Source organism: Salmo salar, chromosome ssa13, assembly GCF_905237065.1.
Source record: "Salmo salar chromosome ssa13, Ssal_v3.1, whole genome shotgun sequence".
NCBI classification, from domain to species: domain Eukaryota; kingdom Metazoa; phylum Chordata; class Actinopteri; order Salmoniformes; family Salmonidae; genus Salmo; species Salmo salar.
Window position 1 is genome coordinate 97,817,198 of NC_059454.1, and position 127,941 is coordinate 97,945,138.

At 41.5% G+C, this 127,941-nt stretch overlaps 4 protein-coding genes across 6 annotated transcripts; all 4 read left to right on the plus strand.

The window, feature by feature from the left end:
* The first annotated feature begins 11,920 nt into the window (after positions 1–11,920).
* Positions 11,921–22,940, plus strand: LOC106568342 (solute carrier family 25 member 46). The gene is made up of 8 exons (XM_014138605.2): positions 11,921–12,400; positions 15,446–15,488; positions 20,063–20,120; positions 20,392–20,469; positions 20,623–20,723; positions 21,306–21,362; positions 21,624–21,681; positions 22,064–22,940. Exons 1-8 carry the CDS (start codon positions 12,151–12,153, stop codon positions 22,637–22,639), a joined length of 1,221 nt encoding a protein of 406 aa, XP_013994080.1. The 5' UTR covers positions 11,921–12,150; the 3' UTR covers positions 22,640–22,940.
* A 12,192-nt stretch (positions 22,941–35,132) lies between these two features.
* LOC106568368 (WD repeat-containing protein 36-like) lies at positions 35,133–69,195 on the plus strand. The gene is made up of 23 exons (XM_014138661.2): positions 35,133–35,288; positions 47,433–47,460; positions 47,790–47,890; positions 51,948–52,065; positions 52,239–52,371; positions 52,554–52,604; positions 56,106–56,277; positions 56,509–56,629; positions 56,888–56,950; positions 57,084–57,167; positions 57,343–57,497; positions 57,667–57,781; positions 57,876–58,041; positions 60,711–60,819; positions 60,934–61,013; positions 61,423–61,530; positions 61,936–62,033; positions 62,928–63,070; positions 63,424–63,510; positions 64,330–64,359; positions 67,644–67,725; positions 68,170–68,357; positions 69,046–69,195. Exons 1-23 carry the CDS (start codon positions 35,133–35,135, stop codon positions 69,193–69,195), a joined length of 2,538 nt encoding a protein of 845 aa, XP_013994136.1.
* A 2,569-nt stretch (positions 69,196–71,764) lies between these two features.
* On the plus strand, positions 71,765–105,510 carry LOC106568343 (calcium/calmodulin-dependent protein kinase type IV). Its single transcript, XM_014138606.2, has 12 exons — positions 71,765–71,829; positions 71,936–72,162; positions 93,564–93,642; positions 93,748–93,810; positions 93,917–93,999; positions 94,089–94,161; positions 98,942–99,032; positions 99,305–99,379; positions 99,747–99,822; positions 100,444–100,570; positions 101,824–101,976; positions 103,719–105,510. The coding sequence occupies exons 2-12, from the start codon at positions 72,041–72,043 to the stop codon at positions 103,887–103,889; spliced, it is 1,113 nt and encodes a 370-aa protein (XP_013994081.1). The 5' UTR covers positions 71,765–71,829; positions 71,936–72,040; the 3' UTR covers positions 103,890–105,510.
* A 3,822-nt stretch (positions 105,511–109,332) lies between these two features.
* Positions 109,333–121,297, plus strand: LOC106568344 (E3 ubiquitin-protein ligase KCMF1). Of its 3 annotated transcripts, none has more exons than XM_014138609.2 (7): positions 109,333–109,557; positions 112,201–112,368; positions 112,845–112,984; positions 113,299–113,400; positions 113,605–113,782; positions 114,128–114,416; positions 119,593–121,297. In XM_014138609.2, the coding sequence occupies exons 1-7, from the start codon at positions 109,542–109,544 to the stop codon at positions 119,879–119,881; spliced, it is 1,182 nt and encodes a 393-aa protein (XP_013994084.1). In that variant the 5' UTR covers positions 109,333–109,541; the 3' UTR covers positions 119,882–121,297. The 3 variants fall into 3 exon arrangements, with proteins under 3 accessions (XP_013994084.1, XP_013994085.1, XP_013994083.1); XM_014138610.2 differs by lacking the exon at positions 109,333–109,557 and adding an exon at positions 109,601–109,761; XM_014138608.2 differs by lacking the exon at positions 109,333–109,557 and adding an exon at positions 109,613–109,773.
* Positions 121,298–127,941: the final 6,644 nt, after the last annotated feature.

Sequence of the window (127,941 nt, forward strand, 5' to 3'; positions counted from 1 at the left end):
AAAGCACACACATTGAGGTCAATAGCAAGTACATAGAGATTGTGAGGAGGACAGGATTTAGCAACCTTATTGAGAAAGTGGATAGAGGTAGAGAAAGGGAGAAAGTTGAGAAAAGTGGATAGAGACAGTTAAAAGAAAGGGGGAGATAGATGCTTTAACTGTCACAAACCGGGTCATTTTGCTAGAGATTGTGAGGCACCGTGTACACACTGCAATAAAGCAGGCCATAATCACCGAGACTGTAAAAAGAGAGAAAAGGTGGAGTCAGAGCATTTAGCAGTAACTATCGGGGTAATGGTGTTCAAGAGAGGAGGAAAAAGAAAATGCATAGAACCAGACGATAGAAAGTGTTTCAATTGCGATAAGACAGGACATTTCGCCCGGGAGTGTAAGGCTCCCTGTAAACATTGTGACGGAGTAGGACAAAACCACCGAAATTGCCAGCCTAAGCAATAGCATTGGTGGTTCAGAGGTAGAATCCTTGCCTACCATGCGGGAGACCCGGGATAATTTCTTAGCCTATGCATCAGTGGATTCAAAATTGAGTTGCTGATTGTCATTCAACTGTTGGTATGTTTTGCCTGGAAAGATACGGTTGTTAGTGGTTGTTTAAGATATAAACCGAACGTTTTGATAGCTTGTTTAGTTTAAATTGAAAGACGAATGCATTCAAAATAATAGCGAGGTGAATTCGATAAAGTACGTTGTCTGTTGTCTAAATGGCCTGCTGAGCGGACATATAGAGAATGAAAGTTGTATTTAAATATTTAAAGGTGAATTGTATCCCTCCCCGGACTTCTCACCACTGTTATTCCATATGGAATCTTAGAAGTTACACACACATGGAATCGTTGAAGTTTTGTTTTCTAAGTTTTAATTAAACACGTGAAGTCTTTTGATAAGGGAAATGTTCTGGGAACCTGGGATCCAACATCTGGAAAATGTATGATGGTTTTTCCTTCATTTGTCTAAGGTAGTAAGAAACACTGTTCTGAAAGGGTGGTATGACTTTTGACTTCTATCATGGCTTTCCTTTGTGGTCTGATCAGCCTCATTGAAAAGTCATTTGGATAGTGAATTTAAGGTCATTTGTAATACTAATTTTAAGGAAATTTGTATAACTGATAATTATGGAGTTTAAAGTTCTTAGACATATTTGTGAAGGGTACAATAATTTTTCTTTGTGGAGTTCAAATTAGTGATTTTGATCTCATTATGTTATTTGAATATCTTTTGACCAGTAGTAGTATTTTCATACATTATCTAGCTAAGGGATATATGACCTCCGTGGTGATCCAGGATCATTGAGAGTATCAGATAAACTTACTTAACCTGTTTGGGATAGGGGGCAGTATTTTCACGGCCGGATAAAAAACGTGCCCGATTTAATCTGGTTATTACTCCTGCCCAGAAACTAGAATATGCATATAATTAGTAGATTTGGATAGAAAACACTCTAAAGTTTCTAAAACTGTTTGAATGGTGTCTGTGAGTATAACAGAACTCATATGGCAGGCCAAAAACCTGAGAAGATGACATACAGGAAGTGCCCTGTCTGACAATTTGTTGTCCTTCTGTTGCATCTCTATCGAAAATACAGCATCTGTGCTGTAACATGACATTTTCTAAGGCTTCCATTGGCTCTCTAAAGCCGCCAGAAAGTGGCATGGGGTGTCTGCTGTCTCTGGGCAAAGAACAGCAGCAGAGTTTGTGAGTGGTCAGCCTGGGGACAGTGAGACTGAGATGCGCGTTCACGAGACTACTCCATTTTTTCTTTCAGCCTTTGAATGAATACAACGTTGCCCGGTTGGAATATTATCGCTATTTTACGAGAAAAATAGCATAAAAATTTATTTTAAACAGCATTTGACATGCTTCTAAGTACGGTAATGGAATATTTTGAATTTTTTTATCACGAAATGCGCTCGCGCATCACCCTTCGGATAGTGACCTGAACGCACGAACAAAACGGAGCTATTTGAATATAACTATGGATTATTTGGAACCAGAACAACATTTGTTGTTGAAGTAGAAGTCCTGGGAGTGCATTCTGACGAAGAACAGCAAAGGTAATCCAATTTTTCTAATAGTAATTCTGAGTTTAGTGAGCCCCAAACTTGGTGGGTGTCAGAATAGCTAGCCATGATGGCCGAGCTATATACTCAGAATATTGCAAAATGTGCTTTCACCGGAAAGCCATTTTAAAATCTGACACCGCGATTGCAAAAAGGAGTTCTGTATCTATAATTCTTAAAATAATTGTTATGTATTTTGTGAACGTTTATCATGAGTAATTTAGTAAACTCACCGGAAGTTTTCGGTGGGTATGCTAGTTCTGAACATCACATGCTAATGTAAAAAGCTGGTTTTTGATATAAATATGAACTTGATTGAACAAAACATGCATGTATTGTATAACATAATGTCCTTTGGAGTGTCATCTGATGAAGATCATCAAAGGTTAGTGCTGCATTTAGCTGTGGTTTTGTTTTTTGCGACATATTTGTTTGTTTTGATAATGGCTGTTTAATTATTTTTGGCAGGGTACTCAATCTAATGTTTTGCTTTCGCTGTAAAGCCTTTTTGAAATCGGACAATGTGGTTAGATTAACGAGAGTCTTGTCTTTAAAATGGTGTAAAATAGTCATGTTTGAGAAATTGAAGTTATAGCATTTTTGAGGTATTTGTATTTCGCGCCACACGATTCCACTGGCTGTTGACTAGGGTGGGACGCTTATAGAAGTTAATCATATCACAGTTTACCTATTTGCTTATGGTTTTGCCTACACCTAGTGACCTGCTTTTTAAATTATATGAACAAAAAATATTCAATTTTATTTGGAACGGCAAGCCACACAACATTAAACAGGCCTATTTATATAATGAATATGAATTCGGAGGGCAGAAATTATTAAATATTAAAGCATTAGACCTCTCACTAAATGCATCAATCATACCAAAGTTATATTTAAATCCAAACTGGTTTTCTGGTAAATTTGTCACGGGCAGATAAATCACTGGAGGATGAGTCAGGCGCAGGAGACTGAGTTCCGTTTGAGCAAAACGTATTTAATACTGCCAAGGGGCAAAATCCACATATAAGACAGGGTGCACAAAAGTCAAATGACGAGTGACAGCTCCACTCTAAAAGTCAGACGGGGCGCAGCCCGGCAACCCTAATGCCTAAACGAATACGTAGCAAAAGCAAATACGTTAAATCAATACAACCCCTACCACACGTAACATAGAACAATCCAGCACGAATCCTAACTAAACACAGACAAACTAAATACCCCCCCACTAATGACAAACAAAACACAGGTGCAATCAAAAAACAGACATAACTAACAGACACTGAAACAGATCGGTGGCAGCTAGTAGGCCGGCGACAACGACCGCCGAGCACCGCCCGACCGGGGAGGGGCGCCACCTTCTGTGGACTTTGTGACAAAATTGGTACAAATGTCTCATCCTACATTCAAGAAGGGCCTTTTCCCCTTTATTCAGATTACACCTGCCCACTTTCAGTTGTTTGAAAAGGAAATAATCTCCAAAATATCTTTATTTTTTAAACAAGCCTTAGAAAGTTGGTTGCAATTTCAGTTTAATCCACCTGAAAAGACAGAACAAATAATACAACAAATATTGTGGTTAAATTCCAATATAGTAATTGATAAAAAAAAACAGTATTTTTCAAAGAAATATTTAAAAAAGGTATAATTTTTGTGAATGATATTATAAATAGGACTGGTGGAGTGATGTCACACATGCAGCTAACACAGACATATGGAAATGTCTGCTCTACCCAAAATTACAACCAATTAATTGCAGCATTACCACAAAAATGGAAGAGGCAAGTAGAAGGGGAAAAAAGTAAGGAACTTGTATGTCGGCCCTGTATTAAAGAACATAAATGGTTAATTAAAGAAAAGTGTGATAAATAAAAACATATATCAATTTCATTTAAGGACCAAAAAACTGATAGCTGTGCCATATAAATTGCAAAATAGTTGGGAAGAGATTTTCGATGTACCCATTCCATGGCACAAGGTTTATGAATTGACAAGCAAAACAATGCCGGATTCAACATTTTTCTATTTAAATTACTATACAAAATTCTTGCAACTAATAGAATGTTATATATATGGGGGATACAATCTTCCCAGCTCTGCAGATTCTGCTGTGAGGAGGCAGGAGGCAAATGTTGCAATTCTATTTAGATCATTTATTTTGGTATTGTCCATATGTAGCTCGTTTTTGGTCACAGGTCCAGGAATGGCTGAAGAATTGCAACATTTGCCGAGAACTAACGCTGCAGATAGCAATACTGGGTGATTTGAAAAGCCATAGTCAATCAATCAATAATATAATAATTATTTTAGCAAAAATGTTTATTTTTAATTTACAATCTGTAGAAGCTATGAGAATAGAAAGGTTCAATTGTTTTGTGAAGCATCACAGCACAGTTGAAAAATATATGTGAAATAGAAATCTGAAATGGATGATGTTGATGGATTGATGGGAGGGGTTGAATGGAGCTGAAGGGTGGGACTAATAACAAGATAAACAATGTAAAACATACGGGGTCTGTAAAATGTATATAGGTTCAGAACTTTTGTGATATAGCACAGTTACAAATAGAAATCAAACTGGATGGACATTAGAAATAGAGGAAGGACTAAAAACAAAGTAAAAAAAACTATTAGACTGTCTGTAAAATGTGTATAAGATGAATACATTTAAGGTAAAAGCCAAAGTGTTTATTAGTTTACTCCAATTGGGCGATCGCTGGTAGGGTTTGCGGGGAATAATAATAAAGGTATATTCTTTAAAAAAAGTATGCATGTCTATATAGGTATGTGTATGTATATATGTGTATATGTATGCATGCGTGTATGGATATATATATTTACCCAAAAAATAAATGGGGGATTGGAAATGATGCAGACAATTACATTGATGGAAGCAATATTCCTTCCGCAATATTAAGCTGATCCACCCCCCCAAAAATAAATAAAAATAAATTAAAAATAATGTAGAAAATAGTACTATTAATAAAGTAGTAGTAGTAGTAATAAAGAAAAACCCTTGAATGAGTAGGTGTCCAAACTTTTTACTGGTACTGTACATCAGGGACATGTACATAGTGAACTTGTACACATTGTAAATATGAAAATAGAATATAGTGTGTGATGGAAATGTTTATGTTCGTGCTTTTCTATGAACTCATTTCTGTTCTCTTTGTGCTTTTCAAAAAAACTATTTCTGTGTTCATGCAAGTGACTGATGGGATGAATCCTCACAATCAGTATCTGCAATTTGGCAGTATGCCCAGAGCCTTGTTTAGAGAAAGGATATCTCAGTTTCAAGGTCACAGCTTAGAGAGAAGAAGCCTCACACACCCTCCCTTTGGTCTGTCACATGCATGACCCAGTATTGGTCGGTCACATGAATGAAGCAAACATTAATGATGAATTAATTATGAATGAATAAGCTATATAACTGCAAGTATAACTTGTCTGTATATAAGGGAACTGACAGGACTGCCCCGACAGAGCTCCTGACATATGTTCACTATGCTGCATCAAGTTTGTTGGAACCTCTCTAGCAAGCTGATAATAAACAATTATTAATTTAAGATTGAGTTCGAGTGTCCCTGTGTTGCATTTCCACAACAAGTGTTAAAGAACGTGACCTACCGTCAATATCAAACTGAGAAGAATTTACATTCACGATCTCCCCCTATCTGCAAGTGCAACAAATGGCATAACACCTTGATATGTAAATTCAACCAGCAAATAGGAATACATAAACATTGAATACATATCTCTGCAGTGGCAAGTGGAAACATAACCAATCCTGTTACATATAGATATAAATTGCACAATAATTATACATGTATGTTTTATGTATTGTTTTCTCTTTATTCCACACACCCTCCCTTCATCCACATACTATTTTATGACCCTAAACCCCGATTTTGTGTGAGGATAATGTTCTATACACTGATCTTTACAGGAAACCTACTGATCGTAACAGTTTGTTGATGGCTGATAGCTGTCACCTGCTTCCCTTGAAAAACAGTTTGCCCTACAGCCAGTTCTGTCGAATCAAAATTATTTGCAAAAAACAATCAGGTTTCAACAGAAATATGGATGAGACACAAAGAAAAATCAAGGAGAGGGGGTATGAAATTGGTCAAATTAATACTGCCATTGAGAAAATCCAAAACAAATTGAGACATGATCTCTTTCAAGGACAGTCTCGCATAAAGAAGCATTCTTGCGTTCTTACTACCAAAGTGCTCTGAACAAATTAGAACGATGTAGATCCTTCAAACACCCCCAAACAGGAAACAGATCCCAATAAAAGGCATTATCACGTGCTCCACTAAGGCAGTTATTTATCTTATATCTTGTCCTTGTGGTAAAAATGATGTGGGTAAAACGAAGCGCAAATTAAAAGTACTAATCTCGGAGCATCGTAGCACCATTAGGTGCAAAAACTCCACGTACCCAGTTGGGGCCCACGTTTTAGAAGCGAACCACTCGATTTCGTCCCTACAGTTATATTTGCATCAAACACGTCACCCTCCCTTCTGTCTAAAAGTAGACTTTGATCTGAAGTCATTGTTGTGATTTTGCTATTCCTTGTAAATGTTTGGAGCCAAATTGTATCTATGAACTTATGCAATGAAGAAATGTGGCTTGTCACCTAAAACCGTCACAAACTTTTACAGATGCACAATTGAGAGCATCCTGTCGGGCTGTATCACTGCCTGGTACTGCAACTGTACCCCCATCAACCGCAAGGCTCTCCAGAGGGTAGTGAGGTCTGCACAACGCATCACTGGGGGCAAACTATGTGCCCTCCAGGACAGCTACAGGACCCATTGTCACAGGAAGGCCAAAAATATCATCAAGGACAACAACCACTCGAGCCACTGCCTGTTCACCCTGCTACCATCCAGAAGGCGAGGTCAGTACAAGTGCATCTAAGCTGGGACCGAGAGACTGAAAAACAGCTTCTATCTCAAGGCTATCAGACTGTTAAACAGCCATCACTAACACAGAGAGGCTACTGTCTACATACAGACTCAATCATTGGCCACTTTAATAAATGGATCACTAGTCACTTTAATAATGACACTTTAATGTATAGATATCTTACATTACTCATATCATATGTATATACTGTATTTTATACCATCTATTGCATCTTGCCTTTGCCGCTCGGCCATCGCTCATCCATATATTTATATGTACATATTCTTATTCCATCCCTTTACATTGTGTGTATAAGGTAGTTGGTGTGGAATTGTTAGATATTACTGCACTGTCGGAACTAGAAGCACAAGCATTTCACTACACTCGCATTAACATCTGCTAACCATGTGTATGTGACCAATAAAATGTGATTTGATTTATCCATTTATGTTTTTAATATGGTCTATTTTATATGTTCTATTTATATCTGTAAATTAACCAATGATATCAAGCCACACCCCGCCATGATTACAGACACCTGTGTGTGTCCTTTGACATGATTTAAACTTGTGACCCGTAGTGTTTGTCATTATACCCTGATGAAGACACCTTGTCTGTTGAAACGTTGGTTATTAGGTTATTCAATTATTGCATCTGAGCTTCTAGAGTGTGCAGCTCTCCTTTTATTTTTCAAGTGTTCTACTCTGCTAGCCAGCACATAAACTCAGCAAAAAAAGAAACGTCCCTTTTTCAGGACCCAGTCTTTCAAAGATAATTTGTAAAAATCCAAATAGCTTCACAGATCTTCATTGTAACGTGTTTAAACACTGTTTCCCATGCTTGTTCAATGAACCATAAACAATTAATGAACATGCACCTGTGGAACAGTCGTTAAGACACTAACACAGGTTAGTAACACTAACATCTTACATTAAGGGCACAGTTATGAAAACTTAGGACTGAGGGCTTGTAGGCCTGTTGTAAGGCAGGTCCTCAGACATCACCGACAACAATGTCGCCTATGGGCACAAACCCACCCGTCGCTGGACCAGACAGTACTGGCAAAAAGTGCTCTTCACGGACAAGTCGCGGTTTTGTCTCACCAGGGGTGAGACATTCGAAGGAATGACCGTTATACCGAGGCCTGTACTCTGGAGCGGGATCGATTTGGAGGTGGAGGGTCTGTCATGGTCTGGGGCGGTGTGTCACAGCATCATCGGACTGAGCTTGTTGTCATTGCAGGCAATCTCAACGCTGTGCATTACAGGGAAGACATCCTCCTCCCTCATGTGATACCCTTCCTGCAGGTTCATCCTGACATGACCCTCCAACATGACAATGCCACCAGCCATACTACTCGTTCTGTGTGATTTCCTGCAAGACAGGAATGTCAGTGTTCTGCCATGGCCGGCGAAGAGCCCGGATCTCAATCCCATTGAGCATGTCTGGGACCTGTTGGATCGGAGGGTGAGGGCTAGGGCCATTCCGGTAGGGTAGCCTAGTGGTTAGAGCATTGGACTAGTAACCGGAAGGTTGCAAGATCAAATCCCTGAGCTGACAAGGTACAAATCTGTCGTTCTGCCCCTGAACAAGGCAGTTAACCCACTGTTCCTAGGCCGTCATTGAAAATAAGAATTTGTTCTTAACTGACTTGCCTAGTTAAATAATGGTAAAATAAAAAAAACTAAATTCCCCCCAGAAATGTCCAGGAACTTGCAGGTGCCTTGGTGGAAGAGTGGGGTAACATCTCACAGCAAGAACTGGCAAATCTGGTGCAGTCCATGAGGAGGAGATGCACTGCAGTACTTAATACAGCTGGTGGCCACACCAGATACTGACTTACTTTTGATTTTGACCGCCGCCCTTTTGTTCTGGGACACATTATTCCATTTTTGTTAGTCACATGTCTGTGGAACTTGTTCAATTTGTCAGTTGTTGAATCTTGTTATGTTCATACAAATATTTACACATGTTAAGTTTGCTGAGAATAAATGCAGTTGACAGTGAGAGGATGTTTATTTTTTTGCTGAGTGTATATATATAGTATTTATATTAAAATTACTGTTACGCACGCCTCTAGTAAGAGGGAATGCAACACCCTGCTACAACTCAACATGGTGTGAAAGAGGTATGGACTGTAGGTGTCAGTAAGGATGACAAAAAGGCAGAGAATACCATTCACAGGGAATTTATTCCTTCCAACAGTAAGTTTGGGGAAAAGGGGCTGGACGGAACCAAAGCAAAGAAAGTAAATATTAAAGTCCCCTCTTACTTTACCTGCCTACCCACTACTTACCTAACTAACACCACCTGGTGCACTAACCAAAATACAGGGGATGGTCCACCCAGGTCTTTCCTAGTCTGCATAGACAAACTACTACGGGTTATGTATGCCCGCGGGCCTCTTGCCTAAGCACTCCCTAGGTGCCTTCCCCTTCCCCCCTGGAAACAAATTAAACAGAATAACACAAATAAGTTCAATAATCAAAACACTGCGTCCTATTAACACACAACAGACAACCAATCAGCTCCCTCAGCAACATCAAACACAGTATATACCAAATTTCTTAGTAACAGCCAACATGCTATAGCCATCAGCCTCCTCGCAGCAAATATCTCTCTTCTGCGCAACAGAACACTGGCTTATATAGCTTTGGGGGAGTCGGAAATTGGAGACAGCTGCGTCCTGACGAGGGGGCGGGGTCAGCTCTCCAATTAGCAATGGGGGCCGACCAATCAGCTGCTTGGGGTATTTCAGGAAGTCATTTCCTGAAATACACACATGAAAATACACAAACCACAACACAGAAACTGGGGAACGTAACAATTACATACATTTTAAAGGAGAATAATTAAAATGCGATACAAAAATCCATCTTAAAAATGTAACACAAAACACAACAAATAAACAGCTAAACATAAAACAAAAACACATTAAGGGTTTTACTAAATGAAAAGCTTCATAGCATCAATAGATTTCATAGCCTTCTTACAGCCCACTGGGCACTCACTGGTTGAATCAACATTGTTTCCACGTTTTTCAACGAAATTAGGTCAAACCACGTAGAAAAGACACTGAATGAATGACTGTGCTCAGTGGGAGAGCATATTTTAATGTGTCAGTAGCCTAAATTGAGTTCCCTGAGTCTATCTTATTTGCAACGTCGCACACCACTGATCGAAGTCTAGCAATCCCGATGAGAAACAGACAGAACAGAGCTTGAACCAGCAACCCTGACGTTAATGGGCAAATCACTACCACCTGTACCATGAAGGTCCAGATCTCTACACACATACAGGCTATACTTTACTTGAATATACTAGATTAAAAAGAAGGGACAGTGCATCGAACTCAGTCCTTACCAGGTATCATTTGAATTGATTGAGAGGGTTATTTCTTGACCTTATTTTGCAAATCGTCTTTGTGTGGATGGGAAATTATACCCACAATATGGACAACTGGAACTTTAATTATAGGCATCTTGCACAGCTTTGTAAATATACAATTATCACATTGGCAGCTTTCATAATTGTATAGACACCTGTTTCCCTCGCCTCCATTTAACATCTATGGATTGTTCGCCCTCATCTCTTGCACACCAGTCTCGTTTGTTTGCTGTTTCCATGGACGCAAGGCGGCTAGGTCAAATAAGTACAACAAGAAACAACATGTCCCACAATGCAGTTTGGATGCGGAAGAGAAGGAAACAACTTCCAGTTGATCGGCATTAGCGTCACGGCAGCAGCGTTAGTGTCCCGGGAGCAACATTAACACTTCCGGTTTTCTGATTTTGCCTTCAAAATAAAAGTAAAACGCTATGTGTATGATACAATATCAAAATAAATTGCAGCTTTGCATAGGGCATAATGTTAAAATAATGTTACAAAATTATAACTACATCGGGGAAATATCTAAACTAAAGATAATTACTACTTTATATAAGATACATTTTATTATAAGGTGGAGCACATTGAGAAATGGCTGGAGCTTAAGTAAATTAATGTAAAGAAAATAATATTCTACAGACCCGACTGATCTTGCAATGGAATCTATATATGGTGTTATTTCTTGGATGACTGTGGTCTACCCAGCAGCCCTTTCTACTCCACCCATTCCATTGGTCCCAATGCAGGGCTCCCGAGTGGCGCAGCATTCTAAGGCACTATAACTCAGTGCAAGAGGCATCACTACAGTCCCTGGTTCAATTCCAGGCTGAATCACATCTGGCTGTGAATGTGAGTCCCATAGGGAATCACACAACTGGCCTAGCATTGTCTGGGGTAGGCTGTCATTGTAAGTAAGAATTTGTTCTTAACTGACTTGTCTAGTTAAATAAAATTTTAAGATTGCACTGTAGGCCTATACGTTACATATTGTTTTATATAGAAAAAACGTTTCTATGTGCCGATGTAAAAGTGTTGTTGGGAATACTCAGTAGGGTTTGTAGAATCTATATGTAGTGTCATTTCATGGGACTTTGAATAATGCAGAGTGTTGCTGGACTTTTACTCCATACATTCCATTGGCCACAATATGAATCACTGTATATGAAATACTCTGTATCATTGAGAGCCCCATGAAATGACACCATATATACATTCTACAGACCCTACTGAGTATTCCCTACAACACCTTTACTGTGGCACCCAGAATAGTTTTTTGCTGTATAAGCCTATATGTATTCCATATACAGTGATTCGCATTGTGGCCATTCATTTGAACTTGGAACATGTTTTAAAACCGACATTTAGTGCAAATGTCACTTAAATATGAATAAATAAGATTCATTGTTAATGTTTAGCTAATTACGTTTCATATATCATGAATAAATACAGGTTATTTACACGGTTCTACTATTACGTGGGGGACTTTTATTTTGACAAACTTCAAAATTCCATGACCAGGATGTACCTTTCAGTGTTTCTGACGAGCCGCTGATATGATCGGCTGACAGTTCATTCGTGTTGTTGTTTTGCTCGCTAGCAAGCGTATCTAACGAAGTAATTTAGGGTGGCTAGCTTGCTAGCAGTCTAAATTGGTGTTATACTGTGGTTAATTTTCAATGTGTTTCTCGTAGATTTAAAAAGTGGTATAGTTACACATATTTATTTGACTAGTCGTGATATCAAAAGAGCTGTCACTCCTATTTAGCTCTCGTGCAGGATGACTTCTCGGCGACCGGACAATTTTGATGGCTTAGGTTACAGAGGTAGAGATGATCCTGCTTATAGTGGGGGCTACAGTGGGAGGTCATTTAATAATTCCTCTAGTGTGGACCTGCAGAATTGGGTAACAACACCGCCAGATATTCCAGGTAGCCGAAATTTACATTTTGGTGAACGCACGCCCCAATTTGAGGCGGCCCCTGCAGCACCTGGTGCTGAAGATGCTCTGCCCACGGCTCCTCCATCCGGTAGGGGACATCATTTCAGCAACGCTTACCATTTTCATTCATAACAATGTCGACGACACGAAATCGTCACTGTGTCATTCATGAGTGTTTGAGTGTGAAATCACTGAACTTTCAACAAGCTAGCTAGCTAGGCCTGAGAATAGTAGAGTCAGTGTCAACAATTTGGACTTTACATTACCGACAGTAACTTATGCGACATACTTCAACTTTAGCGTAACGTTACGTGTCTTGGTACCAGAAAAATACGTTTAACTTTCTTTGACTTCGCCCTGAAATCCATGTTTACAATCAGTTACCATTCATATAAATGATTCCTGTGCAGGATAGGGATTCAATGACATTAAAGTACAAAAACACTGAAGAGAGCACAAACTACTGTAGGCCAAGCCGAGATCTCTGTTTTTAAACTGTTTTATGAGGCTCTGTTCTTGATTGCATGTACTATTGCGCTGATACAATCCAACCAACTCATATCCAAACATGTCCAGAATTACCTACATGGCATTTGAACAGACTGACCACCATTTATGGGTTCAGACAATACCCTACAGAGAGAGAGGGAGTGTAGTGTAGGCCTACAGTAGGTGCATTTCTCAAGTAGGTAGAGTCATACTGTATATTATAAACTAGCTTTCCTGGGTATTTGCGCTTTTAGATGCATTTATGAACATTGATTGATGTCAATCACACTACAGGGTGGTTCAATTACAGGCTCAAAATGAGCCTGAATTAAATCCCTTTTTGACAGCATTCCCTTTTTGATTAAAAACGTTCCATTGATGTTTGCCCATGGAAGAAGTGGTCAGAAAGTGACTTTTTAGATAAACGTGCTCAAAATGGACCCATTTTGCATACCATACCATGAGACATCCATGTCTTCTTCAATGGAAAATATAAACAGTTGAGTTTGATGTCATTTAAAAGCTTACAAACAGTTAGGTCAAAAACCTTAAACCGTTAACATCAATTATCTAACAACGCTTAAACTAAAAACATTTTAATATTCACATATCTTGTAGCTTAGACCCTATTTCACATCATGAGGTTTTTCTGTTGTGCCCTTGAGACACAACATGCTCTTCCAGTGATGAAGACATGGATGTCTTCACAAGTGGTAGGCCTGATTACCAACAACGATGAGACAGCCTAAAGGGAGGAGGAAAATAACCTGTCCCTCAACGTCAACAAAACGAAAAAGCTGATTATGCACTACAAGAGACAGCAGAGAGAGCACTCCCCCATCCACATCAACAAGTATGCAGTGGATTGGGTAAACAGTGAAGAGGCAACTCCAGGATGCTGGCCTTCTAGGCAGAGTTCCTCATTCCAGTGTCTGTGTTCTTTTGCCTATCTTAATCTCTTTTTTGTTGTTGTATTTTTCACCCCTTTTTCTTGGTATCCAATTGGTAGTAGTTACAGTCTTGTCTCATCGCTGCAACTCCATACAGACTCGGGAGAGGCGGAGGTCCAGAGCCATGCGTCCTCCGAAACACAACCCAACCAAGCCGCACTGCTTCTTGACACAATGCCCATCCAACCCGGAAGCCAGCCGCACCAATGTGTCGTAGGAAACACCGTACACTTGGCAACCTTGTCAGCGTGCACCGTGCCCGGCCCGCCACAGGAGTCGCTAGTGCGCGATGAGACAAGGATATCCCTGCCGGCCAAACCCTCCCTAACCCAGACGACTCTGGACCAATTGTGCGCCGCCCCATGGGCCTCCCGGTCGCGACCGGCTGCGACAGAGCCTGGGCTCAAACCCAGAATCTCTGCGATGCAGTGCCTTAGACCACTGCGCCACTCGGGAGGCCTTAATCTTTTATTTTATTTTTATTGGCCAGTCTGAGATATGGCTTTTTCTTTGCAACTCTGCCTAGAAGGCCAGCCAGAGTCGCCTCTTCACTGTTGACGTTGAGACTGTTGTTTTGCAGGTACTATTTAATGAAGCTGCCAGTTGAGGACTTGTGAGGTGTCTGTTTCTCAAACTAGACACTCTAACGTACTTGTCCTCTTGCTCAGTTGTGCACCGGGGCCTCCCACTCTTTCTATTCTGGTTAGAACCAGTTTGCTGTGAAGGGAGTAGTACACAGCGTTGTACCAGATCTTCAGTTTCTTGTCAATTTCTCGCTTGGCCTTCATTTCTTAGAAGAAGAATAGACGGACGAGTTTCAGAAGAAAGGTGTTTGTTTCTGCCCATGTTGAGCCTGTAATCGAACCACAAATGCTGATGTTCCAGATACTCAACTAGTCTAAAGAAGGCCAGTTTTATTGCTTCTTTAATCAGAACAACAGTTTTCAGCTGTGCTAATATAATTGTAGAAGGGTTTTCTAATAATCAGTTAGCCTTTTAAAATGATAAACTTGGATTAGCTAACACAGCGTGCCATTGGAACACAGGAGTGATGGTTGCTGATAATGGGCCTATGTAGATATTACATAAAAAAATCAGCCGTTTCCAGCTACAATAGTCATTTACAACATTAACAATGTATACACTGTATTTATGATCAATTTGATGTTATTTTATTGGACAAAAAATGTGCTTTTCTTTCAAAAAGAAAGACATTTCTAAGTGACCCCAAACTTTTGAACAATAGTATGTGTATATTTATATATTCCAGTCTCTAACATTGCTCGTTCTGATATTTCCGATAATTTTCTGTGTAATGTTTTTTATTTTATTGCTAAGTATTACTGCACTGTTGGAGCTAGAAACACAAGCATTTCGATGCACCTGCAAATCTGTGTACACGACCAATAACATTTGAGTGGGGTTTGCGTGTCTTGGTGACTTTACACCTCCGACTAATACGTGTGCTTCCCCCCAGTGAGGCTGTGACCCTTGCAGGATACTTTATGCTCTGCTTGTTTGTTAACAATAAACACAATTTGAAGAGTCTATTTCTCAGCTACTTAGCCTATGATGCTCAAAATATTGAGTGACTTGCGTGACTATGACTTAATTATGTATAACAATAAGTAAGGTTTTCCATTAAATGTTGCTGTTAGATATTCATTCACATGTATATGTTCTTTCTCTTTCAGAGCAGTTGAACAGATTTGCTGGATTTGGTATCGGGCTTGCAAGGTAATTCAATGTTTCAGTAATTCAGTGGTAGTTCAGTAGTAAAGAGATGACTGTGATCCTTGACTTCTAAAGGAAAGTAAACATTTACATTAAACAAACATTTCCGTCATTAAACATTATATATACAGCCAAAGTGTTTGGTAAAAGGAAAGCAGTAAGCCAATACAGTGCATTCGGAAAGTATTCAGACCCCTTGACTTTTTCCACATTTTGTTACGTAACAGGCTTATTCTAAAATTGATATTTTTTAAATTCCCCCTCATCAATCTACGCCATAATGACAAAGCAAATTTAGAAATGTTTGCTGATTTATATATATATAAAAAAAAAAAAACGGAAATATCACATTTGCATAAGTATTCAGACCCTTTACTCAGTACTTTATTTAAGCACCTTTGGCATGGATTACAGCCTCAAGTCTTCTTGTGTATAACGCTACAAGCTTGGCACATCTGTATTTGGGGAGTTTCTCCCATTCTTCTCTGCAGATCCTCTCAAGCTCTGCCAGGTTGGATGTGGTGCGTTGCTTCACAGATATTTTCAGGTCTCTCCAGAGATGTTCGATTGGGTTCAAGTCCGGGCTCTGGCTGGGCCACTCAAGGACATTAGGAAGCTTGTCCCGAAGCCACTTCTGCATTGTCTTGGCTGTGTGCTTAGGGTCGTCGTCCTGTTGGAAGGTGAACCTTCACCCCAGTCTGAGGTCCTGTGAGCTCTGGAGCAGGTTTTCATCAGGGATCTCTCTGTACTTCTCTCCGTTCATCTTTGCCTTGATCCTGACTAGTCTCCCAGTCCCTGCCGCTGAAAGACATCCCCACAGCATGAGGCTGCCACCACCATGCTTCACCGTAGGGATGGTGCCAGGTTTCCTCCAGACGTGACGCTTGGAAATCAGGCCAGAGAATCAGACCAGAGAATCTTGTTTCTCATGGTCTGAGAGTCCTTTAGTTGCCTTTTGGCAAACTCCAAGCGGGTTGTCCTGTGCCTTCTACTGAGGAGAGGTTTCCGTCTGGCCACTCTACCATAAAGGCCTGATTGGTGGAGTGCTGCACAGATGGTTGTCCTTCTGGAAGGTTATCCCATCTCCACAGAGGAACTCTGGAGCTCTGTCAGAGTGACCATCAGGTTCTTGGTCACCTCCCTGACCAAGGCCCTTCTCCCCTAATTGCTCAGTTTGGCCAGGCGGCCAGCTCTAGGAAGAATCTTGGTGGTGCGAAATTTATTCCATTTAAGAATGAATGAGGCCACATTATCCTTGGGACCTTCAATGCTGCAGACATTTTTTGGTACCCTTCGCCAGATCTGTGCCTCGACACAATCCTGTCTCGGAACTCTACGGACAATTATTTTGACCTCATGGCATGGTTTTTGCTCTGACAGGTGTGTGCCTTTCCAAATCATGTCCAATCAATTCAATTTACCACAGGTGGACTCCAATCAGGTTGTAGAAACATCTCAAAGATGATCAATGGAAACAGGATGCACCTGAGCTCAATTTCGAGTCTAATAACAAAGGGTCTCAATACTTGTGTCAATAAGCTATTTCTGTTTTTATTTGTCATAATTTTGCTAAATAATCTATAAACCAGTTTTCGCTTTGTCATTATGGGATATTGAGCTTTTGAAAAAATTTCATCAATTTTCGAATAAGGCTGTAATGTAACAAAATGTGGAAAAAGTCAAGGGGTCTTAATACTTTCCGAATGCACCGTATGTACAGTGCATGGTTGGCTGAGAGAAATTGATGATAAAATGATTGTGGGGGCTGTCTTGTTAGACTTCAGTGCTGCTTTTGACATTATCGATCGTAGTCTGCTGCTGGAAAAATGTATGTGTTATGGCTTTACACCCCCTGCTATATTGTGCATAAAGAGTTACTTGACTAACAGAACACAGAGGGTGTTCTTTAATGGAAGCCCCTCAAATAAAATCCAGTTTGAATCGGGAATTCCCCAGGGTAGCTGTTTAGGCCCCTTGCTTTTTTCAATTTTTACTGACGACGTGCCACTGACTTTGAGTAAAGCCAGAGTGTCTTTGTATGCGAATGACTCAACGCTATACACGTCAGCTACTACAGTGACTGAAATGACTGCAACACTCAACAAAGAGCTGCAGTTAGTTTCAAAGTGGGTGGCAAGGAATAAGTTAGCCCTAAATATTTCTAAACTAAAAGCATTGTATTTGGAACAAAACACTCACTTAACCCTAAACCTCAACTAAATCTTGTAATAAATAATGTGGAAATTGAGCAAGTTGCGATGACTAAACTGCTTGGAGTAACCCTAGATTGTAAACTGTCATGGTGAAAACATATTGATGCAGTAGTAGCTAAGATGGGGAGAAGTCTGTCTATAATAAAGCGATGCTCTGCTTTCTTAACAACACTTTCAACAAGGCAGGTCCTACAGGCCCTAGTTTTGTCGCACCTTGACTACTGTTCAGTCGTGTGGTTAGGTGCCACAAAAAATGACTTAGGAAAATTGCAATTGGCTCAGAACAGGGCAGCACGGCTGGCCATTGGATCTACACAGCGAGCTAATATTAATCATATGGATGTCAATCTCTCCTGGCTGAAAGTGGAGGATAGATTGACTTCATCACTACTTTTATTTATGAGAGGTATTGACATGTTGGTATTGGTCTTCCCTGTGGCTCAGTTGGTAGAGCATGGTGTTTGCAATGCCAGCATGGTGTGTGCAACGCCAGGGTTGTGGGTTCAATTCCCACGGGGGGCCAGTACAAAAAAAAAAAAAAGAAATGCATGAAATGAAATGTATGCATTCACTACTGTAAGTCGCTCTGGATAAGAGCGTCTGCTAAATGACAAAAATGTAAATGTAATGTTGAATGCACCGAACTGTCTGTCTAAACTACTGGCACACAGCTCGGATACCCGTGCATACCCCACAAGACATGCCACAAGAGGTCTCTTCACAGTCCCCAAGTCCAGAACAGACTATGGGAGGCACACAGTACTACATAGAGCCATGACTACATGGAACTCCATTCCACATCAAGTAACATTAAAATTCGATAAAAAAAAAACAGATTAAAAAAACACCTTATGGAACAGTGAAGCAGTGAAGCAACACAAACATTGGCATAGACACATGCATACAATAACATACGCACTATACATACACCTGGATTTAGTACTGTAGATATGTGGTAGTGGTGGAGTAGGGGCCTGAGGGCACACAGTGTGTTGTGAAATCTGTGAATGTATTGTAATGTTTTTAAAATTGTATAAACTGCTTAAATTTTGCTGGACCCCAGGAAGAGTAGATGCTGCTTTGGCAGCAGCTAATGGGGATCCATAATAAATACAAATACAAATGTACAGTGCCTTCAGAAAGTATTCATAACCCTCAACTTATTCCACAATTTGTTTTGCTACAGCCTGAATTCAAAATGGATGTGAAAACAATCGGATTTAATCCATCTACACACATTATGCCATAATGACAAAGTAAAAACATGTTTTTAGAAATGTTTGCTAATTTATTGAAAATCAAATACAGAAATATCACATTTACAGAGTGAAAAGAAGAGAACCTGTACAGAACAAAAATATTTCAAAACATGCATCTTGTTTGCACAAGGCACTACAGTAATACTAAAAAAGGAATTCACTTTTTGTCCTGAATACAAAGTGTTATGATTGAGGCAAATCCAATACAACACATTACTGAGTACCATTCTCTATATTTTCAAGCATACTGGTGGCTGCATCATGTTATGGGAATGCTTGTAATCGTTAAGGACTAGGGAGTTTTTCAGTTAAAAAAATTAAACAGACTGGAGCTAAGCACAGGCAAAATCTTAGAGGAAAACCTGGTTCAATCTGCTTTCCAACAGACACTGGGGAGATGAATTCACCTTTCAGCAGGACAAAAACCTGAAACACAAGGCCAAATCTACACTGGAATTGCTTACCAAGAAGACAGTGAATATTCCTGAGGCCGAGTTACAGTTTTGACTTAAATCTACTTGCAAATCTATGCAAGACCTGGAAATGTTTGTCTAGCAATGATCAACGACCAATTTAACAGAGCTTGAAGAATTTTGAAAAGAATAATGGGAAAATGTTGCACAATCCAGGTGTGGAAAGCTCTTAGAGACTTACCCAGAAAGACTCACAGCTATAAAAGCTGCAGAACATGCTGTGCTTCTACAAAGTATTGAGTCGGGTGTGAATACTTATGTCAATTAGTTAGTGTTGTGGAGTAACTACAATGTTGTTGATCCATCCTCAATGTTTTCCTATCACAGCCATTAAACTCTGTGACTGTTTTAAAGTCACCATTGTCCTCATGGTGAAATCCCTGAGCGGTTTCTTCATCTCTGGCAACTAAGTTAGGAAGGACGCCTGTATCTTTGTAGTGACTGGGTGTTTTGATACGCCATCCAAAGTGTATTTAATAAATTCACCATGTTCAAAGGGATATTCAATGTCTGCTAAATCGCAATTTAATCAATTTTAAAATCAGGCCATAACACAACAAAATGTGGAAAAAGTAAAAGGGTGCGAATACTTTCTGAAGGCACTGTGTTCACACCATGTCTTCTTCTTCCAGTCTCTTTACTGAAAATGTCCTGGCTCACCCTTGCATTGTGTTTCGTCGTCAGTGCCAGGTAAGCCTACAGTCAGCCATGCAGTATATGCCACAATTCACATGTTCAGAGTCTGTATGTGTTCCATCCTTAGGCTTTGGTGTAATCTGTTGATTCAAATCTTTCTACATTACAGTAAATAAATCTTCATGGGTGTATCACAGTTGCCCATTAGAATGCTACTTAAGGTTTTACCTCCAGTGTGCTTGAAGTAAGTATTTAATGAACTAAGTTGAAGTAAATAGTAATAATAAATAAATCATTCTTAATTCTGTTTGTTTGTGGCATCCAGGTCAATTATCACGCCAGGTGCTACCATCTTTCCCCATTGACTGCTGTCAGTGTGATGTATAATGTCACCAAGAGTCAGGTAATAAATGCTTTTCACAAACCCAAAACCCAACATTCACAAATAAGCCTAACTAATATCACAACAAAAAAATGTTCAAAAGATGTTGAAAATGTGAATTTTGGGCTAACATGTTTTAATGCCGGTATATTGTTGTGAATTGTCTGCTTGCAGGGTCCTAAGGCCTTATGGAAAGGAATGGGCAGCACCTTTGTGGTACAGGGAGTCACATTGGGAACAGAAGGCATCATAAGTGAATGCACTCCACTACCACGGTATGCGTTTACTGTTGGAGGATATTTGAGACAAGAAAACTAGCCAATGGGAATATTGCCTATATTAGTCATTGCCTTTAGTCATCGCCTGATCGCCCACCATATCTTTGACAAGACTTTGACAAACAAAAATAAAATGTTTGTATTGTTGTTGATAAAAATTGAGCACAACATCAATAGCGAGTCATCCTTTTAAATGGCGTTAGGTGTCAAACTTCCACTCACAATGTGGCCTCTAGCCACTACCACAACATGCTGGAGGTGGGTGATTATACTCAGAGGCCATATCTATCAGCTCCCAAGGGTTCCAGTGAGATGATCACAATGTTCCAGTACCAAAATCGAAGACCTCTAACAGCTTTAAATGAATGGAGAAAAAAACGTCATGAAACAAAACTATACACTATACTTCAACAATAAGTGTTCAAACAACACAATAATTAGTTTAAAGCAGTCTTTTTTTATTCTTAAAAATCAGAATCATGTTAAATCACCTTGTTTGAACATATGAAATAAATGAACACTGTTACTTACCTGGTACCATGGATAGAGGACTGACTATGCTTGTTTGTTTGTTCTCAGAGAACTCTCCCACAAATGGAACCCCAAGCAAGTTATTGGGCATTTGGTTCTGAAAGGGTAATAACATTTTATTTTATTTCCTAAATAATGAATGGTTTAATACTGTAAAAAGTAGTGACTTACAAGTATCAGTATGGTAAGTGATAATTGAATTGCATAACTATTGAGTGCATATTCATACGTATAAAAAAGAGTGCAGGGTAATAGAGAAGGGACTTTACATTTAGTAGCTGCTGTTATCAGATGGTGCTGATATCTTTATTTCAGTAGAATTCTTTGATCTTATGACCAGTCATTGTGTATCTCTCCTTTTTACAGTTTGACCTGTGTGGTTGCCATGCCATTTTACTCAGCAAGCCTCATTGAAACTGTGCAGGTGAGTGTGTCCACACTTCATACTTACTGTATATGAATGATGATCCCTTTGTGGTCTGTTGTATTTTGGCTGTCCTTATCTTGTCCATCTGTATCTTCTATAACTCCCCTTCACTTTCTAACTGACTTTGGATGAGTTTCCCAACAACATAAAGATAATCTTGAGTGTGAAGATCATCGTTCGTCCATTGTCTAATAAAGATAAATATGACTTTTTTTGCAAATCTCAACCTTTAACAGTATCAAAGAATCAGTAAATGTATCCATTCCTTCACAGAGCTGGTGTTTTCAATCCAAACACACATGCAGAGATAATTTCAGATCATTCTGTATTAACCATGAAATATGCGCCACCCATAGTATCCCTTTTTGTGTGTCCCCAGAGTGAGATCATCCGGGACAACCCTAGCATCCTGGACTGTGTGAAGGAGGGTGTGGGCCGGGTCATGGGAATGGGCGTCCCCCATAGCAAGCGCCTGCTGCCTCTGTGGGGTCTCATGCTCCCCACAGTGCTCCACGGGGTCCTCCACTATGTGGTGAGCTCCACCGTGCAGAGGTTGGTTCTTTTCCTCCTGCGCCGGAAGAGTCCGGCCAAGCAGCCCGTGGACGGCTCGGAGACGGTCCAGACCATGCTGGATGCCTACTTCCCAGAACTCATGGCTAGTTTTGTGGCCAGTCTGTGTGCCGACGTCCTCCTCTATCCGCTGGAGACGGTGATGCACAGGCTCCACATCCAGGGAACGCGCACCATCATCGACAACACGGACCTGGGCTTTGAGGTCCTGCCCATCAACACGCAGTATGAAGGCATCCGGGACTGTGTAAATGTGATCCGGCGAGAGGAGGGAGCCCTGGGATTCTACAAAGGCTTTGGCTCCATCGTGGTGCAGTACTCGCTACACGCCGCCGTGCTGCAGATCACCAAGGTGATCTATTCCACCTTGCTGCAAAACGCTTAAAGAAAAACAATGCAAAATATTCCTAAATGTTAGTTTGACTTGGTGGTTGCCCCTTTGAAACCCTGTTTTTTTTCATCCTAGTCTGGGTTGTGCTCATTCTGGAAAATGTTGTCATTTTCGAAAAACTAAAATACCAAAAGATGGCTTGATTATTCTTTCTGTCCAGAAGCACATTTCGAGTGTTTTGCAGAGAATGGTGTCCTTAATTGTCACCACTTCCACTGTGTCACAAAGCACTGAATAATGATATGTACTATGACGCATGGAATCAATAAATATCCGCAATGGTCATAGAAGGAAATACACTTAACTTGCATCTGTCAAACTAACTCATCCTGGCATCATTTATGTGAATTATCAGTCAGTAGTCTTCTCTGCAAATCACACGTTTTTTTCTGGTGTATCTCATCTGAAAGGATCTAATTTCTACATTGTATGAATGTGACAATTTGTTGCTTTTGTGTTTGTGTTAGCACTAGCAGAGGATGGGTTGTGCCAATTTATCCAGAAATGTATGTACAGAAAGTCTTTCAATTATTATTTGCTTTACAAGTGATAATGTATGTGTGTAGGTATCGGTAGCGGTGCGTGGGTAAAATCACTGGAGAAGCCAGAAAAAAAATCCATATTACAACCTATGTGTTGCTATGTAACCTGTTAGTTCATATGCCTTGTGACTGTGATATGTAGGCCTAAAGGCCGAGACATGAAGAAGACACAGTGGCAGAATAAATTCAACCACACCTTTGTTTCATCACAACCGGAGAGCAACCTCTGTCCGGTGAAGATCAGAATCGCCTTTATAATCAGGCCAGTACAGAGAATTAAGTAAAACCACAAGTCCAGATCCCCATCCATGGCTAATTTAGGAAAGCGCTAATTTTAGCTAGCTAGCCACCGGCGGACAACAACACAACCAGATGCAACAATTCAAGTTGTTTCTGCCAATGACGTCTGCTCTGAATGCGATTTGATAGGATTGACACCTTTTTTTACCCTTTTTTTGGTGCGCCAGGACCATTCACAGTTGAGCTCGCTCAGTTTAGCTCAACGCTGATTGGCTATTATTTTATACTTTTCTTTTATCAAGGGAGGCCAAATGCTTGTTGGCTTCCCTTGCATTCAATGCTAAGGGCGGCAACAATGTCAAACTCTTTTGAACCAGAGAGAATCAGATAGATGGCCTACACATACAGAGACAGAGGGGTGCTGTTTCATTCACTCGGTTTGCTTTGAGATACTTTTGTATAGTGGATGTGGACACACCTTCAAATTAGTGGATTTGGCTATTTCAGCCTCACCCATTGCTGACAGGTGTATAAAATCGAGCACACTGCCATGCAATCTCCATAGACAAACATTTACAGTAGAATGGCCTTACTGAAGAGCTCAGTGACTTTCAACGGGGCACCGTCATAGGATGCCACCTTTCCAACAAGTCAGTTCATCAAATTTCTGCTCTGCTAGAGCTGCCCTGGTCAACTGTAAGTGCTGCTATTGTGAAGTGGAAACGTCTAGGAGCAACAACGGCGCAGCAGCGAAGTGGTAGCCCACACAAGCTCACAGAACGGGACCGCCGAGTGCTCAAGCACATAGCACGTAAATATTGTCTGTCCTCGGTTGCATCTCTCACTACCGAGTTCAAAACTGCCTCTGGAAGCACAAGAACCGTTTGTCGGGAGCTTCATGAAATGGGTTTCCATGGCCAAGCAGCCGCACACAAACGGAAGTTCACCATGTGCAATACCAAGCGTCGGCTGCAGTGGTGTAAAGCTCGCCGCCATTGGACTCTTGAGCAGCGGAAATGCATTCTCTGGAGTGATAATCACGCTTCACCATCTCGCAGTCCGACGGACGAATCTGGATTTGGCAAATGCCAGCAGAACACTACCTGCCCCAATGCATATTGCCAACTAAATTTTGGTGGAGGAGGAATAATGGTCTGGTGCTGTTTTTCATGGTTCGGGCTAGGCCCCTTGGTTCCAGTGAATGGAAATCTTAATGCTACAGCATACACTGACATTCTAGATGATTCTGTGCCTCCAACTTTGTGGCAACAGTTTAGGGAAGGCTCTTTCCTGTTTCAGCATGACAATGCTGAAAAGCGAGGTCCATACAGAAATTGTTTGTTGAAATTGGTGTGGAAGAACTTGACTGGCCTGCACAGAGCCCTGACCTCAGCGCCATCGAACACCTTTGGGATGAATTGTAATGCTGACTGCGAGCCAGGCCTAATCGCCCAACATGAGTGCCCGACCTCACTAATGGTTTTGTGGCTGAATGGAAGCAAGTCCCTGCAGCAATGTCCCGTAGCAAAGGGGGGGACCAACTTCATATTAATGGCCATGATTTTAGAATGAGATGTTCGATAGGCAGGTGTCCACATACTTTTGGTCATGTAGTGTACTTCAATCTAGTTGACATTGTAAAGATTTATCTGTCATCTCTACCTCCTTTGCAGCTCAAAGAGGCACCAGTGAGAAAATACAATTCAAAAACAAGAAAAATCAGGGGAAAGATTTTTTTTCAGTTTGACCGGTTGTAAGGAAAGAGAGCTGTGAAAATGACCCAACATGTTCAATATTTCAGCTAGGCTTGGATGCATATTTTATGTGTTTGAAATATCAGCTTTTATGAGGCTGATATTTTTTTTTTTTTAACTAGGCAAGTCAGTTAAGAACAAATTCTTGTTTTACAATGACGGCCAACAAACATAACCTCATTCTCATTCATATGGAATGAGATGTTCAACAAGCAGGTGTCCACATACTTTTGGTCATGTGTACATTCAGCCTCATGCGAATTAAAAAGAGCATTATGAAGGGCATTATGAAACACCGCGAGACCAAAGGGGGAAAAAAACGTTTTTTTCTTGGTCCATTTTTTTGGGAAGCCTGGCTTACTTTGGCATCCATGAATACACGCCACTGGTAGGTATGTATCAAGTTGTTCACATTTTTGGTATCCACAGAGTACATTACATTACAAATGAACAGTACATTTATGAACAATTCAAAGTTATGTAGTGCGAGAGTAGGAACATGAACAGATTTATGAGAATGGGTGATTGAGTTTAGGGTTTATAAAAGATTGAACTGCCTCTTGTAAATGTTTTAGGACCTTACGGAGCTCAGAGTAGGGAAATGTATAAAATAATTTGTTCATCGCTTGAGAACCTTACTGAAAATAAATGTCAGACATATTCTTTGCTTTTGTATATTTGAACAATGAGTTCTCCAATGCAAAGAATGGTGGCAGCGAGAAGTAGCTGGTTTCCAACTGAACACCAAATTCAGTGGGAAACCAACCAGCATTCAGATAATTTACAGTGCCTTCAGAAAGTATTCATACCCCTTGACTTATTCCACATTGTATGTTACAGCCTGAATTCAACATTTACTAAATATATATTTTTTCACCCACACACACTACCTCATAATGACAAAGTGAAAACATGTTTTTAGAAATGTTTGCACATTTATTGAAAATTAAATACAGAAATATCTCATTTACATAAGTATTCACAGCCCTGAGTCAATACATGTTAGAATCACATTTTGGCAGCGATTACAGATGTCAGTCTTCCTGGGTAAGTCTCTAAGAGCTTTGCACACCTGGAGTACACAATATTTGCGCACATTATTATATGAACAATTCTTTAAACTCTGTCAAGTTGGTTGTTGCTCATTGCTACTGTAGACAACCATTTTCAAGTTTTGCCATAGATTTTCAAGCCGAATTAAGTCCAATCTAAATAGGCCACTTGGGTATATTTGGCCTTGTGTTTTAGGTTATTGTCCTGCTGAAAGATTAATTTGTCTGTTGGAAAGCAGACTGAACTAGGTTTTCCTCTAGGATTTTGCCTGTGCTTAGCTCTATTCCATTTCTTTTTAGCCTAAAAAACTCCATAGTCTTTGCCGATGACAAGCATACTCATAACATGATGCAATCACCACCACCCTTGAAAATATGAAGAGTTGATACTCAGTGATGTGTTGTGTTGGATTTGCCCCAAACATAACTTTTTGTATTCAGGACATAAAGATCATTTCTTTGCCACATTTTTGCAGTTTTAATTTAGTGCCTTATTGCAAACAGGATGCATGTTTTGGAATATTTTTATTCTGTACAGGCTTGCTTCTTTTCACTCTGTCATTTAGGTTAGTATTGTGGAGTAACTACAACATTGTTGATCCATCCTCAGTTTTCTACTATCACAGCCATTAAACTCTGTAACTGTTTTAGTCAACATTGGCTTCATGGTGAAATTCCTGAGCGGTTTCCTTCCTCTCAGGCAACTGAGTTAGTAAAAGAAGCCTGCATCTTTGTAGTGAGTGGGTGTTTTGATACACCATCCAAAGTGTAATTAATAACTTCACCATGCTCAAAGGGATATTAAATGTCTGCTTTTTTATAAAAATTATTTTATTTACTAATAGGTGCCCTTCTTTGTGGGGCATTGGAAAACCTCCCTGGTCTTTGTGGCTGAACCTGTGTTTGAAATTCACCGCTCGACTGAGGGACCTTACAGATAATTTGTATGTGCAGGGTACAGAGATGAGGTAGTCATTCAAAAATCATGTTAAACACTTATTGTCCATGCAACTTATTATGTGACTTGCTTAAGCACATTTTTGCTGCCTAACTTTAGGCTTGCCGTAGCAAAGGGGTTGAATACTTATTGACTTAAGACATTTTAGCTTTTCATTTTTAATTCATTTGTAAACATTTCTAAAAACATAATTCCACTTTGACATTATATTGTGTGTAGGCCAGTGACACGAAATCTCAATTTAATCAATTTTAAATTCAGCCTGTAACACAACAAAATGTGGAAAAAGTCAAAAGGTTTGAATACTTTCTGAATGCACCGTACCTCAGAGCCATACAGTGCATTCGGAAAGTATTCAGACCCCTTCACTTTTTCCACATTTTGTTATGTTACAGCCTCTTGCTAAAGTTGATTAAATTGTTTATTTCCCTCATCATTCTCTCTTTGACTTGCCTAGTTAAATAAATGTTAAATAACAATAAATAAATACAAATCAATCTATACACAATACCCCATAATGCCAAAGCACAAACAGATTTTTTAAAAATGTTTGCAAATGTATAAAAAATATTGAACTGAAATATCACATTTACATAAGTATTCAGACCCTTTACTCAGTACTTTGGCAGCAATTACAGCTAAGTATTCTTGGGTATGACGCTACAAGCTTGGCACACCTTTATTTGGGGAGTTTCACTCACTCTTCTCTGCAAATCCTCTCAATTTCTGTCAGGTTGTATGGGGACCGTCACTGCATAGCTATTTTCAGGTCTCTCCAGAGATGTTCGATGGGGTTCAAGTCCGGGTTCTGGCTGGGCCACTCAAGGACATTCAGAGACTTGTCCTGAAGCCACTCCTGCGTTTTCTTGGCTGTATGCTTAGGGTCGTTTTCCAGTTGGAAGGTGAACCTTTGCCCCAGTCTGAGGTCCTGAGCGCTCTGGAGCAGGTTTTCATCGAGGATCTCTGTACTTTGCTCCGGTCATCTTTCCCTCAATCCTGACTAGTCGCCCAGTCCCTGCCGCTAAAAAACATCACAGCATGATGCTGCCATGCTTAACCGTAGGGATGGTATTGGCCAGGTGATGAGCGATGCCTGGTTTCCTCCAGACGTGACACTTAGCACTCAGGCCAAAGAGTTTAATCTTCATTTCATTAGACCAGAGAGTCTTGTTTCTCATGGTCTGAGAGTCCTTTAGGGGGCCTTTTGGCAAACTCCAAGTGGACTGTCATGTGCCTTTTACTGAGGAGTGGCTTCTGTCTGGCCACTCTACCATAATGGCCTGATTGGTGGAGTGCTGCAGGGATGGTTGTCCTTCTGGAAGGTTCTCCCATCTCCACAGAGGAACTCTGGAGCTCTGTCAGAGTGACCATTGGGTTTTTGGTCACCTCCCTGACCAAGGCCCTTCTCTCCCGACTGCTCAGTTTGGCTGGGCGGCCAGCTCTAGGAAGAGTCTTGGTGGTTCCTAACTTCTTACATTTAAGAGTGATGCAGGCCACTGTGTTCTTTGGCACCTTCAATGCTGCAGACATGTTTTGGTACCTTTCCCCAGATCTGTGCCTCGACACAATCCTGTCTCGGCACTCTACGGATAATTCCTTCGACCTCATGCCTTGGTTTTTGCTCTTAAAAAATATATATATATATATTTCACCTTTATTTAACCAGGTAGGCCAGTTGAGAAAAAGTTCTCATTTACAACTGCAACCTGGCCAAGATAAAGCAAAGCAGTGTGACAAAAACAACAACACAGAGTTACACAGGGGATAAACAAACATACAGTCACAATAGAAAAATCTGTATACAGTGTGTGCAAATTAAGTAAGGAGGTAACGCAATAAATAGGCCAATAGTGGCGAAGTAATTACAATTTAGCAATTTACACTGGAGTGATATATGTGCAGATGAGGATGTGCAAGTAGAAATACTGGTGTGCAAAAGAGCAGAAAAACAAAAACAATTATGGGGATGAGGTAGGTAGTTAGTTGGATGGGCTATTTACAGATGGGCTGTGTACAGCTGCAGCGATCGGTAAGCTGCTCTGACAGCTGACACTTAAAGTTAGTGAGGGAGATATAAGTGTCATGTCATCCCCCCTTCCCCCCCGGCGCTTGAGGGCGCCAGGTTGCCCTGCATCACGCACTCCTATCATCCATTACGCACACCTGCTTTCCCTCGTCATGCGCATCAGCAATATTGGACTCACCTGGACTCACTCATCACCTGTTATTACCTCCCCTATATTTGTCAGTTCCCCAGCTCTGTTCCCCGTTTCTGCATTGATTGTCTTTTGTTTGTGTTACCTGTTTGCTGACGCTGTTCCTGTCTCGTTCCATGTTCGTCATTTATTACATGTTTTACTCCCCATACCTGCTTCGTCTCTCCAGTGTCATTCCATGTGACAATAAGTCTCCAACTTCAGTGATTTTCGCAATTCGTTCCAGTCATTGGCAGCAGAGAACTGGAATGAAAGGTGGCCAAAGAAGGTGTTGGCTTTGGGGATGACCAGTGAAATATACCTGCTGGAGCGCGTGCTATGGGTGGGGGTTGCTATGGTGACCAGTGAGCTGTGACAAGGCGGAGCTTTAGTTAGCAAAGACTTATAGATGAGCTGGAGCCAGTGGGTTTGACAACGAATATGTAGCGAGGTCCAGCCATACAGGTTGAAGTGGTGCGTAGTATATGGGGCTTTGGTGACAAAACGGATGGCACTGTGATAGACAGCATCCAATTTGCTGAGTAGAGCGTTGGAGGTTATTTTGTAAATGACATCACCGAAGTCAAGTATAGGTGGGATAGTCAGTTATACAAGGGTATGTTTGGCAGCATGAGTGAAGGAAGCCGATTCTAGATTTAATTTTGGATTGGAGATGCTTAATTTGAGTCTGGAAGGAGAATTTACAGTCTAGCCAGACACGTAGGTATTTATAGTTGTCCACATATTCTAAGTCAGAACCATCCAGAGTAGTGATGCTAGTCGAGAAGGGCGGATGCGGGCAGCGATCGGTTGAAGAGCATGCATTTCGTCTTACTAGCGTTTAAGAGCAGTTGGAGGCCACAGAAGGAGTGTTGTATGGCGTTGAAGCTCGATTTGGAGGTTTTTAACAGTGTCCAAAGAAAGGCCAGATGTATACAAAATGCGTAGAGGTGGATCAAAGAATCACCCGCAGCAAGAGCGACATCACTGATTTATACAGAGAAAAGAGTCGGTCCGAGAATTGAACCCTGTGGCCCACCCATAGAGACTGCCAGAGGTCCGGACAACAGACCCTCCGATTTGACACACTGAACTCTATCTGAGAGGTAGTTAGTGAACCAGGCGAGGCAGTCATTAGAGAAACCAAGGCAGTTGAGTCTGCCAATAAGAATACGGTGATTGACAGAGTCGAAAGCCTTGGCCAGGTCGATGAAGACAGCTGCACAGTACTGTCTTTTATCAATGGCGGTTATGATATCGTTTAGGACCTTGAGCGTGGCAGAGGTGCACCCGTGACCAGCTCGGAAACCAGATTGCATAGCGGAGAAGGTACGGTGGGATTCTAAATGTTCGGTGATATGTTTGTTCACTTGGCTTTCGAAGACTTTAGAAAGAGGGCAGGATTGATAAAGGTCTGTAACAGTTTGAGTCTAGAGTGTCTCCTGTGGTGGTTAATTTTTTTACTATCAAATGAGGAGAGACGAACTTATCACACAAGTCAGAGTTATACTTAAACTAAATCTTTAATCACTTATTAATAAGGGAGCAGATCAATTCAACGCACACATATAAAGTGAATCGATTGAGTGCTCTACTATAATGATGGCTGGTCATGGCTGGTCGACGATTCACGCTCAGATGATTCGTTGAGAGCCCCGAGACAAAAGTACAAAGGTCTTTTAAAGCCAAGATACACCCCTTTCAACCTACATGACGAACAACAGATATATAGAATGGGTCACAAGGTTAAGATTTGTATGAAAGATACCTATAGTATATAGCAGACAGTATCTGCTGTGTCAACAGTTTCCATTGTGTAAAGACCAGCGTCTGGCCCCGTATAGAACAGAAACATTAACTCATGCTCTGGAATGCTCTTTTGGTTTTATCACCCAAAAGACATCGTAAATCTCCTGTCAGTGTTATCTCCCAGAGGCCCATCCTCAGTAGAACACCCACACAATAGTTAACAGAATACTATATTCTGTTGAATAAAACAACCATTTGATGCAATACAAGTATTATAACACAATCTTGCAATTTTCCACCATACTCCCCCTTTGAAGAGGGAGATGACCGCGGCATCTTTACATTCTTTAGGAATCTCAGACGATATGAAAGAGAGGTTGAACAGACTAGTAATAGGGGTTGCAACAATGGCGGCAGATAATTTTAGGAAGAGCGGGTCCAGATTGTTTAGCCCAGCTGATTTGTAGGGAACATCAGCTGTCTGGATTTGGGTGAAGGAGAAGCGCGGGGGGGGGGTCTTGGGCCAGTTGCTGTGGGGGGTGCAGAGCTGTTGGCCGGGGTTGGGGTAGCCAGGTGGAAAGCGTGGCCAACCGTAGAGAAATGCTTATTGAAATTCTTGATTATCGTGGATTTATCAGTGGTGACAGTGTTTCCTAGTCTCAGTGCAGTGGGCAGCTGGGAGGAGGTACTCTTATTCTCCATGGACTTTTACAGTGTCCCAAACCTTTTTGGAATTAGTGCGGCAGGATGCAAATTTCTGTTTGAAAAAGCTGGCCTTTGCTTTCCTAACTGACCGTGTGTATTGGTTCCTGACTTCCCTGAAAAGTTGCATATCGTAGGGACTATTCGATGCTAGTGCAGTACGCCACAGGGTGTTTTTGTGCTGGTCAAGGGCAGTCAAGTCAGGAGAGAACCAAGGGCTATATCTGTTCTTAGTTCTACATTTTTTGAAAGGGGCATACTTATTTAAGATGGTGAGGAAAGCACTTTAACGTGCACTGTCAATGGTGGGACCTTACATAGACAGGTGTGTGCCTTTCCAAATCATGTCCAATCAATTGAATTTACCTCAGGTGGACTCCAGTCAAGTTCTAGAAACATCTCAAGGATAATCAATAGAAACAGGATTCACCTGAGCTCAATTATCGAGTCTCATAGCAAAGGGTCTGAATACTTACGTAAATAAGGTATTTCATTTATTTTTTTTGTAATAAATTTGCATTATGGAGTATTGTATGTAGATTGATAAGGAAAAAAATGTATTTAAACCATTTTAGAATAAGGCTGTAAAGTAGCAAAATGTGGAAAAGGTAAAGGGGTCTGATGAATACTTTCCGAATGTACTGTATATTTAGATACTGTTTGTCTCTGATTTACCTGAACTGTACACAGGCTATTGGAATTTAGGGCCTTTAATTGGTATATAAAATGCTCCATCCACACTAGTCTCATCTACCACTCGGCTCTACACATCCAAAGCTAAGGCAAGTAGATCTCTATTATTTCCCCAATAAAAAACATTTTGGAAATCAACAAATCATGTTCAAATCATATGTAAAAGGCCATTCAAAATGTAAGCTATCAGCCATCATACACTAAGAGAAAAGGTGCTATCTAGAACTTAAAAGGGTTCGTCAGCTGTCCCCATAGAATAACCTTTGTTGGTTCCACGTAGAACCCTTTTTGTAAGGGAGCCATGAACTATAGTGTGCTATAGATACCAAGGGATTTACCTGGGGCAGCTATATGTCAGGTGAGCAGAAGAGCAGCTCTCTCTCCAGGGGCGGCTAGATGAGAGAGGACTGTATGCTGGTCAAAGAGATGTTAGGGATGCTTCAGGCTTCATGTGTTAGTCTGCCCAGTGCAGAATATGCCCAGATACACCAGACATATCTCTTCATTGAGATAAAGTGATCTGGCTAAACGTATTAAAAAGAAGGAAACCCTCAAATGTCATTAATGAGCACAGTGTAGGCACTGCATTTTTTTGAAAAGTGAAATAATCTTTTAGATTTGATCAGTTTGTATGATAATGCTTTGGTCTCAGTCAGAGCTGTAACACTTGGCCACAGAGCACTCTACACTTGAATCACCAATGTGGACAGTGCAGACTTTAAATAAAATGAGTAGGTCATGTGGTTACTCTGAGATTCCATGAAATGCGGTGAATGGTCTAAGATATTTCTTCTTTGTTTGATGTAGTCTACTATGTTATATGAAGTTACCATTAGTTTACAGTATATGCAACTGTGATTCATACTGTGAGTCAGAGTTTATTTTGTTAATGTATAATTCCCTTTTTTGTGATTTGACATTAAGGGTTACGGGTCAAGTATCTTAGAGAGTATAAAAGAAGCCTGATCACCGAAAGGTTCAAAGGTCTCAAATTAACACAAAGATGAGCAAGGCACATTTGATTGGTAACTTGATTCAATTTTACAATTGATTGGTGACTGATCTGATTTGACAATTGATTGGTTAGTGATCCAGTTTTAGATATTGGTCTGTGTATTGATTTCCTTCTTTGCAGGTTATGTCACACTGGCTTTTGCGGTACACCTTGTTCAGAGCATTTCGGCAAGGAATAAGGGATGTCTCTTAAAAATGCAGGATGTGGCATGGAATGATATCAGACCAAAATATAACATGGATGTAAGTCAGATTTCTAAAATAATATTTATTAGATTTTATTAATTATCTTGTTGATACTGTATATGATCTGCACACTGCATGCACCCTGAGGTTTGAAACACCTAAGTGCTCTCTTTCACAGGCAATGTGGAAAACTAACTGTAGTGGGAAACCGATGCAAAATAACAAGGTAAGCACTTAATACATTCCATTTGACTTGATTTAGACTAAACTATGTTGTTTGTTCAATGATAAACAGCACCATATTATACATTTCATTTCACTCTGCAACGAATCCAGACTGAGTGCATTTTCAAATGGTCTCGTTTCCTGAAATGGTCTCCTTGCCCGAGCGATGAAAAAAATGTTATGGAGGAATTGAGGGACAACGATATGGAGAAATTTAGGATGATACAATGTAGATTGGCATATTCTGCAAAGGCAAGTATTTTCATAATCTATCTGTCATATTTTCCATATGTGTCTATCATTGTTGTTATTGTGACAAACAGTAATAGTAAGGTGTTTGCTGTCAGATTAAGTGTTGTTTTATTGTGTGCTTGATTTTCACAGGTTCCAGAGTGTGAGCATCTGAAGGACAATCAGAGGCAGCCAAATCAAAATGACACATATCTGTGCAAGTTCTTGCAATGCTGGCAAATTTTTATATCTGCAAACCTAATTGATTGATTTTTTTATGGCCACATTTAAAACCAACTGCAGAAGAGCTGTTTGGTATTGTTTTTAAATAAAATATGAATGAACACTCTAATAGTTTATCATGCATTTTCTGTAAAATGACCTGTCGGAATACTTCAATTTCACCAAAGAAGGCTATGTGATGGCTTATTTTCAGATTCAATTTTTCAGATTCCATTTGTGCTTTTAAATGTCTCATTTATGTTTTTTAAACACTTTATTAATAAACTTGCATTTGAGAAACACTGCAATACAGTCTTTTGATTTAGCTACACAAGACAATATGGGGTGGGGGGATTCATTCATTCATTAATTTATTCCCAATTGACACACAAGGGCATATTTTGTACTATACCAATCATTTATCAGACATTTTTCAATATTTTGTTGATTCATTTATTTGCAATAGAATAGAGACTGAGAGGCGTAATTAACTATATTGAGAGAAGTACTGTAATTATCTCAGGGAACTATAATCCCACAGAACAAACAATTCTCTTATATCCGGTCTATCGGACATATTGCAGTGTAACAATATGTGTTCATGCTTTGAAAACATTGAAGAACAACTACAGGAATACTCGGCCTCTCGTTTCAAATTCAGTCTACGAAACGGGTATCTACATTTTATAGAAAGTATTACTTGATGTACGCCATAGTCTAAAACATGCCTGTGGGTAGTAAAAAGGGAAGCGTTATATTCTCAGATTTTAGAGCATTGGGGCTGTATTCGAATCACATCCCACACGTGGTACGTTACCATAAGAAACACCGAGAATTCTACGCTGTGACAGCCGTGGGAAATTGTTTCCACACCTACAATGTAAGTGCCTATTATGTTGGTAAATGTAATGCTAAAGCTAGCTATTTACTTATCACATATACTTCACGTCAGTGGCACTCATAATACATTGCCTTTGCATGATGCAGGTTCGGCGTTATGGATGGGCCAGGTCCATCCTACCACACCAGCTTCTTGCCCTTTCAAATAAAATATTGATAATTTATTTGACCGAGAAGCGCACAGACAGACGGACAGACGCATCAATCTCAGTTAAAGCGTCAGAGCGAGCGAAATAGCATCCCTCTTGTCTCAGTATATGTAAGACCATGCATTTGATGCTGTCTGGACCAAAGAGTATTGAATGTCATACTATTTCTGGCCAGACAGCATCAGCTCCTTGGCATACAAATCAAACTTTATTTGTCACCTGCGCGGAATGTTTGGACCTTACCGTGAAATGCTTACTTACAAGCCCTTAACCAACAGTGCAGTTCAAGAAAGTTAAGAGAATATTTACCAAATAAACTAAAGTAAAAAATAATAAAAAGAAACACAATAAAGTATCAATACAGGGCATGTTTCTTGTTTAGCCATGCAGTCGTGGGTGAACAGGGAGTACAGGAGGGGACTAAGCACACACCCCTGAGGGGCCCTAGTGTTGAGGATCAGTGTAGCAGATGTGTTGTTGCCTACCCTTACAACCATGCTGTTGTGAGCCATGACCAGCCTTTCAAAGTACTTCATTTGCTACCGATGTGAGTGCTACGGGGCGGTAATCATTTAGGCAGGTTACCTTCGCTTCCTTGGGCACAGGGACTATTGTGGTCTGCTTGAAACATGTAGGTATTACAGACTCGGTCAGGGACAGGTTGAAAATGTCAGTGAAGATACTTGCAAGTTGGTCGCACATTCTTTGAGTACACGTCTTGGTAATCCGTCTGGCCCTGCGGCTTTGTGAATGTTGACCTGTTTAAAGGTCTTGCTCACTTTGGCTACCGAGAGTGTTATCACATGGTCATCCAGAACATCTGGTGCTCTCATGCATGCGTCAGTGTTGCTTGCCTCGAAGCGAGCATAGAAGGCATTTAGCTCGCCTGGTAGGCTCTCGTCACTGGGCAGCTCGCGGCTGGGTTTTGCTTTGTAGTCCATAATAGTTTAAGCCCTACCCCATCCGACGAGCGCCAGAGCCGGTGTAGTAGGATTCAATCTTAATCCTGTATTGACTCTTTGCTTGTTTGATGGTTCAACTGAGGGCATAGTGGGATTGCTTATAAGCGTCTGGATTAGTGTCTCGCTCCTTGATAGCGACAGCTCTAGCCTTTAGCTCGATGCAGATGTTGCCTGTAATCCATGGCTTCTGGTTGGGATATGTACGTACAGTCACAGTGGGGACGACGTCGTCGATGCACTTATTGATGAAGCCGATGACTGAGGTGGTATACTCCTCAATGCCATTTGATGACTACCGGAACATATTCCAGTCTGTGCTAGCAAAACAGTCCTGTAGCGTAGCATCCGCATCATCTGACCACTTCCTTATTGAGTGAGTCACTGGTACTTCCTGATTTAATTTTTGCAGGGTGCTGTTTTGCTCACCCGGATGCTTTCTCCGGTGACATAGTTTCTGCAGATGAAGAGGCGAAGCTAGAGAGCTCACTCTTGCCAAAATCTATCCTAAATAAGCCCAATGCTTTTCAATGGGTAAAATATGGAGACTGCCTTCCCGCCTTTGGGACAAAGACTACCATTGTTAAGGCTGAGACAAGAGCATCTTATCATTTATATACAGGTCTCTAGATTCAGCCTCTTGCGAATTGTAAAGGAAAGTTGGCGTGTGCACAGTGGATGCTGAATTCAGTATTCCCTAAAGTAAATTGTTTCGCCAAAATTATGTAATTACACCTGTCTAAATAAAATAATTCAAAATACTTCATGAGGTAGCATGACTTAGCCACAGAGGATCATTAATAGCTGTGATTTGAAACAATCCACAAGTGTGTAGTCCTATGCCTCTTTGGGAAGCCTGCAATTTGGGTAGTAAATGTGACAACGGGTTTAGTTGACTGAGTTGCGGCTGTCAGTGATAAGCATCTAAAATATGTGTGAAGACGCTGCCCTGCCTCACACAGGAAGCGGCGCAGGTCCTAATCCAGGCACTTGTCATCTACCGTCTGGATTACTGCAACTCGCTGTTGGCTGGGCTCCCTGCCTGTGCCATCAAACCCCTACAACTCATCCAGAACGCCACAGCCCGTCTGGTGTTCAACCTTCCCAAGTTCTCTCACGTCACCCCGCTCCTCCGCTCTCTCCACTGGCTTCCTGTTGAAGCTCGCATCTGCTACAAGACCATGGTGCTTGCCTACGGAGCTGTGAAGGGAACGGCACCTCCGTACCTTCAGGCTCTGATCAGGCCCTACACCCAAACAAGGGCACTGCGTTCATCCACCTCTGGCCTCTACCTCTGAGGAAGCACAGTTCCCGCTCAGCCCAGTCAAAACTGTTCGCTGCTCTGGCACCGCAATGGTGGAACAAGCTCCCTCACGACGCCAGGACAGCGGAGTCAATCACCACCTTCCGGAGACACCTGAAACCTCACCTCTTTAAGGAATACCTAGGATAGGATAAAGTAATCCTTCTACCCCCCTTAAAAGATTTAGATGCACTACTGTAAAGTGGTTGTTCCACTGGATATCATAAGGTGAATCCACCAATTTGTAAGTCGCTCTGGATAAGAGCGTCTGCTAAATGACTTAAATGTAAATGTAAATGTAAAGATAATATGTCTTGAGTATAAAATGTTGCAACATTAAGGGGAAGGGTGTGTGACAAAGATATGGCGCTTATCTCTCCAGAAAGCATGAACTCAGCACTCCAGAATGTACTCAATGTCTCCTACCAATTCTTGCGCATTGTTTGTTTTATTGTGTGAATTGTTTTCCCTTTTTTACACATTTGCAAAAAATTCTAAACCTGTTTTGCTTTGTCATTATGGGGTATTGTGTGTAGATTGAGGAAAAAAAACTATTTAATCAATTTTAGAATAAGGCTGTAACATAACATAATGTGGAAATAGTCAAGGGGTGTGAATACTTTCCAAATGCACTGTATAGACACACCGATGTGTTTTAATCAAATCAACTATATTCACTGAGCTTGTCTGATGCTTTAAGCACACTATTTGATTATATACAGTTGAAGTCGGAAGTTTACATACACTAAGGTTGGAGTCATTAAAACTCGTTTTTTTAACCACTCCATAAATTTCTAGTTAACAAACTATAGTTTTGGCAAGTCGGTTAGGACATCTACTTTGCACTAGCGGTACTGTGACAACAATTTTGGACCCCTAGTGGTCCCCCTATATGTGGAGTATGAAATAATTTTTACATAACAAATGTTGGCTATTGTTCTTTTTTTACATCCGTTATTAGACAGTGGCAGCGCGGAACACTAACTTAACCCACATATTTTCTAGATGGACGGCTTTAGGTGGAACACAACAGTATCGTACCACATCCATCTGCATTATGAACATGGTCTTTTGCCTGCTAATGCCTGCAATGCAGTGAAGAAAACTATATGACAACAATAACGTCTAATGTAACTGGCCCCTCTAACAGTACAACTGGCCCCAGCTTGGCCCCCCCAGTTGAAATGAAGAACCGCCACTGCTACTTTGTGCATGACACAAGTAATTTTTCCAACAATTGTTTACAGACAGATTATTTCACTTATAATTCACTGTATCAGTGGATCAGAAGTTTACATACACTAAGTTGAGTGTGCCATTAAACAGCTTGGAAAATTCTTGAAAATGATGTCATGGCATTAGAAGCTTCTGATTTGAGTCAATTGGAGGTGTACTTGTGGATGTATTTCAAGGCCTACCTTCAAACTCAGTGCCTCTTTGCTTGACATCATGGGAAAATCAAAAGAAATCAGCCAAGACCTCTGACAAAACATTGTAGACCTCCACAAGTCTGGTTCATCCTTGGGAGTAATTTCCAAATGTATGAAGGTACCACGTTCATCTGTACAAACAATAGTACACAAGTATAAACACCATGGGACCAAGCAGCCGTCATACCGCTCAGGAAGAAGACGCGTTCTGTCTCCTAGATATGAACGTACTTTGGTGCGAAAAGTGCAAATCAATCCCAGAATAACAGCAAAGAACCTTGTGAAGATTCTGGAGGAAACAGGTACAAAAGTATCTATATCCACAGTAAAACGAGTCCTATATCAACATAACCTGAACGGCCGCTCAGCAAGGAAGAAGCCACTGCTCCAAAACCGCCATAAAAAATTACGGTTTGCAACTGCTCATGGGGACAAAGATCGCACTTTTTGGAGAAATGTCCTCTAGTCTGATGAAACAAAAATAGAACTGTTTGGCCATAATGACCATCGTCATGTTTGGAGGAAAAAGAGGGAGGCTTGCAAGCCGAAGAACACCATCCCAACCGTGAAGCATGGGGGTGGCAGCATCATGTTGTGGGGGTGCTTTACTGCAGGAAGGACTGGTGCACTTCACAAAATAGATGGCATTATGAGGATGGAAAATGATGTGGCTATATTGAAGCAACATCTCAAGACATCAGTCAGGAAGTTAAAGCTTGGTCGCAAATGGGTCTTCCAAATGGACAATGACCCCAAGCATACTTCCAAAGTTGTGGCAAAATGGCTTAAGGACAACAAAGTCAAGGTATTGGAGTGGCCATCACAAAGCCCTGACCTCAATCCTAAAGAAAATGTGTGGGTAGAACTGAAAAAGCGTGTGCGAGCAAGGAGGCCTACAAACCTGACTCAGTTTCACCAGCTCTGTCAGGGGGAATGGGCCATAATTTACCCAACTTATTGTGGGAAGCTTGTGGAAGGCTACCCAAAATGTTTGACCCAATGTAAACAATTTAAAGGCAATACTACCAAATACTAATTGACTGTATGTAAACTTCTGACCCACTGGGAATGTGATGAAAGAAATAAAAGCTGAAATAAATCATTCTCTCTACTATTATTCTGACATTTCACATTCTTAAAATAAAGTGGTGATCCTAACTGACCTAAGACAGGGAATTTTTACTAGGATTAAATGTCAGGAATTGTGAAAAACTGAGTTTAAATGTATTTGTCTAAGGTGTATGTAAACTTCCGACTTCAACTGTAATTAGGACACACACATGACTAGATGGAGTCTGACCGCAATTGATTTGATTGTGGCAGCCTTAGGCTTGCTGTGTTTAAAATGAAATAAAATAATAATAATTGACAGCGAGTGACTGTGTGACTAGCACCCGTTGTCTTTCTCTCCTCCCTGCTGCAGCGACCAGCACAGAACATTAACAGTGTTTATTGCGCTGTCCGTGTTGCTGAAGCTGCAACATAAAATATATAATAAAGTGGTCAGATCGTCAGATGAAGCAGATGCTAAACTGCAGGACTGTTTTTGCTATCACAGACTGGAACATGTTCCGGGATTCTTCCGATGGCATTGAGGAGTACACCACATCAGTCACTGGCTTTATCAATAAGTGCATCAAGGATGTCGTCCCCACAGTGACTGTACGTACATACCCCAACCAGAAGCCATGGATTACAGGCAACATTTGCACTGAGCTAAAGGGCAGTGCTGCCGCTTTCAAGGTGCTAACCCGGAAGCTTACAAGAAATCCTGCTATGCCCTGCGACGAACCATCAAACAGGCAAAGCGCCAATACAGGGCTAAGATTGAATCATACTACACTGGCTCCGACACTCGCCTTATGTGGCAGGGCTTGCAAACTATTACAGACTACAAAGGGAAGCACAGGCACGAGCTGCCCAGTGACACGAGCCTACCAGACGCGCTAAATCACTTCTATGCTCGCTTTGAGGCAAGCAACACTGAGGCATGCATGAGAGCTTCAGCTGTTCCGGATGACTGTGTGATCACGCTCTCCGTAGCCGACGTAAGTAAGACCTTTAAACAGGTCAACATACATAAGGCTGCAGGGTCAGACAGATTACCAGGACGTGTGCTCGGGGCATGTGCTGACCAACTGGCAGGTGTCTTCACTGACATTTTCAACATGTCCCTGATTGAGTCTGTAATACCAACATGTTTCAAGCAGACCACCATAGTCCCTGTGCCCAAGAACACAAAGGCAACCTGCCTAAATGACTACAGACCCGTAGCACTCATGTCAGTAGCCATGAAGTGCTTTGAAAGGCTGGTAATGGCTCACATCAACACCATTATCCTGGAAACCCTTGACCCACTCCAATTTGCATACCGCCCAAACAGATCCACAGATGATGCAATCTCCATTGCACTCCACGCTGCCCTTTCCCACCTGTAAAAAAGGAAGACTAATGTGAGAATGCTATTCATTGACTACAGCTCAGCGTTCAACACCATAGTGCCCTCAAAGCTCATCACTAAGCTAAGGATCCTGGAACTAAACACCTGCCTCTGAAACTGGATCCTGGACTTCTTGACGGGCCGCCCCCAGGTGGTGAGGGTAGGTAGCAACACATCTGCCATGCTGATCCTCAACACTGGAGCCCCCCAGGGGTGCGTGCTCAGTCCCCTCCTGAACTCCCTGTTCACCCACGACTGCATGGCCAGGCACAACTCCAACACCATCATTACGTTTGCAGACGACACAACAGTGATCACAGATAACGACGAGACAGCCTATAGGGAGGAGGTCAGAGAGCTGGCTGGGTGGTGCCAGAACAACATCCTATCTCTCAACGTTACCAAGATTAAGCAGATGATTGTGGACTACAGGAAAAGGAGGACCGAGTACGCCCCCATTCTCATCGACGGGGCTGTAGTGGAGCAGGTTGAGAGCTTCAAGTTACTTGGTGTTCACATCACCAATAAACTAGAATGGTCCAAACACACCAAGACAGTTGTGAAGAGGGCACGACAAAGCCTATTCCCCCTCAGGAAACTAAAAAGATTTGGCATGGGTCTTGAGATCCTCAAAAGGTTCTACAGCTGCAACATCGAGAGCATCCTGACTGGTTGCATCCCTGCCTGGTACGGCAATTTCTCGGCCTCCGACCGCAAGGCACTACAGAGGGTAGTGTGTACGGCCCAGTACATCACTGGGGCTAAGCTGCCTGCCATCCAGGACCTCTACACCATGCGGTGTCAGAGGAAGGCCCTAAAAATTGTCAAAGACCCTAGCCACCCCAGTCATAGACTGTTCTCTCTACTACCACATGGCAAGCGGTACCGGAGTGCCAAGTCTAGGACAAAAAGGCTTCCCAACAGTTTTTACCCCCAAGCCATAAGACTCCTGAACAGGTAATCAAATGGCTACCCGGACTATTTGCACCCGTATTTTACGCTGCTGCTACTCTCTGTTTATCATATATGCACAGTCACTTTAACTATACATTCATATACATACTACCTCAATTGGCCCGACCAACAATTGCTCCTGCACATTGGCTAACCGGGCTATCTGCATTGTGTCCCGCCACCCACCACCCACCACCCGCCAACCCCTCTTTACGCTACTGCTACTCTGTTCATCATATACGCATAGTCACTTTAACCATATCTACATGTACATACTACCTCAATCAACCTGACTAACCGGTGTCTGTATGTAGCCTCACTACTTTTATAGCCTCGCTACTGTATATAGCCTCGCTACAGTTTTTCACTGTCTTTTTACTGTTGTTTTTATTTCTTTACTTACCTATTGTTCACCTAATACCTTTTTTGCACTATTGGTTAGAGCCTGTAAGTAAGCATTTCACTGTAAGGTTGTATTCGGCGCACCTGTTGTATTCGGCACATGTGACAAATAAACTTTGATTTGACATAATTACAGCCATTTCTGGCTGAAAAGTTCTGTTTCGAAATCCCTCATTTGTTTAGGAAAAATATTCCCTCAACCCTTGCTCTTTTTACGTGACACATGTATGCATTGCATGCGCGTGACCAATAGGGCCAGACCTATATCAAATCATAATGTTTACTGGTTGCTCAGGAGGTGAAGGGGGAATTTGTGGAATAAATTAGACTAGTTGTGGAAAATACTGGAGATCCAGAAAAAGAATGTAAGGAGCAATGCATGCATATTATGTGTGCCAAACAGGTACTGTTAGATTTTGGTTTCATCCAACTTTGGTTTTAGAAGTGGGGGACAATTATTATTATTTTTAATATTCAGTTGGATAACAGCCTACCCGATAGTTCGGAGGCGTCCGCATGGTCCTAAAGCACACCCTTTACCAGCCAAATTTGTGAAACTGTTTATCCGACATGTTGTGGTTGTGTGAAGCTTGGTGCTCACGGAATCAGTGAGCTATTAAACAAGCACTCAAACAGGCATCAGAAGCAGGATCTGAATTGCAATTTGTACAATCAATATGTTACAAATTGCAATTTGTACAATATGTTACAAATTGCAATTAGTACAATATGTTACAAATTGCGAATTTGTACAATATGTTGCAAATTGCAATGAGTACAATATGTTACAATTGCAATTAGTACAATATGTTACAAATTGCAATTCGTACAATATGTTACAAATTACAATTTTTGTAGCTAATGTTAGGAATTAAGGGGTTAGGGATTAAGTTTAGGGTTAGGGAATGGAGATGGGTTTGCTAACGTGCTAAGTAGTTGCAAAGTAGCTAAAAAGTACTAACAAGTAGTTGTCTATCTCCTCATTTGAATTCCATGCTGTCACAGTTACCAGCCCTTTCAAGCTTAACATCCTTATCATTTATCGCCCTCCAGGTTCCCTTGGAGAGTTCATCAATGAGCTTGACGCCTTGATAAGTTCCTTTCCTGAGGATGGCTCACCTCTCACAGTTCTGGGTGACTTTAATCTCCCCCACGTCTACCTTTGACTCATTTCTCTCTGCCTCCTTCTTTCCACTCCTCTCCTCTTTTGACCTCACCCTCTCACCTTCCCCCCCTACTCACAAGGCAGGCAATACGCTTGACCTCATCTTTACTAGATGCTGTTCTTCCACTAATCTCATTGCAACTCCCCGCCAAATCTCCGACCACTACCTTGTATCCTTTTCTCTCTTGCTCTCATCCAACACTTCTCACTCTGCCCCTGCTCGGATGGTATTGCGCTTCGCTCTCTCTCACCCGCTACTCTCTCCTCTTCCATCCTATCATCTCTTCCCTCTGCTCAAACCTTCTCCAACCTATCTCCTGATTCTGCCTCCTCAACCCTCCTCTCCTCCCTTTCTGCATCCTTTGATTTTCTCTGTCCCCTATCCTCCAGGCCGGCTCGGTCCTCCCCTCCTGCTCCGTGGCTCGACGACTCACTACGAGCTCACAGAACAGGGCTCCGGGCAGCCGAGCGGAAATGGAGGAAAACTCGCCTCCCTGCGGACCTGGCATCCTTTCACTCCCTCCTCTCTACATTCTCCTCTTCTGTCTCTGCTGCTAAAGCCACTTTCTACCACTCTAAATTCCAAGCATCTGCCTCTAACCCTAGGAAGCTCTTTGCTACCTTCTCCTCCCTCCTGAATCCTCCTCCCCTCCCCCCTCCTCCCTCTCTGCGGATGACTTCGTCAACCATTTTGAAAAGAAGGTTGACGACATCCGATCCTCGTTTGCTAAGTCAAACGACACCGCTGGTCCTGCTCACACTGCCCTACCCTGTGCTTTGACCTCTTTCTCCCCTCTCTCTCCAGCTGAAATCTCGCGTCTTGTGACGGCCGGCCGCCCAACAACCTGCCCACTTGACCCTATCCCCTCCTCTCTTCTCCAGACCATTTCCGGAGACCTTCTCCCCTTCCTCACCTCGCTCATCAACTCATCCTTGACCGCTGGCTACGTCCCTTCCGTCTTCAAGAGAGCGAGAGTTGCACCCCTTCTGAAAAAACCTACACTCGATCCCTCCGATGTCAACAACTACAGACCAGTATCCCTTCTTTCTTTTCTCTCCAAAACTCTTGAACGTGCCGTCCATGGCCAGCTCTCCTGCTATCTCTCTCAGAATGACTTTCTTGATCCTAATCAGTCAGGTTTCAAGACTGGGCATTCAACTGAGACTGCTCTTCTCTGTGTCACGGAGGCTCTCCGCACTGCTAAAGCTAACTCTCTCTCCTCTGCTCTCATCCTTCTAGACCTATCTGCTGCCTTTGATACTGTGAACCATCAGATCCTCCTCTCCACCCTCTCCGAGTTGGGCATCTCCGGCGCGGCCCACGCTTGGATTGCGTCCTACCTGACAGGTCGCTCCTACCAGGTGGCGTGGCGAGAATCTGTCTCCGCACCATGCGCTCTCACCACTGGTGTCCCCCAGGGCTCTGTTCTAGGCCCTCTCCTATTCTCGCTATACACCAAGTCACTTGGCTCTGTCATATCCTCACATGGTCTCTCCTATCATTGCTATGCAGACGACACACAATTAATCTTCTCCTTTCCCCCTTCTGATAACCAGGCGGCGAATCGCATCTCTGCATGTCTGTCAGACATATCAGTGTGGATGACGGATCACCAGCTCAAGCTAAACCTCGGCAAGACGGAGCTGCTCTTCCTCCCGGGGAAGGACTGCCCGTTCCATGATCTCGCCATCACGGTTGACAACTCCCTTGTGTCCTCCTCCCAGAGTGCTAAGAACCTTGGCGTGATCCTGGACAACACCCTGTCGTTCTCCACTAACATCAAGGCGGTGACCCGATCCTGTAGGTTCATGCTCTACAACATTCACAGAGTACGACCCTGCCTCACACAGGAAGCGGCGCAGGTCCTAATCCAGGCACTTGTCATCTCCCGTCTGGATTACTGCAACTCGCTGTTGGCTGGGCTCCCTGCCTGTGCCATTAAACCCCTACAACTCATCCAGAACGCCGCAGCCCGTCTGGTGTTCAACCTTCCCAAGTTCTCTCACGTCACCCCGCTCCTCCGCTCTCTCCACTGGCTTCCAGTTGAAGCTCGCATCCGCTACAAAACCATGGTGATTGCCTACGGAGCTGTGAAGGGAACGGCACCTCCATACCTTCAGGCTCTGATCAGGCCCTACACCCAAACAAGGGCACTGCGTTCATCCACCTCTGGCCTGCTGGCCCCCTACCTCTGAGGAAGCACAGTTCCCGTTCAGCCCAGTCAAAACTGTTCGCTGCTCTGGCACCCCAATGGTGGAACAAGCTCCCTCACGACGCCAGGACAGCGGAGTCAGTCACCACCTTCCGGAGACACCTGAAACCCCACCTCTTTAAGGAATACCTAGGATAGGATAAAGTAATCCTTCTAACCCCCCCCCTTAAAAGATTTAGATGCACTATTGTAAAGTGGTTGTTCCACTGGATATCATAAGGTGAATGCACCAATTTGTAAGTCGCTCTGGATAAGAGCGTCTGCTAAATGACTTAAATGTAAATGTAAATGTAATGCTATAATGCTAATGTTGTATGTGATGAGATTTGAAAACGCAACCTTTGGGTTGCTAGAAGTTTTTTTGTATTTTTGCCTTGTTATATGTAACCATACCAAACGTAACATATCATATTTATTTGAGTATCCCGGTATTACCTTTACTATGTCTAGTCTGAGACCAGTCTGCTAATTATAATCTCTTAATCAAAGTGGTTATTTAGTGGTCCTAGTGGTGATCCTCAATGGGCCTAGTTATCAGTAACCATAGCAATGACTTAAAAGAGTAAATTATCAGTTCACCTTTTTGCACAATCCATTGGCCATTCCATTGTTTTGTTTGGTGATGTCCATTCCATTGTTTTGTTTGGTGATATCCATTCCATTGTTTTGTTTGGTGATGTCCATTCCATTGTTTTGTTTGGTGATATCCATTCCATTGTTTTGTTTGGTGATGTCCATTCCATTGTTTTGTTTGGTGATATCCATTCCATTGTTTTGTTTGGTGATATCCATTCCATTGTTTTGTTTGGTGACGTCCATTCCATTGTTTTGTTTGGTGATATCCATTCCATTGTTTTGTTTGGTGATATCCATTCCATTGTTTTGTTTGGTGATGTCCATTCCATTGTTTTGTTTGGTGACGTCCATTCCATTGTTTTGTTTGGTGACGTCCATTCCATTGTTTTGTTTGGTGATATCCATTCCATTGTTTTGTTTGGTGATATCCATTCCATTGTTTTGTTTTGTGATGTCCATTCCATTGTTTTGTTTGGTGACGTCCATTCCATTGTTTTGTTTGGTGATGTTGTCAACTATTTGTCATATTGCAGGTCAAGAACCTTGGAATCGTTGCTGTCAGTAAGTAGGACGCACGCACATTTCCTGATTTGACATTACCATTCACAGCAGGACTTTCTGCCTACAGAAATCAACAACAAAATACATAGCTATGTCCCAAATCTGCCACTGTTTGCTCTTCCCAATGTGGGCATGTGTCAAGGAAGGGCATACATCAGAAAGATTTGATTCGGTTGATGTATGTCAGAAGGTTTCCCCACTGTGTATGATGTCATGTCACTGAGTCTAGCTACCTTTTTATTAATTCAGCATTGTTACAGTTTCTAATATATAGCTATCAATGTTACCATTTGACAGTAGATTTATGGAATGTGTGATATTTTCTAAAGGTAATGCACTTCCAGAGGACATATCATACCTTGCAACTGATCGCATGCTGGTCTATGTTGCAAATGGGAGAAAAGTAACAGCATTTGCTAGGAACAAAGAGGTAAAGTAGCCATTCCTTCACTTATGATGACTAAACACTACATGACCAAAAGTTTGTGGACACCTGCTGGTCGAACATCTCATTCCAAAATGATGGGCATTAATATGGACGGTGCCATGTTGAAGGTCACTGAGCTCTTTAGTAAGGCCATTCTACTGCCAACATTTGTCTATGGAGATTGCATGGCAGTGTGCTCGACGTTATACACCTGTCAGCACCCATATACGGGTGTGGCTGAAATAGCCCGAATCCACTCATTTGAGGGGGTGTCCACATACCTTTGTGTGTATAAATAGAGTATTATATTGAATACTTTATTTTACTGAAAATGATATTTGAAACTGTTTAGGCCGTCTACTTGTCATGACCTTCTCTGTCTGAAAAATACAGTACCAGTCAAAAGTTTGCACACACCTACTCATTCCAGGGTTTTTCTTTATTTTTTCTATTTTCTACATTGTAGAATAATAGTTAACACATCAAAACTATGAAATAACACATGGAATCATGTAGTAAGTCGCAAAAACCATGAAGCGCTATGATGAAACTGGCTCTCATGAGGACCGCCACAGGAAAGGAAGACCCAGAGTTACCTCTGCTGCAGAGGATAAGTTCATTATAGTTACCAGCGTCAGAAATTGCAGCCCAAATAAATGCTTCAGAGTTCAGGTAACAGACTAGAGGTTGACCGATTAATCGGAATGGCCAATTAATTAGGGCCGATTTCAAGTTTTCATAACAATCGGTAATCGGTATTTTTGGCCACCGATTTCCCGGTTTTTGTATTTAATTTTTTGTATTTTTTTTTAACTAGGCAAGTCAGATTAAGAACACATTCTTATTTTCAATGACGGCCTAGGAACGGGGGTTAACTGCCTTGTTCAGGGGGGATTCGGGGATTCGTTTTTGCAACCTTCCGGTTACTAGTCCAACGCTCTAACCACCTGCCTTACATTGCACTCCACGAGGAGCCTGCATAGCAGGCTGACTACCTGTTATGCGAGGGCAGCAAGAAGCCAAGGTAAGTTGCTAGCTAGCATTAAACTTATCTTATCAAAAACGATCAATCTTAACATAATCACTAGTTAACTACACATGGTTGATGATATTACTAGTTTATCTAACGTGTCCTGCGTTGCATATAATCGATGTGGTGCCTGTTAATTTGTCATCGAATCACACCCTACTTCGACAAACGGGTGATGATTTAACAACCGCATTTGCGTAAAAAACACTGTCGTTGCACCAATGTACCTAACCATAAACATCAATGCCTTTCTTTAAAATCAATACACAAGTATATATTTTTAAACCTGCATATTTAGTTAATATTGCCTGCTAACATGAATTTGTGTCACTTCTCTTGTGTTCCGTGCAAGCAGTCAGGGTATATACAGCAGTTTGGGCCGCCTGGCTCATTGCGAACTGTGTGAAGTCAATTTATTCCTAACAAAGGCCGTAATTAATTTGCCAGAATTGTACATAATTATGACATAACATTGAAGGTTGTGCAATGTAACAGGAATATTTAGACTTAGGGATGCCACCCATTAGATAAAATATGGAACGGTTCCGTATTTCACTGAAATAATAAATGTTTCGTTTTCGAAATGATAGTTTCCGGATTCGACTATATTAATAACCAAAGGCTCATATTTCTGTGTGTTATTATGTTATAATTAAGTCTATGATTTCATATTTGTTAGAGCAGTCTGACTGAGATGGTTGGCAGCAGCAGGCTCGTAAGCATTCATTCAAACAGCACCTTCGTGCATTTTGTCAGCAGCTCTTCGCAATTCTTCAAGCATTGCGCTGTTTATGACTTCAAGCCTATCAACCCCCGAGATTAGGCTGGTGTAACCCATGTGAAATGGCTACCTAGTTAGCGGGTGCGCGCTAATAGCGTTTCAAACGTCACTCGCTCTGAGACTCGGGAGTGGTTGTTCCCCTTGCTCTACATGGGTAACGCTGCTTCGAGGGTGGCTGTTGTCGATGTGTTCCTGGTTCGAGCCCAGGTAGGAGCGAGGAGAGGGACGGAAGCTATACTGTTACACTGGCAATACTAAAGTGCCTATAAGAACATCCAATAGTCAAAGGTATATGAAATACAAATGGTATAGAGAGAAATAGTCCTATAATTCCTATAATAACTACAACCTAAAACTTCTTACATGGGAATATTGAAGACTCATGTTAAAAGAAACCACCAGCTTTCATATGTTCTCATGTTCTGAGCAAGGAACTTTAAACGTTAGTTTTTTTACATGGCACATATTGCACTTTTACTTTCTTCTCCAACACTTTGTTTTTGCATTATTTAAACCAAATTGAAATGTTTCATTATTTATTTGAGGCTAAATTGATTTTATTGATGTATTATATTAAGTTAAAATAAGTGTTCATTCAGTATTGTTGTAATTGTCATTATTACAAATTAATTAATTAATTAAAAAATTGGCCGATTAATCGGCAGCGGCTGTTTTTGGTCCGCCAATAATCGGTATCGGTATTGGCGTTGAAAAAATCATAATCGGTCGACCTCTATAATAGACACATCTCAACATCAACTGTTCAGAGGAGACTGCGTGAATCAGGCCTTCATGGTTGAATTGCTGCAAAGAAACCACTACTAAAGGTTACCAATAATAAGAAGAGACTTGCTTGGGCCAAGGATCACGAGCAATGGACATTAGACCAGTGGAAATCTGTCCTTTGGTCTGATGAGTTCAAATATGCGATTTTTGGTTCCAACCGCCGTGTCTTTGTGAGACGCAGAGTAGGTAAACGGATGATCTCTGCATGTGTGGTTCCCACCGTGAAGCATGGAGGAGGACGTGCGATGGTATGGTGGTGCTTTGCTGGTGACACTGTCTGTGATTTATTTAGAATTCAAGGCACACTTAACCAGCATGGCTACCACAGCATTCTACAGCGATACTCCATCCCGTCTGGTTTGCACTTAGTGGAACTATCATTTGTTTTTCAACAGGATATGACGCAACACACCTCCAGGCTGTGTAAAGGCTATTTGACCAATAATGAGAGTTATGGAGTGCTGCATCAGATGACCTGGCCTCCACAATCACCTGACCTCAACCTAATTGTTATGGTTTGGGATGAGTTGGACCGCAGAGTGAAGGAAAAGCAGCCAACAAGTGCTCAGCATATGTGGGAACTCCAAAGCTGTTGGAAAAGCATTCCAGGTGAAGCTGGTTGAGAGAATGCCAAGTGTGCAAAGCTGTCATCAAGGCAAAGGGTAGCTACTTTGAAGAATCTATAATATAACATATATTTTGATTTGTTTAACACTTTTTTGGTTACTACATGATTCCATGTGTTATTTCGCAGTTTTGATGTCTTCACTATTATTCTACATTGTAGAACATAATAAAAATAAAGAAAAACCCTTGAATGAGTAGGTGTGTCCATACGTTTGACTGGTACTGTATATAAAATCAATATAGTAGATATAGCACTAGCTGAGCTCACACACTGGCTTTAACCTAAATGTAGTCTTGATGATAGTGAATTACATTGATTCTACTGTTAGGTTCTTATTTGTCAGAGTAAATAACTCACGGACACTAGAGAAGCTTTAACCAAGTTTAATTCTTCCCAAAGGTTCTGTACAGCTGTATTCAGACAGCAAAACAGTTCTCACCATCACAGTTATATACATCCCACTTTAGGACACTCCTCCTTCTCTCTCCAATCGTTACATCTTATGGTTCAACAGAAAGAAGGTAACCAGATACTAAACCCTGATTACTCCCTTAAGGGGAACTGACCTCACCTCCTAACCTCAACCCCTCCTTCCCCTAGTCCACAGATGTCCATCTGTCTCCCCTATCTCAACCGTTGTTCTACTCCCTTCCACCCAACACATTCCAAATCTATCTGTCTTCCCACGGAGAACCATTCACTTCTGACACACAACCCAGTCTCTTTCACTCTTCCTATTCCAGGCGTCTTCTCTATCATTTATTTAATATCTCAATGTTCAAAGTTTAGCCGATTCCAACAGTACTAAACTGACTGAGACGTTGCGTCTATCCAGGTTGTCCACACGTACACTGGCCATGGAGCTGATGTTCACCTCCTGCTTCCTTTCGGGGATCACGTTATTTCTGTGGACAGGGACAATGTTGTCGTTGTCTGGGACGTGGAGTCAGAGGGTTGGTGTTGCAAAAGAATGCTTAACATAACATTGGGATAATATTTGATGCCATCTGTTCCAATAAACCTTGAGTAGAAAATGTTTTGGTTAAAATAATGATCAGTAGTACTTTTTTGGTTTTCCAATTTAACCAGTTCTTGTGAAGTGCATGAAATTGTGTTCTTCCCACAGAGGAGTACCTGCAGATAACATTTGACAAAGTGTCATTTGAAGTGTCTGCTTTAATGCACCCAAGCACTTACCTGAACAAGATCCTGTTTGGGAGTAGCCAAGGAGGTTTCCAGCTCTGGAATGTCAAGTCCAAGTACGGTCGTTCATGTAGAATTATAATTTAGTTATGAAATCTGTAAACTGATGGAAGGACAGCACAACCAAAGATCTGTAATGCACCTGACTTTGTTATAGTGTGCTTTATCAAAGTTTGGTCTTAAAATTAGGACAACTTGACATTCTCTGTACTCATTAAGTGGATTCCTTTTATTTGAGCAAACTCCTGTATACCTTCCCAGGATGGGCAGTAGGAGTCCCAGTGCTTCAGCAGGTTGGTTGGAGTATATTTATTCTCAAAGCTGAAACTGAATTAATACATATTTTTGTTGTTGAGGAATTGCCAGCCATACATATGTTCAACTCCTTTCACGTACTGTATAGAATGGTTAAGGTACTGTGTTGTTTCATATATGACACCCCTTAAGGTCCTATATGGAACCAATTTTGGTTCAGTGAAGAAGAACCCCTGGGGGTTCTGATCAAAGAACCCTACAAAAGGGTTCTATATAGAACCTTTAGGGGTGCAATATATGAAGCAAGCAATAAAAACATTTATGGTTCAATCTAGAACCTTTTCTTCTAAGCATGTAGGGCTTATATACATCTCCATTGTATATCTAAGGGGGGCATACAGTGTATTCGGAAAGCATTCAGACCCCTTCACTTTTTCCACATTTTGTTACGTTTCAGCCTTATTCTAAAATGGATTAAATAGTTTTTTCTTCTTCTCGTCTATCTACACACAATACCCCATAATGACAAAGGAAAAGCAGTTTAAAAAGTTTTTTTTTGCAAATGTATAAAAAAAAGGAAATATCACATTTACCTAAGTATTCAGACCCTTTACTCAGTACTTTGTTGAAGCACCTTTGGCAGCAATTACAGCCTGGAGTATTCTTTGGTATGACGCTATATTTTATTTTATTTAAACTTTATTTAACTAGGCAAGTCAGTTAAGAACAAATTCTTATTTACAATGACGGCCTAGGAACAGTGGGTTAACTGCCTTGTTCAGGGGCAGAATGACAGATTTTTACCTTGTCAGCTCGGGGATTCGATCTAGCAAACTTTCGGTTACTGGCCCAACACTCTAACCACTAGGCTACCTGCCGCCCGAAAAGTACTAAGTGGGCACACCGGTGTTTGGGGAGCTTCTCCCATTCTTCTTTGCAGATCCTCTCAAGCTCTGTCAGGTTGGATGGTGAGCGTCGCTGCCCAGCTATTTTCAGGTCTCTTCCGAGATGTTTGATGAGGTTCAAGTCTGGGCTCTGGCTGGGCCAATCAAGGACATTCAGAGACTTGTCCCGAAGCCACTCCTGCATTGTCTTGGCTGTGTGCTTAGGGTTGTTGTCCTGTTGGAAGGTGAACCTTCACCCCAGTCTGAGGTCCTGAGTTTTTCATCATCGATCTCTCTGTACTTTGTGCCCTTCATCTTTCCATCGATCCTGAATAGTCTACCTGCCGCTGAAAAAGATCCTCAAACAGCATGATGCTACCACCACCATGCTTCGCTGTAGGGATGGTATTGGCCAGGTGATGAGCGGTGCCTGGTTTCTTCCAGACCTGACGCGTGGCATTCAGGCCAAAGAGTTCGATCTTTGTTTCATCCTACCGGAGAATCTTGTTTCTCATGGTCTGAGAGTCCTTTAGGTGCCTTTTAACAAGCTCCAAGCAGGCTGTCATGGGCATTTTACTGAGGAGTGGCTTCTGTCTTGCCACTCTGCCGTAAAGGCCTCACTGGTGGTGCTGCAGAGATGGTTTCCTTCTGGAAGTTTCTCCCATCTCCACAGAGGAACTCCGGAGCTCAGTCAGTGACCATCGGGTTCTTGGTCACCTCCCTGACCAAGGCCCAGTTGCTCAGCTCTAGGGAGTCTTGGTGGTTCCAAACTTCTTCCATTTAAGAATGATGGAGGCCACTGTGTTCTTGAGGACCTTCAATGCTGCAGAAGGTTTTTGGTACCCTTCGGCAGATCTGTGCCTCAACACAATCTTGTCTCGGAGCTCTACGGACAATTCCTGCAACTCCAATATTAGGAAGGTGTTGTCACTCCCTGACCTGAGAGAGACGGTTTATTTCTCTATTTTGTTAGGTCAGGGTGTGGGGTGGGTATTCTATGTCATTATATTTGTATGTTTTGGCCAGGTATGGTTTCCAATCAGAGGCAGCTGTCTATCGTTGTCTCTGATTGGGAACCATACTTAGGCAGCCTTTTCCCACCTGTGTTGATGGGTAATTTTCTGTTTTGTGTTTCTGTACCTGACAGAACTGAGCGCTTTCGTTTCCCTTTGTTATTTTTGTTCGAGTGTTTGTTTGATTGAAATAAATAATCATGAACACGTGCCACGCTGCATCTTGGTCACCTCTCTACGACGATCGTTACAGAACTACCCACCACAACTGGATCAAGCAGCGTGCCCGGGAGGAGATGGATGCCTGGTCTCTGGAGGAGTTGGAGGAGAGGATAGACTGGACTTGGGGGCAAGTGTTGGACAGATACAGAAGCCTGCCGGGGAAGCAGGTGATGGCAGCGAGAGAGGAACTAGCCCGGCAAGGACGGAAGCACGAGAGCCAGCCCCCCAAAAAAATTGGAGGGGGGGGGCATATGGCTAGATTGGCGGAGTCAGGGTTGAGACCTGAGTCAACTCCCCATGCTTATCGTGGTGAGCATGTGCCTGCTCCTCGCACTCTCCCTCCAGTGCGCCTCCACAGCCCAGTACGTCCTGTGCCTGCTCCTTGCACTCTCCCTCCAGTGAGTCTATTCAGCCTGGTACGCCCTGTGCCTGCTCCACATACCAGGCTGTCAGTACGTCTCCTCAGTCCGGTGAGACGCGTTCCGGTGAGACGTAAGAAGCCTCCAGTGATGATCCATGGCACGAAGCCTCCAGTGATGATCCATGGCTCGGAGCCTGTAGGGATGATCCATGGCCCGGAGCCTCCAGTGATAATCCATGGCTCGGAGCCTCAAGTGATGATCCATGGCAAGAAGCCTGTAGGGATGATCCATGTCCCGGCGCCTGTAGGGAAGATCCATGGCATGAAGCCTCCAGTGATAATCCATGGCAAGAAGCCTGTAGGGATGATCCATGGCCCGGAGCCTCCAGTGATGATCCATGGCACAAAGCCTCCAGTGGTGATCCATGACGCGGAGCCTGCAGTGATGATCCATGGCATGGAGCCTGTAGCGACGGTCCCCAGTACGGAACCTCCTGAGACGGCCTGCAGCCCGGAACCTCCTGAGACGGCCTGCAGCCCAGAGTCTTCAGCGGCGGTCCACGGTCTGGTTCCTCCGGTGACAGAGAAGCGGGCGGAGTGGGGGCTACGCCCCAAACCAGAGCCACCGCCAAGAATAGATGCCCACTCGGACCCTCCCCTATAGGTTCAGGTTTGCACCTTTGGGGGAGGGGGGTGGTACTGTCATGCCCTGACCTGAGAGAGACGGTTTATTTCTCTATTTTGTTAGGTCAGGGTGTGGGGTGGGCATTCTATTTCTATGTTTTGGCCAGGTATGGTTTCCATTCAGAGGCAGCTATCTATCGTTGTCTCTGATTGGGAACCATACTTAGGCAGCCTTTTCCCACCTGTGTAGGTGGGTAGTTTTTTGTTTTGTGTTTCTGTACCTGACAGAACTGTGCGCTTTCGTTTCCCTTTGTTATTTTTGTTCGAGTGTTTGTTTGATTTAAATAAATAATCATGAACACGTGCCACGCTGCATCTTGGTCGCCTCTCTACGACGATCGTTACAGGTGTTCATAATGTTTTGTACACAGTGTAATATTTCTGGCGGCTGGTAGTCCTGTCGGACATATTGGACTGTGGGATCTAGAGGAGAAAAAGCTTGTGTGTCAAATGAGAGATGCCCACAACACAGCTATTGCTGGACTAACATTCCTCCATGGCGAGCCTCTTCTCATCACCAATGGGGCTGATAACAGCATTCAGGTTAGTGGTACTTAGAGGGCATCAGTGTTAAATTGCTGTAAACAATTGTCCTTTTTTTCAGACATGTCTCAATACACAGTTTTTACCTACAGAGCTTAAAGCTTTTATTTGGACATCACTAGTTGCAAATTCAGCACTGCTAACACAATCCAGTACCAACATACCATAGGGTTATGAAGAATTCATATGTTTGACCATTGAGTTTTGAATGCTCAAAGTCCTATTCCGCAGGTGTGGATCTTCGACACGGCGGGCGGAGGAGGCCGTCTACTCAGGAGTTGTCTGGCACATTGCGCCCCGCCCACTAAGGTCCAGCACCATGGCCTGAACGGGCATCACATTCTCAGTGCTGGTATGTGTGACTTGCTGTCTCATGTGGCTCAGTTGGTAGAGCATGGTGCTTGCAACGTCAGGGTTGTGGGTTTGATTTACACTGGGGACCAGTACAGAAAAAGTATGAAAATAGGTGCACTCACTACTTACTGTAAGTCGCTCTGGATAAGAGCGTCTGCTAAATGACTAAAATGTATCAGGCAGTTATATAAGGCATCTATGAGTTTCTAGTAAAACTATTAGATTTCTCCCTAATCCGCTGTACTCTTTTTCTAAGGTCGAGATGGTACTCTGCAGTCATTCTCCACTGTTCATGAGAGATTCAACAGTTTAGGACATGGTACGATTTATTTTCTCTTTTGCGGAAAGATGGCTGTTATGGACAACGAGATGTTAATTTCAATACTGTTTGTTTACATGCATAAATGCTTGTTTCTTGTATTCTTCATGAAAATAAACCAATTGGTAACTAGGTTCCAGCAACAAGAAGAAATCCAAAAAGAAAAGCTTGAGGTATGACGAACTGAAGCTTCCCGCCATCACCATTTTCGCCTCAGGTATGTTTAGTAACAACAACAAAAAAAGTTTAGCAACTTGAATATTTCAAAACTGCAATTACCTTCATGAGATAAAAAACTCAACTAGTCTGTATTTATGTGGAACCTTTTATCATTGAATGTGGTTCATTCTTTGAAAACGTTGATATTTTCTCTGATTCTATGTGTGATGTAGAGATTGCCCGTCAGAGTGATTGGGACAGTATAGTAGCATGTCACAGAGGGTACCTCATGACGAACACCTGGAACTATCAGAAGGGCAGCATGGGAGCACACAGGCTGGAACCCCAACGCTTCAATAAGAACCGTGCTCTCAACGTCCACGCTACGGTAGCTAAATACATTACTGGTCATGTACAGTTTGTTTTAGTGTACAATGAACCCAAATCATTTGATAAAGATCAATCAATAAGACGTCTACCTTAATAGTTTATTACACAGAAACAAACATAATATACACGCTAGTTATGTTGTTAAAAGCTGTGTTTTCTCCCCTCAGGCAGTAGGTATCACATCATGTGGTAACTTTGTAGTGGTAGGACTCTCATCTGGACACATTGACGTTTACAACATGCAGTCCAGCATGCATAGAGGTCAATATGGAGAGGACAAGGGTAAGTACCCCCGTAAAGACAATTGCTTGTGTATATTTATCTCATGATTTCTGATATAGATTCAGCTTAATTTGTCCTATCTCTGACTCTGTAGCTCACAAGGGGCCGGTGCGTGGCGTTTCCGTGGATGGACTTAATCAGCTGATCATCAGTGCCGGAGCTGACAAACTGGTCAAGATCTGGAAGTTCAAACCTAGGAAGCTGGTCCACTCCATTTACCTTGGCACCTCGCCTGCCTCCACACACCTGCACCGGGACAGGTAATGGTCAGATAACACCACAGGAGAAAAATAGCACTTAAATGACTGCACTGCTTCCAACTTCAAGGGATAGTGTAGGATTTAGCAGTCAAGCCCATTTTCTATTTTCCCAGAGTCAGATGAACTCATGGAGACCTTCTTTAACCTGGTAACCTACCTAAATGATTACTGCCCCGTGGTACTCACGTCGGTAGCCATGAAGTGCTTTGAAAGGCTGGTCATGGCTCACATCAACAGCATCCTCCCAGACACCCTAGACCCACTCCAATTCGCATACCGCTCCAACAGATTCACAGATGACGCCATCTCAATCGCACTCCACACTGCCCTTTCTCACCTGGACAAAAGGAACACCTTTGTGAGAATACAGCTCAGCGTTCAACACCATAGTGTCCATGAAGCTCATTACTAAGCTAAGGACTCTGGGACTAAACACCTCCCTCTGCAACTGGATCCTGGACCTTCTGATGGGCCGTCCCCAGGTGGTAAGAGAAGGCAACAACACGTCTGCCATGCTGATCCTTAACATTGGGGCCCCTCAGGGGTGTGTACTTAGTCCCCTCCTGTATTCCCTGTTCACCCACGACTCCAACACAATCATTAAGTTTGCTGACGACACAACAGTGGTAGACCTGATCACCGACAACGATGAGACGGCCTATAGGGAGGAGGTCAGAGAACTGTCAGTGTGGTGCCAGGACAACAACCTCTCCCTCAATGTGAGCAAGACTAAGGAGCTGATTGTGGATTAACATTGACGGCTGTAGTGGAGCGGGTCGAGAATTTCAAGTTCCTTGGTGTCCACATCACCAACGAACTATCATGGTCCAAACATACCAAGACAGTTGTGAAGAGGGCACGACAATACCCTTTCCCCCTCAGGGGACTGAAAAGATTTGGCATGGCGTATGTGACAAATAAGATTTGATTTATGTCTGTGTCCAGTATGAAGGAAGTTAGCGGTAGTTTTGCAAGCCTTTGCTAACTAGCATTAGCGCAATGACTTCTGGTTAGCGTTGGCTCACGAAACTACATCGAACTTCCTTCATAATGGACTCCGAGACAGAAAAATGGTATTCATCTGTTGCTGGGGAAGGAGATAAAGGGCTTAATTGACAGCATTATTCCTTTAACTTGTTATGGATAGGGGGCAGTATTTTCACGGCCGGATAAAAAACGTACCCGATTTAATCTGATTATTACTCCTGCCCAGAAACTAGAATATGCATATAATTATTAGCTTTGGATAGAAAACACTCCAAAGTTTCTAAAACTGTTTGAATGGTGTCTGTGAGTATAACAGAACTCATTTGGCAGGCCAAAACCTGAGAAGATTCCAAACAGAAAGCGCCCTCTCTGACTATTTCTTGGCCTTCTTGATCATCTCTATCCAAAACAGGGGATCTCTGCTGTAACGTGACATTTTCTAACGCTCCCATAGGCTCTCAGAAGGCGCCAGAACGTTGAATGATGACTTTGCAGGCCATGGCTGAAAAACAGTAGCGCATTTGGATAGTGGTCGATCTGAGAACAATGAGACTGGGGTGCGCGTGCACGAGAAGACTCCATGTTTTTATTTTCAGTCTTTGAACGAAAACAGGGTTTCCCGGTCGGAATATTATCGCTTTTTTACGAGAAAAATCGCATAAAAATGTATTTTAAACAGCGTTTGACATGCTTCGAAGTACGGTAATAGAATGTTTTGAATTTTTTTGTCACGAAACGCGCCGGGCGCGTCACCCTTCTTTACCCTTCGGATAGTGTCTTGAACGCACAACAAAACGCCGCTATTTGGATATAACTATGGATTATTTGGAACCAAACCAACATTTGTTATTGAAGTAGAAGTCCTGGGAGTGCATTCTGACGAAGAACAGCAAAGGTAATCCAATTTTTCTTATAGTAAATCTGAGTTTGGTGAGTACCAAACTTGGTGGGTGTCAAAATAGCTAGCCATGATGGCCGGGCTATCTACTCAGAATATTGCAAAATGTGCTTTCACCGAAAAGCTATTTTAAAATCGGACACCGCGATTGCATAAAGGAGTTCTGTATCTATAATTCTTAAAATAATTGTTATGTTTTTTGTGAACGTTTATCGTGAGTAATTTAGTAAATTCACCGGAAGTGTTCGGTGGGAATGCTAGTTCTGAACGTCACATGCTAATGTAAAAAGCTGGTTTTTGATATAAATATGAACTTGATTGAACAAAACATGCATGTATTGTATAACATAATGTCCTAGGAGTGTCATCTGATGAAGATCATCAAAGGTTAGTGCTGCATTTAGCTGTGGTTTTGTTTTTTGTGACATTATATGCTAGCTTGAAAAATGGGTGTCTGATTATTTCTGGCTGGGTACTCTGCTGACATAATCTAATGTTTTGCTTTCGCCTTAAAGCCTTTTTGAAATCGGACAGTGTGGTTAGATAAAGGAGAGTCTTGTCTTTAAAATGGTGTAAAATAGTCATATGTTTAAAAAATGGAAGTTTTCGGATTTTTGAGGAGTTTGTATTTCGCGCTACGCCTATCATTGGATATTGGAGCAGGTGTTCCGCTAGCGGAACGTCTAGATGTAAGAGGTTAACTTTATACACTGATTTGTTTCACTTGGTTATTGCATAGCAGTAGACTAGTGTCTGATTGCAGTCTTTTCTTGCCCTGGTATAGTGGTATGCTGGCCATCGCTCTGGATGACTTCACGCTGAATGTTCTGGATGTGGAGACCAAGAGGATTGTCCGCAAGTTCTCTGGTCATCGAGGACAGGTCAATGACATGGTGAGTCGTTATCTCGATCTCTTTCCCTTTCTCTGTTTAGCACATCTCTCTCGATTTGATTTCACTCTCACTCTTTCCCTCAAATATTTGTTCTTGTCTGATGATACTCCTCAGTCTTTCAGCCCAGACGGGCGCTGGTTGATAACGGCAGCCATGGACTGTACCATCAGGACATGGGACCTCCCCTCCGGCTGGTAAGACCATCCCTGTCACTTCTGGAGTAGTTTAGCATGTCCCTAATTGGGGGTAGGGGGTTGAGGGTAGGGGATAGAGGGTTGAGGGTAGGGGATTGAGGGTAGGGGATAGAGGGTTGAGGGTAGGGGATAGGGTTTGTTTCTGGACCGGGCCCTTACACTTTACTGATGTTTCTCGGTCCTTGACCATTCTCACACCTGTGATGTCACCAGCCCTGCCTTGTCATTTCCTCTCCCCACAAACTGAGATCGATGAGATGACCTTTGTCCAAAGATTTCCCAGGCCATCTTTGTTTCACTTTATCATAAATTGAGTATCAATTAATGTAATCGCTTTCAAGTACTTTCCAGTGGAAACTCCCTCTCAGCTGTCAGTCATTGACTTGATTTCTCTTCTTTTTTTTCTTAGCCTGGTGGACTGCTTCTTGGTAGACTCTGCTGCGGTCAGTCTCACCATGTCACCAACTGGGGACTTTCTGGCCTCCTCCCATGTTGACAGCTTGGGGATATACTTATGGTAAGAGTCACCACCACATCAAGGAAAGATGGGGTGTGGGAGTCAAAATCATTCTCAGGTTATGTCATTATTAGGGAACCTGCAGATTTAATGTTCACACTCATATAGACACTCATCTTATCACATCTCGACTTATTTAAACTGCAAACAAGAATTAGCTGATAAAGGAAACATCTTGATTAACTAAGTCTTTTGAACAAATGTGACTCAGCAAATTAGTGTTAATATTGTCAATTTGATATCTCAAAAGATATGTGTTGGAGTACATGCTGTAGCAGTATGAGAAGTTATTGGTAGTATTCAGTAGTACAATTCAGTGTTATTAAAATCAAGTAGGTTAGTAATATTTACTATTATTCTTGAGTATTCCATGTTGAGTGACTATTCCATGTTGTGTGTTTCCAGGTCCAACAACACACTGTGCAGTATGGTATCACTGGGCCCTCTGCCTTCAGACTACGAGCCCACTGTGATCATGCTGCCAGGAATCTGTCCCAACCAAGGTAGCTACTGAACAGCCACTGTGAGCCCATGCAGCACTTACACTGTACCCAGCACAGGGGCCAGAAAGCCCCCACACCATCTGGACTGGCACATGTAACAGTGGTATCAGCCAATTATTCAAGCATTGATAATGAAAGATATTCAATATGGAGGAAGTGTGTCCTTGATTTTATAGGTACTTGTAACAATCCTTTTGACTAGATATTGTGGTAGCAGGATTACAAGTTGATGTTATATTTATGCACCAAATGGTTGTTTTATTTAATAGAGTAAGGTTCTTAGGACTCTCTCTCTTCTTTCTGAGTTAACTGAGAGAATTCTTTATGGAGCTTGGGCTGGCAACTGATTAAGCGATGGCTTGGTGATAAAACACCTACAGCTGGCATTCCATAGATCAGATGTGGTGGGTGTCACCGAGAGAGCCTGGAGGAACAGAACAAAGGCCTCAGTATTCCTAATTATCCTGTCATCTGGGAGACAACAGCAGAGGCAGATGACCAGAGGATGAACCCAAAGTGGCTTATGGTGCCCCAAATCTATACGGGGCGGGGGATTGAACCAGCTACGACTGAGCAATCTTGGTATCAGGTATATAAGGAACAGCATGGTCTGTAAAAGGGTAGGCTCTCGGCCCAACAGTCAAGACAGTTGAGTCGACGGTTTCATTATTTCGATATTGAATAAAGATTGTTTGAAGAAATGACCAAGTCTCTCTCACTTGAATAGAATGTTCCACCACAATATTTATGGAGGAAAACAATACTGTGCCATAATCAGTGTGCCAAAGTACATTAAAACACAATTTTTGAAATGACCTCTCAAGAACTAGAACAATATTTCATGGCATTTGATGGTATCAGGTTGTATTTTTAGGTTGTTTTGTTTTTCTGCAGATGAAGAGGGAGAGGAAGAGGGTGATCTCAACTCTGAGGTGATAGACTATGAGTCTCCAGAGCAACTGGACCAGCAGCTGGTCACTCTCTCTCTGCTGCCTGACTCTCGCTGGAAGAACCTGCTCCACCTCGACATCATCAAGGTGAGCATGTCACTGGTGGTTGTCTGTGGAGAAAACCGTGTGACTGACTGGGTTTCAAACCCTGGTGGTCCACAAAATGTAACTGTCTTGCTCCTCTGACACTGGTGGTTGTCTGTGGAGAAAAACGTGTCACCGACAGGGTATTAAGCCCTGTTTGTCTGTGCGACTCACGGCTGTCTTAGCTTTCTGAGCTAAATCCAAGGCATCGTCTCCTTACACATGCACAATGACAGACAACACGTGTAGCAATTGTTCTGTAATGCCGTTGTCATCTCTTCATAATATAGACCACTCTACTCATCTTTTTTGGGGGGGACTAAAATTAGATTGTTGTTTTCCCTGTTCTTATATAGAAAAGGAACAAACCCAAGGAGCCCCCCAAGGTTCCGAAGGCTGCTCCCTTCTTCATGCACACCATTCCAGGATTGATACCACAGTTTGCCCCTTCTTGAAGGCTCCAAACAGCAAGAACAGGTGAGAGAAGTTGGCCACTGATAATTAACAGAACTCTATGAAAAGACCCTAAAATCACAATACTGTGTATGGAAATAAAACATTATAACACTGTATAAGTTAAGAAAGATTGTTTGCTCTTCATATTACTGTATGTTTTTTTATTATTTTTATTGAATATTTGAAACATACAATATATACTGCTCAAAAAAATAAAGTGAACACTAAAATAACACATCCTAGATCTGAATGAATGAAATAATCTTATTAAATACTTTTTTCTTTACATAGTTGAATATGCTGACAACAAAAATAATCAATGGAAATCCAATTTATCAAACCATGGAGGTCTGGATTTGGAGTCACACTCAAAATTAAAGTAGAAAACCACACTACAGGCTGATCCAACTTTGATGTAATGTCCTTAAAACAAATCAAAATGAGGCTCAGTAGTGTGTGTGGCCTCCACGTGCCTGTGTGACCTCCCTACAACGCCTGGGCATGCTCCTGATGAGGTGGCGGATGGTCTCCTGAGGGATCTCCTCGCAGACCTGGACTAAAGCATCCGCCAACTCCTGGACAGTCTGTGGTGCAATGTGGCATTGGTGGATGGAGCGAGACATGATGTCCCAGATGTGCTCAATTGGATTCAGGTCTGGGGAACGGGCGGGCCAGTCCATAGCATCAATGCCTTCCTCTTGCAGGAACTGCTGACACACTCCAGCCACATGAGGTCTAGCATTGTCTTGCATTAGGAGGAACCCAGGGCCAACCGCACCAGCATATGGTCTCATAAGGGGTCTGAGGATCTCATCTCGGTACCTAATGGCAGTCAGGCTACCTCTGGCGAGCACATGGAGGGCTGTGCGGCCCCCCAAAGAAATGCCACCCCACACCATGACTGACCCACCGCCAAACCGGTCATGCTGGAGGATGTTGCAGACAGCAGAACGTTCTCCATGGCGTCTCCAGACTCTGTCACATCTGTCACATGTGCTCAGTGTGAACCTGCTTTCATCTGTGAAGAGCACAGTGCGTCAGTGGCGAATTTGCCGATATTAGTGTTCTCTGGCAAATGCCAAACGTCCTGCACTTTCTGACCGTTTGAGCAGACGCATGCACATTTGTGGCCTGCTGGAGGTCATTTTGCGGGGCTCTGGCAGTGCTCCTCCTGCTCCTCCTTGCACAAAGGCGGCGGTAGCGGTCCTGCTGCATGGTTGTTGCCCTCCTACGGCCTCCTCCACGTCTCCTGATGTACTGGCCTGTCTCCTGGTAGCGCCTCCATGCTCTGGACATAGCAAACCTTCTTGCCACAGCTCGCATTGATGTGCCATCCTGGATGAGCTGCACTACCTGAGCCACTTGTGTGGGTTGTAGACTCTTTCTCATGCTACCACTAGAGTGAAAGCACCACCAGCATTCAAAAGTGACCAAAACATCAGCCAGGAAGCATGGGAACTGAGAAGTGGTCTGTGGTCACCACCTGCCGAACCACTCCTTTATTGGGGGTGTCTTGCTAATTGCCTATAATTTCCACCTGTTGTCTATTCCATTTGCACAACAGCATGTGACATTTATTGTCAATCAGTGTTGCTTCCTAAGTGGACAGTTTGATTTCACAGAAGTGTGATTGACTTGGAGTTACATTGTGTTGTTTAAGTGTTCCCTTTATTGTTTTGAGCAGTGTACTTGCAGTGAAGCCGCTCAACAACTACATCATACCAGTCATCCAACAGATTCCCATTCAGAGCGACACACACAAGCATCCAGGGTCAATGCCCTGCTCAAGGACATGTTGACCGATCTACCACCAGGCCAAAAAACGTAAACCCGACCCCTCCAAGATCCCCCCCACAGTTCCCCAGTAGCTGTCCCTCAACCATTCGAGACCCCTCCCACAGTCCCCTCCCAGGAAGAAAAATAAAAAATATAAAATACAATTAATTCCATTCCCCATCCCCAAGAACCCCCCAATGCACCAACAACCAAGAGAATGAACTAAATAGATAAAAGGGAAAGACAGAAGAAAATAATGCAAACATTTAAAAAAAAAAAAAAAAAACATTTAAAACAGGACATCAAGGACAACTAAAATCCTAACAGCAATGCCAACTGTATATGTTTGTGTGCATGTCTGGCACTATTACATGTATGTGTGTGTTCTTGTATGTGTTTATTTGAATGAGAGTGTGTGTATATGCATGTGTACAAACACCTGCACGGCATCAGCCTCAGGAAAACCGGCATTAGTTGTAAAAACACTGCCACTTAGTGTCATTCAAATGTACTTTTTATTATGTTTTATTTTTATTTATTTTTATTTTTTACTTTATCTTTGACCATCATTCTATCTCTCACACAGCAACTCCACTCCCACTTGTCTCCAATTCCACATACCAACCCTCAGCTTCCCTCAGCCCATCCCATCTATCTCTGCTGGCCACCCACTTCGGGTTTCTACACAACACATATCTTTCAACTATGCTGTGATGTTTAACATACAATTTCAATCTATCTAATCAAATAGAATCCACAGATTGCGAGTTGAAAATAAATACTTTTACTAAGAGTATTAGTAATTGACTGACCTGATCTCTCCAGATCTCCTAACAGTACTATTTCTAGGGTCAATTTTAGATCAATGCTATGCATTTTCAGCCATTCCTGAACCTGAGACCAGAAACAGGCTACCTGAGGGCAATACCAAAATAAATGGTCTATTGATTCTGTATCCTCACAACAAAATCTGTAGAGCTTCGATGATTTTATGGCCAAAATATTCAACATTTTGTTGGTGGCAAGAATTCTATATAATAATTTTAGCTGAAAAGCACGAAGTCTTGAATCTTGCGTTGTTTTATATATCAACTCATACCATGGAATGGAATCGGTAGTCTTCTGTTAGTCTTCTCTTTAGCCAGAAACTGCTTTTTTATTATTGATGAATATTGAATTGAATGACCCCTGAAGGTACATTTAAAGGTATCCCAAACAATAAGGGGATTTGCTGCACCTATGTTATACTGGAAAAATGTGGTTATAAATTATTTTGTCTTAGTTAAGTATAAGTTGTCCTCCAGTAAACTTTGATTACATTTCCAAAATCCCCGTCCACGTGGAAAATCTATAAAAGGGTTATGTGAATGCCAATTAGATGATGATCGCATTCTGTCTCCTATTAAAACTTTTTTAACCTTTGATGCATGAGAGAAGGAGACAAAGTAGTAAAGATGACTAGCTTGATTAAGTCTCCTCCATGTATATCTCACTAGGTCGGGGTTTTCTGGTCTCCAAATATCCACTATTTCTAATGTGTCTATAATATTTGTGATTTCCCTAAGGGCACGGTGATGATAGTTTGTAGAGTGGTTACCTTTACAGTCCATTGAGGTACTTAACACTGTTGTAGTCTCCTACCATAATGATTAGATCATTTGTTACCTGTAAGTTCAATAAATTGGTATAAATGTTTTCAAAGAAGTGTGGATCAGCCTGATTTGGACCATATAGATTAATGAGCCAAATCTCTTTTTCGTCCGCTTTCATATTAAAAAAGGATCCACCTTCCCTGCGAATCATTCCTGACTATTTGCACATTTAGATTTACATTTTTGTTAATTAATATCATCACAACATTTGAGTTCCTTTGTCCATGACAGAAAATTATTTCACCACCGCATTCCTTTTTCCACGCAACTTCATCTAAGGATGTAGAGTGAGTTTCCTGTAAACAGTATATGTTATATTCCTTTTCTTTTAGCCACGTAAAGACTGATCTTTTTTTATAATCTGCTAAACCATTACAATTATAACTGGCTATACTTACTTCACCCCTTACCATAACTAGACACTATTCTCAGTCTAAATTGACCATAATTAGTGCTTATAAAGTTACTGACACCAGAGGTATTATGAAGGTCAAAACTAGAGCTTTCAAATGTCTGATATTTAGAATTCAAGAAATAGGTTCTAGCAATATTTGTGTTATTCCCTTGCCTGTTCGCCTGTGAGCCAATGCCACAGATGTTAGAAAATTGAGACAAGATATATGTGTGTAGCAAATCTGAGTACTGTATGTTATTTGGGTTCATAATGTGTATTTTGTTTACTTTTTCCACAGTCAAATATTCTGAATTTTGGAGTCCTGGCACAGAAGTCTGCTTTCTACCAACAGCTAGAATCTGCCACACTATGCAACAAATGTATGTTTGAATCTCACTTAGCTAGCAATTACTCACAGTAATTGTATATGTATTTATGTAAAAAAAAATAGGGACCACAATGGAAATAAGTCCCCAACTTTATTGTGCAATCCCGGTCACGTTTTAAATCTTTATTCAGTGTCTATATATGTATTTATTTTTTGATGACAAAATCAATCAAACGTCTTGCAAGTCTGAATATCACTTCGCGAGCAATTATTCACGCACCTCTTGCAATCATAGACATTCCTCTCACCCCAAATCACCTCTAAGGCCATAAAAACTGAAGAATGTCTTTTAGAATCTCAATACTTGAACCTACTGCTAAATCCGATGTCAAGTTATTAGCATGTGTAGTAACTAGAGGATGTTTTGGCACACTTACTCTGCTGATACCTCAGGTCAATACAATGAGTCATAATCTATCCTCATTGTTTCTTCCAGATGATGGCCTTGTGGGGATGCTGAAAGAGATGGGTCCGTCTGGTATTGATGCTGAGCTTCGAGGTCTGGCCCCTGATATGGGTGGAGATGTCTCCGTCTTACAAGACTTTCTGAAGATGGTGGCCAGCATGCTGAACTCCAAGAGGGACTTTGATCTGGCACAGGCCTACCTGGCACTCTTCCTAAAGGTAACCACATCAATATTCTAGTCACCAACACTGTAGCTATGTTAACAACCTGCTGTTATCTGTGTTATAACACTGTTGTTATTGATTTAATTGACATGTTGAGTTTTTATTGTTACGAGTTCAATGATGTTATTACTCCAGTAATTATAGCGTCACTACACAGGAATAATAGCAGCTTAATGTTAAATGATATCAACGATGTCACTAGAGGAAGAGGGAAATCTATTTTCTGTTGCGTTGACTGTAACCCACTTACATCTGCAACCAGCAGATGGAGTCAGAACATTGGAAATACATTAAAAAGCGGTACAGAACTGTAAAAAAAATTATATATATATATATATGTATTTATATATATATAAAAAATTTGATACACAATTCAATCAAAACCAATGACCACATCTCTAGAAGTCAAATAAAAATGAAATGTTTTATTAAGAAAACATGTTCGACTTGATATGTAGTTCTGTTGTTTCACTCTTAAACTAAGCTCAGTTTTGTTGAGTACCTGAATTCAAATTGTATCTTTACAGAACATGAATAATGTGTTTTTGACTTCACAGCACCACAGACACACTTTGTTTCAAAGGTTCATAACGTGTGTATTTCCTGTATGGTTTGTCTTACTTCTGAGTTTCCTTCACTAACTCCGTATAGTTTCTCTCTCTCTCGCTCTCTCTCTCTCTAGCTGCATCTCAGACTGATCACCCAGGAACCAGAGTTTATGGAGGAGGCATCTAGAGTATCTGAGAAACTGGAGGAGATGTGGACATCCATGCAGACACTTTTCAATCAGAGTCTGTGTTTGCTGTCATACACCAAGAGTGCACTGCTTTGAAGTGTGCCTCTCCCAACCAACCCTCTTTCATTTTTCTTTTATTTATGTGGTTTTTCACACCGATCTATGTATACATCTCTATACAGCATTGTGAACTATAGTTTCACACTTGATGCAAGAGAAGTTGGCCACATTTTATATTATATATTATGTGCTCTAATGCTTTTGTAATGGTCTAACAAGTATGATGTTCAATGAAACCTTGATTGACCAAAACCTGATGTAACTACCTTTTTTAAAATAAACATGATGGTATTGTATTACTCCAGATTGTTTTCACTTTACGTTCTTACCCTAATACAATTTGATGTTCATTGGTTCAGCATGAGTTACCACATTTTAAGACGTTCCCTGCTGTCTCGATGGTACACAGCATAGTAATGAGGATTATACAGAGGACAAAATAGATGTGTACATGTACATATATTTTCACAGTCCTGTTGGGGATTTTAGTTTTTGTCTCACAACGACAGAGCAGGTAGTGGATCAGATGGTGTCTGTGTCCCCCTCTGTAGCTAAGCTTTGCTGGAGTCCTAGAGGATGACCAGCTATGCAGGGTTTGGGCTTGGGACAGAGGGTTAGACAAGCCCTTCATTTGAATGTGTTTTGAGGGTAAGGAAGATAAAACAGTTAACTATTATTTTATGTATTACATGACATTTCCATTGCCCTACACACAATACCCCGTAATGTAGAATTATGTTTTTAGACATTTTTACAAATTAATAAAAAATGAAAAGCTGAAATGTCTTGAGTCAATAAGTGTTCAACCCCTTTGTTATGGCAAGCCTAAATATGTTCAGGAGTAAAAATGTGGTTCACAAGTTGAATGGATTTCTCTGTGTGCAATGATGGTACTTTTTGAATGAGTACCTCATTTCTATACCCCACACACAATTATCTAAAAGGTCCCTCAGTTGAGCAGTGAATTTTAAACACCGATTCAACAACAAAGACCAGCAAGGTTTTCCAATGCCTTGCAAGGAAGGGCACCTATTGGCAGATGGGTAAAAATGAAGAAAGCATTTATTAATAATGGCCGGAACAGAGCAAATGGAACGGCATCAAAGACCTGGGAACTGTGTTTGATGTATTTGATACCATTCCGCTCCACTCATTACCACGAGCCCATTCTCCCCAATTAAGGTACCACCAACCTCCTGTGGTATCAATACACCCAGTCACTACAAAGATACAGGTGTCCTTCCTAACTCAGTTCCCGGAGAGGAAGGAAACGGCTCAGGAATTTCATGATGACGCCAATGATGAGTTTAAAACAGAGTTGAATTGCTGTGATATGAGAAAACAGGATGGATCAGCAACATTGTAGTTACTCCACAATACTAACCAAAATGACAGAGTGAAAATAAGTAAGCCTGTACAGAATATCAATATTCCAAAACATGCATCCTGTTTGCATTTAGGCACTAAAGTAAAACTGCAAAAAAAATTGGCAAAGAAATGTACTTTATGTCCTTGAATACAAATCCTTCTATTTGGGGCAAATCCAACACATCACTGATTACCACTCTTCATTTTGTTCAAGCGTGGTGGTGGCTGCATCATGTTATGGGTATGCTTGCTATCGGCAAGGGCTACAGCGATTTTTTAGGATAAAAAATAAACAATGGAGCTAAGCACAGGCAAAATCCTAGAAAACTTGGTTCTGTCTGCTTTCCAAAAGACACAGACATTCACTTTTCAGCAGGACCATAACCTAAAACACAAGTCCAAATAGTTGCTTGCCAAGGCTACATTAAATGTTCCTGAGTGGCCTAGTTACAGTTTGGACTTAAATCAGCTTGAAAATCTATGGCAAGACTCGAAAATTGCTATCTAGCAACGATCAACAACCAACTTGACAGAGATTAACGAATTGAACATGTTGTACAAACCAGATGTGCAAAGCTCTTAGACTTACCCAGAAAGACGCACAGTTGTAGGTGATTCTAACATGTATTGCCTCAGGGGTGTGAATACTTATATTAGTTAGATATATTTCATTTCAATAAATGTGCAAACATTTCAAAAAACATGTTTTCACTTTGTCATTATGGGGTATTGTGTGTAGATGGGTGAGATGTTTTTATTTGTATTAATCTATTTTAAATTCCGGCTGCAACAACATGTGGAATAAGTCTAGGTGTATGAATACTTTCTGAAGGCACTGTACGTACATCTTACTCAGATGTCTTGCATCTTCAACAAATATGGAAGTGTTATCATTGAAAGATAAGAATGTTATTTACTGAGCATCAATTGCATTTCTGTTATTTGTCAGTATTAATTATTTTTAAAAGACAAATTCAAATATTTCCTGTTTATTGTACGGCTGGAAAATCTGTATTTTAAAAATAATTATTTGGCCCTCTCACAATATACACATTTTTGTGGAAATAATGACGATATAATTACATAGTTAAAATGGTATTTATGTGTTATAAAAAGCACCACAATGATTATGGTAACAAACATTATGTACTTGATTGTGACCTCAGGTAAAGATAACTAAAATGTTTTTGGATGTTAACCCGGCGACAGTAAGACCCAGTGGAAACCTCAAACGCAGACTCCTCTCTGTATACTTGCCTTTCCAGTACACTTGCATTATGGTAGCGAAGCAGGCTAGTGGCTGTGAGTAATATGCATTTAGCACCAATTTCATTCACTACGTTACCCAGTCCTTCAAATAGTACTGTAACTGATGTTTATATTCTTCCATACGGGTTTGTTTTTGAAGGTTCCAAATTCGCTTTTCTTCACACCACTGTAACTGAGTCAAGCCTTGTATCGCAGCAGGGGAGAAGAGCTGTCAAGATACTTGAATCCGTCTGGCTAGCTGGTGATGCGTAAAGTCACTATACCCTCGTCCAGAGCAGGGGCATCCCCTGCTCCAGACTACTGGATAGATGGATCGAAGAAGGAGACCCTGGCTGACTACTATGAGTTGGAGTCCGAATTGGGACGGTGAGCGTATCTCTGTACGGGTACTGTACTCAGGGTTCTCATGTTTTGACTGCTAGTGTTTTATGGTCTAATCTATAGTTCTAAAAATGTATTGGGCTACTTAGTAAACGTGATCTAAGGATACAGTAAATGGTATTGCATCTAATGAATTACCTCTATTTTGTTGTTTTCAATGGAAATATCATCTACACACTGACTCTCCCTCCCTCCTCCCCTCTCTCTCTTTCTCTCTCTCTCAAATACACACCGGAGAAAGAGAGTGCAGTGGGTTACCACAATTTCCTGCTTATCCCCTGATGCTTTGGCTAAATGAAACTATTATTCTACAGCAACAATCTAGCAATGCATGTAATTGTCATCTAAATACTGGATTGACAAATAGTTGTCAAAGTTATTAAAGGTACAGTTGAAGTTGGAAGTTTACATACACCTTAGCCAAATACATTTAAACTCAGTTTTTCACAATTTCCTTCATTTAATCCTAGTAAAAAAACAGTTTTAGGTCAGTTAGGATCACCACTTTATTTCAAGAATGTGAAATGTGAGAATAAATGAGAGAATGATTTATTTCAGCTTTTATTTCATTTCATCACTTTCCCAGTGGGAAAGAAGTTTACATACACTCAATTAGTATTTGGTAGCATTGCCTTTAAATTGTTTAACTTGGGTCAAACGTTTCAGGTAGCCTTCCACAAGCTTCCCACAATAAGTTGGGTGAATTTTGGCCCATTCCTCCTGACAGAGCTGGTGTAACTGAGTCAGGTTTGTAGGCCTCCTTGCTCGCACACGCTTTTTCAGATCTGCCCACACATTTTTTACAGGATTGAGGTCAGGGCCTTGTGATGGCCACTCCAATACCTTGACTTTGTTGTCCTTAAGCCATTTTGCCACAACTTTGGGAAGTATGCTTGGTGTCATTCTCCATTTGGAAGACCCATTTGCGACCAAGCTTGAACTTCCTGACTGATGTCTTGAGATGTTGCTTCAATATATCTACATAATTTCCATTTTCCATCCTCATGATGCCATCTATTTTGTGAAGCGCACCAGTCCCTCCTGCATCAAAGCACCCCCACAACATGATGCTGCCACCCCTGTGCTTCACAGTTGGGATGGTGTTCTTCGGCTTGCAAGCCTCCCCCTTTTTCCTCCAAACACAACGATGGTCATTATGGCCAAATAGTTATATTTTTGTTTCATCAGACCAGAGGGCATTTCTCCAAAAAGTACGATCTTTGTCCCCATGTGCAGTTGCAAACCGTAGTCTGGCTTTTTTATGGCGGTTTTGGAGCAGTGGCTTCTTCCTTGCTGAGTGGCCTTTCAGGTTATGTCGATATTGGACTCGTTTTACTGTTGATATAGGTACTTTTGTACCTGTTTCCTCCAGCATCTTCACAAGGTCCTTTGCTGTTGTTCTGGGAGTGATTTGCACTTTTCGCACCAAAGTACATTCATCTCTAGGAGACAGAACGCGTCTCCTTCCTGAGCAGTATGACAGCTGCGTGGTCCCATGGTGTTTATACTTGTGTACTATTGTTTGTACAGATGAACGTGGTACCTTCAGGCATTTGGAAATTGCTCCTAAGGATGAACCAGACTTGTGGAGGTCTGCAATTTTTTTCTGAGGTCTTGGCTGATTTGTTTTGATTTTCTCAGGGTGTCAAGCAAAGAGGCACTGAGTTTGAAAGTAGGCCTTGAAATACATCCACAGGAGCACCTCCAATTGACTCAAATGTCAATTAGCCTATCAGATGTCAATTAGCCTATCAGAAGCTTCTAAAGCCATGACATTCTTTTCTGGAATTTTCCAAGCTGTTTAAAGCCACAGTCAATTTAGTGTATGTAAACTTCTGACCCACTGGAATTGTGATACAGTGAATTATAAGTGAAATAATGTAACGGGCGTCGTAAGGATTGGACCAAGGTGCAGCGGGAACGTGTATACTCATCTTCTTTATTAACTCAAAAGAAGGAAAAAAACAAACAAATCACATATACAAAACAACAAACGACACTAAACAGTCCTGTCAGGTGCACAGACACAAAACAGGAAACAACTACCCACAAACCCCCATAGCACAAACACCCCTATACATAGGACCTTCAATCAGAGTCAACGAGGAACAGCTGCCTCCAATTGAAGGTCAATCAACAAACCCTAAACATATAAAATAGAAAGACTGAACATAGAAATACACTAACATAGAACATAGACCAAAAACCCCGGAACACTCTAAACAAACACCCCCTCTTACATAAGCACATAGACCAACAAACCCCGAGACACTCTAAACAAACACCCCCTGCCACGTCCTGACCAAACTACAATAACAAAATACCCCTTTACTGATCAGGACGTGACAAATAATCTGTCTGTAAACAATTGCTGGAAAAATGACTTGTATCATGCACAAAGTAGATGTCCTAACCGACTTGCCAAAACTATAACAAGAAATTTGTGGAGTGGTTGAAAAATTAGTTTTAATGACTCCAACCTAAGTACATGTAAACTTCCGACTTCAACTGTATGTAATGTTTACACAGTGTCTTCAGAAAGTATTCACACCCCTTGACTTTTTCCAAATGTTATCGTGTTAGTGGGAATTTAAAATGTATTACCCCATAATGTCAAGGTGGAATTATGATTTTAGACATTTGTACAAATTCATTAAAAATTAGAAGAGAGTGAGCAAGTATTCAACCCCTTTGTTATGGCAAGCCTAAATCCGTTCAGGAGTAAAAATGTGCTTAACAAGTCATATAAGTTGCATGGACTCACTCTGTGTGCAATAATAGTGTTTAAAAATATTTTTATTATGACTACCTCGTCTCTGTACACCACACATACAATGATCTGTAAGGTCCCTCAGTCGAGCAGTGAATTTCAAACACAGATTTAACCACAATGACCAGGGAGGTTTTCCAATGCTTCATAAAGAAGAGCACCTATTGGTAGATGATTGAAAAAAGCAGACATTGACTATCCCTTTGAGTGTGGTGAAGTTATTAATTACACTTTGGATGATCAATACACCCAGTCACTACAAAGACACAGGTGTCCTTCCTATCTCCGTTGCCTGAGAGGAAGGAAACCGGACAGGGATTTCACCATTAGGCCAATGGTGACAGAGTGAAAAGAATGAAGCCTGTACAGAATAACAATATTCCAAAACTTGCATCCTGTTTGCACTTAGGCACTAAAGTAAAAATATGCAAAATATGGCAAAGAAATTAACTTTATGTCCTGATTACAAAGAGTTATGTTTGATGCAAATCCAACACATCAGTAAGTACCACTCTTCATATTTTCAAGCATAGTGGTGGCTGCATCATGTTATGGGTATTATTGTCATTTGCGAGGACTAGGGTGTCTTTTAGGATAAAAAGAAACGGAAAAGAGCTATGCACAGGCAAAATCCTGGAGGAAAACTTGGTTCTGTCTGCTTTCCAACAGACACTGTGAGACAATAACCAAATTCACCTTTCAGCAGGATGAGGGAGAGATCGGTTTGTTGTTTTGGAAAGTTTTGAAAGTTTCTTGAAAAGTTTCTTAGTTGCTAGCTACCTTTTGAGTTTGGATCCCGTGATGCGCTTGGCATCAGTTTCTGGGACTGCTACTATCTGTCCAGTGATCCTGCCAACCAAGGCCAGGTCTGAGGAGTTGTTTGGCGTAGCAGCTAGCCTAGCTGCTAGCTAGCAGCCTATCAAGCTAGCAGGGTTTTCTTCAGGGCTTGAACGCAGCCTGCAAACTGGTTAGCCTTTGTAGCTGGGACCGCGGATTGTCCCGGGCTTGTAGCTGTCTAGACCCCTGCTGTTTGTTGTTGTATGGAACTGCGAAGGGTAACAGAGTAACCTACATTACTAACATGGCAAAGACCAAAGCTGGTGAGACTACCATTGGGGACAGTGTTGTCTGTCTATCACAGGTGAAGGATATTTTAAGCTAACCTGAAGAACAGTTTGCAGTTCTCCCAGGGTCAGCTCGATGAGTTTAAACAAGAGGACGGCAAGATGACAGCAATCTGCAAGTCATTGAGAGAGGACTTCAGTTCTGTATGTGAATCCATGATAACAATGACAGAGAAATCTGATTATCTCGAGGGACAATCAAGGCGAAAAACATGGTTGTGGACGGAATTGCAGAGTCTCCACATGAGACCTGGATGGAGTCTGAGGACAAAGTGAGGGAAATGATCTCAGAGAAACTGAAGATGGATCACAGGAAGATTGTGATGGAGTGCGCCCTCAGAACTGGAAAACCGGCCCAGGTGACAGGCCCAGGCCGATAGTGGTCAAGTTCCTGAAGTTCAAGGACAAGGTAGCTCTTCTGGAAAGAGCAAAGAACTGGAGAGGAATGTATATCTTCCTCAACGAGGACTATCCTGAAGCTGTGCGCCAGAACAGGAAATAACTTATCCCAGCCATGAAAGCTGCCAGAGCGTGTTGGGACATTGCTTACATCCACTATGACAGGCTCATTGTCCACCCTCCCTCCCAAAAGCCTGGAAGGGATGAGAGTGCTAAGCTTATGGGTTTGTAGCTTCAACCCCGCAGCACACACACACACCAACTAATAAATGGACTTCTGAATGTATATATTTTTTCTTGCTTTGTTTTCTCTTTTCCATATTATGTCTATCTCTGATAAGCTACCCAAGAAAGGGTAGCCCATATTAATATATGTAGCCTTAAAAATACAGTTCACGCAATCAATAACTTACTAACATCAGATAACATTCATGTATGATCAATTTCTGAGACTCACTTAGATAATTCATTTGATCTGTCTGGCTGACTTACTGCAAATGGTGAAATTATGTGATTAAACTCAACAAAAAGAAGAATAAACTGTATTATGAAGCCAAGATCAATGATATTTCTGTGCAGTCTTTGATACTATTGACCATAACCTGTTGTTGAGAAAACGTATGTGTTATGGCTTTTCAACCTCTGCCATATTGCGGATTCAGGCTATCTATCTAATAGAACGTAAAGGGTTTTCTTTAATGGAAGCTTCTCTAATGTCAAACATGTAAAGTGTGGTGTACCGCAGGGCAGCTCTCTAGGCCCACTACTCTTTTCTATTTTTACCAATGACCTGCCATTGACATTAAACAAAGCATGTGTGTCCATGTATGCTAATGATTCAACCATATACACATCAGCAACCACAGCTAATGAAGTCACTGGAACCCTTAACAAAGAGTAGCAGTCTGTTTTGGAATGGGTGGCCAGTAATAAACGAAAACTAAGAGCATTGTATTTGGTACAAATCATTCCCTAAGTTGTAGACCTCAGATGAATCTGGTAATGAATGGTGTTGCTGTTGAACAAGTTCAGGAGACTAAATTACTTGGTGTTACCTTAGATTGTAAATTGTCATGGTCAAAACATATAGATTCAATGGTTTTAAAGATTTGGAGAGGTCTGTCCGTAATAAAGAGATGCTCTGCTTTTTTGACATCACATTCCAGAAAGCAAGTTCTGCAGGCTATAGTTTTGTCTTATCTTGATTATTGTCCAGTCGTGTGGTCGAGTGCTGCAAGGAGAGACCTAGTTAAGCTGCAGCTGGCCCAGAACAGAGTGGCACGTCTTGATTAGAGGGCTGATATAAATACTATGCATGGCAGTCTTTCTTGGCTAAGAGGTGAGGAGAGACTGACTGCATCACTTCTTTTTATAAGAAACATTAATATGTTGAAAATCCCAATTTCTTTGCATAGTCAACTTACACACAGCTCTGACACACACCCATCAGACATTCCATCAGGGGTCTTTTCACAGTCCCCAAATCCAGAACAAATTCAAGAAAGTGTACAGTAATATATAGAGCCATTATTGCATGAAACTCCCTTCCATCTCATATTGCTCAAATGCTCAAATGAACAGCAAACCTGGTTAAAAAAACCACATAAAGCAACACCTCACGGAACAATGCCTCTCCCCTATTTGACCTAGATAGTTTGTGTGTATGCATTGATATGTAGGCTACGTGTGCCTTTTTTAAATTGATGTAGATCTGTCCTTGAGCTGTTCTTGTCTATAAATGTTCTGTATTATGTCATATTTCATGTTTTGTGTAGACCCCAAGAAGAGTAGCTTCTGCTTTCGCAACAGCTAATGGGGATCCTAATAAAATACCAAATACCAAACCTAAAACACAAGGCCAAATACACACTGGAGTTGCTTACCAAGACGATATTAAATGTTCCAGGGCCTAGTGTCAGCTTTGACTTAAATCGGCTTGGCAATCGATGGAAAGACTTGCAAATGGCTGTCTAGCAATGATCAACAACTGACAGAGCTTTAAGATTTTTTTTAAAGAATAATGTGCAAATATTGTACAATCCAGGTGTGTAAAACACTTTGAGATTTACCCCGAAAGACACCCAGCTGTAATAGCTGCCAAAGGTGATTCTAACACTTATTGACTCAGGGGCTTGAATACTTATGTAATCAAGATATGTTTTATTTTTCTTAAATGTTTTACAAATGTTATAATTTTCCTTCCACTTTGACATTAGAGCATTTTGTGTAGATCGTTGACAAAAAATGACAAAAAATGTATTTTTATCCCACCTTTAATCCCACTTTGTAATATAGAAAAAGTCAAGGTGTGTGAATACTTTCTGAAGGCTCTGTATATATACTGTCCATTTCCATTTTTATTATACCGATAATTGTTATTTATGACCGTGGTCCATTTGGAAAATGTTTAACTTCATAGCACTTTGCTGTAGAACTGTCAACACTTTCAAAGCATGAACAATAGATACAAATAATTCCCTCATCACTTTTGCTCATGAGTCATAGCGGCAAAATTAACATATTGTCCTCATTTGAGACACTCTGTGGATTTCATAGAGCAATGTGGATGTCACCTACTACCGAATCAATCTCTAGACAATGACACTGTGAGACACCAGCAGCAGCACATGTTTATGATTTCATAGCAGATTATAACAGATACATTTTGGTGGTCTGGTGACAGCATATATTGAGACAATGTGGATTGTTGCATGTGTTATTTTATTTGCTTTTGTTTACCCCTAACCTTCGGAGAGAGGGTGAGATATGGAAACATACAATAGGGCAGGCTGTGTTTCAATGAAGTACATTCAATATTATCATATAGTATCGTAATATGAGGTGTGCTGCTTGAGGTTTAGGACTACAGTCTAAACCAAAGGTGCATTACTGATCGTTCACTTGCACTGCATTATATGTCTCTGTCTCTGCTGCAGGATCTATAAGAGCCCCATTCCGTATTCATAATGAATTGTACTATACAAGGCAGTCTGATAGCATCGGGACAACAGCTGTGCTTAAGGATCTGCCACTGAGCCCTAATCAGGGATATGTAATAGAGAGAGAGGGAATCTAATGCATAGGATCAGGGGAAATTAGAGCCATCTACAGAAGACCCATATGGAGCTGCTTCTGCTTCCCATGCTGTTGAAATGGGATGAAGCCGTCTGTTGTCTGTTGTGAGCAGAGAGATGGTGCCCTGTGGAGTTAGAATTAATTAAAGTTGGTAATTAATTTAGCTGACAGGAAATAGGGGATATAGGGCTATATTTTAACAAACCTAACGCAATGGTAACTTTAAGCGCTGGCAGTAGCGCTATAGATTCGTGGAGTGTCAGAAATATTTTGGGCTATTTTCACAACCAGAATTATCGGTGCAGTTGCTGGCAGGGCGAAAGGGCTGAGCTTTGACGAATAAACAAGTTGTGGGTGTGTTGAGGCTTGGCCCCTCACTGGCCAATCAGAAAGTGCTCCATGGCTAAATATGTGGTTCCTTCACGGTCTTTTATGTATTGCCTTAGAATCAACTCCATTTCCAATGTTAGTCCTTTGTAGTTTGTTAAACAGCTTACAGAAACAAAATAATACAATGTAGACATATCCCATCTTTGCTAAATATGTTCATTTGAACCATCTGCAATCCACATTGTTCTAAGTAATTGCATGTCTTCAATAGCATTCACACTGATATAGGGGCTAGACCTACTGTAAATTACATTATGGCTGAGCATGGACATGCCAAACGTTGTCAATAAGAAAGATTTCATTCATTATTGATAAGGCCTAAAAAGAGAGCAAATAATTTGAATCAAATTCTTAACAAAACAACTTATTTTAAATAGGCTGTCTAAATACACTTACAGGCACCATCATTTCTTCCTGTGGGCATATACAATGAAATATGTTTTACAGACATCCAAACTTTTCAGTTGCTGAACAAAGATCCAATATAAAGAGAAAGGGAGAATGTCCACTCACCGTTATACTGCTCCCAAATATGTTTTATATACAAATTGGAACCATCTTACAGATCGCATTCACACTTCTCCAGAAGTTGCATTGCATGCGTGCCACAGACATTCTCACCATAAAACCAGGACAGTGAAAGATTCTAATAAGTTTGGTTTTAATCAAATTAAACAAAAAACAAGCTGTTTGTTTTTTCAACAACAATAAATACATGTAAAATGTAATGACAAAATCGGCAGCATAAAAAAAGACACATGCATTGCTGTTGAACCAGCCTTCGGTATAGTAGGCCTAGGGTTTAAAAAAATATGGAAAACTGTTACAGGAAAATAACTTCTAAGTACAAGGTTACGGGAGTAGTAATTCACGTGAAATGAAAGCCATGTGTCACAAAACAAACAATACCTCACAGTGATAGGGTGCAAAGAACTGAACTAAATAGTGTGTGATAATGACATACAGGTGTGTGAACAGGTGATCAGAATTCAGGTGATTGGGATCTGGAATGAGCTGCATTCAGAGGATCTACATGTTTGAGGGTGTGAGTTGGAAGCAGATGTTACAAGCATTGCTAAAATAATGTAGGCCTGCCTACAATACATACAGTAGATAAAAATGGAATGTCAGCTCACTGTTTTAATCCTCTCAAACTTGATATTTTAATAATGCTTTGGTGATTAAGATTTCTTTCCAAGTGGTCTCAGGAGCCAAACCCTTTATTGACGGTCTTGACTAGCCTACTTGATTGCATTGGGCAGGACAAAAAGAAAACAGACTTAATTGAGAGTAGGGGAGGCTATGCTTGGTTTTTAATCAAATAAAATGAAATGGGGAAGAAGCATGAGTGTTTTATGTTTATAAATACGAAGTATACAGGCCCCATATCACATATTGTTCCATGCGCATATGGGCAGTGTGCATCATGCCATAACCAACTATGTTACCGCTAAAACTAGCTTTTGGTTGGTCTTAAATATCCCTACATGCGCTGCCTGAAAATAGCACTTTGGATCATGTTTTTAAGGACACACCTCAAATATTTCCACACCCCTGTCAATTGCCAAACCTGGCGTTAGGGCTGGAAAATGCTGGTGCACCAGTTTTTACATTTTTGTATTTTTATTTAACCTTTATTTAACTAGGCAAGTCAGTTAAGAACAAATTCTTATTTACAATGACGGCCTACCAAAAGGCAAAGGCCTCCTGCGGGGACAGAGGCTGGGATGAAAAATACAAATATAGGACAAAACACACATCACGACAAGAGAGACAACACAACACTACATAAAGAGAGACCTAAGACAACAGCATAGCATGGTAGCTACACAACATGACAACAACATGGTAGCAACACAAAATGGCAGCAGCACAACATGATAGCAGCATAAAACAGGGTACAAACATTATTGGGCACAGACAACAGCACAAAGGGCAAGAAGGTAGAGACAACAATACATCACACAAAGCAGCCACAACTGTCAGTAAGAGTGTTGATGATTGAGTCTTTGAATGAAGAGATTGAGATAAAACTGTCCAGTTTGAGTGTTTTTGCAGCTTGTTCCAGTCGCTAGCTGCAGCGAACTGAAAAGATGTGTGTGCTTTGGGGACCTTTAACAGAATGTGACTGGCAGAACGGGTGTTGTATGTGGAGGATGAAGGCTGCAGAAGATATCTCAGATAGGGGGGAGTGAGGCATAAGAGGGTTTTATAAACAAACATCAACCAGTGGGTCTTTCAACGGGTATACAGAGATGACCAGTTTACAGAGTATAGAGTGAAGTGATGTGTCCTATAAGTAGCATTGGTGGAAAATCTGATGGCTGAATGGTAAAGAACATCTAGCCGCTCTAGAGCACCCTTACCTGCCGATCTATAAATTATGTCTCCGTAATCTAGCATGGGTAGGATGGTCATCTGTCATCTGAATCTGGGTTAGTTTGGCAGCTGGGGTGAAAGAGGAGCGATTACGATAGAGGTAACGAAGTCTAGATTTAACTTTAGCCTGCAGATTTGATATGTCTTGAGAGCCGGACAGTGTACTGTCTTGCCATACTCCCAAATACTTGTATGAGGTGACTACCTCAAGCTCTAAACCATCAGAGGTAGTAATCACACCTGTGGGGAGAGGGGCATTCTTCTTACCAAATCACATGACCTTTGTTTTGGAGGTCATGTGGTTTGGTAAGAAGAATGCCCCTCTCCCAACAGGTGAGACGAAATTGCAAAGTAACGTGCGTGTGACACTAGCGCCGCCTAAACGCCAGCCGAAAAAAGAGCCCATTGCATTATACTTAAAGTTTAATATAGGCTATCCCTGTTGGCTCAGATGGGTTTAGCCTACATGAGTTTACAATACCAAAAACCTGATTGTTACTATAGGGGGTCTTACACTTTGTAAGGTGAGGCCGATGTGTTAATGTCTGGTGTGTGATCAGACTAACTATATGCCTGCAAGCTTGACGAAATATCTCTTAGCACTGGCGAGTTCAATGTTGAACATATACAGTTGAAGTCGGAAGTTTACATAAACTTAGGTTGGAGTCATTAAAACTTTAAACAGCTTGGAAAATTCCAGAAAATAATGTTGTGGCTTTAGAAGCTTCTGATAGGCTAATTGACATCATTTTAGTCAATTGGAGGTGTACCTGTGGATATATTTCAAGGCCTACCTTCAAACTCAGTGCCTCTTTGCTTGACATCATGGGAAAATCAAAACAAATCAGCCAAGAAAAAATGGTAGAGCTCCACAAGCCTGGTTCATCCTTGGGAGCAATTTCCAAATGCCTGAAGGTACCACGTTCATCTGTACAAACAATAGCACGCAAGCATAAACACCATGGGACCATGCAGCCGTCATACCGCTCAGGAAGGAGACGCGTTCTGTCTCCTAGAGATAAACGTACTTTGGTGCGAAAAGTGCAAATCAATCCCAGAACAACAGCAAAGGACCTTGTGAAGATGTTGGAGGAAACAGGTACAAAAGTATCTATATCCACAGTAAAACGAGTTATATATCGACATAACCTGAAAGGCAGCTCAGCTCCAAAAGCGCCATAAGAAAAGCCAGACTACGGTTTGCAACTGCACATGGGGACAAAGATCGTACTTTTTGAAGAAATGTCCTCTGGTCTAATGAAACAAAAATAGAACTGTTTGGCCATAATGACCACCGTTATGTTTGAGGAAAAAGGGGGAGGCTTGCAAGCCGAGAACACCATCCCAACAGTGAAGCACGGGGGTGGCAGCATCATGTTGTGGGGTGCTTTGCTGCAGGAGAGACTGGTGCACTTAACAAAATAGATGGCATCATGAGGTAGGAAAATTGTGTGGATATATTGAAGCAACATCTCAAGACATCAGTCAGAAAGTTCAAGCTTGGTCACAAATGGTTCTTCCAAATGGACAATGATCCCAAGCATACTTCCAAAGTTATGGCAAAATGGCTTAAGGACAACAAAGTCAAGGTATTGGACTGGCCATTCCAAAGCCCTGACCTCAATCCTGTAGAAACATTGTGGGCAGAACTGACTCAGTTCCACAGCTCTGTCAGGAGGAATGGGCCACAATTCACCCAACTTATTGTGGGAAGCTTGTGGAAGGCTAACCGAAAAGTTTGACCAAAGTTAAACAATTTAAAGGCAATGTTACCAAATACTAATTGAGTGTATGTAAACTTCTGACCCACTGGGAATGTGATGAAAGAAATCAAAGCTGAAATAAATAATTCTCTCTACTATTATTCTTACATTTCACATTCTTAAAATAAAGTGGTGATCCTAACTGACCTAAAACAGGGAATTTTTACTAGGATTAAATGTCAGGAATTGTGAAAAACTGAGTTTAAATGTATTTGGCTAAGGTGTATGTAGACTTCCGACTTCAACTGTAGCTTGACATGTCTCTGGGTAGAGCACTTATACCATCACTAGGGCCAGGTGTTTACTCTGATCAGGAATCATTATGGGTTACCTACCTAGGGCTCAAGTTTTTCCATGCTCAATTCACGTGGTCTGGAATAACTCCTAGCCCCAGTTATACCATCACACACAGTTAAAGTTTTGGACTTTGAGCATTCTCAATCAGAGTCCAGAGGGAAGCTATTTGGCTCTGTGTCTGAGCAGACAGGCAGTGGCCCCAGCTGAATGCATGAATGTAGCTCGTCTTGCTCCTGAGAGGAGCAGCAGCATCTCTTCTGGGATTACATAATGCTGTGTGAGTACAACACTGAAACAGGAGCAGCTTGTGTAATTTAAAGGCAGGCAGCAATGAGCTGCAACAGCAAAGATGTGCCTTCATTCAGAATACTTGTTTTGTTGGTTTAGAAAACCTTGAGGGTTTATTCGAATTCCATTCAATCGGTATAACTTCTACAGTTGTAGTTACATAGTCATATTGTTGAGTAGCATTAATAATATAAATCTCTCTTGGGGGTTTAGGCCTTGTTTGCTGTAATGCACTTTACGACAAATTAATTTTGTAAAAGCTCTGCATTAGTTAAATTCAAATAACTAAGATTGAAAAGAACCAGTCATTTTTTTCAATTGAAGTTCATTTGTTATTTTCATTCATGCTGTGTAAAGCCACATGACAGGCACTAATCCTGTACAGTCCTTGTGAGGACGACAACCATCAATTGTGTAAAAGATTAATGAGACATTTATTTTAAACAATGGGCATCTGAAATAAGGTTGTCGATATCTTAGGTTGCGAGTGACATTTGCAGTCATCATATTCCACTTGTCCGACATTTGTCTCACTTCATAATGGAGATATAAATGGGATTGGATTCTGCCTGTCACTTATTAACTGAAGAGGGTGAGGTCAGTGTAGTTTCCAGGGGGAATCGTATTATGCCATTCAGATTGCAGATGCTTTATTATTATTATCCTAGTGCGTAGTTAACTAACGGTTAAATAAAATAAATATAATAAAATAAATAAATAAAAATCCTTTTGTCTGTGTCATCCTCTTCATAGACAGTTCTTATCTTAACTCATCTAATTTGTACCATATTAAGATTTTTGTAGAGAATTAAATGAAGATCCCTTAAAATAAAGGAGTATGACAAACATTCACATTTCAAACAATTGAGCCCACTTTTATTTAGTCTCCCTAGGCATACTTGTTGCCTCCCACAATGTATCAATGTCACTGCTTTTGCCTAGGGTCGGGTTTTCTTTTATTCCCTCCTAAATGCAATATTGTCCCACCTAAAGTACTGTTGCATTTTGAGTTCTTGGGATTAGATATTGGAGCCTGTTCATGGGATTAGCTATATGACGTTGTTTATGGGATTAGTTTTATGAGCTTGTTTATGGGATTAGCTATATGAGTTTGTTTATGGGATTAGCTATAGGAGCTTGTTTATGGGATTTGCTATATACATTTGTTTATGGGATTAGCTATATGAGTTTGTCTTGTTCATTGCTACTAAATGTCCTACTTTCAGTGTGACTTACTTTTGCAGATTTCCCCCCAATAAACCCATTCTGATGTTATCTTGGTGCTGTGGATGGATATGGCCATTCCAGAATGATGAATATGATCCATTAGTCGATTACTGGAACTCATCACTGATGATCTGGGATGGAGCTCTCTGGCCTTGATGTTGAAGAACAATCTGATAGTTACAGTTGAAGTGGGAAGTTTACATACACTTATGTTGAAGTCATTAAAACTCGTTTTTCAACCACTCCACAAATTTCTTGTTAACAAACTATAGTGTTGGCAAGTCAGTTAGGACATCTACTTTGTTCATGACACAGGTAATTTTTCCAACAGTTGTTTACAGACAGATTATTTCACATATAAATCACTGTATCACAATTCCAGTGGGTCAGAAGTTTACATACACCAAATTGACTATGCCTTTAAACAGCTTGGAAAATTCCAGAAAATAATGTCATGGCTGTCACGACTTCTGCCGAAGTCGATGCCCCTCCTTGTTCGGGTGGTGCTCGGGCGGTCGACGTCACCGGTCTTCTAGCCATCATTGATCCATTTTTAATTTTCCATTGGTTTTGTCTTGTCTTCCTACACACCTGGTTCCAATCCCATTCATTACATGCTGTGTATTTAACCCTCTGTTTCCTCTCATGTCTTTGTCGGAGATTGTTTGTGGTTATGTGTTCGTGTATTTTGTATAGGTGTGCGATGGGTTAGTTTACCCATGTTTATTTTTATGTACGTTGGTTTCTTGGAGTTTGTTTTATATAAATTAAACTACTCCAGTTATACCAAGTTGGTTTCTCCTGCGCCTGACCTCCGTGCCACCTACACACAAGTCAATGACAATGGCTTTAGAAGCTTCTGATAGGCTAATTGACATCATTTTAGTCAATCGGAGGTGTTCCTGTGGATATATTTCAAGGCCTACTTTCAAACTCAGTGCCTCTTTGCTTGACATCATGGGAAATCAAAACAAATCAGCCAAGACCTCAGAAAACAAATTGTAGACCTCCACAAGTCTAGTTCATCCTTGGGAGCAATTTCCAAACGCCTGAAGATACCACGTTCATCTGTACAAACAATAGTACGCAAGTATAAACACCATGGGACCACGCAGCCATCATACTGCTCAGGAAAAAGAAACATTCTGTCTCCTAGAGATGAATGTACTTTGGTGCGAAAAGTGCAAATCAATCCCAGAACAACAGCAAAGGACCTTGTGAAGATGCTGGAGGAAACAGTTACAAATGTATCTATATCCACAGTAAAATGAGTCCTATATCGACATAACCTGAGCAAGGAAGAAGCCACTGCTCCAAAACTGCCATAAAAAAGCCAGACTACGGTTTGCAACTGCACATGGGGACAAAGATCGTACTTTTTGAAGAAATGTACTCTGGTCTCCATCGTTATGTTTGGAGAAAAAAGGGGGAAGCTTGCAAGCCGAAAAACACCATCCCAACCATGAAGCATGGGGGTGGCAGAATCATGTTGTGGGGGTGCTTTGCTGCAGGAGGGGCTGGTGCATTAAACAAAATAGATGGCATCATGAGGTAGGAAAATTATGTAGATATATTGAAGCAACATCTCAAGACATCAGTCAGGAAGTTAAAGCTTGGTCGCAAATGAGTCTTCCAAATGGACAATGACCCCAAGCATACATCCAAAGTTGTGGCAAAATGGCTTAAGGACAACAAAGTCAAGGTATTGGAGTGGCCATCACAAAGCCCTGACCTCAATCCCATAGAACAATTGTGGGCAGAACTGAAAAAGCGTGTACGAGCAAGAAGGCCTACAAACCTGACTGTTACACCAGCTCTGTCAGGAGGAATGGGCCAAAATTCACCCAACTTATTGTGGGAAGCTTGTGGAAGGCTAACCGAAATGTTTGACCAAAGTTAAACAATTTTAAAGGCAATGCTACCAAATACTAATTGAGTGTATGTAAACTTCTGACCCACTGGGAATGTGATGAAAGAAATTAAAGCTGAAATAAATAATTCTCTCTACTATTATTCTTACATTTCACGTTCTTAAAATAAAGTGGTGATCCTAACTGACCTAAGAAAGGGAATTTTTACTAGGATTAAATGTCAGGAATTGTGAAAAAACTGAGTTTAAATGTATTTGGCTAAGGTGTATGTAAACTTCCGACTTCAACTGTAAATGATCCCACAGTTGAATCCCTTATCAGATAAAAGCATTTCTGAATCTGATGATAGCAGAAGCTAATTTCTCTGTGTGAGTGTGCGTGTTCCTGCATGGGTGTGTAGATCTCTGTTCAGTGTAGTGGATATGTAGATCTCTGTCCAGTTTAGTGGATATGTAGATCTCTGTCCAGTTTAGTGGATATGTAGATCTCTGTCCAGTTTAGTGGATATGTAGATCTCTGTCCAGTTTAGTGGATATGTAGATCTCTGTTCAGTTTAGTGGATATGTAGATCTCTGTTCAGTTTAGTGGATATGTAGATCTCTGTCCAGTTTAGTGGATATGTAGATCTCTGTTCAGTTTAGTGGATATGTAGATCTCTGTTCAGTTTAGTGGATGTGTAGATCTCTGTTGCCAGTCTCTGTACAGCTTAGCACTAGAACTGACAGCAACAATAAGCTTCATTCTCAGGGTGTCATCTTTCCAAGCTAAATGAACCAGCATCTTCACTCATCTGCAGTCTGTACAATGACTGCAGGATGAAATAATGCTTATCTCTGCTAGGGTTGAGAGGTTCAACACAATGTTAAATAATTCATGAAAATCGTGGAATAAGGATGACAGAAACAATACAGGAAGAAGTTTAATTAGGAGGTGGATTTATAAAGTGGATTAAGGCATGCATTGATTAAAATGAATGAGTAAATGAATGGAATAAATGGGTTGTTTATTCAAGAACTGACTCAGACATTTAGACATATTTTGTCGGACGAAAACATAAGGAAAATGGAGGATATGATAATACAAGACGTCCCTTTGTTCAGGTCAAATCAGCTTTCAATGTTCTTTTTTTTGGAAGGAGTGTGTACACAGGCCTAGACTGTACTAAGTGTTGATTGATATTACCTCTTCACTTCTTCATTGTGTATTTCAAACTCTTACTCCTTTACCAATGAAGGGTCTTTTCAATGTCGTGCAGTAAAGTGGTCTCATACAAGCAGGGCAAACACATGAATATAGATCCCTCTGTTCTGTACGACATTAACATTTAATGATTTAACAAAATTAGGCATTGTAGACGTTACAGGGAGGGATCCTAGGAGGGAGGAGGGTACGCTAGTCAGCCTGATAACAGCCTGATAACAATTTGATGATATTTTGCAATTATTGTTTATTTGATTTGCGTCATTTGCTCAGATAGGCCTAGCTTTTACCCCTGAGCTCCATTGCACAATGATAGAGTACAGTCCAAGTCTAGCTTTTCTCCTCAGACTCTTGGATGTTGTTGTGCTTGGATTGAAGCTGTGATCTGGCTGTCATGCCTGCCTTATGTCTGTTCACATGGACCAGCCGTGATGGTATTCCCCACTGGCCAAGAGAGAGAGAAGAGAAGAGAAGAGAAGAGAAGAGAAGAGAAGAGAAGAGAAGAGAAGAGAAGAGAGAAAGAGATAGAGATAAAGAGAAAGAAGGTGTGGAACAATACCCAATAATGACAAAGCAAAAGCTGGTTTTTCGAAAAATGTAGCAAATTTATTTTAAAAAAAATTATGAAATATCACATTTACATAAGTATTCAGATCCTACACTCAGTACTTTGTTGAAGCACCTTCGGTTGCGATTACAGCCTTGAGTCTTCTTGGGTATGACGCTACAAGCTTGGCACACCTGTATTTGGGGAGTTTCTTCCATTCTTCTCTGCAGATCCTCTCAAGCTCTGTCTGGTTGGATGGGGAGGGTCGCTGCACAGCTATTTTCAGGTCTCTCCAGAGATGTTCGATCGGGTTCAAGTCCGAGCTCTGGCTGGGCCACTCAAGGACATTCAGAAACTTGTCGTGAAGCCACTCCTGCGTTGTCTTGGCTGTGTGCTTAGGGTCGTTGTCCTGTTGGAAGGTGAACCTTCGCCCCAGTCTGAGGTCCTGAGCGCTATGGAGCAGGTTTTCATAAAGGATCTCTCTGTACTTTGCTCCGTTCATCTTTTCCTCGATCCTGACTCGTCTCCCAGTCCCTGCCACTAAAAAACATCCCCACAGCATGATTCTGCCACCACCATGCTTCACTGTAGGGATGGTAGCAGGTTTCCTCCAGATGTGACGCTTGGCATTCAGGCCAAACAGTTCAATCTTGGTTTCATCTGACCAGAGAATCTTGTTTCTCATGGACTGAGAGTCCTTTAGGTGCCTTTTGGCAAACTCCATGCAGGCTGTCATGTGCCTTTTACTGAGGAGTGGTTTCCATCTGGCCACACTACCATAAAGGCCTGATTGGTGGAGTGCTGCAGAGAAGGACAACCATTTAAGAATGATGGAGGCCACTCTGTTCTTGGGGACCTTCAATGCTGCAGAAATGTTTTGGTACCCTTTCCCGGATCTGATCATCGACACAATCCTGTCTCGGAGCTCTACGGACAATTCCTTCGACCTCATGGCTTGGTTTTTGCTCTGACATGCACTGTCAATTGTGGGACCTTATATAGACAGGTGTGTGCCTTTCCAAATCATGTCTAATCAATTTAATTTACCATAGGTGGACTCCAATCAAGTTGTAGAAACATCTCAAGGATGATCAATGGAAACAGGATGTATCTGAGCTCAATTTCGATTCTCATAGCAAAGGATCTGAATTCTTATGTAAATAAGGTATTTCAGTTTTTTATTTTTAATACTTTTTTAAACATTTCTAAAAACCTGTTTTTGCTTTGTCATTATGGTGTGTAGATTTTCTTTAATCTATTTTAGAATAAGGCTGTAACGTAACAAAATGTGGAAAAAGGGCAGGGGTCTGAATACTTTCCGAATGCACTGTATATTGAAATAGAGAGAGAATGTGTGGGAGAGAGGCAGGAGAAGGAGAGAGTGAATGTGTGGGAGAGGAAGAGAAAGAGAGAGGCAGAGTGGAGGTGTGTGGGAGTAAGAGAGGGGGTGAGAGAGAAAGAGAGGGGGAGAGAGAGAAAACGAGGGGGAGAGAGAGAAAGCGAGGGGGAGAGTGTTCTGTAGTAATGGTGAATATTGGGGTCTGGACACCTGAGAGCCCAGATGCTTTCCCCTGAACACAAAAGCTGCCAATCTCTCACTCTCTCACTTTCTGCCTCTTCCCTCTCCCTGCTAATTGTAAGCCGTGCAGCCAAATTAGATGTATTTGCACATTGGAATTTAGCCTACCTTTTTATATACATCCATACTGCAGCACAGTGTATATTCCTCTTGCATTCTTGGACCCATTAACCTCTATGGGCTAGGTGGGACGCAAGCGTCCCACCCGTGGTGCACTCCATCAACAGCAGGTGCATTTCAAGAGCGGCAAATTTGAATCCAAATAAATGTCAAAATTCAAATTTTTCAAACATACAACTATTTTACACCCTTTGAAAGATAAACATCTCCTTAATCTAACCACGTTTTACGATTTCAAAAAGGTTTTACGGCGAAAGCATAAATTTAGAGTATGTTAGGACAGTACATTTACAAGAGTTGTGTGTAATGTTTTGTCAATTCAAAGACAGGGTCACCAAAACCATAAAACCAGCTAAAATGATGCACTAACCTTTTACAATCTCCATCAGATGACACTCCTAGGACATTATGTTAGACAATGCATGCATTTTTAGTTCTATCAAGTTCATATTTATATCCAAAAACAGCGTTTTACTATGGCATTGATGTTGAGGAAATCGTTTCCCTCCAATAACCGGCAGTCAAGTCAGCACCACAAATTAAATAATTAAAATTAGAAAACATTGGTAAAATATTATATTGTCATTTAAAGAATTATAGATTTACATCTCTTGAACGCAATCAACTTGCCAGATTTAAAAATAACCTTACTGGGAAATCACACTTTGCAATAATCTGAGCACTGCGCCCAGAAAAATACGCGTTGCGATACAGACTAGCCGTCATGTTGGGGAGATCTAAAATCGAAAATACTATGTAAATAATCCATTACCTTTGATTCTCTTCATCAGATGTCACTTCCAGGTATCACAGGTCCATAACGAATGTAGTTTTGTTCAAAAAAGCTCATCATTTATGTCCAAAAATCTCCGTCTTGTTAGCACATGATCTAAGCCCGCCGGACTTCACTTCATGAACGAGGGGAAAAAAATATATTTACGTTCGTTCAAACATGTCAAACGTTGTATAGCATAAATCATTAGGGCCTTTTTTAACCAGAACATGAATAATATTCAAGGTGGACGAATGCATTCTCTTTTATAACGTATTGGAACGAGGGTACCCAACATGAACTCGCGCGCCAGGTGTCTAATGGGCCATCATCGTTCCATGGCTCTTGTTCGGTCAGATCTCCCTCCAGAAGACTCAAAACACTTTGTAAAGGCTGGTGACATCTAGTGGAAGCAATAGGAAGTGCCAAAATATTCCTCAGCCCCTGTGTTTTTCAATGGCATAGGTTTAAAGGTAATACAACACATCAGGTATCCACTTCCTGTCAGAAAATGTCTCAGGGTTTTGCCTGCCAAATGAGTTCTGTTATACTCACAGACACCATTCAAACAGTTTTATAAACTTTAGGGTGTTTTCTATCCATATATAATAAGTATATGCATATTCTAGTTACTGGGTAGGATTAGTAACCAGATTAAATCGGGTACATTTTTTTATCCAGCCGTGCAAATACTGCCCCCTAGCCCCAACAGGTTAAAGGAATCTTCTCTTTAAACTCTCATTATCAACTCCTCTGACACTAGCAGGGTCAGGTTGTACCTGTAAAATATGATATATGCAAAGTGGAATTATATTCACAATTAACAATACTACTTGTTTTGTTTGAATACATTTAAAGTAGATCTTAGTTAGCTTTGTCTTAGGGTAGGAGTGCTGATCTAGGATCAGGTCCCCCCTGTCCATATAATCATATTCATTATGATCTAAAAGGCCAAACAGATCCTAGATCAGCACTCCTACTCTGAGAGGCCCAGGGATTTTCATTTCCCAGAGCTAGTGGCTCAGGTGAACGAACTGCTGACCCATTTCAACTGAACACATGACAATGTTTAAACCTGAAGGAATATAGGCCTAATCTCCATGTCTGCCTACTACTGTTGTACTGCATAGGTCTATGGGATTGTGTTGGAATTTGCCTAGTTTATTTTGGAGAATTGTACTAACCAGCCATAATGGAAGTACAATTCAAACAACCTAAAAGGGTTTTTCGGCTGTCCATAGGAGAACCCTTTGAAGAACTCTTTTTGGTTCCAGGTACAACCCTTTTCAGTTCCACATGGAACCCTTTCCAGAGAGTTCTACATGGAACCCAAAAGGGTTCTACCTTGAACCAAAAAGGGTTCTCCTATGGGGACAGCCAAAGAACCCTTTTGGAACTCTTTTTTTCTAAGAGTGTAGCCACTGTAGGCTACCCAGCCATAATGGAAGTATAGAAGAACTACATCAAAGCCTATTCACCATTTCCCAGGAGTTAGTTTCTTGAGCGTTGTGCACAATGTGTTGCTACTCCCTACCCACTTGAAAGTTGTTCTTGTAGCTTAACTGTGTATTCCCTCTGCATTTAGGGGAGCGACGTCGGTGGTGTGCAGATGTCGACAGAAGGGAACACTGAAGCCGTACGCTGTGAAAACACTGAAGAAAACAGTGAGTTCTCACTGGATGTTCATCATATTCTTAGTGTAATATTTTTACCCAGAGTACAACAGGTACATGTTTCTTCCTTAACCCAGTTCTGTTTTGTTTCTGCAGGTGGATAAGAAGATAGTTAGGACAGAGATAGGTGTTCTACTTCGACTCTCTCACCCAAACATTGTAAGGGTTCTACACACTTTTGTGCTGTCCTTGCATAGAATTAACAATTGTTATTATGTTTTTTATTGATACTGAATTTATGTTTGTTTTGTTTTATTTCTTTCAGATCAAACTAAAAGAGATCTTTGAGACCCCTTCAGAGATCAGTCTGGTCTTGGAACTTGTGACTGGAGGAGAGCTATTTGAAAGGTTAGTTAACTGCCTTAATGGTCACACGCACACGCACCCACACTCTCTGTACCATTCCTCTGTTACATCACAACATGTTTTTCTCTCAGGGTTGTGGAGAAGGGCTTCTACACTGAGCGGGATGCTGCTGATGCTGTCATACAAGTACTAGAAGCTGTTGCAGTAAGTTGACTTCCTTCCTCTGACACCTGTCAGAAAGTAGGCTAATAAATGTCTAGCAAACTCTTGACATACCGTAATGCTTTTGACCTGCATAGCTGGGGGGCACCATCACACATTCACTCTGCCTGTCCCTTTATCTATACATTGTAAAGAACAAAATGGCACCAATAGAACACTTTTTCCGTAATCAAATCCTAAATTTACTATCATTTGAACCAGCATTGTTGGACCAACAGTGTAAATGGATCAAGTATGCTGGATTTCATTGAGTCATCACATAACCATGTGGCTGTCTCTCACTGTGCTATCTTTGACATGTCATCAACATGGACCAAGGCATATGTCTTCTTCCTCATGTTAAGAGTCCTGTTGAACAGGCATTCCCATGTTAGTGTATTCCATGATCCTTTGTTAGATTGCTGTTGCTAAGGAGAATAGTTAAACAGTGATTTTTTTAAACACATAGACCCCTTTCCTTGGGGCGTTAGGTAGACTAGTGGTTAGAGAGTTGGGCAAGTAACCAAAAGGTTGCTGGATAAAATCCCCGAGCTGACAAGGTAAAAAATCTGTCGTTCTGCCCCTGAACAAGGCAGTTAACCCACTGTTCCCCGGAAGGCTGTCATTGTAAATAAGAATTTGTTCTTAATGTTCTTAACTTACTTGTCTAGTTAAATAAAGGTACAATTTTCCAGTACACGACACAATGACGTCACGCACACATGCGCGCGGCAGTAAGAAAGCCATCGCCAACTGCGCCCATTCCAACATATCCTAGATGTGTTTTATTACTTCTAAACAGAATACGTGTTTTGGGTTCTCATAGGCTTACAATTATGTTTCGATTCTTGCTTGAACAGTCGCTAAGATTATATTTGGCTGTGATCTTTTCAAAATAACTATTTTGGATGCAGCAGATGTTAGCTAGAATGCTATAGCTCAATGATACAAAGAGCCATTTTTTCTGGTTGAAGTTGAAGTGTTATTTTTAACCTCTATGGCCAGTGTAATCCCGTGGCGCGATATTCAAATACCTCAAAAATGCAAAAACTTAAATTTTTCAAACATATGACTATTTTACACCATTTTAAAGACAAGACTCTCGTTAATCTAACCACACTGTCCGATTTCAAAAAGGCTTTACAACGAAAGCAAAACATTAGATTATGTCAGCAGAGTACCCAGCCAGAAATAATCAGACACCCATTTTTCAAGCTAGCATATAATGTCACATAAACCCAAACCACAGCTAAATGCAGCACTAACCTTTGATGATCTTCATCAGATGACAACCCTAGGACATTATGTTATACAATACATGCATGTTTTGTTCAATCAAGTTCATATTTATATCAAAAACCAGCTTTTTACATTAGCACGTGACTAGCATGTGACTAGCATTCCCACCGAACACTGCCGGTGAATTTACTAAATTACTCACGATAAACGTTCACAAAAAACACAACAATTATTTTAAGAATTATAGATACAGAACTCCTCTATGCACTCGATATGTCCGATTTTAAAATAGCTTTTCGGTGAAAGCACATTTTGCAATATTCTCAGTCGATAGCCCGGCATCACAGGGCTAGCTATTTAGACACCCAGCAAGTTTAGCACTCACCAAAGTCAGATTTACTATAAGAAAAATGTTATTACCTTTGCTGTTCTTCGTCAGAATGCACTCCCAGGACTTCTACTTCAATAACAAATGTCGGTTTGGTCCCAAATAATCCATTGTTATATCCAAATAGCGGCGTTTTGTTCGTGCGTTCAAGACACTATCCGAAAGGGTAAATAAGGGTGACGAGCATGGCGCATTTCGTGACAAAAAAATTCTAAATATTCCATTACCGTACTTCGAAGCATGTCAACCGCTGTTTAAAATCAATTTTTATGCCATTTTTCTCGTAAAAAAGCGATAATATTCCGACCGGGAATCTGCGTTTAGGTAAAAAGAGGAAAGAAAATAAAGCATGGGGTCGACTCGTGCACGCGCATTGTCCTCCATTGTCCTCTGATCGGCCACTTGCCAAACGCGATAATGTGTTTCAGCCAGAGGCTGCCTCGATATCATTCAGCTTTTTCCCGGGCTCTGAGAGCCTATGGGAGCCGTAGGAAGTGTCACGTTACAGCAAAGATCCTCATTCTTCAATAAAAAGAGCCAAGATGAACAACAACTTGTCAGACAGGCCACTTCCTGTTCAGAATCTTCTCAGGTTTTTGCCTGCCATATGAGTTCTGTTATACTCACAGACACCATTCAAACAGTTTTAGAAACTTTAGGGTGTTTTCTATCCAAAGCCAATAATTTTATGCATATTCTAGTTACTGGGCAGGAGTAGTAACCAGATTAAATCGGGTACGTTTTTTATCCGGCCGTGTCAATACTGCCCCCTTGCCCTAACAGGTTTTAAGTATAATGCAGTTGATTTGCGATGATGACACAAACATTATGTTAAGCAGGACATTCATACGAGCCTTAAAATCCAATTATAATAATCCAAAAGTTGTGTGAAATGCACTTATAAGCAACATGTAAACAAAGGATTTCTATAAGAACTCCCCCTTGTTCAGTCACCAACTTGCCGCACGTCGCCCCCGTGCGGCAATGTTTGCAACACAGCGGTCTGTTGAAATCAGTTCAGGGCTTGTTTGTATAGGCAGTCTGAAACGGGCTGGTTTCCCAACGAGCTGAATGAGGAGAAAAAAAAACTGGATTTCTGAAGCCTCCAGATCTTGTTTAAGTTTCCTTGTGTTGTTGAGCAAGCGTCGAGGAAGTCTCTGTTCCGTGTTGATTGGGAGTGATGTATTTACAGTGTACACGGCCACTTCGGAAACGGCGGAGAGGTTCTGCAGTCTGTCTGTTACATGATCAAAGCCATCTGGATATCGAGCTAACGTCCCAGTGGAGCATCTTGGTAGCCTCATGTCCGGCCAATCTCAATGGCACGTCTACACTTAAATCCCCACTCTGTTAGTGACAGATTTTAGTCTTTTATTATAAGCATCTCATTTGGTGTTATCTTAGTATCCCAATGTGTTTATTATTTTAGACACGGAGAATCTGGAACCCCGTTTTAGATCCGTTAAACTGTTTACTGTAAAAGGCGGTATTAGGCTAGGTAAGGTTCTTGATGTTGAGATTTAAGATTGAGACGTAATATTTTCCTCATTGGCCAAATACATCGGCTCGCCCACCTCTCACGTACTTTACTTTCTCTGGCAGAAGAAATCCACTGTCAATGAGAACACCGAGCTGTGTCGTTGGCCTATTGGCCAGAAAATCTTATTTTGAGTGGTGCTATGGCAGCCGTGGGAGACCTGAGATATCTGTGGTGGTATGTGCGTGTGTAGTGGGGGCTACTGTATTCCCTCCTGCCTTCTCTTCATCCCTCCATCCCACACTATACTTGTCAGATGAGAGAGGACACCTTATCTGTGTCAGCTCCATAGAGCTCTGTGCAGGAGAGAATTCCCCTCTGACATCACAGCCATTACACTGAGGGGTTGTGACAATACATAGTGTGGGGAGAAAATGATGCCTTCATTCACTGTGAACGAGGTCTATTCAACCTAGCCATTCCCAATGAGAAAATATGACTGTTTTGTTACATAATAAGGATAGCTCATTCAGTACTAACCTTGATGCTTAGCATTTTCATTCCAGTGGAATGGAATGTGGTTCTTTAACAGCTTAATGTTACATAAGAAACTAGGGATTTGCATAACCACTAACCCACCCACAGCGTGCAGAAGATAAGTTATACAATAGGTTGCTTTACAAACAGATGTCATTATCAAGACAGTGAGCCGTAGACGCTATACCTTATCCATGACACTACAAAGTCTTTGAACATATTGCTTTCCCTCACTTGAATCCCACCTCTTCTTTTCAATGGCCAGCTTATCAAGGTAGCTGCCTTGTGCTGCTGTTTTCTGTAACTGGGTAGACTTCTATGTCCCACATTGCCTTGTTTGATGAGTTACTGTGTTAACACTGGTGAAAGTACTCGCTGAACCCAAGAATAGTTTAAATCATGCGTACGTCCAGTACACAGTATCATCGCACAGTGTACAGGAAACTGCCAAAATAAAGGAAGCACCAACATAAAGTGTGTTAATAGGGTGTTGAGCTGCTAGAACAGCTTCAATGCACCTTGGCATAGATTCTACAAGTGTCTGGAACTCTATTGGAGGGATGCGACACCATTCTTCCACTAAAACAAATTGTTGGTGGTGGAAAACACTTATTGAGGTGTTGCTCCAGAAGTGTTCAATTGGGTTGGCATCTGATACACACACACACACAGCTTAGAATAGGCAATGATAAGGTAATTCAACTTTGCATATCCATAGAACATTTTCAACAGTGCACTATTTTTATTTATTTATGTAACCTTTATTTAACTAGGCAAGTCATTTTCAATGACTGCCTAGGAACAGTGGGTTACCTGCCTGTTCAGGGGCAGAACAACAGATTTGTATCTTGTCAGCTCAGGGATTTGAACTTGCAACCTTTCGGTTACTAGTCCAACACTCTAACACTTCTGGAGGCTACCCTGCCGCCCCAGTGCACTATAAAGCAGGAATGTTATGGTTCTCTGTAGAAAATGAATTGTGGGAGCGGGCACCGATTCATTCGGCGGTGCTGAATCCCAAAATCCCCAAACAGTCCAGCTCCATACACACCAGCAGACAAATCAATAGCACAAGACGTGTGTAGGAGTCATACAGCCACCTGGGTGCTATGGTGTTGCCTTGTGTCTTTGTCTTTATCCAGTACCTGCATGAGAACGGCGTGGTGCACCGAGACCTGAAACCTGAGAACCTCCTATACGCTACCGCAGCACCAGATGCTCCCCTCAAAATAGGTTGGTGGGGTTACTCAATACCCTGTGGGATTCACTACGATTATCCCAAAGAACATCCATTGACTCTGTTGTGCTATCAGAGACAGAACTGACTTGATCAGACATAATTAGGAAATCAATAACAACGATTATATTCTATTGGAATGATCTATTACTATTTTCTATTCTACCGGTATTCTATTCTACTATTTTATTCTAAATACCAGATATTAGGACTTCCAGAAAGAGGCATCATTTTTAATATAGCTCTGTCTCTCTCTATCATTTTGCAGCTGATTTTGGTCTGTCGAAGGTCATCGATGATCAGGTCACAATGAAGACTGTTTGTGGTACACCAGGATACTGTGGTAAGTTGAAACCCATTACTGTAATGCTTTTTCATTCTCTTGGAACATAATATTTGCTAGCTACAGGACTAGAGATTGCCATTTCAGACCAAGCAGATTTTTCTTGTATTGGTTGCATGCTTAACTTGCCAAGATTTGAGCAGAGAAGGTTACCATGAGGGGTGTATATTGTAATGTTTATCCACATACTACATAGTACATTTTTCCTTGGATAAATAATTACTGAGTAAGAATTCCCTACTCTGTTTTCACCACTGTCTCTCTCCTTCCCCCTTGTGCTGCCTCTCCCTCCCTCCCGCCCTCCATCCTGCTCTTCTCTTTTTCATCTCCCCCTCCCCCCTATCTATCCTTCCTCCCCTCCCTCCAGCCCCCGAGATTCTGCGAGGAAGTGCTTATGGACCTGAGGTTGACGTGTGGTCGGTGGGAGTTATCACGTATATCTTGTAAGGGATACCAGCCCCTCAAAAGTTTACTTGAACCCTGAATCACATCATTAAAAGACATCGGTTATTTTGACACTCAACAGTTTTATTCATTTGTTAGCAGCCCCAAAAAATACATCAAGAATTTGTGTGTTCTTTCTTTGAGGAATTACAGACCCTTTTAAGTTGTATTTTTCGGTCATTTGGTTTCTGAACCAAGGGTGTTGGTGCATTCCTGTTGTATAGCTTCTGAGTGATTTTGTTTCTTTCACATACTGATTGGTATCCATATTTGATTTGATTCAGTATGTGGTTGTGAGTTCCCCATTATACAGCAAGCCAGGAAACGGTAGTGCAACTGGTAGCAACAGCATTCAGAAGAATCACTGTTATACAGACTCACTACTAGTTAATGAATATTAAACTGTAAAAAAATAACATATTTTGAAGGCACATCAATCTGGGAGAATAAGAGACTGTGTGACTAGAAAGCCTTAGTGCAAGGAGGATTGGACCTCTAATAGAGTTGTAGCTTGGGCCCCTGCTGCTATCAGATCCTGTCAGACTGTAGCCAGCTATTGAATCAATAGACAGGAGCTGTCTGTGGTTGATGTATGCCTCGTATTTCATCCTCCCTGAAAGGCTATGTGGCTTTGAACCATTCTTCGATGAAAGAGGGGACCAGTACATGTTCAAGAGGATCCTCAACTGTGAATATGAGTTTGTCTCCCCCTGGTGGGACAATGTGTCCTTCAACGCCAAGGACCTGGTGAGTTTTATTGACTTTTACCAGGGGTGTATTTATGATACCAATTCTGTCACAAAACGTTTTGTCTGTTGCAAAATGTTATTCAATGAAAACTAGAGTTTCTATTGGACAAATTCAGGTTGGTCCCATCCCGTTTTGTTCCGCTTGCTTCTGTTTGTTTCTGTTTGGTTCTTAGTTAAGACACCCCTGGGGTCCTGAGGTTACCACAGTCACGCTGGCAAAAATGTTCCCCTGGTACTTAGGCGTAATTGATAAATCAGTAATTGGTGGAGAATGAAAACCTAGTTCCGTGGGAGACCTACTGGCTGCATTGTAGAAGAGAGGAAGTAGCAAGCGAGAGGCATAACTGGACCCACAATCTGTCTTCTCCAGCAAGTGGTGCTTTTCCTCTTTTTTTGCTCACCAAGAGATGAGTTTTGTATGGAGGTTAATGAGAGTGTCGAATTTAAATGTATTTGTTTTTTAAAATGTTACCTAACCCGGACGACCCTGGGCCAATTGTGCAACACCCTATGGGACTCCCAATCATGGCCAGTTGTGATACAACCTGGATTCGAACCAGGGTGTCTGTAGTGACGCCTCAAGCACTGAGATGCAGTGCCTTATTTGATCGAATAGAAGTTTCGTAATGCTTAGGTTTTTACGAGTTTACTGATATACATAGGACATGTGACATCCCGGCAACTTTGGAAAAAAACACTTTCTATCAGAGTTGTGCCTTTGGCTAGAATGGTCCCACCTGATCTTGCCTCCTCCTGACTGCCTTCCATTTGTGAAGACGTTTCTTTTCATTGTTAGAGCGCTCAATATAATGGATTATCTGTGATTGTGCCATTGGGTCAGGTGAAATGTTTCCCAGGTGAAATGTCAGTGTGAGTGTGTGCATGTTGGGGGTGGCAGGTAGCCTAGTGGTTAGAGTGTTGGACTAGTAACCGAAAGGTTGCAATATCGAATCCCCGAGCTGACAACGTAAAAATATGTCATTCTGCTCCTGAACAAGGCAGTTAACCCACTGTTCCTAGGCTATATATTGGTGTGTCTGATTATCAAAGAATGTAAAAAAGGAGGGTAACTAGAAATGCAGGGCAGACAGACTACATCCATCTCTTACTGTACATTCTGAATTTTATCTCCACATTATGAACTGAACTGTTATGTGGACAGAAACCTGCGTAAACAGCATCCAAGAAAATAATGAATTCAGTCTCAGTGACCCAGTTACTAACCATATATGACATACTGCTGTCCTGTAGGTGAGAAAGCTGATTGTCCAGGATCCATATAAACGGCTGACGACCTTGCAAGCGCTGGAGCACCCCTGGGTGACTGGGAAGGCAGTTAACTCAGCCCATATGGACACTGCTCAGAAGAAACTGCAGGAGTTCAATGCACGCCGAAAACTCAAGGTAGATGCAAAACAACGTTTCTCAATAGGATTTTGTACAGTGGTTGAGGGCAAGTAGTACCTTGTCTAATTTATTGATGTCAGGAGATTTTAAAGTCATGATTGTGTAGTTGTGTCAAGATCCTTTGAATGTATTTTGAATGCAAGCATAGACAAACATAAACTCAGCAAAAAAAGAAACGTCCTCTCACTGTCAACTGCGTTTATTTTCAGCAAACTTAACATGTGTAAATATTTGTATGAACATAACAAGTTTCAACAACTGAGTCATAAACTGAACAAGTTCCACAGACATGTGACTAACAGAAATGGAATAAGGCGTCCCTGAACAAAGGGGGGGGGGTGAAAATCCAAAGTAACAGTCAGTATCTGGTGTGGCCACCAGCTGCATTAAGTACTGTAGTACATCTTCTCCTCATGGACTGCACCAGATTTGCCAGTTCTTGCTGTGAGATGTTACCCCACTCTTCCACCAAGGCACCAACAAGTTCTCGGACATTTCTGGGGGGAATGGCCCTAGCCCTCATCCTCCGATCCAACAGGTCCCAGACATGCTCAATGTGATTGAGATCCGGACTCTTCGCTGGCCATAGAAGAACACTGACATTCCTGTCTTGCAGGAAAGTACGCACAGAACGAGCAGTATGGCTGGTGGCATTGTCATGCTGGAGGGTCATGTCAGGATGAGCCTGCAGGAAGGGTACCACATGAAGGGGGAGGATGTCTTCCCTGTAACGCACAGCGTTGAGATTGCCTGCAATGACAACAAGCTTGCCTGCAATGACCCTCCACCTCCAAATCAATCCCGCTCCAGAGTACAGGCCTCGGTGTAATGCTCATTCCTTCGACGATAAACGCGAATCTGACCATCACCCCTGGTGAAACAAAACCGCAACTCGTCAGTAAAGAACACTTTTTGCCAGTCCTGTCTGGTCCAGCGACGGTGGGTTTGTGCCCATAGGCGATGTTGTTGCCGGTGATGTCTGGTGAGGACCTGCCTTACAACAGGCCTAAATTTACAAGCCCTCAGTTCAGCTTCTCTCAGCCTATTGTGGACAGTCTGAGCACTGATGGAGGGATTGTGCGTTCCTGGTGTCACTTGGGCAGTTTTTGTTTCCATCCTGTACCTGTCCCGCTGGTGTGATTTTCGGATGAACCGATCCTGTGCAGGTGTTGTTACACGTGGTCTACCACTGCGAGGACGATCAGCTGTCCACTCCCTGTAGTGCTGTCTTAGGCGTCTCACAGTACGGACATTGCAATTTATTGCCCTGGCCACATCTGCAGTCCTGATGCCTCCTTGCAGCATGCCTAAGGCAAGTTCACGCAGATGAGCAGGGACCCTGGGCATCTTTCTTTTGGTGTTTTCCAGAGCCAGTAGAAAGGCCTCTTTAGTGTCCTAAGTTTTCATAACTGTGACCTTAATTGCCTACAGTCAGTAAACTGTTAGTTTCTTAACGACTGTTCCACAGGTGCATGTTCATTAATTGTTTATGGATCATTGAACAAGCATGGGAAACAGTGTTTAAACCCTTTACAATGAAGATCTGTGAAGTTATTTGGATTTTTACGAATTATCTTTTTTTATACATTTTTTTTTTTTTTTTTTTTTTTACCTTTATTTAACCAGGTTAAATGAGTGCTATAATACCTAGATTCATCAGCATAGTCAGAGTGGGCCTACACATGAATCGTAAACTGTGTCAATGAATGATATACTGTGTACTGTGTGTTCGTTGACAGGCTGCAGTAAAGGCCGTGGTGGCTTCGTCACGATTGGGCAGCGCTGGCAGTCACGGCAATGCTGACAACAGCAAGAACATCAACTGCAACAACTCCGCCAATCAGAAAGAGGCACAAGAGGAGCAGCCACGGAACGACCAATCACAGTCAAAGATCCAGGAAGGATCCTAACTGTGGATCTCCTCTGTTGTTGTGACCCTGTGCAGACATTCTACCCTCCTGTTGGACTGTGAAATTGCTGAGAGGAGCTATGTGATCTCACCTGTACTGGAGATACTCTGCCTGGCTTTATTGCATGTGACTGATTTATTAAACGATGTACAACCATATTGACTCGGTACATTGGAACGACATGCCTACAAGTATTTAAAGTAAATGTGAAATCAGAGTTTACTACTGCACATTCCCATTTCATAACTCACACAAGTAGCTTCATTGGATGGTTTATCTCTTCCATTATACCATGTTATAACTGCAAAATGGCCTCCAAGTGTTCCCAGTATTAATTTGCCAGTTTGTAAATTAATTCATAACATTTGGCAGAATAAGCATAGTAGGTCAATATGTGTTCTGGTAATCATCATGCTGCTTTGGTGACAGAATATAGACTGAAGAATCGATCTAGGTTGATTTTCAATACTGGTTGAGTAAGTCGACAGTATCTGGAGAACTGGTTGGACACATTTTCCAGGCGGTCATAAATTTAACCTTTATTACAACTTCTAAGGAGAATGCCTTATTATTGTATCTTATTAACTGGATTTTACACTCCCTTTGTAAGAAATATTTCATATCTTGTTAAGAAATGTTCAAATCAATCAATTGCACAATGATTGTGTTGAAATTGACTTTCAAGGAACATAAGGTTATTTCATAGTGTAGAGTTGTTTTATCATTAAGAACTTTTCACTTTTGTATACCAAAATATGTTGTGTACAACTGAAAAGGCACCCCAGTTTTTTTATTGCCAAATACACCATTTGCAGGGAAATGGATGAGTAGATAAAATTTGATTTGATTTGATGTAGCTATTCAGTGCCAAAATTGTTTGAGGCTGCTGCTTTATTTGATAATATCCCACCTCTGTCATATACAATTGAAGAGACTGTAATCTTAGTGCAAATATTTACCTCTCATTATAAACTGGGTGGTTCGAGCCCTGAATGCTTATTGGCTGACATCAGTGGTATATCAGACCGTATACCACGGGTATGACAAAACATATTATTTTTACTGCTCTAATTACATTGGTAACCAGTTTATAATAGCAATAAGGAATCTTGGGGGTTTGTGGTATATGGCCAATATACCACGGCTAAGGGCTGTATCCAGGCGCTGCGCATTGCGTCGTGCATAAGAACAGCCCTCAGACGTGGTATATTGGCCATATACCACCCCCCCTCGTGCCTTATTGCTTAATTAACCCATAAACTGACATGCTGTGTTATGGAATGATTTTTTTAATCTACAAAGAAAAAGCTGTATATTGAATTTTAGCATGCTTTTGCCCTCAGTATAAAGGAATGATGTGGATAATATATGCATGTAGGAATGTTGAATTGAACTGCTGCGGTTGCCTGTAGAAATGCACTATAGTTGGCTGACATCACATGACGGACGTAATCTGTGTTAAACAGTGAAGTATTAGAGCCCTCTTAAGACATTAACTTGATATTCCTTTTATATGCTCAAGGAAACATTAAATAATTCAATGTTGTCTTAAAATGGTTACCATTAACATTGATTTGGTAAGGACTGCAGGATTAAAAAAATAATAAACAATATGAAGTTACATATGTTTGGGCAATTTTGTATATCAGACGGCTTATGTACTTTTTGAACTTGTATACAAATGGTTTTTATTATTTTTAGTGACCTACCATTTCCAGTGTTTCCGCTACATTGTAGATGAACTAGGTGGGGTGGTCTCCATCGCTCAGTACTGGAATATGCCCCTATACTGACCAATGTCTATGGTATAATGTATGTAACAGGTCAGTGTGGAGAGAGAGTGAAATGTAAGGGGCATCTATGGATCCTGTGGTGCAAAGGTGAGAGCACTACCCTGGGCATAGGCAGTAGTATTCTGACATACACCATGTTACAGAATTACCCCTCTCTCTCAAACTTTCCTCCCATTTGAACCAAGCCCATGCCAATGGGTAAGCTCCTCCAAAGACCATCCCACTGCTGCCACCAATGTAAGAGGCCGAGGTGGAGAAAGAGTGATGGGGCATGATCATTGGGCACGATCCATGGATCCTGCAATTGGGCACTACTCCTTATAGCAGAACACTCACATACACCTTGCTTACAAAACATATACAGTATATATATACATGCATAGATGGCGGCAGGTAGCCTAGGGTTACTGTCTGCTCCCGCTCTTCCTCCCCCTGGCGCTCGGATCCCCAGCATTACGCACTCAAGCCACCATCAATACGCACACCTGCCTTCCCCCCCGTCACGCACATCAGCAATCATTGGACTCACTTTGACTCAATTACTATCTGTCTGTTCCCAAGCTCAATTCCCTGCTTCGGGATTGTCATATGTCCATGTTACCCGTGTTCTGACGCTGTTCCTGTCTTGTTCTATGTCTGTTCCCTATTAAATGTTTGACTCCCCGTATCTGCTCCACTCCTTACACCTGGAGGTTAAACTCGTTGGGTCAGTAAACGAAAGGTCGCTGATTTCAATCCCTGAGCCGACTAGCTGACAAATCTGCCAATGTGCCCGCTTTACCCTAATTGCATCTGCAAGTTGCTCTGGATAGGAGCATCTGCTAAATGACGTGAATATATATACTACCTCACTAACCGGCGTCTGTATGTAGCCTTGCTACTTTTATAGCCTCGCTACTGTTTTTCACTGTCTTTTTACTGTTGTTTTTATTTCTTTACTTACCTGTTGTTCACCTAATACCTTTTTTTGCACTATTGGTTAGAGCCTGTAAGTAAGCATTTCACTGTAAGGTGAACCTATTGTATTCGGCGCAGGTGACAAATAAACTTTGATTGGATTTGACGGTAGAGAAATTAACATTCCATTTTCTGGCAACAACTCTGGTGGATTTTCCTGCTTTCGGCATGCCAATTGCACGCTCCCTCAAAACGTGAGGCATCTGTGGTATTGTGTTGTGTGACAAAACTGTACATTTTAGAGTGGCCTTTTATTGTCTTCAACACAAAGTGCACGTGTGTAATAATCTTGCTGTTTAATCAACTGTCAGGTGGATGGATTATCTTGGCAAAGTAGAAATGCTCACTCACAGGGATGTACAGTGCCTTTGTAAAGTATGTTAGGTTACAGCCTTATTCTAAAATTGATTAAATAGTTTTTTCCCTCATCTATCTACACCCAATACCCCATAATGACAAAGCAAAAACAGTTTTTTAGAAAAAACTGAAATATCACATTTACATAAGTATTCAACCCTGCACTTAGTACTTTGTTGAAGCACATTTTACAGCTATTACAGCCTCGAGTCTTCTTGGTTATGACGCTACAAGCTTGGCACAACTGTATTTGGGGAGTTTCTCCCATTCTTCTCTGCAGATCCTTTCAAGTTCTGTCAGGTTGAATGGGGTGCGTTGCTGCACAGCTATTTTCAGGTCTCTCCAGACATGTTCGATGGGGTTCAAGCCATGGCTCTGGCTGGGCCACTCAAGGACATTCAGAGACTTGTCCCAAAGTCACTCCTGTGTTGTCTTGGCTGTGTGCTTAGGGTCGTTGTCCTGTTGGAAGGTGAACCTTTGCCCCAGTCAGGTTTACATTGTAGAATAATAGTGAAGACATCAAAACGATGTAATAACACATACAGAATCATGTAGTAACCAAAAAAGTGTTTATTTGAGATTCTTCAAAGTAGCCACCCTTTGCCTTGATGACAGCTTTGCGCACTCTTGGCATTCTCTCAACCAGATTCATGAGGTTGTCACCTGGAATGCATTTCAATTAACAGGTGTGCCTTGTTAAATGTTAATTTGTGGATGCGTTTGAGCCAATCAGTTGTGTTGTGACAAAGTATGGGTGGTATACAGAAGATGGCCCTATTTTGTATAAGGTAGTTGTTGTGAATTTGTTAGAATACTTGTTAGATTTTACTGCATAGTCTAGAAGCACAAGCATTTCGCTACACTCACATTAACATCTGCTAACCATGCGTATGTGACCAATAAAATTGGATTTGATATGATTTGAAATAAGCAAAGAGAAACGACAGTCCATCATTACTTTAAGACATGAAGGTCAGTCATTCCGGAACGTTTCAAGAACTTTGAAAGTTTCTTCAAGTGCAGTCGCAAAAACATCAAGCGTTATGATGAAACTGGCTCTCATGAGGACCGCCACAGGAAAGGAAGACCCAGAGTTACCTCTGCTGCACAGGGTAAGTTCATTAGAGTTAACTGCACCTCAGATTCCAGCCCAAATACATTTTTCACAGAGTTCAAGTAACAGACAGATCTCAATATCAACTGTTCAGAGGAGACTGTGTGAATCAGACCTTTTTTAATTTAACCTTTATTTAACTAGGCAAGTCAGTTAAGGACAAATTCTTATTTACAATAACGCCGGCCAAACACGGACGACACTAGGCCAATTGTGCGCCATCCTATGGTACTCCCAATCATGGCCTCATTGTCAAATTGCTGCAAAGAACCACTACTAAAGGACACCAATAATAAGAAGAGACTTGCTTGGGCCAAGAAACACGACCAATGGACATTAGACCGGTGGAAATATGTCCTTCGGTCTGATGAGTCCAAATTTGAGATTTTTGGTTCCAACTGGTGTGTCTTTGTGAGACGCAGAGTAGGAGTAAGGATGATCTACGCACCCGTGGTTCCCACCTTGAACCATGGAGGAGGGGAGATGTCAGATGTGATGGTGTGGTGTGGGGGTGCTTTGCTGGTGACATTGTCTGTAATGTATTTACAATTCAAATCACACTTCACCAGTATGGCTACCACAGCATTCTGCAGCGATATGCCATGCCATCTGGTTTGCGCCTAGTGGGACTATAATTTGTTTTTCAACAGGATAATGACCCAAAACACACCTCCAAGATGTGTAAGGGCTATTTGACCAAGAAGGAGAGTGATGGAGTGCTGCCTCAGATGACCTGGCCTCCACAATCACCTCATCTCAACCCAATTGAGATGGTTTGGGATGAGTTGTACAGCAGACTGAGGGAAAAGCAGCCAACAAGTGCTCAGTATATGTGGGAACTCCTTCAAGACTGTTGGAAAAGCATTCCAGGCAAAGCTGGTTGAGAGAATGCCAAGATTGTGCAAAGCTGTCATCAAGGCAAAGGGTGGCTACTTTGATGTCTTCACTATTATTCTACAATGTAGAAAATGGTAAGAATAAAGAAAAACCCTTGAATGAGTAGGTGTGTCCAAACTTTTGACTGGTACTGTATGTATTTTAAAAACATTTTTTTTTACGTCAAACTAGTCAGGGATTGCATTGGGTAAATAGCTTTCTTGTCTCACATTTTGATTACAGTGGCTGAATCATAAAATGGATTCTATTTCTATGGGCTGATTTTTTTTTCTCCCCCTCTTCAGTTGAACAACCACATTATTGTGAAGGGCTCCCCCTAGTGTTTCTTCAGCAGACTGCGAATGCTCTGTCTCACTACTTACTTCTTCGTGACAGCCAGGGAGGGGGAAGCACAGAACTGTAAGCTCAGGATCCATCTTAAAGAGAAAATACGAAATAGAAGTCGCGTCCCAGGTTTATCTCTTAAAAGCTGTATATTTTCCGCGTGATCCGTGCTAGGGAGGCCAAGGAGGGGGCTGTGTCATCGTCTGTAGGATGTCCCGACATGAGGGTAAGTGAAAAATAGACGTCCATAGCTAACATTAGCTTCCTGGGGTTGGTCAGTGGGTTGCCATGTTTTGTATTGCAATGTATTGGACAGGGCTCATGATGGCGGCCACCATGAATTTTCTCAACCTCCTGATTGCTGAGGATAACCAGGCTGATTCTTGATAACGACAGTCTCCGTATTTATGAACAGCCATGTTTCAAAGAAGTAATACTTCTAGTGAGCGTCCGTTTCTTATTCTAGCGAGTTAGCTAATGCTAGGTAGCTTGCTAACTAACGTAGCTAGCTAAAGTGATGGTCCGACAGTCAGTTGCTATAGCTAGGACGTTGGCTAGCTAGCGTTCTTCAATGACAACGTCGTTAGCCTAGTAGTTAAGTTTCCAGACTGGCCTTTTTTAGGAAGGGTGGATGCGTGGTGTATGTTGGTATGGCCACATTGTTTTCGTAGGTAGTTTCGTTAACAAGTAATTTAACTGTACTAAGTGCTGAAATACTCCATGCCACCCAAGAAGGGTTTGGTCACTGAATGCACTGTCATTAAGGTAGTTTGAGGCCTCAGTCACAGTGGCCCAAACCTAACCAGGCAGCTAGCTAACTGCTACCTAGTTTGTTAGCTGCTACCTAGTTTACTAACTACTTCGCCCGTCTTCTACCTTCACTCAATGAACGTTATCTAGCTACCGGTGTTATAGTTAAATTCTTTAGCTAATTAGCTAACTTATTGGATCAGTAGAGTATGCTAGCTAACTGCAAACAGAGTGAATAGTACAAGTTAGCTAGCTAGTTAAGTTGACCCTGTTCGAGTACGGTTTTGGAGAACACCCGGCCTCAACCTACTTGATAGCTACTTAGACATCTGTCTGGCTTGCTATACTTGTTGGACAACGTCATATTAGGTCTGGATGAATAGCCAGGTCTGGATTTTTTTAATCTTCTATAACGTTAGCTAACTAAGGATCTGTGCACTTATGAAGGAAGGCCTGTCAGTGTATGGTGAAAGTGGTCTCTGTCCCTCCATAGCTATGTCAAAATGACATACAGTTCCAAATAGTATGTTTTCCTAAGCAGCACACCTTTATCCAGAGTCCAGACAAGCATTGTATAGACAGCCATAGGTGTGACAGACACCAGACCTCTGAAAAACCATTTGAGTAGTGTAGCAAGGGGTGTAACTGATTGATTTGGTGTCATTTTTTCCATTATTGCTTTATTGTCATCAAGGATGGGAAGTCAAGGGCTGTTGTAATCACAGAGCAAGGGCAAATTCTCAATTTGGAGAATTTAATAATAGATCAGTACAGAAGTTCTCAGAAATGTCTGACTGTGGGTGCGTTCGTAAATTAATTCTGGCTATCTTTTATTTTATTTAACCTTTATTTAACTAGGCAAGTCAGTTAAGAACAAATTCTTATTTACATTGACGGCCTAACCCGGACGACGCTGGGCCAATTATGCGCCGCCCTATGGGAGTCCCAATCACGGCCGGTTGTGATACAACCTGGAATCGAACCAGGGTCCGTAGTAATCCCTCTAGCACTGAGATGCAGTGCCTTAGACCGCTGCGCCACTCGGGAGCCTTACTTCGATTTCAGAGCGCTCTCGTCTGGAGGAACCCTTGCTCTAGATGACATGAAAACAGCCTAACTAGGGCGAGTAAAATTGTCAGTGATGTGTTCTCTCATAGGTGTCTGGAAGTAGCTGGCAAGCTAGCCAACTTTAGCAAGTTAGCTTGGGTGCTTGACTGCCGTTGTTAGGTCAGAACACTCGGATCAACCCTATTCCTCAGCCAGAGCATCCAGTGTGCGCTCCAAGAGCGAACCGCTCTGAATTTACAAACTGGACAATATGACAACTCTCTGAATTTACGAACGCCCAGAGCGCACTCTGAGTTTACTCTGGCACTCCAGAGTGAATTTACGAACGTACCCTAAATGTGAGCAATGAACAGCAGCATAGCCTAACCTTTTTCAGTTTCAGCACTTTGTATCTTGCTTTGTCAGTTACCTAAGGAGGGACATGTGTCAAATGCCTTGGCTTTATGACAGCGGTGGAATTGTCTCATTTCGGCAGCAGTAACAAAGTGGAGGTGGTGGTTATAGCAGTTTACATAGTGCCTGATGGAAGGAGGAAACTACAGTATGTGTATCAGTACAGTATCATAGCAATCACCACGTGATATGATAGAGAAAAACCACAAAGGGACAGCTAGATGACAGTTTGGTGTCTTGTCTTTCTTTTAATTTTCACTTTGTCTATACACACTGTTTCTTTTCTCCTGATCATCTCTTGTCTGTCCATCTGCTGTTTAGGCCTGTTTAATTTACTGCATTGTGATATAAATGCCTGTTTTGCATTTGCAACAACAAATGCAAAAGAATACGTACAAATGCATGAGAACCGGACAAGATGGGACCCTATTATTCTGTTCTAGCCAGGTACACACACACACTGGCATTCATTAATGACCTGCTATTGATGTTCGGTGGATTTGAAAAATTCCTCTCCATTCACATTTGTGGGTTAGTGCCAGTGCCAATGTCATCCAGCCTCTCTTTCTGACTGTCTGCACACAGTGTCCTACTGCACCACGTTAATGGGCTATTAGCCTGTACATTTTGACAATGAATCCTCCCCCTTGTTTTGCAGGTGTGAGCTGTGACGCGTGTTTAAAAGGGAACTTCAGAGGGCGCCGGTACAAGTGTTTAATTTGCTACGACTACGACCTGTGCGCATCGTGCTACGAGAGCGGAGCTACCACAACGAGACACACGTCGGAGCACGCCATGCAGTGTATATTAACCAGGGTAGACTTTGGTAAGGACATCTGCAGTGTAGATTAAACATGTTACATTATGAGAAGGGACAGGAGTTTTTTTTCCCTGCCCATGTGACCCAGCAGGGCTATCTTGTAGTTCTTCCTGGTCAGGTGGCCCAGCAGGGCTATCTTGTAGTTCTTCCTGGTCAGGTGGCCCAGCAGGGCTATCTTGTAGTTCTTCCTGGTCAGATGGCCCAGCAGAGCTATCTTGTAGTTCTTCCTGGTCAGGTCATGTGGTCCGGAAAACTCCTCGCCCTTAATGTTATTATTAATTAGATTTTTGTTGATCCTTCTGCTTTCAGTGTATTTGCATGGTGAATTTTAAATGTATTTTTGTCTTTGTTTTCTACCTTATGCACATTGAGCATGTGAAATGTGCTCAACAAATTCAATATGATTATTATTTGATATGAGGTTCCTTGTATTATGGTGATTATTATTATTGTGACTAAAGATGGATGGTTTTGCTTTGCAGACCTGTATTACGGCGGCGAGGCGTTCTCAGTAGAGCAGCCCCAGAGCTTTTCCTGTCCTTACTGTGGTAAAATGGGCTACACAGAGACATCCCTACAGGAGCATGTCACCACAGACCATGCAGAGACTTCCACAGAGGTGGTAAGTGGGGGATATCATCCTAGTGTTTCATCTAGCATCACTAAGACATGACAAACTGGTCCCTCAGTCTAGCTCTGTTGCTCTTCTGCCTGAAAAAAATGTGGCATCCATTTCTTTCAATAGAATGTTTTGGTGTTTACCACCTCAAAAAAAATCTAGGGGAAACATTGCATCCAATGACATCTCATACATCCAAATTGGATCCCAGGGCTCATGGAAGCATTAACACAATTCTCAAATAATTATTTGACAACTGATGCTTGTGAATGGTCAGTTGAATATATATCCAGATGGTGCTTACTGCTTCATTTCAGATCTGTCCAATATGTGCTGCGTTGCCGGGCGGGGACCCCAATCACGTGACTGACGACTTTGCTGCTCATCTCACACTTGAACACAGAGCACCTAGAGACTTAATATCCTTTTACGCAGCTCAACTCTATCTGTGTGTGTCGGTCTGTCTGCACGTGTGTGTGTGTGCACGGTCTGCTTGTGTGTGCCTACCTACCTTTGAGTGTGTACACCTTTGTGGATGTGACTACTATACACGTCTGTGGATGTGACTATTCCAGTTACTTGCGAGCCCCTTGGTCTGTACTCCTTAACCCACTGTGTTTTACGATGAGTCCAGTGGTGTCCGGCACGTGCGTCGGATGTTCCACCACGGTCGTGGGCTGGGCGGTCCTAGGGCACGCAGGACCAACATGCACTTTACTAGCAGCTCCACTGGGGGGCTCTCTTCCTCACAGAGTTCCTCTTACTCCCCCAGTAACAGGGAAGCCATGGACCCTATAGCAGGTGAGCAGTGCACCTGGTCTGACCTGTCTGTCTGTCAGTATAACTGCAACAGGGTCTTCCTAATAGATAGAGATTCTATAGTTTCTCCCCTCTTGTGGCTCCTATGTTACTCATGGAGTCATTTGACATAAAATAAGTAAAATTATCTCTCCATGAGACTGAATGGCTCCTGTCTCCAATGAAGTATAACCAGTACAACCACAGTGTAATGTCTCTTGTTCAAAGCACTGTGACACCCCTACAGTAGTGTGATGTCTCCCAACAACTTGTCTATACTGGAGAATGTTCATTTGACTGTCACCAAAATGAACTCTAAATAAATCTCTTCATCTCCCCTCCCCACAGAGCTATTGTCTCAGCTGTCGGGCGTGCGGCGTTCGGCGGGCGGCCAGCTCAACTCGTCGGGCCCGTCTGCATCTCAGCTGCAGCAGCTACAGATGCAGCTGCAGCTGGAGCGCCAGCAAGCCCAGGCGGCCCGCCAGCAGCTGGAGACGGCCAGGAACGCCACACGACGCTCAAACCCCGGCGGCAACATCAGTGCCACCATCCCACCTCCCAGCGCCGTCGCCAACTCGGCCGGTGTGGCCGAGAGCAATCCCATGGCCTCCCACAGCTCCCAGTTCCTGCTCACACGGTGAGTTGTCTACTCGTGGACAGAGCCTTCTACTTAGTGTTTTTAAAAATGGATCAATGCTCTGCAGACTTGACATCTGAGGCCCTTCTGGACTTCTACTACATTGTTACAGCTCCCAGGACCCAAGTTGTTCCTATCAACTCCTTGTGGCATGGTCTCCCTTATCCTGTTTGTCCCCCTACGTGGTGTCGTCTCCCCTCTACGCAGTATCGTAGGGGGTCGTCTCCCACCCACCCGCGGTGTCGTGGGTCGACACCTACGCGGTGTTGTCTTTGCTATGCCAGATTAAGTGATATGACATGCTATTTTATAAAATAATTTCTCTGTAATTAATATTACCTGATTAAACTAATCATGTAAATGTAATTAACTAGGAAGTTGGGGCACCACGGAAGAATGTTTATAGAGCTGTTGTCTTCCGTATAAACTCTTAAAGACCTGGTAATCTTTTATATCAATAGCAGTCACATCTGAACGTCGTAAAATTCTTGGTTATCTTCACAAACACTGTCTAACAAGTTGAATCAGCAGTACAAAATTTGGTTTAATTATTTATTTACTAAATACCTAAACAATCACACAGAATTACATATACACAGGATGGATCATACATTGATTACTAATTATGTCATACAAGAAAACGTCCCTAGTGGACAGAACCGATATGACGGCTGGTTACACAAAGAAAGGTGGTTGGGTTTGAATGAAAGCGCGGGAAGAATGAGGAACCAACGGATTGGGTCTCTGTCGGACCTCATGAAGCTATGCTATCGTAAATACAGAATCTAATGCATTCTAAATAACCGCCCATTTGGAAAAGGAAAATGCAAGAAATATTTACTCTGAGCTGCGCTTCGATAGATTGGTCGTAGATGGAAGGCTGGGTTGCCCAGCAGAGATCTCCCTTGTCCTTTGAAGAATATGTATTGTGGTAGAATGGATACGTTGTAGTACCCTGTCTTTCTGAAGAGATTGTCCGTCCTTTCCTAGCCCACGTTTACAGCTGCTGCTGCTAACTCAACGTCTAGGATGTATCACTTCTTTAACCTCTTGGGGCTATGTGGGACGCTAGCGTGCCACCCGTGGTGCACCCTATCAACAGCAGGTGCATTTCAAGAGCGGCAAATTTGAAACCAAATAAATGTCAAAATTCAAATTTTTCAAACATACAACTATCTTACACCCTTTGAAAGATAAACATCTCCTTAATCTAACCACGTTGTCCGATTTCAAAAAGGTTTTACGGCGAAAGCATAAAGATAGATTATGTTAGGAAAGTACATTAATAATAGCTGTGTGTAATGTTATGTCATTTCGAAGACAGGCGTCACCAAAACCATAAAACCAGCTAAAATGATGCACTAACCTTTGACAATCTCCATCAGATGACACTCTTAGGACATTATGTTAGACAATGAATGCATTTTTAGTTCTATCAAGTTCATATTTATATCCAAAAACAGCGTTTTACTATGGCGTTGATGTTCAGGAAATCGTTTCCCTTCAATAACCGGCAGTCAAGTCAGCACCACAAATTAAATAATTAAAATTAGAAAACATTGGTAAAATATTATATTGTCATTTAAAGAATTATAGATTTACATCTCTTGAACGCAATCGACTTGCCAGATTTAAAAATAACCTTACTGGGAAATCACACTTTGCAATAATCTGAGCACTGCGCCCAGAAAAATACGCTTTGCGATACAGACAAACGGCCATGTTGGAGAGATCTAAAATCGAAAATACTATGTAAATAATCCATTACCTTTGATTCTCTTCATCAGATGTCACTTCCAGGAATCCCAGGTCCATAACGAATGTAGTTTTGTTCAAAAAAGCTCATCATTTATGTCCAAAAAGCTCCGTGTTGTTAGCACATGATCTAAGCCCGCCGGACTTCACTTCATGAACGAGGGGAAAAAATATATTTACGTTCGTTCAAACATGTCAAACGTTGTATAGCATAAATCATTAGTGCCTTTTTTAACCAGAACATGAATAATATTCAAGGTGGACGAATGCATTCTCTTTTAAAACGTATTGGAACGAGGGTACGGCCATCACCGTTCCAAGGCTCTTGTTCAGTCAGATCTCATAGTAGAAGACTCAAAACACTTTGTAAAGGCTGGTGACATCTAGTGGAAGCAATAGGAAGTGCCAAAACATTAATCAGCCCCTGTGTGTTTCAATGGCATAGGCTTAAAGGTAATTCAACACATCAGGTATCCACTTCCTGTCAGAAAATGTCTCAGGGTTTTGCCTGCCAAATGAGTTCTGTTATACTCACAGACACCATTCAAACAGTTTTAGAAACTTTAGGGTGTTTTCTATCCATATATAATAAGTATATGCATATTCTAGTTACTGGGTAGGATTAGTAACCAGATTAAATCGGGTACGTTTTTTTATCCAGCCGTGAAAATACTGCCCCCTAGCCCCAACAGGTTAATGAATAAGAGTTCAAAGTTCAAACCAAGTTGCCATACTCTAAGCTCATGCTATATTCTGGCTGGTATAGTCGAAATTGTGTCGATTGTCACCTCCACGTTGAAATTCGCTCTTTTAAACATATGGACATCAGTCCTCACGTCATAGGGAACACAATGTTAATTTCGTTAGGTTGTAGTCGTTCAACCATTAGCAACCAGAGCTCACGCTGAGGTTGGCTTAGTTCTGTAGTTGATATTAGCCCTTTTAAATGTATGGACAGCAGTCCTCACGTCATCGGGAACACCAGGTTGACTTTCGTCAATGGGCTTTTGAAGTGGTGGAGAGAATGGCGTGTTTCATAGTTCACAACCAATGTCTGTTCAATTAGGCGAGGCCACTGAGTGAGCAGAGTTTACTTATGAAAACTATACTCTAATTTAGAAGCTAAAATTACATTTCATATTTTCACAAATAGTTTCATATTTAAACATTTAAATTGCACAACAATTCTATGTGAATCCGATAACTAGAATGTGTAGTCTTTCCAAGATACAGTTTGTCGTCCTATCATCAGTAATAATGTCTCAGACGACAACTGATCTGACATCATATTCTTTAAGTACCAACGGATACTTTCAACTGGTTGGATTACCGAAATATGGTTCCGTTCCCAACCTTTTGATGTTACCAGACTCTATGTTAACAAAAGGCTTTCCAAGAGTCAAATCTGTAGAGAGAAAAGGGGGAAAGGTATTTATGGGGGTCATAAACCTCACCAACAGGACGTCATGACAGCGGTGTCGTCTCCCAACCCCCTTACCTCAACTAAAGTTCAACTGATTATGATTTTTCAACGCCGATACCGATTTATTGGAGGACCAAAAAAAGCCGATACCGATTAATCGGACTGTGTGTGTGTGTGTGTGTGTGTGTGTGTGTGTGTGTGTGTGTGTGTGTGTGTGTGTGTGTGTGTGTGTGTGTGTGTGTGTGTGTGTGTGTGTGTGTAATAATGACAATTACAACAATACATCAATAAAAAGCATTTTAACTTAATATAATACATTTAAAAAATCTATTTAGTCTCAAATAAATAATAAACATGCTCAGTTTGGTTTAAATAATTCAAAAACACAGTGTTGGAGAAGAAAGTAGAAGTGCAATATGTGCCATGTAAAAAAGCTCACGTTTAAGTTCCTTGCTCAGAACATGAGAACATATGAAAGCTGGTGGTTCAATATTCCCAGTTAAGAAGTTTTAGGTTGAAGTTATTATGACGCGTCGACTATTTCTCTCTATACCATTTGTATTTCATATAGCTTTGACTATTGGATGTTCTAATAGGCACTTTAGTATTGCCAGCCTAATCTCGGGAGTTGATAGGCTTGAAGTCATAAACAGCGCTGTGAAGGAAGCATTGCTAAGAGCTGCTGGCAAATGCAGTGAAGTTTGAAGGAACGCTTACGAGCCTGCTGCCGCCTACCACCACACAGTCAGACTGCTCTATCAAATCATAGACTTAATTATAATAAACACAGAAATATGAGCCGTTGGTCATTAATATGGTCAAATCTGGAAACTATCATTTTAAAAACAAAATGTTTATTCTTTCAGTGAAATACGGAACCGTTCCATATTTTATCGAACGGGCGGCATCCCTAAGTCTAAATTATTCCTGTTACATTGCACAACTTTCAATGTTATGTCATAATTATGTAGAATTCTGGCAAATTAGTTCGCAACAAGCCAGGAGGCCCAAACTGTTGCATATACCCTGATTCTGCGTGCAATGAACGCAAGAGAAGTGACACAATTTCCCTAGTCAATATTGCCTGCTAACATGGATTTCTTTTAACTAAATATACAGGTTTAAAAATATATACTTCTGTGTATTGGTTTTAAGGAAGGCATTGATGGTTAGGTACATTTGTGCAACGATTGTGATTTTTTTTTGGCGAAGGCGCTTTCGTTAAATCATCCCCCGTTTGGCGAAATAGGCTGTGATTCGATAGTAAAGTAACAGGCACCGCATTGAATATATGCAACGCAGGACAAGCTAGTTAACCTGCTAATATCATCAACCATGTGTTGTTAACTAGTGATTATGTTTTTTTTATAAGATAAGTTTAATGCTAGCTAGCAACTTACCATGGCTCCTTGCTGCACTCGCGTAACAGGTGGTCAGCCTGCCACACAGTTTCCTCGTGGTGTACAATGTAATCGGCCATAATCGGCATCCAAAAATACCGACGACCGATTTATGAAAACTTGAAATCGGCCCTAATTAATCGGCCTCTACTCCCAACCCCCCATACATGGTGTCTCCCAACCCCCCATACATGTTGTCTCCCAACCCCCCATACATGGTGTCTCCCAACCCCCCATACATGGTGTCTCCCAACCCCCATACATGGTGTCTCCCAACCCCCCATACATGGTGTCTCCCAACCCCCCATACATGGTGTCTCCCAACCCCCCATACATGGTGTCTCCCAACCCCCCATACATGGTGTCTCCCAACCCCCATACATGGTGTCTCCCAACCCCCCATACATGGTGTCTCCCAACCCCCCATACATGGTGTCTCCCAACCCCCTTTACATGGTGTCTCCCACCTCAGTCTGTTCTCAGCATCCACAGGCCTACCCAGGTCTTTTCTCCCACTACCTTTAACTGTCTCTCCCATTTCCTTCACGTAGTCCCTCTGGTCTGTGTTAACCAGGTTTCCTCCTCTGTCCTCCTACAGTTTAAATGAGCCCAAGATGTCGGAGGTGGAGCGGCAGGCGCTGGAGGGTGAGCGCGCTGACCGCAGCCTGTTTGTCCAGGAGCTGCTGTTGAGCACGCTGATGCGCGAGGAGAGCTCCTCTTCGGACGAGGATGAGCGGCGAGACTTTGCCAGCTTTGGGGCCATGGGCTGCGTGGATATCATGCCTTTAGACGTGGCCCTGGAGAACCTCAACCTCAGGGAGAGTGGTACCGGCGGTTACAACAGCAGCTCTAGGAGCTCTAAGGAACCTCCACCTCCTCCTCTTTGATGATATCCCAGCTCCACGCAGACTTTGTCCTCTGTGCTGCCACTGCCAGTGACGGGCGGGCGGCAGCAGGATCTTTTGGGGTTTGTTTTTTGGTGATTGTAATTTCAGGTTTGTCACCTTTGTTACATTTGTGTACAACCATAAAAAAGGAGAGCGGGAGCGATTGGGGAAAGTGCAAGTGGATGAGTGCGCAGCGCTAAGCGAGCGAGAGATTGAGAGAAAATATATATATATATATATATATCTATATATATATATCAAATGTTGATAATCAGTTCTACACAACTAATTTTTTCCTTTAGCAGGTAAGCATTAGGTAGATGTGGCAGATCTCTCTTCCTGTTCTCATGAAAAATGATCTCCTTATAAATACCAAACATTCAAACCCTGAAGAGGAACCAGACACCCTATGGTGAAGCTGCTGTGTGTATTTATGACATAACAAATAAAAAGTGCTTGGATGGTTAACCATAAACTACTGCATGAGGTTCTTTGCATCGTGCATGACTTTTAATGACCTCATCATTAAAAAGGGAGAGAGAAAATATCGCGACGCTTTCTCTCACCAACCATTTTAAACGGTTACTTGAAACATGATTGAGTTTTTCCGAAAAATGTGATATCGCAAAAAAAAAACTGACATGCTGAATAATTTAGGAACTTTAAAAAAATTTTTGTTTGAAATAGAAAAACACAACATATTGGAATCTGCAGTAGCTTTAAAAAGAAAACAATGCAATGTGTTTATCTCTCAGCTCCGGTTGGTCCTTCCCTCTCTGTGACATCGTCTGAATATAACAACAACTTGCTGCTCTAACAGCAAAACTCAAGAGAAACTCGAGATGTCTGCGTTCACTTAGCAGATAAAATAATACAATACTAGGAGCAGAAAAACAAGATCTTGTCTCTGACATTTTTCCTAGCTGTTGATTGTTTTAGTGATAAGCTGTGTGTAACCACCAGATGTTGTTTCTAATTTATGCACCTGTACAGAAGAACTAGTCTCCCATTCTCATCGATCGCACTCTACTCTTCTCCATCTCTCTGCTTCTGTAGGCCCAGACACCCAAAGTTTATTTGTATTACTTTCTTTGTTGAGGAAGGGGAGCGCGAGACTTTCCACATTGCAGGCATTGTTTTTTGTTCGACTGAAGAAGAAAAAAATATTTTTTCTCAGCTAAGGATAGCACCTTCTATTTATTCTTTTAGTTTCTCTGATTCTTTTAAGCCTTGTAATGAATCATACCACCTCCATGCCTATACTCTTATCCTCTGTAAAATACAATGAGATGTATATTGAATTTGTGCGTTAACTTTCATAATGGTTCTAGGATATGGGCAGACTTTTTTTTTTTTCTTTTTTTTTAATGTAAATTTAGAATACAATAAACTGCGCACAGCTTTTGATGAAACCAAGCCCCTCCCTCTTGATCTTTGTGGTGTCTTATTCAGCTACTGTATAGGGCTCTTCACACTACTGAGCCGAGCTGTACTGAGCTGGCCTGGTTACTCATCCACCATAGTTGCTGGAAAGGACAATGTGAGAAGAAAATATCCAACCCTTACCCAGTACAGTTTTGGTTTGGATCTGCTAGTGTGAAAAGGGTATATGTGTCACCATGTGCTAGGCTTTAAAGGGATACTGTGAGATTCTGGGAGTAAAGCCATTGTCTAGTTCCCCCGTGTCAGGTGAACTTGTGGATACCATTTTTGTCTTTGCGTGCAGTATGAAGAAAGTTAGAGGTAGTTTTGTGAGCCAATGCTAACTAGAGTTAAGCAATGACCGGATGTCTACAGGTACAGTAGCATACTCACAGTACCTACGATTGTACGATTTCATCTGACTCTGGGTAAGTAGAAAAATTGCTTAATTGCTAGAATATCGCAGTATCCCTTTAAGGAGTTATTTTATTTAACTGGGTGTGTACCAAACAAGGTTACAAAAGCAAGGCTCAACAAAATACTATTGTGCAGCACCAACTTCCCTGGTTGTAAAGACCAGTGGACAATGGACACCAATGGACCCTGTGTATTTTGACCTCTCACTACCTATGCACATCAATGCCTGCACCTTTTTTACTACTAGTATGACTGAGCAGTGAGCAACACACTGCACTCACTATGGAAACAAGTAGGCCCTAGTGCCTATAAACAGTCTCACCCTTGTCCTACAAACAATGCTGTGCCTGTAGACAGTCGTTTCCCTGGACCTGTAAACTACACTGAGATTCTTTTCAAACACAGGAGCTAGCTACATACTAACCATGCTAAACTCTACCTGCATGGCATTTGGAAAGTATTCAGACCACTTGACTTTTCCCACATTTTGTTACATTAGTCTTATCAATCTGCACAAAATACCCCATAATGACAAAGCAAAAACCTTATATATATTATTTTTTTGTGCAAATGTATTAAACAGAAATACCTTATTTGCATAAGTATTCAGACCCTTTGCTATGAGAATCGAAATTGAGCTCACGTGCATCCTGTTTCCATTGATCATCCTTGAGATGTTTCTACAACTTGATTGGAGTCCACCTGTGGTAAATTCAATTGATTTGGAAAGGCACACACCTGTCTATATAAAGGTGCCACAGTTGACAGTGCATGTCAGAGCAAAAACCAAGCCATGAGGTCGAAGGAATTAGCTGTAGAACGCCAAGACAGGATTGTGCACAGTTCTGGGGAAGGGTACCAAAACATGTCTGCAGCATTGAAGGTCCTCAAGAACACAGTGGTCTCCATCCTTAAATGGAAGAAGTTTGGAACCACCAATAAGCTTTTTCTGCGGGGTTGTGTTGGTGGTGTAACTGTGTTAGAGCTGTCAAATCTGTGAGCTCTTGTGGTCATTGTCACAAACCACAGAAGTTCAGAACGAGAACTTGTAAGCTATATGGAAATGACACATTGTAATTCATTTTAAAGAAATAATAGATTAAAATCAGTGTATGGACTTGTAACACAGCTGCATGGGATTTCTACTCGTGCATCCAATGCCGATGTCTGCAATGGGTGACGGCAGGAGCCGCTTGTTGATTTGACAGCTCCATCACAGTTCACCCTCCTACACGCTTTAAATATTTTTTTAAAAAGCAATGAATAACTATTTGTCAGCTTACGCGGGTTACCGCTGATCTGATTGAATCTTGGCCTAAATGACTGCAACAAAGGTTATGCTCATTAGGGCACACTGTAGCAAAATGTTTTGCAAAGGAAAATGAGTTTTTCCATTTTTTTATATTGGGTAAGTTCAGATAGAGAACCACTCTGTTTTGTGCCTAATGAAATCGACCAAGCACTAGAAGAATTTGCGGTCCCCAAATCTTAACCTAGTTAAGCTGCAGGTGGCCCAGAACAAAGCAGCACGTTTTGCTCTTCATTGTAATCAGAGGGCTGATATAAATACTATGCATGGCAGTCTCTCTTGGCTAAGAGTTGAGGAGAGACTGACTGCATCACTTATTTTTATAAGAAACATTGTGTTGAAAATCCCAAATTGTTTACATAGTCAATTTACACACAGCTCTGACACACACACTTGTGCCACCAGGGGTCTTTTCATAGTCCCCAAATCCAGAACAAACTCAAGAAAATGTACAGTATTATATAGAGCCCTTATTGCATGGAGCTTCCTTCCATTTCATATTGCTCAAATAAACAGCAAACCTGGTTTCAAAAAACATAAAGCAAACCAGCACAACGCCTCTCCCCTATTTGACCTAGATAGTTTGTGTGTATGCATTGATATGTAGGCTACATGTGCCTTTTTAAAAATGTATGTAGTTCTGTTCTTGTCAAATGATGTTCTGTATTATATCATTCTGTATTATGTTTCATGTTTTGCGTGGACCGCAGGAATCCTAATAAAATACCAAATAACCAGTTGGGGAGGAAATGTAAGAACTGTCCTAGGGACCACTTCATCCTGCACAGCAAACACTGGTAGTTTTGATTTGACTGTGTATCAGGACCTTTGCTACGGGCCAGCTGCCGTTGTCACTTAACTGTGTTTGTTAGATCCCAACTTTGACCTTGGAATTCCTTTCATAAAACTGCGAGGGCTGGTTCTTTTAAAATAGCCACCAGACCCAATTGAGGGTGCACGTATCAAGTATCAATCAACACTGCTTAGATACTCTGCCTGTTATTCAGACAGAATAGAGAGTTGGGTCGTAATCAGTAGGCACAAAGAAAGTACCTCCCTGGAAAGAACAGCTATCTGAACAAGTAACTCCTTTTTGTTTTCTGTTGCAAAAACATTTTGCTATGGTGTGCCCTGATGGTGGAGCAGGAGCAGTAAATCAATGTGATTTATGAGATGCATGGATCTGGTGAGGCTACTGGGGTACAATGACTGAAATGACCTCTGCCAGCAATTCCATGATAGATTGGGAGCGTGCTATGGAATTCTGCTGCAGGTTGGTAGCCTACTTGCAATATATCATGTGAATTGATTTGATGAGATATTATTGGCATATCCGGTTTACAATTTCACATAACTTGCTAACAATTGAACAGCTGCACAAAGACGCCCATATCTCAGATAATTCAATCAGCTTGGTGTTCTATAAATGATTTAGATGTACACAACCTCACGGAACATAATGCATGAGATTGGTATTGTAAATTATAACTGACATTCTGAAAGGAGACAACTTATTGTAAGACATACCACCTTTATTAAATGCACAGTGTTACAAGGAACAATTCTATTTACTGCAGAGAAGTTACTCGCATGATGCACAACAATTTGATTGATAGAATTGAATGTTACGTAAGCAGTGACACTGAATCTGTTGGGAGAAAAAAAACACACACCGCAGCTTAGGGGCATCATACTCACAAACGTATGAACGTATACACTCTGACTCTCACTCAACATCATTCAGCCAGCAAGTAAAACATGTCTGCACAGGGATAAAAAAAATTATGCTTTTTCATATTTACAAAATAACCAGTGGCAATCCCCCCCATCCCGAGAGATTACATTCAAAAAAGATCCCATCCCTTATAGATTACATTCAAAATAATATACTATTATTCATGATGCAAAGTCACAGTTATTCATCTGAAAGAAGACCAATAGGCCAGAAATAGACGAGTGGTTGGGTGGTGAAATGATGGCCTCTGTCCCCATTGGTTCACCTGGTGGCTGGATTTGGTCCTTCGACGTTCCATGTGACCAAGACGTTATGGCCTTCTCACAGACAGACGGCACTCAGTCAGTCATAACCTCTATGGTCCTTCCACCAGATAGGAAAGAAGGGTGAGCTGGGATATAGGACTGAATCAGTTCCTTCTTCATAGAGAAAATACCCTTTTAAAGGAATCTCTTCTCGAGTTCCAGTTCCATCAAAAAATGTGATAGTATTCTCACTGATATGAACAAGCACAAATAAATGATATTTGTTTTTTTAGCACTAATACATTTGTATTTACATATTGCCAGTGGCCCATAACACATTTTTGTCACACGTTTTTTGACAAAGTACCTGTTTGAAACAGAATATACTATAGAACATATTATTAGTTTAGACAAATATACGAACTGTACATAATGGAATGCAGATTACAGGCTATTCCGAATATTCAGAGCAGACACACATGACTATAATAGAGAATGGTCTAAAATGCTGGAACTGGTCAAGAAAGAACCGACCATTGACAGATCATGGTCGCCAAACAAATATGTACACTTTTTCAGTGTTATGTTGCGGACAGTCCAACATAGCTGAGGGCAGGTTTTTGTGGTGCTTAGCAAAGAAAGCAACAGGGATGATGGCGATAATACAACAATTGAATTGACAGTGGCTCAAAGCATAGGAGTTTGGGTGTGCACTTCTGACTCACTAAAGAGCATTATGAAGTGAATCTATTGCCACAGCAAACATTAATACACTGGATAATCTCCATATCAAAAGCCAAAGGTTATGTGAACTGGGATCGTATGTACCGTAGTATCACTGATAAAACAGTGTAGAGATCATTTTTATGAGTAAGAGTTCGGCCGAGATTCTATCCAATTGCTCCTTTTCGGCTATGCATGTTAGCGTCGCCGTGGAGATTGCTTTCAAAGTAAACACTGCAGATGTCGGCTCAATTGGAAATGACCGTTAAATGCAAACTGCGCTACAACGTGGATCTTCCGTAGTCCGGATTGAACCCTGGCCTTAGCCTACTCCAGTAAAGACAGCATAGAGTTAGAGAAAGTGGAAAGATTTTCATTGATATCACTGCAGAAACAATCTGATTTGAAACGCCTTACATACATACACTTAGCAGATGCCTGTGACATTAATGGTCCTTTTCCATATTGACCAGTCATAATAGGGAATGCATGATCACCATGAAGATTCAGTCAAAAGCAGGGGAGATGGTGGTTGATAGGAAGTTGTTTAGGTAATTATATACAGTGAGGGAAAAAAGTATTTGATCCCCTGCTGATTTTGTACGTTTGCCCACTGACAAAGAAATGATCAGTCCTTATTTCCCTCATTAAAATGCAAATCAATTGATAACATTTTTGACATGCGTTTTTCTGGATTGTTTTGTTGTTATTCTGTCTCTCACTGTTCAAATAAACCTACCATTAAAATTATAGACTGATCATTTCTTTGTCAGTGGGCAAACGTACAAAATCAACAGGGGATCAAATACTTTTTCCCCCTCACTGTAGTGGTACATACTGCCTCAACTCTGTCAGAGTTACCAAGTCATCACATCCTTGATAGGACCTGTTCAGGAAGCCTCACAGCTCTACTGTACAACATGGGGGGATAAGACTTAAGCTACTCTCACAACTGATCCTAACCACTGCAATAGCTTATAGGACAAAGATCATCAACTACACTGAACAAAAATATAAATGCAAGATGTAAAGTGTTGGTCCCATGTTTCATGAGCTGAAATAAAAGATCCCAGAAATTGTCCATACGCACAAAAAGCTTATTTTGCTCAAATTTTGTGCAGAAATGTGTTTACATTTTTGTTAGTGAGCATTTATCCTTTGCCAAGATAATCCATCCACCTGGCAGGTGTGGCATGATCAATACACAGGTGAACCTTGTACTGAGGACAACAAAAGGCCACTCTAAAATGTGCAGTTTTGTCACAACACAATGCCACAGATGTCTCAAGTTTTGATGGAGTGTGCAATTGGTATACTGACTGCAGGAATGTCCACCAGAGTTGTTGCCAGATAATTGAATGTTAATTTCTAACGTAAGCCACCTCCGACATCATTTTAGAGAATTTGGCAGTACATCCAACTGGCCTCACAACCGCAGACCATGTGTAACCAAGCCAGCACAGAACCTCCACATCCGGCTTCTTCACCTGTGGGATCGTCTGAGACCAGCCACCCAGACAGCTGATGAAACTGAGGAGTATTTCTGTTTGTAATAAAGCCCTTTTGTGGACAACTCAGACGGCTGATTCAGATATAGCTGGCTTTAGATACTTACAATAGTTTTTCCACTCAGAAATCGACTGTTTGGAATTATGAATTTAAGATTTATTATTGTTGTTATTTTTGCTGGCTGGGCCTGGCTCCCCAGTGGGTGGGCCTGGCTCCCAAATTGGTGGGCCCATCCATGGCTGCGCCCCTGTCCAGTCATGTGAAATTCATAGATTAGGTCCTAATTTATTTATTTCAATTGACTGATTTCCTTATATAAACTGTAACTCAATAAAATCATTGAAATTGTTGCATGTTGCGTTTATATTTTTGTTCAGTATAGATTCAGCTGCGGGCCGATGTCTTCATTGAGCAGATGCTCAGGGGGCCGTAAACATAGTTATAAATAATTTGTAGACTACAAATAGACCGCATGAAGTCCAGACCTTGCTTACATTTGTATACGGTCACATACAGTTGAAGTTGGAAGTTTACATACACGTATATGCATAGTCACTTTAACTATACATTCATGTACATACTACCTCAATTGGGCCGACCAACTAGTGCTCCCACACATTGGCTAACCGGGCTATCTGCATTGTGTCCCACCCACCACTCGCCAACCTTTCTTTTACGCTACTGCTACTCTCTGTTCATC

Coding starts and splice junctions, on each gene's coding strand:
- LOC106568342 (XM_014138605.2), top strand. CDS start 12,151: ATGACTTCTCGGCGACCGGACAATTTTGATGGCTTAGGTTACAGAGGT. Junction 20,121..20,391: donor TGTTTCGTCGTCAGTGCCAG/GTAAGCCTACAG, acceptor TGTGGCATCCAG/GTCAATTATCACGCCAGGTG. Junction 21,682..22,063: donor GCCTCATTGAAACTGTGCAG/GTGAGTGTGTCC, acceptor GTGTGTCCCCAG/AGTGAGATCATCCGGGACAA.
- LOC106568368 (XM_014138661.2), top strand. CDS start 35,133: ATGCCTGTGGGTAGTAAAAAGGGAAGCGTTATATTCTCAGATTTTAGA. Junction 47,891..51,947: donor CATTTGCTAGGAACAAAGAG/GTAAAGTAGCCA, acceptor GCGTCTATCCAG/GTTGTCCACACGTACACTGG. Junction 57,498..57,666: donor CTCTCAACGTCCACGCTACG/GTAGCTAAATAC, acceptor TTCTCCCCTCAG/GCAGTAGGTATCACATCATG.
- LOC106568343 (XM_014138606.2), top strand. CDS start 72,041: ATGCGTAAAGTCACTATACCCTCGTCCAGAGCAGGGGCATCCCCTGCT. Junction 72,163..93,563: donor TTGGAGTCCGAATTGGGACG/GTGAGCGTATCT, acceptor CTCTGCATTTAG/GGGAGCGACGTCGGTGGTGT. Junction 99,823..100,443: donor GGAGTTATCACGTATATCTT/GTAAGGGATACC, acceptor CCTCCCTGAAAG/GCTATGTGGCTTTGAACCAT.
- LOC106568344 (XM_014138608.2), top strand. CDS start 109,749: ATGTTTCAAAGAAGTAATACTTCTA. Junction 113,401..113,604: donor ACAGAGCACCTAGAGACTTA/ATATCCTTTTAC, acceptor ACTGTGTTTTAC/GATGAGTCCAGTGGTGTCCG. Junction 114,417..119,592: donor TCCCAGTTCCTGCTCACACG/GTGAGTTGTCTA, acceptor GTCCTCCTACAG/TTTAAATGAGCCCAAGATGT.